Raw genomic sequence first — 121,896 nt, 5'->3', positions numbered from 1 at the left:
ACTCGCTTGGTGACTGTACCTGAGAAACTCTGATGCGCCTTTGTTACCTTGTAGCAGCTGATCGTGTAGCAGTCTGGCGGCAGAGCTGGGAGAGACAGTAAGCAGAGGAGCCGCAATACAGCGTGGCTGAGTGAAAATGGAGGCTGAGTAACTGCAACGCTGGTATCGGAGCTGTGGAGGGAAGAGCAACGGTAAAGTAGTTTCGTTCTCCGTAGCTGAATGGCAAAAATAAATATTGCGGTCTACCTTATGCTGCTTCTGAGATGAGAGATACAATGTTGCCAATCACACAGCTGATCTTTAGAATACAACTTCTTTGGAAACTTGTTATTTTGTGGCAGTTCGTGCATGTGTAACTAGTGCAGCGTTATGCAGTAATACAGATTCCAAAGATTCCTTCCTGGAGAGGTTAAAATTGAAAACAAGCTGGAAATTTGTTTATGGTAGAAAATACTGACGAGATCAGTATAGGGAGTAAGGTTTGATCCTTATGGAAACTCAGGGAAATTTTAGTAGCCTTGCTACTTCAGAATACTAAGCAAAATGGAGGAGTTTATAGGGAGTGTAGCCAATGGGAAGTTAGCTAACTCTCTAGGCTTAAAGAGACAGTAACCCTGACAGAAGACTTCTCCCGGCTTCGTTGAGGATGGATGTCGGCTCTTCAAAACTGTAAGTGGATCTTCGGGGGTTAGTGTTAGGATTTTTTAAGGGTTTATTGGGTGGGTTTTATTTTTAGATTAGGGGTTTGGGCAGCAATAGAGCTAAATGCCATTTTAAGAGCAATGCCCATTCAAATGCCCTTTTCAGGGAAATGGGGAGCTTAGGTTTTTTTAGTTAGGATTTTATTTGGGGGGTTGGTTGTGTGGGTGGTGGGTTTTACTGTTGGGGGGTTGTTTGTATTTTTTTTTACAGGTAAAAGAGCTGATTTCTTTGGGGAAATGCACCACAAAAGGCCCTTTTAAGGGCTATTGGTAGTTTAGTTTAGGCTAGGGTTTTTTATTTTGGGGAGGGGGCTTTTTTATTTTAATAGGGCTATTCGATTAGGTGTAATTAGTTTAAAGATCTTGTAATTTGTTTTTATTTTCTGTAATTTAGTGTTTGTTTGTTTTTGTAATTTAGCTAATTGTATTGAATTTAGTTAATTGTATTTAATTTAGGGAATTTATTTAATTGTAGGGTTAGGTTAGGTGTTAGTGTAACTTAAGTTAGGTTAAGTTAGCTTAGGTTTATTTTACAGGTAAATTTGTATTTATTTTAGCTAGGTAGTTAGTAAATAGTTAATAACTATTTAGTAACTATTCTACCTAGTTAAAATAATTACAAACTTGCCTGTAAAATAAAGATAGATACAATGTAACTATTAGTAATATTGTAGCTAGCTTAGGGTTTATTTTACAGGTAAGTATTTAGTTTTAAATAGGAATTATTTAGGTAATGATAGTAAATTTTATTTATATTTATTTTAATTATATTTAAGTTAGGGGGTGTTAGGGTTAGACTTAGATTTAGGGGTTAATAAATTTAATATAGTGGCGGCGACGTTGGGGGCGGCAGATTAGGGGTTAATAAATGTAGGTAGGTGGCGGCGATGTTAGGGACAGCAGATTAGGGGTTAATAATATTTATCTAGTGTTTGCGATGCGGGAGTGCAGCGGTTTAGGGGTTAATATGTTTATTATAGTGGCGGCGACATTGGGGGCGGCAGATTAGGGGTTAAAAAGTGTAGGTAGGTTGTGGCGACATTGGGGAGATTAGGGGTTAATAAATATAATATAATGTAGGTGTTGGCGATGTTGGGGGCAGAAGATTAGGGGTTAATAAGTATAACATAGGTGTCGGCGATGTCCGGAGCGGCAGATTAGGGGTTAATAATTGTATTTTAGTGTTTGCAATACGGGAGGGCCTCGGTTTAGGGGTTAATAGTTTTATGGGTGTTAGTGTACTTTTTAGCGATTTAGTTATGAGTTTTATGCTACAGCGTTGTAGTGTAAAATTCATAACTACTGACTTTAAAATGCGGTACGAATCTTGAAAAGCTCATAATACCGGCGCTATGGAAGTCCCATTGAAAATAGACTATACGCAATTTACGTAAGTTGATTTGCAATAAGGCCAAAAAAATGTGCGGTGCCCCTAAATCTGCAAGACTCGTAATATCAGCGGTAGTAAAAAAAGCAGCGTTATAAGGCCTAACGCTGCCTTTTTACTCATAACGCAAGACTCGTAATCTAGCCATTCATGTTTTATTTATTTAAAACAACAACTATTATCCTTGTGATTATATTACTGTACTATCTTTCTGATAGTACTATGTATACAAAAATATTACAAATGATATAAAACGACCTTTAGGCTGAAAGTATAAGCTGTAATGCGACATGTAAATATTGCCTAAATAACAAAATATATTGGTCTCGCCCCCATAAGCTGTCCAATTTTACAGATATAAATTTACAAACATTCCGAAGTCCAAACGTTTTCCGGTCCCAAGCAGTTTAGATAAAAGGTTTTGTACCTTTAATAGAAGAAAACTGGATTTTGTTTTAAATTTTATACTATCTGAATGATGAATAATGTTAAAGGGCTAGAAAAGTCAAAATTAAACTTGCATGATTCCGATAGAGCATGTAAATTTAAGGCACTTTTAAATTCACTTCTATTTTCAAATGTGCTTTGTTCTCTTTGTATACCTTGTTGAAAAATAATACGCACATAACCTACACTAGTGAGAGCTAGCTGCTGATTGGTGCCTGCACACATTTGTCTTTTGCGATTGGCTGACTAGATGTGTTCATCTTGCTGCCAGTAGTGAAATGCTGTTCCTTCAGCAAAGAATAACAAGAGAACAAAGCAAATTTGATAATGGAAGTAAATTGGAAAGTTGTTTAAAATTGCATCTTCTATCCAAATCATGAAAGAAAATTTTGGGGTTTCCTTTCGCTTTAAGGTCCTTGTACCTTTAAAATGAACCCAAGAGAAAACATAATGACTTTTCTGGTGGTCCTAAGCACAACTCGTCTATATTTATTATATCAATACGATGACTTAGAAATAATTTCAGGAGATGAGAAGTACTAAATGTGTTCTTTTTATTAGTCTTAGAGACATCTGCTATGTCTGATGTGCCATAAACCCTTCTGTGTAACAAGCCTGTCATTGCTATGTAAAGCTTGTTTAACAAGTACGTTACATCTGACAAAGCTTCAAGCAGATACAGCATTTCATTAGATTTGGTACATCGACCCATATGTCCATTGAAGATTTCACATATGTTTTTTTGTACAAGTTATTTGATTTTCATTTGTAGATCCTTATATTTTCATTTTTCCAGTACGGACTTCGTTTTATTATTTATTTAAAATCGACAGCAGCATAGAGTCTGTTTCTGAGTTCATTTAAAAGTATTTACAAATTCAAGCAACTGTGTACAGTAGTGATTCACAATAAATAGTTTAAAAGTGTTACAGTGGCAGGGTATGTGGCAGATTCCCGTGGTCTGTGAGCAGCCAAGGTATTTGCTGTTGTCCTTCTTCTCTTGAAAGTAAACAGTTCGCATTTAGTTCATGACCACTGGGGAAATAAACCAAAAATATATCAATTAATAATGAAATCATATCTAGGATATAAATATTTTATATTTGTAATGGTTGTCACACACATGCTGCTATAATAAGATATCTTATGTATGCGAACATGTACAAGACATATAAGCCCTGGTTATCTAAATTTCGTTAGCATGGCGAGAAATATAATGTTGTTGCTCACATGGGCTGCCATCTCTGAATTTTCTAAAAAAAGGGCTGAACCTGATGCACAATCTCGCAGGGGAGAGTGACTGTGACAGCCAGCACCTGGCACTGATAACAATATCAAATTACGCTGTTTTTATCATACTTTACCTCGCATGAATTTCTAGTTTTGCAAACATATCTTTTTCTTTAAGTTTAATGAGCACATTCTGTATTTTGAAACAAACTCGCCAGCTTATGGTCAGAAAAAATAGAGACCTTAATGCAAGGGTGGGCCCTCCAGATGTTATGGACTACATCTCCCATGATGCTTTGCCATCATTATGGCTGAAAGAGCATTATGGGAGATGTAGTCCATAACATCTGGAGGGTTGATAATTGCCCACCCCTGCCTTAATGAATACTGTGCTTAGGCCCTGCTATTCAAAACCCCTCTGCTCAGGTGAGATATTTTAAAATGATCCTCCAGCACTGCGAAATCCCTAGTGAAATATTCTCCAAGGGGCGTTCCCAAGTGCAATATAGCACTGCATGACATGACAGATCTATTGAATTTACACTTTGTGCTTTCTATTGTATATAAATGTACACTTCACATTAAATTTTATTACATTTAAACTTTGCACTTTCTATTTTGTATTTTATTTTGTACACAGCAGTGTATTTAGGATTTTGATTTTACAAATTCTGATTATAGTGGCAGAACTCACAGAATTTTCTAAGGCCTAGATTTGGAGTTTGGCGGTAGCCGTGAAAACCAGCGTTAGAGGCTCCTAACGCTGGTTTTAGGCTACCGCCGGTATTTGGAGTCATTCAAAAAAGGGTCTAACACTCACTTTTCAGCCGTGACTTTTCCATACCGCAGATCCCCTTACGTAAATTGCGTATCCTATCTTTTCAATGGGATCTTTCTAACGCCGGTATTTAGAGTCGTGTCTGAAGTGAGCGTTAGAATTCTAACGACAAAACTCCAGCCGCAGAAAAACGTCAGTAGTTAAGAGCTTTCTGGGCTAACGCCGGTTCATAAAGCTCTTAACTACTGTACTCTAAAGTACACTAACACCCATAAACTACCTATGTACCCCTAAACCGAGCCCCCCCCACATCGCCGCCACTCGATTAAATTTTTTTAACCCCTAATCTGCCGACCGCCACCTACGTTATACTTATGTACCCCTAATCTGCTGCCCCTAACACCGCCGACCCCTATATTATATTTATTAACCCCTAATCTGCCCCCCACAACGTCGCTGCCAGCTACCTACAATAATTAACCCCTAATCTGCCGACCGCCACCTACGTTATACTTATGTACCCCTAATCTGCTGCCCCTAACACCGCCGACCCCTATATTATATTTATTAACCCCTAATCTGCCCCCCTGAACGTCGCCTCCACCTACCTACACTTATTAACCCCTAATCTGCCGAGCGGACCGCACCGCTACTATAATAAAGTTATTAACCCCTAATCCGCCTCACTCCCGCCTCAATAACCCTATAATAAATAGTATTAACCCCTAATCTGCCCTCCCTAACATCGCCGACACCTAACTTCAATTATTAACCCCTAATCTGCCGACTGGAGCTCACCGCTATTCTAATAAATGTATTAACCCCTAAAGCTAAGTCTAACCCTAACACTAACACCCCCCTAAATTAAATATAATTTTAATCTAACGAAATTAATTAACTCTTCTTAAATAAATGATTCTTATTTAAAGCTAAATACTTACCTGTAAAATAAATCCTAATTATATTTATATTATAGCTATTTTAGGATTAATATTTATTTTACAGGTAACTTTGTATTTATTTTAACCAGGTACAATAGCTATTAAATAGTTAAGAACTATTTAATAGCTAAAATAGTTAAAATAATTACAAATTTACCTGTAAAATAAATCCTAACCTAAGTTACAATTAAACCTAACACTACACTATCAATAAATAAATTAAATAATTCCTACCTTAATATTCCTACCTTAATTCCGATTGGCTGATAGAATCCTATCAGCCAATCGGAATTCGAGGGACGCCATCTTTGATGACGTCATTTAAAGGAACCGTCATTCGGCGAGTAGGCGTCGGGAGAAGAGGATGTTCCGCGTCGGATGGAAGATGATGGCTCCCGAAGAAAGAAGATTGAAGATGCCGTTGATAGAAGACTTCAGCCGGATCATGGACCTCTTCAGCTCCCGCTTGGATGAAGACTTCAGCCGGATCATGGACCTCTTCAGCTCCCGCTTGGATGATGACTTCAGCTGGATCATGGACCTCTTCAGCCCCCTGCTTGGGCTTGGATCAGGACATCGGAGGAGCTCTTCTGGATCGATCGGTGAACCTAGTATGGTGAAGATAAGGTAGGAAGATCTTCAGGGGCTTAGTGTTAGGTTTATTTAAGGGGGGTTTGGGTTAGATTAGGGGTATGTGGGTGGTGGGTTGTAATGTTGGGGGAGGATTGTATGGTTTTTTTTACAGGCAAAAGAGCTGAATTTCTTGAGGCATGCCCGCAAAGGGCCCTGTTCAGGGCTGGTAAGGTAAAAGAGCTTTGAACTTTAGTAATTTAGAATAGGGTAGGGCATTTTTTTATTTTGGGGGGCTTTGTTATTTTATTAGGGGGCTTAGAGTAGGTGTAATTAGTTTAAAATTGTTGTAATATTTTTCTGATGTTTGTAAATATTTTTTTATTTTTTGTAACTTAGTTCTTTTTTATTTTTTGTACTTTAGTTAGTTTATTTCATTGTATTTATTTGTAGATATTGTATTTAATTAATGTATTGATAGTGTAGTGTTAGGTTTAATTGTAGGTAATTGTAGGTATTTTATTTAATTAATTTATTGATAGTGTAGTGTTAGGTTTAATTGTGATACAAGGAGAAAAGGAATGACGATGGCACTACCGGAATTGTTGCCCTAATAATTATAATCAATCCCATAAATAGGGGGTACCATAATCAGTAACTAGAGGGCGGGTGCTGTACATATGTAGAGAGAAATATACGAAACAAATTCAGTACAGGACTGAACAAGCAATGTACATGGATAGCACTCAACAATTAGATAAGCATATGTCAATATTAGACACAGGATAGAAAGGATCCATGTGAGAACATTGTGTCTGCATAGAGACGTTTAAAACTTAACTTTTATTTCGCAATAAAAACAAATTGAAATGATAAACACAATTAAAAACACTGTAACATGAGGGGCCCCCCAAGGTAAAAGGGTAATGGTACTGCTCCAGATAGCAGTGGGACAAAAAGTAGGTACCCGGTACAATATAGGTAAAATAAAACACTGGTCTCCTCCAACAGCCACTGAACGTATGAACACACTGACTAGGGAAGGGATCCAGGTATATACCCAGGAATAGGATTAAAGCAGTGTGGTTAAATCTAAGATAGAAAAAGATTTTCCGAATGCTCTAAAATTGGTTTGGGGTACCAAACAAAGGCTAACTAGGTTGATATTCAGTAGCATAAGGGTGAATCAGTGTAGCTAAAAATACAACCTTTAAATCAGATTTAAGTTTCAAATATATGAAGTAAATAATGTCCCTGATAGTCAGTTGTGCGGACAAAAATGGGTCAATTAGCATAAGTTATTGGGGTGTGAGTCTAGATATTTACAAACGAGGTGGGGACAGTAGATATTTAACAATATTACGTGCCCACTGAAGGTATGTATCTACTGGCAATATTCAAATCACACAGTGCCCAGATAATAGAACAGAGTATGTATCCTGGTAATTAGTATTTCAGATCTCCAAACCTTCAAAGTGTGGTCATATTGATTGAATTGCACACCTGGTGGGGTATAATAGTAGGATACAATAAATACACCCATAAAATGTATTTTATATTCTTAAAATCAATATTTATGGTACCACATAGATTGGGTTAACATATATTTATATATAACCCCTAGATAGAGGAGGTGCGGTAAAGATAAGAACAATCCCTTACACTAGTGCCTAAAGTAAAGATATAACTTATAGCTATTGGCTGTGAATATAACTGCTGAGAGGTAGTTGTATTACTCTGTAGGTACAATACCATAGACAACTCAATAGATATACTGTAGGCATTCAAGTACAAGTTTTTGCTGTAGTGAATAGGTGATGTAAGGCACAGTACATTTTATTTTAACTGTACAACAGTAAGATAAATTGGTGTAACTGAATTTTTGGAAGACACACAACCCTCTCCCAATTGATTTTGGGGGGATAACTAATAGTCAAGATTTTACTTATAGTAAAGATTTACCTATAGCAATTAGCTGTAAATGTAACTACTAAAAGGTGATGGTATATCACTGTGGGTCCTACACCATAAAAAGCTGAGTAGGTATACTATTAGCATTTATGTACAAGTTTTCGCTATAGTGAGTAGGCGATTTAAGAAACAATACATTTTATTTCAACTGGGCAACAGTCAGGTGTGTTTGGTGTAACTGTATTTATTAGAAAACACATATCCCTCTCCCAATTGGTTTTGGGGGGATCATTAATAGTCAGGAGATCCAGCTGTATTTGCACATGTGCAATTTAAATTCTATATAATATAAATCTTAAATAAAATATCTATATATATAGAGAGAGAGAGATGCAGTGTAGATTAGATCAATTAACAGTCTACCACTGTTGTCATATAATTTTAGGAATGAGTATAATTAGATACCACATAGCCCACCCCACTCTCAAGTGATGCAACTAAGTATCTTCATATATATCTCTCTTAACTGTCTGAGATTGTGTAGTCAAAAATTGTAATTAATTAAATAAATTAAACACCAGGCAGTGTAAGAGCGTGAAGGTTGAACCATATAGTTAGCAAATAAAGTTTGGAGTGGCACTCCCAAAGGTGTATTGGCTGGGAGATTTTTACCAAACAAAAATAATGATAATGTTACCTATTATACCGTCCTGTCATTGACAGGAAGCGTTACTAAATTACAAGTACCAAAGATATCGGAGCAGAACTAAGGTAATACTAAAGGGACTACCAAATAGTAAGATATCAAAAAGAGTTTACGTAACTACAGGCAGACCCACAAGGGCCGTTACAGCAATTTTAAAACACACAACCGGAGAGGGACCCAAGCGTCCCAACTCCCCCTAACATGTTTCGCAAAAGAGCTTTATCAAAGGTGGGGCGGCCGGCTCTAATGCAGACATTTATAGGCTGAAATGTTCATTACGTTACAGTACTCCCTCAGCGGTGATAGGTGAAGCATATAACGCTAGCTCATAGGTCCTGCTGGGGGGCGCGGCTGACCAATCAAATGATCAGTGTAGTGACGTGTGAGAACGTTTCCATGGTAACAGTGTTAAACAACAACACGGAGGAGAAACACAGACTGATAATCGGGTAAATCCTTGGATCTAGCATCTATGCTGATCGAATGTACACTTAATATAGCAAAGAGGTGAATTTACGATCACAGTTAGACCTGTCAATTACCTGCTCTCACTGTAATCTAAGAATAAAATATTCATTAGTAACTAACAAATTGATCGTAAGGCACACTATATAGACCGGCAAACTGCTACAAGTCACAGATACAAATATGATGTATGATGTTATAGCGATAACTGAGGTGATCCTAATCAGGGACTGAATCAAAGGTTATATTAGGGTAATTCTCCGTTCACATGCATAATGGAAATACTCCTGTTAACATAAAACATAAATAAAAAAGGGGGGGGGGGGAAGGAGAGTGAAAAATGATAATAGGAAATACTGGATTCATATCAAGCATATTTTAACTTTAATTGTGTGCACCTCGGGACCGGATAATAGTATAAACCCATAAGGATTTCTAAGAAAGTGATGGTGAATGGCAGCGGTTTGCCAATATAGGGTGAAAATGTGATCGTGTGAAATAAAACAACATATAAAAAACTTGTGATTACTAAAATGAGAAATGTGTGGGAAAAGTGTGGGCATCAAAGTGCTGTGATACGTGGTAAAGGGGCTTTCATGGCCCCGGAATATTAGAGACCTATATAATACATATTTTTTTAAAAAAAAATTAAGAAGATACTAGTCAGATATGGTGAGATGTAAACACTAATAACGAAACAAATATAAGTTCCGCATAGTGATAATGTGTAAATAAAGTCTCTTCTCCAGATCTTTAGCCTGAAATTATTCAAATCACAGGCTAAAGATCTGGAGAAGAGATTAGTTGATCGAGGGTACAGCAAACGCGGGATCAAAAAAGCAAGGACCAGGGCGCTCAAAATGGAACGGTCGGATTTACTCAGAAAAAAAGACCAAAAAAGACCAAGATGCCCAGACCAGATTAATATTGACATATAATCCATCCGTGCACCTAGTAACCAGAATCATCAACAAACACTGGTCCATTCTCCAACTAGATCAAGATCTGAAACCAAATATTGGGGACTCAGTTAAAGTTGGATATAGAAGAAGTAAAAATATCAAGGACCTTGTATCTACAAGTCACTTCCAAGTGAAGAAAACCAAGACAGCCATTGTCCCTGGCTCTTTTCCGTGTGGCTCATGTTCCAGCTGCAAACACATTATAAAAAGTGATAACATCCACAATAGATTCGGACGAACACACCTTATAAAACATTACATCAGCTGTACTACTCAAAGTGTCATATATGCTTTACATTGCCCCTGCCCGAAAATATATGTTGGCATGACGAGCCGCAAGTTACACCGTAGACTGCAAGAACATATTCGAAACATTAAAAATGCAGGCAAAGACTTGGAAGAGGATAAGCCTTTGACTTCAGTGGCACTACATTTTTTACAGTACCACCAATCTAATCCTTCAAGATTAAAATGCCAGGGAATGGATAAAGTTTCCCTTGGCATTCGGGGGGGCAACCTGGAGCAAGCTTTGTTAAGATCAGAATGTAGGTGGATCTACTTGCTTGACTGTGTTGACCCCAAGGGACTAAACGAACAGAACAACTATGCATGTTTTTTATAATACAAAAAATCCCTTATGAACAAATTAAGTACCATTATATGACATAAATCTGAGTTGATTTTAAATTAAAGGGGTTTACTGTTTTGGCCCCCCCTCTCCGTAAACGTACTTTCAAACTCCATATTTATTTACCCTCGGTCTTTCCTCCTCAAATAGAGGTCAATTATTTTCATCATAATAAAAATTATTTCCATTATTATTTTTATGTTTATTTTTATGTTTTTTCACAGCACAGTTATTGTGGTGTAATTACACTCCGTAACCTAAGAAGGTGATTCCTAATATAAACTTATTAATGTTTACATCTCACCATATCTGACTAGTATCTTCTTAATTTTTTTAAAAAAAATATGTATTATATAGGTCTCTAATATTCCGGGGCCATGAAAGCCCCTTTACCACGTATCACAGCACTTTGATGCCCACACTTTTCCCACACATTTCTCATTTTAGTAATCACAAGTTTTTTATATGTTGTTTTATTTCACACGATCACATTTTCACCCTATATTGGCAAACCGCTGCCATTCACCATCACTTTCTTAGAAATCCTTATGGGTTTATACTATTATCCGGTCCCGAGGTGCACACAATTAAAGTTAAAATATGCTTGATATGAATCCAGTATTTCCTATTATCATTTTTCACTCTCCTTTCCCCCCCCCCTTTTTTATTTATGTTTTATGTATTAACAGGAGTATTTCCATTATGCATGTGAACGGAGAATTACCCTAATATAACCTTTGATTCAGTCCCTGATTAGGATCACCTCAGTTATCGCTATAACATCATACATCATATTTGTATCTGTGACTTGTAGCAGTTTGCTGGTCTATATAGTGTGCCTTACGATCAATTTGTTAGTTACTAATGAATATTTTATTCTTAGATTACAGTGAGAGCAGGTAATTGACAGGTCTAACTGTGATCGTAAATTCACCTCTTTGCTATATTAAGTGTACATTCGATCAGCATAGATGCTAGATCCAAGGATTTACCCGATTATCAGTCTGTGTTTCTCCTCCGTGTTGTTGTTTAACACTGTTACCATGGAAACGTTCTCACACATCACTACACTGATCATTTGATTGGTCAGCCGCGCCCCCCAGCAGGACCTATGAGCTAGCGTTATATGCTTCACCTATCACCGCTGAGGGAGTACTGTAAAGTGATGAACATTTCAGCATATAAATGTCTGCATTAGAGCCGGCCGCCCCACCTTTGATAAAGCTCTTTTGCGAAACATGTTAGGGGGAGTTGGGACGCTTGGGTCCCTCTCCGGTTGTGTGTTTTAAAATTGCTGTAACGGCCCTCGTGGGTCTGCCTGTAGTTACGTAAACTCTTTTTGATATCTTACTATTTGGTAGTCCCTTTAGTATTACCTTAGTTCTGCTCCGATATCTTTGGTACTTGTAATTTAGTAACGCTTCCTGTCAATGACAGGACGGTATAATAGGTAACATTATCATTATTTTTGTTTGGTAAAAATCTCCCAGCCAATACACCTTTGGGAGTGCCACTCCAAACTTTATTTGCTAACTATATGGTTCAACCTTCACGCTCTTACACTGCCTGGTGTTTAATTTATTTAATTAATTACAATTTTTGACTACACAATCTCAGACAGTTAAGAGAGATATATATGAAGATACTTAGTTGTATCACTTGAGAGTGGGGTGGGTTATGTGGTATCTAATTATACTCATTCCTAAAATTATATGACAACAGTGGTAGACTGTTAATTGATCTAATCTACAATGCATCTCTCTCTCTCTATATATATAGATATTTTATTTAAGATTTATATTATATAGAATTTAAATTGCACATGTGCAAATACAGCTGGATCTCCTGACTATTAATGATCCCCCCCAAAACCAATTGGGAGAGGGATATGTGTTTTCTAATAAATACAGTTACACCAAACACACCTGACTGTTGCCCAGTTGAAATAAAATGTATTGTTTCTTAAATCGCCTACTCACTATAGCGAAAACTTGTACATAAATGCTAATAGTATACCTACTCAGCTTTTTATGGTGTAGGACCCACAGTGATATACCATCACCTTTTAGTAGTTACATTTACAGCTAATTGCTATAGGTAAATCTTTACTATAAGTAAAATCTTGACTATTAGTTATCCCCCCAAAATCAATTGGGAGAGGGTTGTGTGTCTTCCAAAAATTCAGTTACACCAATTTATCTTACTGTTGTACAGTTAAAATAAAATGTACTGTGCCTTACATCACCTATTCACTACAGCGAAAACTTGTACTTGAATGCCTACAGTATATCTATCGAGTTGTCTATGGTATTGTACCTACAGAGTAATACAACTACCTCTCAGCAGTTATATTCACAGCCAATAGCTATAAGTTATATCTTTACTTTAGGCACTAGTGTAAGGGATTGTTCTTATCTTTACCGCACCTCCTCTATCTAGGGGTTATATATAAATATATGTTAACCCAATCTATGTCGTACCATAAATATTGATTTTAAGAATATAAAATTCATTTTATGGGTGTATTTATTGTATCCTACTATTATACCCCACCAGGTGTGCAATTCAATCAATATGACCACACTTTGAAGGTTTGGAGATCTGAAATACTAATTACCAGGATACATACTCTGTTCTATTATCTGGGCACTGTGTGATTTGAATATTGCCAGTAGATACATACCTTCAGTGGGCACGTAATATTGTTAAATATCTACTGTCCCCACCTCGTTTGTAAATATCTAGACTCACACCCCAATAACTTATGCTAATTGACCCATTTTTGTCCGCACAACTGACTATCAGGGACATTATTTACTTCATATATTTGAAACTTAAATCTGATTTAAAGGTTGTATTTTTAGCTACACTGATTCACCCTTATGCTACTGAATATCAACCTAGTTAGCCTTTGTTTGGTACCCCAAACCAATTTTAGAGCATTCGGAAAATCTTTTTCTATCTTAGATTTAACCACACTGCTTTAATCCTATTCCTGGGTATATACCTGGATCCCTTCCCTAGTCAGTGTGTTCATACGTTCAGTGGCTGTTGGAGGAGACCAGTGTTTTATTTTACCTATATTGTACCGGGTACCTACTTTTTGTCCCACTGCTATCTGGGGCAGTACCATTACCCTTTTACCTTGGGGGGCCCCTCATGTTACAGTGTTTTTAATTGTGTGTATCATTTCAATTTGTTTTTATTGCGAAATAAAAGTTAAGTTTTAAACGTCTCTATGCAGACACAATGTTCTCACATGGATCCTTTCTATCCTGTGTCTAATATTGACATATGCTTATCTAATTGTTGAGTGCTATCCATGTACATTGCTTGTTCAGTCCTGTACTGAATTCGTTTCTTAGGTTTAATTGTAACTTAGGCTAGGATTTATTTTACAGGTAATTTTGTAATTATTTTAACTATTTTAGCTATTGTACCTGGTTAAAATAAATACAAAGTTACCTGTAAAATAAATATAAATCCTAAAATAGCTATAATATAATTATAATTTATATTGTAGCTATATTAGGATTTATTTTACAGGTAAGTATTTAGCTTTAAATAGGAATAATTTATTTAATAAGAGTTAATTAATTTCGTTAGATGTAAATTATATTTAACTTAGGGGGGTGTTAGTGTTAGGGTTAGACTTAGCTTTAGGGGTTAATACATTTATTAGAATAGCGGTGAGCTCCAGTCGGCAGATTAGGGGTTAATGTTTGAAGTTAGGTGTCGGCGATGTTAGGGAGGGCAGATTAGGGGTTAATACTATTTATTATAGGGTTAGTGAGGCGGATTAGGGGTTAATAACTTTATAATAATAGCGGTGCGGTCCGCTCGGCAGATTAGGGGTTAATAAGTGTAGGCAGGTGGAGGCGACGTTGTGGGGGGCAGATTAGGGGTTAATAAATATAATATAGGGGTCGGCGGTGTTAGGGGCAGCAGATTAGGGGTACATAGGGATAATGTAAGTAGCGGCGTTTTACAGAGCGGCAGATTAGGGGTTAAAAATAATATACAGGGGTCAGCCATAGCGGGGGCAGCAGAATAGGGGTTAATAAGTGTAAGGTTAGGGGTGTTTAGACTCGGGGTACATGTTAGAGTGTTAGGTGCAGACGTAGGAAGTGTTTCCCCATAGCAAACAATGGGGCTGCGTTAGGAGCTGAACGCAGCTTTTTTGCAGGTGTTAGGTTTTTTTTTCAGCTCAAACAGCCCCATTGTTTCCTATGGGGGAATCGTGCACGAGCACATTTTTTAAGCTGGCCGCTTCCGTAAGCAACTCTGGTATCGAGAGTTGCAGTGGCGTTAAATATGCTCTACGCTCCTTTTTTGGAGCCTAACGCAGCCATTCTGTGGACTCTCAATACCAGAGTTATTTTAAAGGTGCGGCCAGAAAAAAGCCAGCGTTAGCTACGCGGGTCGTTACCGACAAAACTCTAAATCTAGCCGTAAGAAAATAGGAGAAACCTGTAAATCTCAGAGAGATGAGAGATTCCTTTCATAGAAAGTAATGAAGCTCTCTGGAATACAAAATTTCACATGGGAGAGAAAAGGTAACTGGAGAACCCCTGGGGCTGATATAAAGGCTCCGTTTGCATCAATTACCAATTAAACTGAAATGTTTTCACTACAATTTAACTTGCTTTTGTCTATATTTTAGTATATATTACTTTTCTGTTGGTTAAAATAATTCTATTGTGAATTTTGAGCAAACTTCACCTGCATACAGCTGGTGAGACAGATCAGTGAGACCAGCTTGTTTAAAATGCTTGTGAGAGAGCTTCAGACATACCCTGGGAACTCCCCTGTTCAGCCCAGGGAACTGTCATCTCCCTCCCACTTTCAGAGATTGTCAGTTATAGTTTGTGATGCCGCAAATTCAATGTGCAATGTAATTTGTAGATATAAACAGAAATATACAAAGTATGATCCTATTTTGTTAAAGTAACACAGAAGTGTAACAGAACTCTCATATTATGCATGCCTGTAACACAGAAGTGTAACAAAACTCTAATTATGTCATACACTCCCATTTAATGCTCTTGTTTAGCCCTACTTACCAAGGGGCCGATTTATGAAAGTGCGAGCGGACATGATACGATGTAGTGTGTCATGTCCCCCGCACATCGATAAATGCTGACAGCATGCACTGTCGGCATTTATCTTTGCACAAGCAGTTCTTGTGAATTGTTTGTGCAATGGCCGCTAGCAGGGGGGGGGGCAATCAGCCCGATCATATAGGATCGGGCGGATTGATGTCCGCAGCCTAAGACCAGGCGGATAAGTTATGGAGCAGCAGCCTGAAGGCTCGCACGTAAACAGAGGCATCAAGCTCCATTCGGAGCTTGATAATTCGGTGCCCAAGGCTGCAAGACCAATTTTAAAATACAAATATAAGTAACCCTTTGGAATTTGATCTCATGGTTTCGATTTCAGCTTTGTTTTTGGAAAAATGATGTAAGTTAAATACAAATGTTACCGTTCACATTTAGAACAATTTTTAAACTTAATGTAAATTCTAATTTTGTATTAATAACTTTTTTTAATCGTAAAGCAGTTAAGATGCTAATTTCCTTATACTGCACTGAACTGTAATCTATGTGTCTTTCCTTCCCATACAGAAAGTCAGGTGACACCCCTTACTCATAGATTCTTAAAGAAATTGCTAAGCTCCATATGGAAGGAGCATCACTGAGCATGCGCTATGTTTAGTGGTGTGTGGTGTGTGGTGTGGTCTGGCTTCTGATTGGTTGCACTACCTGCTATGTCATAGATGACAAATAGCTTGGGGCTTAGGGGGCAAGTTATTGCAGAGGGTAACAGGCAATAGGGATCCAATAACATCATAAATATGCAAATTCAAGTTCCGGGCTGAGAAAACAACTATTTATTTTAAAGGGACATAGAATAACAAACTTTTATGATTCAGAGAGTACTCTCATCATTACATTTACCTATTTCATGTGTACATGACTTGTGTACAATATACATTATTACAAACAAAGCTGCTTTATAGTGCTCAGGGCACGTGCACACTCCTGATCCTATCTCAGTATGCTCTTCTGGAAAGCAGCTAAAGTAACAAGAGAAAGAGGTAAATTTAGTAATATAAGTATATCGCTTTTTGGTAATTGTAGGCTCCATCTCAATCATGGATGTCTGACTTCTGTACCCTGTCACTTATTATTATGCATTGTGTGATATTACCGTTCCATATATTGTGTTACACTAATAGGATATTTAGAGGGTCACACAACAAGGCAAAAATAAATCAGTAGTTAAAAAGGGCATAAGCTGCTGCTTCCTACAAGTAATTTACATCCCACTAGGGCAAGATATCATTTTGTAACTTACTGTGGGATTTGTCAGGTATTTCATAAAATATTAATTATTATAAGAACATACGGCAACTTTCAAAATGAGCTGTTCCTGAATTCATCATTTTTTGTCATCACGCTTCATTACCAGAATACTGTCAAATCTGCTTTATGTTGGCAGCCTTGAGCGACTTACGTAGATCTATCTTATAACTCCCAGCAATTGGTGTGTATGGGGACATGATACAGCCTTGGTTAGGGTGACCCTATGGCGGGAGTTGGCTGCACTATAACTGGTATTGGACAGCTTATTGGTGGAGTTTGGTTGTGACAAGCAGTAAGCACACAAAGAAGTGATTATTCTTCAAGGATGTTCATTAAAAGGAAGGTGGGTGGGACTGTGTGATAGAGATCCCAGTTTGGAGGAGGGTCACTCGGGAACTCTGAGATCTTCTCACACATCAATTTTTACCTTTTTATAGCATGTTGTATACATTTTGTAGTTTAATCCAGAATTCCTAGATGTATTGGATACAAATCAGACACACACACTTTTGCATCAGACACACACATCTCTTCATAAGACACACACACACCTCTGTATTCGACTCACACACCTCTGTATCAGACACATACACCTCTATATCAGACATACACCTCTATGTATCAAACTCACACAGCTCTGTATCAGACACACACACCTCTGTATCAGACACACACCTCTGTGTCAGACTCACACACCTCTGTATCAGACTCACACACCTCTGTATCAGACACACACCTCTGTGTCAGACTCACACACCTCTGTATCAGACTCACACACCTCTGTATCAGACACACACCTCTGTGTCAGACTCACACACCTCTACATCAGACACACACACCGCTGTATCAGACACACACACCTCTGCAACAGACACACACACCCCTGTATCAGACACACACACCTCTGTATCAGACACACACACCCCTGTATCAGACACACACACCTCTGCAACAGACACACACATACCTCTGTATCAGACTCACACACACCTCTGTATCAGCCACACACACCTCTGTATCAGACACACACACACCTCTACATCAGACACACACCTCTGTATCAAACACACACCTTTGCATCAGACACACACACCTCTCTATCAAACACACGTCTTCATCAGACACACACACCTTTTTATCAGACACACACCTCTGCATCAGACACACACCTCTACATCAGAAACACACCTCTACATCAGACACACACACATCTGCATCAGACACACACACCTCTGCATCAGTCACACATCTCTAAATCAGACACACACCTCAGCATCAGACACACACACACCTCTGTATGAGTCTCACACATCTTTGCATCAGACACACACCTATGCATCACACACACACACCTCTGCATCAGACACACACCTCTGAATCGGGGACACACACCTCTCCATCAGACACACACACCTCACCATCAGACACACACACCTCTGCATCAGACACACACAGCTCTGTATCAGACACACACACCTCTGCATCAGACACACACACCTCTACATCAGACACACTCCTCTGTATCAGACTCACACAGCTCTGTATCAGACTCACAGAGCTCTGCATCAGACACACACACACCTCTGTATCAGACTCACACACCTCTGTATCAGACTCACACACCTCTGTATCAGACACACACCTCTTTGTCAGACTCGCACACCTCTACATCAGACACACACACCGCTGTATCACTCACACAGCTCTGTATCAGACACACACACCTCTGCATCAGACACACACACCCCTGTATCAGACACACACACCTCTGCAACAGACACACACACCTCTGTATCATACACACCTCTGTAACAGACACACACACACCTCTGTATCAGACACACACACCTCTGTATCAGACACACACACCTCTGTATCAGACACACACACTTCTGTATCAAACACACACCTTTACATCAGACACACACACCTCTCTATCAAACACACGTCTGCATCAGACACACACACCTTTGTATCAGACACACACCTCTACATCAGAAACACACCTCTACATCAGAAACACACCTCTACATCAGACACACACACATCTGCATCAGACACACACCTCTGCATCAGACAAACACACATCTGCATCAGTCACACATCTCTAAATCAGACACACACCTCGGCATCAGACACGCACACACCTCTGTATGAGTCTCACACATCTTTGCATCAGACACACACCTATGCATCAGACACATACACACCTCTGCATCAGACACACACCTCTGAATCGGACACACACGCCTCTCCATCAGACACACACACCTCTCCATCAGACACATCCACCTCTGCATCAGACACACACACCTCTGCATCAGACACACACAGCTCTGTATCAGAGACACACAGCTCTGTATCAGACACACACACACACACACCTCTACATCAGACACACACACACCTCTGTTTTAGACTCACACAGCTCTGTATCAGACACACACACCTCTGCATCAGACACACACACCTCTGTATCAGACACACACAGCTCTGTATCAGAAACACACCTCTACATCAGACACACACACATCTGCATCAGACACACACCTCTGCATCAGACACACACACCTCTGCATCAGTCACACATCTCTAAATCAGACACACACCTCAGCATCAGACACACACACCTCTGTATGAGTCTCACACATCTTTGCATCAGACACACACCTATGCATCACACACACACACCTCTGAATCGGGGACACACACCTCTCCATCAGACACACACACCTCACCATCAGACACACACACCTCTGCATCAGACACACACAGCTCTGTATCAGAGACACACAGCTCTGTATCAGACACACACACACCTCTACATCAGACACACACACACCTCTGTTTCAGACTCACACAGCTCTGTATCAGACACACACACCTCTGCATCAGACACACACACCTCTACATCAGACACAATCCTCTGTATCAGACTCACACAGCTCTGTATCAGACTCACAGAGCTCTGCATCAGACACACACACACCTCTGTATCAGACTCACACACCTCTGTATCAGACTCACACACCTCTGTATCAGACACACACCTCTTTGTCAGACTCACACACCTCTACATCAGACACACACACCGCTGTATCACTCACACAGCTCTGTATCAGACACACACACCTCTGCATCAGACACACACACCCCTGTATCAGACACACACCTCTGCAACAGACACACACACCTCTGTATCATACACACCTCTGTAACAGACACACACACACCTCTGTATCAGACACACACACCTCTGTATCAGACACACACACCTCTGTATCAGACACACACACCTCTGTATCAAACACACACCTTTACATCAGACACACACACCTCTCTATCAAACACACGTCTGCATCAGACACACACACCTTTGTATCAGACACACACCTCTGCATCAGACACACACCTCTACATCAGAAACACACCTCTACATCAGAAACACACCTTTACATCAGACACACACACATCTGCATCAGACACACACCTCTGCATCAGACAAACACACATCTGCATCAGTCACACATCTCTAAATCAGACACACACCTCGGCATCAGACACGCACACACCTCTGTATGAGTCTCACACATCTTTGCATCAGACACACACCTATGCATCAGACACATACACACCTCTGCATCAGACACACACCTCTGAATCAGACACACACGCCTCTCCATCAGACACACACACCTCTCCATCAGACACATCCACCTCTGCATCAGACACACACACCTCTGCATCAGACACACACAGCTCTGTATCAGAGACACACAGCTCTGTATCAGACACACACACACACACACCTCTACATCAGACACACACACACCTCTGTTTCAGACTCACACAGCTCTGTATCAGACACACACACCTCTGCATCAGACACACACACCTCTGTATCAGACTCACACACCTCTGTATCAGACTCACACCCAGGGCCATCTTTAATATTGACTGGAACCTGGGCAAAACATTTCTTGGGCCCCCCACCACATGCAATTTCGCTCTCCACCCCAACATCCCAAAAAACAACTAAATCAATTTATTTTATAATTTTTAAAAAAATTATTAGCCTAGCAGTGGATCATCCACTGCTGGGCTAATCATTTAAAAAAATGAAATAAATTGTAATGTTTGAAACTGGACCTAAGCAGTACTAATAAGTAAATAAATATATAAATTCCTCCACTGTGGATTCATTTAATATTTTTGAATGTGATTCTGGTGTGAGGTTAGCTGGTTAAAGAGATTTAGGGCAGCCAACAGGAGCAAAGCAAGGTAAAGACTGAGGAGGAAGCATGGAGGTGCAGACAAATGTAAGTTTACTGACTGGAACAGCAGAACTACTATGGGAAGCTGTGACAGAGAAAACAAAAACTATACAAATAAACCTTACATTAATTAATGTGTGAAGTATCAGCATGACACTATACATCAGCCACAGCAGCACATGTCACTTCTTTGCTAGGAACAAGTTCCCTCTCACCCAGCACTAGACAATGCTGCATTGGGAGGGGAGTGTGTGCACTCACTTATTCTTCCCACTGACACCTTTCTACAAAGCACTGTTCCCCTAACAAACTTCAGTTAGTTGATCTAAAGGCCACAGCAGAAAGAGCAGGGCTAAGGGGACCAGCAGATTGGATGCTGTCTGCCCAAGGCTGCAGGGATACAGTGTGAGAGTCACACAGCCTCAAGACTGAAGTGAGCAGTGTGTGCAGCTGCACAGATGCTCAAATCCTCGCGTGCTTGCCACTCCAGCTTTCTGCTGCATGCGCCTACAGTCAGCCCTACCCAGAAACAATCCCCACCACCAGAGCAGTTACCTGGTAACAGTGGTAACCCCAGTAGGACCTTTTCTGATGCAATGGGATTGGCTGGATGCCGAGTTAGGGCTTTGCATTCAGTGCTGCACAGTGCACATCTATAACAGCACATGGCACTAGCTTGGCATGTCACATGACACCGGCACGGTCTGGCACAGTTTTTAAAAATATATATATATAAGCAGAGTACTTTTGACTGTGACAGTATTAGGACTGAATGTGTGTGTTCCCCATGTCACGTGTTAAAGACGGCCCTGCTCACACCTCTGTATCAGACTCACACCTCTGTATCAGACTCACACCTCTGTATCAAACACACACCTTTGCATCAGACACACACACCTCTCTATCAAACACACACCTCCGCATCGGACACACACACATTTGTATCAGACACACACACCTTTGTATCAGACACACACACTTCTGCATCAGACAAACACCTCTGTATCAGACACACACACCTCTGCATCAGACACACACCTCTGTATCAAACACACACACACACATGTATATCAGACACACATACCTCTGTATCAAACACACACACACATGTATATCAGACACACCCACCTCTGTATCAGACACACACATCTCTGTATCAGACACACACACCTCTGTATCAGACTCAACCACTTCTGTATCAGGCACACACACCTCTGCATCAGACACACACACCTCTGCATCAGACACACACACCTCTGCATCAGACACACACACATCTGCATCAGGCACACACCTCTGTATCAAACACACACACCTCTGTATCAAACAAACACCTCTATATCAAACACACACACCTTTGCATCAGACACACACACCTCTGCATCAGACACACACACCTCTACATCAGACACAAACACTTCTGTATCAGACTCACACATATTTGCTTCAGACACACACCACTGCCTCAGAAACACACATCTCCATATCAGACACACTGTCCCTTCGGTAGCTGTAGAAGAACCTTTGTTGTACTATATACAATTAATGCAAAAATAACTAAATAATGTATTTCTCTCCTTTCTTTATACCTTCTCAATTTCACCAAAAATATCAAGATTTTATAAAAGAGAATACATAATTGAGAGACACTGGAATTCAGAAAAAAACTAGAGATAAGTAACACTATGGCCCTATTCTTGGCCAGGTAGGCAGATAAGGTTCCCAGGCAGTAGCCCTATATCTCTGTAGGGGTTGGCAGTCTTTGTCCCCGTGGGCATGCACCATTAATTCTCAGCTCAAAGCTTTTTGCAGAGTGCTGGAAACGACATTTTAATATTATTTCAAAAGAAAGAGACTAAAGAACTTACACAAGGAATAGATCCATATGGCTAAACTTCTATATTGGGGTCTGTGAATCCTCGTTTACCTTCATTCACAAGTGTAGGCCTCTCGGTCCTTGTGTGCCAAACCAAAACCTGTAAAAGTTGAAGTAATGATGTCCACTATTAATTGCTCATCTTGTAATATGTTATTGCCAGTACTGTTCGGGCTATGACCACAAGATTTTAATCTAACAAAATAGCTTGGCACAAGTGCAGAAATTCATTAATCAAGAGTGAAAATTCCACAGTTTTCACCAGTATTCCTTTTTTTGAATAATTCATCAGCTGCTGATTTTACACTTGTGATATATTAAAAAGCCCCATGTAATCTTTGGACACCAGAGGGGTAATCATTTATGTTTTAAGCTTCACAACTTTATCAATTATATTTTTGGCAAGGTTATTTTATAGAAACTCTAGTGAAAAAGCATTTTGAGTTCTTTATGTTTAACATTGTTACAAAGGTTACAAACACTGCTGTTATGTAGTTCTCAATGCACATGCACATACCTGAGCCTACCTAGATATGCACTTATGTAAAGGAGCTATGTTTCTATGAAGGTGTATGGGATAGTAAATCATTCATGTTTCCATACACAAATAATTAATTAATAAGTCAATGTTGTATCAGTTTATATTACCAATTTTGCTTAGTAGAGAACCTATATACATATATGCATACATACAGTATGTACATTTATATGTTACTATTGCTTTAAAACATATATCCCTTTAAGAACATGCCTTCAAGAATTCAATTAAGCTGTTTCACATGTATTCCTGCTTTCATTGTTTTGCTCTGCTGCCTTCCCAGACAGCATTTAATCTAGAAAGGGAGGGGGATCACATTCCAATGGACACACTGTTTGCGAGAATCTTTCCTGTGAGAATCTTGATCTTTCCGACACGTTATTTTAAGAAACAGCTTCTGTTAACTAACACATTGCTACGAAATATGATTGACATAATATTAGAGATGCCAGTTACACTAACTGTAATTATTATTTGATTTTCTAAGAGGGGGGAGAGCAGTTTAGATTGAAGGCAAATTGTTCTGGCGACAATAGAGAGAGAAAATCTGTCCCATCTGATGCTATACCTGATTGTTGCTATTCTGCTGTCTTCCCTAGTACGCAGCTATAAATGTCTTATCTGAAATCCAAAGATAAGTAAACGTTCATAGTTTAATCATTATCTTGCTTGTAAGCTGAATACTGAGTTTATTGAGTTATATGATTGCAATTAGGTCATAATGAAACTGCTATTGTTACACTGCATTCTAGTGTCAGCCTTCATTTTTATCAGCGCTGGTGAGACCTGTTAGCGAGACATAACAAAAGGATACAAAGATAAATACATCAATCTAATTATAAAAGTAAAATAGAAAAAAAAATTGTTTAAAAAAAATAACACTCTTTTTCCAAATCATTATAGTTTAATTATAATTTTCATTCCACTTTAATGCAGCCCATCAATTTAGCATTGTATGGAACATGCTGCAAATAAGTTTAGAAACATTTCTGAGACTGCTGAAGCCTTTTCATCATAATTATCATCATCATCATTTATAAAATGGCAACATATCCTGCAACCCTATGACCAGGGCGGGGGAAATATTATTATAGTTCACTAGTCAAGGGCTAAAAGTTACTAGCTCAGAGGGAAACAGTTACTAGTCCACTCACTGTTAAATATTGGAAAAAGTCAAATTTATAACTAATCTGCTGCAGTTTGTTACTCGGCTGGGACTAGTAGACTAATGGAAATTTCATGCTGTGCCTATGACATAAATTATGAAAAAACATAATTTATGCTTACCAGATAAATTCCTTTCCTTCCAGATAGGGAGAGTCCACAGCTTCATTCCTTACTGTTGGGAAATACAACACCTGGCCACCAGGAGGAGACAAAGACACCCCAGCCAAAGGCTTAAATATTCCTCCCACTGGCCACTTCCTCATTACCCCAGTCATTCTGCCGATGGAACAAGGAAAAGTAGGAGAAATATTAGGGTATAAATGGTGCCAGAAGAATAAAATAAATAATAGGGGACCGCCCATAGACAAGAAAAAAAAAGGGCATGGGCCGTGGACTCTCCCTATCCGGAAGGAAAAGAATTTATCTGGTAAGCATCAATTATGTTTTCCTTCCTAAGATAGAGAGAGTCCATTTCTTCATTCCTTACAGTTGGGAAAACTATACCCTAGCTCCAGAGGACACTGAATGAATAACGGGAGGGAACAAAAAGGAAGAGGGGGCCCTATTCTGGGGGCACTACAGCCTGCAAAACTTTTCTTCTGAAAGCTGCTTCAGCTGAAGAAAAAACATCAAACTTGTAAAATTTTGAAAAAGTGTGTAAGGAGGACCAGGTAGCCGCCTTACAAATCTGATCCATAGAGGCCTCGTTCTTGAAGGCCCAAGAGGAAGCCACTGCTCTAGTGGAATGAGCCGTTATTGATGAAAGGCAAAGAATGACTGGGGTAATGAGTAAGTGGGAGGGATATTTAAGCCTTTGGCTGGGGTGTCTTTGCCTTCTCCTGGTGGCCAGGTGTTGTATTTCCCAAAAGTAAGGAATGAGGCCGTGGACTCTTCCTATCTTAGGAAGGAAAACATAATTTATGATTACTAAATAAATTCCTTTCCTTCTGGATAGGGAGAGTCCACGTCCCCCGCCCTTTTTTTTCTTGTCTATGGGCGGTCCCCTATTTTTAAAATAAAGGTTCTGTTAAATGAATGGCAGGTTGGAATTATTTTTCTGTTTTATGCAGGGTAATCTGAAGCACAGGTGGACTTGCAAGCTCACATGTTAAAGGTAGTTCAACACTTGAGGGAAAAGATGAGTGGTGTGACGCAAGAAGTCCGATCAATAGGCTAAGGTAGGTAGCATTGCATTTGCTTGGTGGCTGGGTTTCGCAACAGCTACGGCTCTCTGTTTCTTTGGAGGAATTGACCTTTACTCACCGGGTTCATTTCCGGTTTAGCACAGTGAGACATGGAAGTTGCCAGAACCGTTACTCTTTCGTTAGCATTGCATTCCTAGACACTAGTGTTTTTAGGGGATGACTTTAAACACTGGAAGCTGAAGGGAAGTCTTATGAAGCAAGGATGAGAATTCTACAGATTGGGTTCTGTCCCGTTAATGGGAGTGAGAGGAAATAATACAATCCAAGACAAAACAAGGGTTTAAATGGTAAAGAATTTGCAGACAAATGCAGAGATATGGGAGGATGTATTGTTAGTGAGGGCCTTAATGTTAGGCTGAAGGTTTTGGTTTTTATGCTTGAGGCTAAAGGAGGGTCTGTCAGAGAGATAAAGTAGATGAGTGGTGGAGGCATTCATGATTGATTGAGGACAAAAGGTGACATGGATGACCAAGAGAATGGAGTTGCAGTAGACTAGGTGGGATATGATAAGTGACTGTATTATAATCTTTGTTGCATCTTGTGTGAGAAACGTTTGAATTTTAGAGATATTTGTAATGAGGAAGCAGCTGGAATTAGCCTGGACTGATTGTGAGGTGCAAATTCCTCAATCAGATGTGTTTCCCCACCTCGTCAGCTTCAAAACAGGAAGGATACCTCCCAGCGTCCCTATAAATTCTGTAGCTGGGCTGCGGTGTAGGTGAAAAATGCAGGCAACGCCTCTAGAACAGTCTGGATCACCCACTGTCAAACAACTCTTTATTTTATTTCCTGCAAAACTACCGTAATAAAACAGACATGTGACTATTTTACAATTGCAATTGAGTGTTAGGGTTATAATTATTTTTTTTCTGCAGTGCAAGTGGTTCTTTCGATGAGCAAGAAATCATGTATTTAGGAATCGCATGCAAGCATAGATTTTAAAGGGACATAAACCCCCAAAAATCAATAATACTTCTATTATTTTTTTATTATTATTATTTATTTATAAAGTGACAACATATTATGCAGCACTGTAATATTAAGGGGAAAATTTATCATCGGTCTGTTCGACATGATCCGCTCAGCCAAATAAAAACCTGCTATAAAATATAGGGAAAGTAACGCGCAATTCATTTTTAACACAATCTCACCTTTACAACAAGGTCACATGTCAACCTCACAAATGTTTATAGCTCACGCTAATAATAAGAACTATAGATCTAGCTTTAGTTATAAACTATCATCAATGTAATATATTTCTGTAGTGCTTTCTCTGTAGATAATCACCACCTCTCTATCCAGATAATCACAAAACCTGACTATGCATAGATATCAAAGAATCAAAAATCTAATCTCATAATATTGCTCCGTGACTACAATCATACTCTGTTACTGAAAATCTGGGAATGAGGAGGCTCTTAACTATGAGTAAGGAAATAAGACAGATGAATTCTCTGGAATAGGTTGTTTTAATTTATTTTTACCACTTAAAATGTGCATAGAAAATATAAAACATTTAGTATTGATTTTTTTTTTTAGTGTTGTGTCATGGAGGTGGACGTTATATAGATATATTGTAAGGCTGATTTTCTTTCTATCTTACTTTTTGTACACCAGGGAATAGAAATACATCTCATCAGACCTCGATATAAACATTTTATTCTTGAGAAATAATCAAGTTGAATGAATCTCACAGACCCATAGGAGATCAGTCAGGAAATTCTTCAGTTCTGGTCCATTTGTGACACACATAGAATATAGGAGCAGAAGTTCTGGGATTTATATATCTTTACTTCTGTCTATGATTCAGGTTTTTATTGAACCTATTTAGTACCAAGATGACAGCAACTCTATGAATACAGAATAATAATAATTTTAGCCACAACAACATCAGAGTGTATTTTGGTTTATGGAATTAGAAATGTAGGGTGACTGCATATCCCCAGTTTTGACTGGAAGAAAAAATGTTGCTTATGGCTGGGATTACAAGCAATGGTTGTGAATTGCTTTTGGGGTATATACTGATTCTATGTGCTTTTCACTTAACTAGTCTGCCGCCTCTGAGATGGCGGACAGCAATCAACCCCCTGCAATGACCCCCTGCTAGCGGCTGATTGGCAGCGAATCTGCAGGGAGCGGCATTGCACAAGCAATTCACCAGAACTGCTTGTGCAATGTTAAATGCCGACAGCGTCGTGATTCAGATAGAGCACGCAATTTTAAGCAACTTTCTAATTTACTCCTATTATAATTTTTCTTTGTTCTCTTGCTATCTTTATTTGAAAAAGAAGGCATCTAAGCTTTTTTTTGGTTCAGAGTTCTGGACAGCACTTTTTTATTGGAGGATGAATTTATCCACCAATCATCAAGGACAACCCAGGTTGTTCACCAAAAATGGACCGGCATCTAAACTTACATTCTTGCATTTCAAATAAAGATACCAAGAGAATAAAGAACATTTGATAATAGGAGTAAATTAGAAAGTTGCTTAAAATTTCATGCTCTATCTGAATCATAGAAGAAAAAAATTTGGGTTCAGTGTCCCTTTTAGTTCCCTAGATGGAGTTTTTTTGTGCTCATATTACAAGTTGAAATTAAAGTTAGCTTGAGAGAGAAAATACGGCGTGCGCAAAAAGTTGAACTCCAAATATCAGGACCACGTTAACAGATTCTCCCATAGACTTCAATGGAGTGCATAAACTGCAAAAAAACTAACACCCATACTCACACACTAAGCAGACCGTGTTTATTCAAGAGCGCTAAACCCGACATGAAATATGAATATTTCACATTACAATGTTCTTCACATAAAATAATATATTCTATTTATTCTTACATAAATAATTCTATATATCTGATGATTTTGTGGTAAAATATATATCTACTAGTACTAAAGCCCGTGTACACGGGCCATTTTTTTCAGAACAGCGGTCCCACCCCTTGCTCTCTCCCCCCTTTCTTTTGCTCTCTCTTCCCCCCTCTCTTTTGCTTTCTCTCCCCCCTCTCCTTTGTTCTCTCTCTCCCCTCTTTTGCTCTCTCTCTCCCCTCTTTTGCTCTCTCTCTCCCCTCTTTGGCTCTCTCCATCCTTTCTTTTGCTCTCTCTCCCCCCTCTTTGGCTCTCCCCCCCCCTTTGGCTCTCCCCCCCTCTTTGGCTCCCCCCCCTCTTTGGCTCTCCCCCCCCCCTCTTTGGCTCTCTCCCCTCTTTTGCTCTCTCTCCTCTTTGGCTCTCTTTCTCCCCTCTTTGGCTCCCCCCCCTTTGGCTCTCTCTCCCCCCCTCTTTGGCTCTCTCTCCCCCCTCTTTGGCTCTCTCTCCCCCCTCTTTGGCTCTTTCTCCTCTTTGGCTCTCTCTCTCCCCCCTCTTTGGCTCTCCCCTCCCCTTTGGCTCCCCCCTCCCCTTTGGCTCTCCCCCTCTTTGGCTCTCCCCCCCCCCTCTTTTGCTCTCCCCTCCCCTCTTTGGCTCTCTCCCCCCTCTTTTGTTCTCTCCCCCTCTTTGGCGCTCTCCCCCCCCTCTTTGGCTCTCTCCCCCCCTCTTTGGCTCTCCCCCCCCCTCTTTGGCTCTGCCCCCCCCCTCTTTGGCTCTCTCTCCCCCCTCTTTGTCTCTCTCTTTGGCTCTCTTTCCTCTTTGGCTCTCTCTCTCTCCCCCCTCTTTGGCTCTCCCCCCCTTTAGCTCTCTCCCCCCCCTCTTTGGCTCTCTCTCCCCCCTCTTTGGCTCTCTCTCCTTTTTGGCTCTTTTTCCTCTTTGGCTCTCTCTCTCCCCCCTCTTTGGCTCTCCCCCCCTTCTCTTTGGCTCTCCCCCCTTCTCTTTGGCTCTCTTCCCCCCCTTCTCTTTGGCTCTCTCTCCCCCCCCCCTTCTCTTTGGCTCTCTCTCCCCCCCTTCTCTTTGGCTCTCTGCCCCCCCCTTCTCTTTGGCTCTCTGCCCCCCCTTCTCTTTAGCTCTCTGCCCCCCCCTTCTCTTTGGCTCTCTGCCCCCCCCTTCTCTTTGGCTCTCTGCCCCCCCCTTCTCTTTGGCTCTCTGCCCCCCCTTCTCTTTGGCTCTCTGCCCCCCCCTTCTCTTTGGCTCTCTGCCCCCCCCTTCTCTTTGGCTCTCTGCCCCCCCGCCTTCTCTTTGGCTCTCTGCCCCCCCCCCACCTTCTCTTTGGCTCTCTGCCCCCCCTTCTCTTTGGCTCTCTGCCCCCCCTTCTCTTTGGCTCTCTGCCCCCCCCCCCCTTCTCTTTGGCTCTCTGCCCCCCCCTTCTCTTTGGCTCTCTGCCCCCCCCTTCTCTTTGGCTCTCTGCCCCCCCTTCTCTTTGGCTCTCTGCCCCCCCTTCTCTTTGGCTCTCTGCCCCCCCCCCTTCTCTTTGGCTCTCTGCCCCCCCCTTCTCTTTGGCTCTCTGCCCCCCCCTTCTCTTTGGCTCTCTGCCCCCCCCTTCTCTTTGGCTCTCTGCCCCCCCTTCTCTTTGGTTCTCTGCCCCCCCTTCTCTTTGGCTCTCTGCCCCCCCCTTCTCTTTGGCTCTCTGCCCCCCCCCCTTCTCTTTGGCTCTCTGCCCCCCCCCCTTCTCTTTGGCTCTCTGCCCCCCCTTCTCTTTGGCTCTCTGCCCCCCCTTCTCTTTGGCTCTCTGCCCCCCCCTTCTCTTTGGCTCTCTGCCCCCCCCCTTCTCTTTGGCTCTCTGCCCCCCCCTTCTCTTTGGCTCTCTGCCCCCCCTTCTCTTTGGCTCTCTGCCCCCCCTTCTCTTTGGCTCTCTGCCCCCCCTTCTCTTTGGCTCTCTGCCCCCCCCTTCTCTTTGGCTCTCTGCCCCCCCCCTTCTCTTTGGCTCTCTGCCCCCCCCTTCTCTTTGGCTCTCTGCCCCCCCCCCCCTTCTCTTTGGCTCTCTGCCCCCCCCTTCTCTTTGGCTCTCTGCCCCCCCTTCTCTTTGGCTCTCTGCCCCCCCTTCTCTTTGGCTCTCTGCCCCCCCCTTCTCTTTGGCTCTCTGCCCCCCCCCTTCTCTTTGGCTCTCTGCCCCCCCCTTCTCTTTGGCTCTCTGCCCCCCCCCTTCTCTTTGGCTCTCTGCCCCCCCTTCTCTTTGGCTCTCTGCCCCCCCCCCTTCTCTTTGGCTCTCTGCCCCCCCCCTTCTCTTTGGCTCTCTGCCCCCCCCTTCTCTTTGGCTCTCTGCCCCCCCCTTCTCTTTGGCTCTCTGCCCCCCCCCTTCTCTTTGGCTCTCTGCCCCCCCTTCTCTTTGGCTCTCTGCCCCCCCCTTCTCTTTGGCTCTCTGCCCCCCCCCCCTTCTCTTTGGCTCTCTGCCCCCCCCTTCTCTTTGGCTCTCTGCCCCCCCTTCTCTTTGTCTCTCTGCCCCCCCCCTTCTCTTTGGCTCTCTGCCCCCCCCTTCTTTTTGGCTCTCTGCCCCCCCCTTCTCTTTGGCTCTCTGCCCCCCCCTTCTCTTTGGCTCTCTGCCCCCCCTTCTCTTTGGCTCTCTGCCCCCCCTTCTCTTTGGCTCTCTGCCCCCCCCCCTTCTCTTTGGCTCTCTGCCCCCCCCCCCTTCTCTTTGGCTCTCTGCCCCCCCCTTCTCTTTGGCTCTCTGCCCCCCCCCTTCTCTTTGGCTCTCTGCCCCCCCCTCCTGCTCCCTCTCTGGCTCTGTCTTCGCGGGACCCCGCCCGGCCACGCCCCATCGCGGCAACACCCGCCCGGTCACGCCCCTCGCGACGCCCGGCCACGCCCCTCGCGACGCCCGGCCACGCCCCTCGCGACACCCGGCCACGCCCCTCGCGACACCCGGCCACGCCCCTCGCGACGCTCCCGTCGGCCACAAACAGCTGTGAGGTCTGGGGAGAGCATTGCCGCCTCTCACGCAGCAGACCTCACAGCTGTTGAGTAGCTCGCGCTCCCTATCTCACAGCTGCTTGTATGCTGTGTACCTCGCGCTCCCAATCTGTCAGCTGTCAGCTATGCCGAGGTGCGCGAGAATAGAATCTAAGGCCAAGTGTTTGTCTGTACTGCGCATGACGGCTTCAGACAAACACTTGTCTTTTATAATATAGGATACCTATATATGTATGGTATTTCGGCACTAGACAGACCCTAATAGGCGGGATCAGACTGATATACTACAGGAAAGTTCTTCTCTGTAAAAAGCATTATTGGGCTAAAAGAAGCTGCACCCAGGTGGTAAATCGCCATAGAACAGGCTAACAATGGTATTGAGCTGGTTGTTCATTCCTGAGAGTGTGCTTCTCTCTATGTGTATATGTATCATGTATGTATATATATATATATATATATATATATATATATATATATATATATATATATATATATATATATATATATATATATACAGTATATATACCTATATGTGTGTGTGTGTGTGTATACATGTGTATTAATATACATATAAACACATATATACACATGCATACACATATATACATATAAACACGTATATACACATGCATTCACATATATACATATAAACACATATATACACATGCATACACATATATACATATAAACACATAAATAGGGGGGCGGAGCCTACAGTTGCAGAGACAGGACGTGTTTCATGGGAGCTCCTGGTCCTACCACAGTGTTTTATACGATATTTTATTGTTTTCCTTTATAAATCTCTAATACTGTACATGAGGACCAGAGTGATACTGCAAGATCCAAGAAATTGATAGCCCTGGGGGTAATTCTCTGGACTGACCGTTCTATCTAAGTTCTGCAGCTAGGCCTCAAGGCTGCCGCATTTACAAAGTGTTTGGCGGTTTCTGGAGCCGGGGCTTCCACATATTCCCCCCCCCTGGGAGACTGGGGTTACGAGTAGTACTATTTACTACACAACATTAATCAAACATGGGTACCGATACACGAGCATCAGCAGACACTATTTATGAGATGCTTAATGTGCACTTCGCTGGATTGAGAAATTTGATTGCGCAGTGCTTTGCAGGCTGCCCTCCTCCATGTGACCCCTATGATGAAGACCGGGAATCAGAGGATCCTGCTGAACAGTATGTGGAGCCCATAAAGGTAACGCACAGCTCCTGGTACTCATCGAGTGCATTTAAACAACCACCTCTGAGGGAGAGAGAGTGGGAAGACCCGGTCTGCCATATCTACGCTAACTGCTATATGTCACCTGAAGCTGAGCTGCTGTTTGGGACTGTCGGTGTCTTAGGAATGGTAGACGTACCAAGGCCCTGCTCAGGAACGGAGGCTAAACCCACTCAGATCACTCAGACAGATCCGAAGATATGTGCAGCGGTCTGTCTGCACCTCACGAGAGACGGCACACATAACATTCGTTGGGGACAAGGTCCTTTACAAATGTCCCTTGCAAAACAGCTGTCTACCACATCAGAACGAAGTAAGACTGGGATCGGTTGAACATTTCTGTTTATTGACGCAGGCCAAGGTATAAGATCAACTTAGCACACATCTTGCCTTAATCAACTACCACGAGTTCACTGATAGGATCTCAATTCAATCATTACAGAGACTGCCTTAGCCTAATGATGGCGATTATGCCGTATACCTGGGGGACTCTAATAGTCAATGCCGTTATGTATTTTTCACGGCTTGTATCTGTTTAGTCACATGCCGATATGCTGCCGTTATATGTTCCCCACACTATTAGTATGAACTGCTACCACGCAATGTTTTACAGGTATTATTTGATCAAACTACCATGCTTGTACTGTTTTGTTCCCATTGTTCTTTTCGTTGGAATGCATGTGTTCAGACAGAGTCTGTTATATCTGTGATATATTTGTGATGTCCTATGTCTCATATCTCATGATACTAGCGTGGGTTTTTTTTTTTTTTTTCTCCTCCTGAGTCAGGTTGGTTTATATTGCAGTTTTGTTTGTTCATTTACAGTAGTCTATATATCTATATTCCTTATACCTCCTAGGTTATCAGCCTGTTAGTTATTTTATGTTGCAAATACAACTGTAGCACATGGTTTGCTTATACCAACATCTTATAAGCTTACATAGTACAGCCTTACTAGGGGCTATAACTAGGAAAAAGATTGTACAATTTCTCCTTTGCAAATATCCACTAGACGCCCTGCATCCTTTACTAATTGTTAGCTTGGTATAACATACTACCATAAACCTAGTCCCTAGGAGGAAATGCAACTGCAGAGGCACCTTTGCATCTGCAAGACCTTTAAATGTGTCTGCATTTCTGTATACACTTGTCCTATACAAGGGTCCCGACATAATATTTGACGTAGCTGATTAATTTTCTTAAACTTGAATTCTATCCCGTTTGCTTATGGCAACTAGCATCATTATCAAAGAATGCACCACTGATGTGTCATATTGGTTTATCCTTGTTTGTTGACTTTGTAATATAGAGTTAAACCATTATTTATCATTGTATTTTATATACTTATACACTTTAGCACCTAATACAACCAGTTTGCATATAATGTTTATCATTTACACTATTATGGGTAAATACACTCTTACTATGCCAATCATAAGTGACCTTTTTTTATGCAATCACAACTCTGGTCCATAGTATTATTAGTCATCTAGTTGCATATTACCCTTTGTTAATTTTATCTGCTCTATCAGTTGTTAATATTCATTATCTAGGACCTATTTTCCTCCTCTAGATTGTATAAGTTTTGTCAGGTTCAAGAGGGACCTTTTTGTGTCAGGTGAGGAAAATACTAAAGAATTTTCTTTTTCTTTTTTTTCTAAAACTGAGGTATCAGACGCCTACCTATTCTAACACTTAATGTTAATTTTACATGTATCAATGGATATTGTTACCCTGAAACTTTTGTAATTTCTGTTTTATGGTAATCCATATATGCTGTATTTTCTGCAAAACCTCAATAAAAATTTATATTATAAATAATAAACACATAAATACACATGCATACACATATATACATATAAACACATATATACACATGCATACACATATATACATATAAACACATAAATACACATGCATACACATATATACATATAAACACATATATACATATGTATATATACTTTGGAGCCCTTTCCACTGAGATACCTGAAAACAAGAACAAGAATTTTTATTCAATTGTAATATTTAATTATGTGTTTTACTGTGTATGTACTGTAAATATTTTACATTCCAATGTTCTTCACATATGTATTTTTAATTAGATATTCCTATATATATCTGTATATACCTATATGTATTTATATAGATATACAGGTATATTAGATATAGTTTACAACCAAATACATCATATACTGTGTGTGTATATATATAGAGGCCTACGTATCAAAGGTCTTGCGGACCTGATCCGACAGTGCGGAACCTCACTGAATGCGGAGAGCAATACGCTCTCCGTATTCAGCATTGCAGCAGCAGCTCACAAGAGCTGCTGGTGCAACGCCGCCCCCTGCAGACTCGCGGCCAATCAGCCACCAGCAGGGAAGTGTCAATCAACCCGATCGTACTCGATTGGGTTGAATTGTGGCGATTCCTGTCTGCCTGCTCAGAGCAGGCGGACAGGGTTATGGAGCAGCGGTCTGAAGACTCGCCAGAAACACGGGGGCCTCAAGCTCCATACGGAGCTTAATAAATTGGCCTCATAGAGAGAGAGAGAAATGTAAAAATAAAAAGAACATTTTATTCTATGTGAAGAACTTTGGAATGTAATATATGCATAGCTACCTTCAAATTAGCACTGTTGGTCTAATGCGTGTCAAATTAGTGCGCAAGCTTTAAGTGTTAAGTTTTTATTCAGTTTGCACACTCCATTAAAGTCTATGGGGTAAAGAAGTTAACGCAGTCGCGATATCCAAAGTCCTCAAGTTAGCATCAACTTATGTTTGCGCACAAACATTTTAATTCCAACTTGCAATATACACGCTTACCTGCATGCGTTAAAGGTTTCCTTCTGGCTGTGTTTGGGTGCGAGTGAAAGCGCTAAATAGTGCGCCACTTGTAACCCGACCCTCTGTGTACAAGTAGGAACTGCAATATCTTTTTGTCAGCTATTTACTTTCTAAATTTTACAATTTCTGAATCTCCTACTATTTTGCACGGCTCACCCAGAACCTGCCCAGGAAATAAAATAAACCTACTATTGGATTACTTAGCCCTCTGTCTCATGGTAGCGGGTCCCTAGCTTACCCCCATACAATATCTCTGATTCTGAGCATGGTGTTCATCTGAGAGATACATGTAGAGCTTTACCTTAGTGCAGTTGGCGGCTTTGGGTTCCAGTCCATCCACTGTGACCAGATCTTTTAATAGGCTGGTCTCCTGGTAACCACCCTTAACGCCTTCCAACTTGAAATTAGCATAGGGTCTTTCCAGAATAAGTCGAAGGCTGATGGCAAACCCAGCCATATCAATAGCAAAAGGACGATTAGGGTCAAAAACAGTCTTCCAACCAACAACTCTTCCTGTTGTACTGACTTTAGGCGATTCATACCTCAAACCTCCAACAAAAGCCACTGGCCAGACAGACACCGTCCGTGTGTATCTCATCTGTGTAAGACAAAAAGTAGAATTAACATGATTTTAAAAGACTCTTTCTAAACATGACATAGACACACTCTTATCACTGATATGAGAAAATTCATAGTTAAAAAGGAGCTCATTTGCATCCTTACCCAGAATCCTGTGCTCCAAGGGGAACACAGTTAGTTCAGGTTTTCTCTGTAAAAAAAAGTGTAGATGGGGCATCAGCATTCTATGTGATTTTTTTCAGGTGAGCTTTTCCTAAAATACTAGTGTAAAACAAAGCTGGAAACTCTGTAATATTTTAATATTCTCACTGGGGCTATATTATACACACTTACAGTTTCCTTTGCTCATAATAAAAACTTAATGAGTCATTTTTGTGGTTCCATTGCTTCCTCTTTTACTACAGTTACTAAAAACTCATCCATTTTAAACTCTGCTCTTGAATTGCGGAGATATCATTTACTGAAGATTTACCTCCATGAAAGTTAAAACGACCCTTGCAACTCCCGCTGGCTTGGGCAGGAGAGGTTACCATGGAAGCAGCAATGGAGAAAATAGTTAAGTATGAAATTGAGACACTATTAATCAGGTTTATGTTTCTCTATATATACAGGGCTGCATTTGCTGCCGGGTATTTCATTTCTCCAAGTTAGTGGACTACATAACTCCTGATCAATTCTTGCTTTTGGTACAAAATTGGCCAAACTTTTAAATGTACATTATTAAAGGTTATGTTTTAACAGCTGCTTATCACTGAACTTTTACTATTTGTCCTGAACTCTTGTATTTTTCCATTACAGTCTTCTAAAAGCATATTTTTATTCTCAGTGTTAGGGAAATGTAAAAAAAAAATCAGATTTTTTTTGAAAATATATATTTCTCGATATATATGATACGTTTCATGTAAAATACCTATGTAATTTATTTAAAAATAATTTTTATTAGACAGTGTTACTGTACTTTTTAATGTATTTTTGATGTATTCTGTGACACTTTTTATTCGAGTGCAACAGTTAACCAGATTTCTGAGGTTGAGCTAACACGACACGTTTTAAATTCAATTACACTTGTGCTAACGCATTTACTTTCAACTTGTAATACTTGCACTACTTCCGACGCACAGAAACACCCACGATAAACCCGATATCGCTTGCATGCAACTGTTAGCGCGCCACTCGCACTCTAGTTCTTAATCTGATAGAAAGGCTTTGTTTATAGTTGTTTCATCTAATCCATAATCCACTAATTCTCTGCATTTATACACTCTACCAGTGGTAGTTATCTAGTCAGCCAATGACAAGAGAGAGATCTGTGCAGGCATCATTCACCAGCTAGCTCCCAGTAGTGTATGATATGCACATATTCTTTATCCACAATGATTACCAAGAGAACAAAGTAAATTTGAAAACAGAAGTGAATTTAACTCTTTCGCTACCTGGAATTTCAGAGAAAAACGCCCAAAAATACCAGTGAATTTTTAGCATTTTTGCTATTACTAACAGAAATAGAGCCTTGTTTTTTTATTTACCTATAAAAACAATATATTTTTAAAGTAGACAACCCAAGGAATTGAGCTAGGCCCATTTTGGTATATCTTATGCCACTGTTTTTTCTCCAAATTCATATATATATATATATATATATATATATATATATATATATATATATATATATATATATATATATATATATATATATATATATATATATATATATATATATATATATATATATATATATATATATATATATAGGGGGAGTGCAGAATTATTAGGCAAGTTGTATTTTTGAGGATTAATTTTATTATTGAACAACAACCATGTTCTCAATGAACCCAAAAAACTCATTAATATCAAAGCTGAATAGTTTTGGAAGTAGTTTTTAGTTTGTTTTTAGTTATAGCTATTTTAGGGGGATATCTGTGTGTGCAGGTGACTATTACTGTGCATAATTATTAGGCAACTTAACAAAAAACAAATATATACCCATTTAAATTATTTATTTTTACCAGTGAAACCAATATAACATCTCAACATTCACAAATATACATTTCTGACATTCAAAAACAAAACAAAAACAAATCAGTGACCAATATAGCCACCTTTCTTTGCAAGGACACTCAAAAGCCTGCCATCCATGGATTCTGTCAGTGTTTTGATCTGTTCACTATCAACATTGCGTGCAGCAGCAACCACAGCCTCCCAGACACTGTTCAGAGAGGTGTACTGTTTTCCCTCCTTGTAAATCTCACATTTGATGATGGACCACAGGTTCTCAATGGGGTTCAGATCAGGTGAACAAGGAGGCCATGTCATTAGATTTTCTTCTTTTATACCCTTTCTTGCCAGCCACGCTGTGTAGTACTTGGACGCGTGTGATGGAGCATTGTCCTGCTTGAAAATCATGTTTTTCTTGAAGGATGCAGACTTCTTCCTGTACCACTGCTTGAAGAAGGTGTCTTCCAGAAACTGGCAGTAGGACTGGGAGTTGAGCTTGACTCCATCCTCAACCCGAAAAGGCCCCACAAGCTCATCTTTGATGATACCAGCCCAAACCAGTACTCCACCTCCACCTTGCTGGCGTCTGAGTCGGACTGGAGCTCTCTGCCCTTTACCAATCCAGCCACGGGCCCATCCATCTGGCCCATCAAGACTCACTCTCATTTCATCAGTCCATAAAACCTTAGAAAAATCAGTCTTGAGATATTTCTTGGCCCAGTCTTGACGTTTCAGCTTGTGTGTCTTGTTCAGTGGTGGTCGTCTTTCAGCCTTTCTTACCTTGGCCATGTCTCTGAGTATTGCACACCTTGTGCTTTTGGGCACTCCAGTGATGTTGCAGCTCTGAAATATGGCCAAACTGGTGGCAAGTGGCATCTTGGCAGCTGCACGCTTGACTTTTCTCAGTTCATGGTTAGTTATTTTGCGCCTTGGTTTTTCCACACGCTTCTTGCAACCCTGTTGACTATTTTGAATGAAACGCTTGATTGTTCGATGATCACGCTTCAGAAGCTTTGCAATTTTAAGAGTGCTGCATCCCTCTGCAAGATATCTCACTATTTTTGACTTTTCTGAGCCTGTCAAGTCCTTCTTTTGACCCATTTTGCCAAAGGAAAGGAAGTTGCCTAATAATTATGCACACCTGATATAGGGTGTTGATGTCATTAGACCACACCCCTTCTCATTACAGAGATACACATCACCTAATATGCTTAATTGGTAGTAGGCTTTCGAGCCTATACAGCTTGGAGTAAGACAACATGCATAAAGAGGATGATGTGGTCAAAATACTCATTTGCCTAATAATTCTGCACTCCCTGTATATATATATATATATATATATATATATATATATATATATATATATATATATATATATATATACAGTTGTATGCAAAAGTTTAGACACCTCTGACAATTTCCATGATTTTCATTTATAAATAATTGGGTGTTTGGATCAGCAATTTCATTTTGATCTAACAAATAACTGAAGGACACAGTAATATTTCAGTAGTGAAATGATGTTTATTTGATTAACAGAAAATGTGCAATATGCATCCCAACGAAATTAGACAGGTGCATAAATTTGGACACCCTTGTCATTTTGTTGATTTGAATACCTGTAACTCCCTAGCACTGATTAATTGGAACACACAATTGGTTTGGTGAGCCCATTAAGCCTTGAACTTCATAGACAGGTGCATCCAATCATGAGAAAAGATATTTAAGGTGGCCAATTGCAAGTTGTTGTTCTCTTTGACTCTCCTCTGAAGAGTGGCAACATGGGGGCCTCAAAACAACCCTCAAATGACCTAAAAACAAAGATTGTTAAACATTATGGTTTAGAGGAAGGCTATAAAAAGCTATTGCAGAGATTTAAGCTGTTAGTGTCCACTGTGAGGAACATAGTGAGGAAATGGAAGACCACAGGCACAGTTCTTGTTACGACCAGAAGTGGCAGGCCAAATAAAATATCGGAGAGGCAAAGGATGGTGAGAACTGTCAAAAACAGCCCACAGACCACCTCCAAAGACCTACAACATCATCGTGCTGCAGATGGTGTCACTGTGCATTGTTCAACAATTCAGCGCACTTTGCACAAGGAGAAGCTGTATGGGAGAGTGATGCGGAAGAAGCCTTTTCTGCACACATGCCACAAACATAGTCGCTTGAGGTATGCAAACGCACATTTGGACAAGCCAGCTTCATTTTGGAAGAAGGTGCTGTGGACTGATGAAACAAAGGTTGAGTTATTTGGTCATAACAAGGGGCTTTATGCATGGCGGCAAAAAAAACACAGCGTTCCAAAATAAACATTTGCTACCCACAGTAATATTTTGTGGATGTTCCATCATGCTGTGTGGCTAGTGCCGGTACTGGGAATCTTGTTAAAGTTGAGGGTCGCATGGATTCCACTCAATATTAGCCGATACCTGAGAATAATGTTGAGGAATCAGTCACAAAGTTGAAATTACGCCGGGGCTGAATATTTCAACAAGACAAAAACCCAAAACACTGCTCAAAATCTACTCAGGCATTTAAGCAGAGAAACAAGTACAATGTTCTGGAATGGCCATCCCAGTCCCCAGACCTGAATATCATTAAAAATATGTGGGGTGATTTGAAGTGGGATGTCCATGTTCGGCAACCATCAAACCTAACCGAACTGGAGATGTTTTACAAGTAGGGATGGTCCAATATACCTTCATCCAGAATCCAGACACTCATTGCAGGCTATAGGAAGCGTCTAGAGGCTGTTATTTCTGCTAAAGGAGGCTCTGCTAAATATTGATGCAATATTTCTGTTGGGGTGCCCAAATGTAAGCACCTGTCTAATTTTGATTTAATGCATATTGCACATTTTCTGTTAATCCAATAAACCTCATTTCACTACTGAAATATTACTGTGTCCTTCAGTTATTTGATAGATCAAAATGAAATTGCTGATCCAACACCCAATTATTTATAAATGAAAATCATGGAAATTGTCAGGGGTGCCTAAACTTTTGCATACAATTGTATATATATATATATATATATATATATATATATATATATATATATATATATATATATATATATATATATAAATTTTACAAAGGTGTGGAAGAAAAACAAAGAGACCCAGAACCTGTCTTAATATAAAGACACAGGAATTTTATTCCGGTTTTTTATATGTATATATATCTCGAATGACTTAGGGTCAGCTAAAATCAGACGTGGTGCAGGCCCCTAAAATTTAAATTTAATCCAGTAATATATAGATAAAGAATGATGGTAGAGCTATATGAGATACCATTAGATAAAGTAGGGGATTTCAGCACTCAAAGATATATAAAACCCATTTAATCCAATTCCTTAGAAATGTACGGCTGTAGGGTAGCACAGAGCCCAAAAAAATGAACTACACATGCACAGATTCAAACACATGCAACTAGTTTATTGCAAGAAGCTGCCAGCACAGAAAATAAACAGCTAAAATGCTTTTCATCTCAAAATGCACCACTGCAGTGGATTTTATAAAACACATACCAAGCAACATGATATATTATCACACATATATTTGAACTAAATGCTGCAAAATAGACTGGTTTAGAACATGTGATCTGCAGATATTTTACTATTGGCATGCAACAACAAATCTTGTATCAACTCCTCTATGATAGTAAAAGAACAAAGTCCTTAATAAAGACCATATAAGTCCTTTGATGGAGGAAATCTGATGTTATACTTTAGTAGCAATTTGTATCACTTTGTAATCCAGCTGAAATAAACCTTTTGACAAACAAATGTTCGTTAATTAGGGTTAACCGAGGTGAAAGCGTCCTCTATTGTTAACTAGAACTTGGCAATATTATAACTTGATAGCAGATAGAACATCTTATATTGATGAAAAGCAGAAACAATATAGCAGACCTGTGTTTAAGAACTGCAGCAAACATCCGGGAAAACAAAGTCACAGTATCATTGACGAACGGACCGGGACATGAGCCTCTGACATCCTTGTCTCACCTTTCACAACCGCGTCTCCCTGCTCACTGGGGACACAGATTAACCGGTGTATGTTTTGCTTCTGTGTGTAAACCGTATCCAGGCGGTTTATTTGAACCACTCAATTACCGCAAGATCCAGGCTTGCTTCTTTGGTTTGGTTTTTTGAAATTCCCGGGCAGGCTTAAGCCAGCTGCTTCATTCACAGGTGCAGTAATAGCTGTTATTGAGAAAGTCGACGCGCGTTTCGCCCCATAATGCTGAGCGAAACAGGGGCCTCGTCAGGACTGTCCATCTCTTCCTAATTACAGCCTTTATTGCAGTTCCAATGAACTGGGAGGTAGCAGTTCAGCCAATCAAATTCGCTATTTGCACATACCCTTTTTCATTTTAAAGCTAAACATTCCTGTTTGTTGGTTCAATGATTATCTGTATTTTAAATTAATACAAAAAGGCCTGCATTGAAAAGATGGAATATTCTCTATGCTTAGCAACTCCTATACAACAAACAACAATTTTGCATGTGAGAAAACCCTATGCACGTTGCAGCCCAATTAAACATTATTTCCTTACTTACTATGTCTAGATGAATGAACTTTACATAAATCCTATATTAACTAAAATTCTATAAATTTTGGAATGACTTACTAAATAGCTAAAAATAATTCTATGAAGGTAAGTTATGACATAAACGATCCACAACTTAAAAGCAAGCTGAATGAAAGAAATGAATATCATAGTTAATGATCTATTTATAAAGATCTATTTAGAAGTTATTCAACTTATCATTTACTTGATTATTTCTCACATTGCAGCTGGAAAAGAGAGAATTTTTAAATTCTAACTACAAATCTCTATTTTAGAAAAGATGCATATTCTATCCTTTCATTTAGGCCTGACGGTGATACCGTATTCAGCATAAAGGTCCATCTTGCTTCCTTTTTTAACAAACAGTTATCCTCATCTCCACCTCTTCCATTTGTTATTCCTCTGTCGATACCTATAAATTTTAAAGAAACAGTACTACTATTATGAACTTCCTTAAAGTGACGAGCCACACTTGTATCTCTCCCGTAGAGGATGTCATCCCTGTGCTCCTGTACCCTGTCCTTGAACAAACGTTTTGTTTTACCTACATAGAACAGGGGACAGGAGCACCCCAAGAGATAAACAACCCCCACTGAGTTACAGTTTGAAAAACATCTAATGGTATAATTTTTACCTGTATTGGCGGAAAATGTTTTACTTTTTGGCAAATAGGGACAATAGACACAATGCCCACAAGGAAAGCTTCCTTTCACTTGTTTTTTAGTTAACCAGTTTGTATCTGGTTCAGACCGAGTAAACCTACTTCTGACTAATTTATCTTTAAGATTAGGAGATTTTTTTGCGGTCAATAGGGGTCTACTTCCTACCTTATCAGCTATCTTGTCATCTAAGGTTAAAAAATGCCAATTTTGAGATAAAATATTTCTTATGCTTTGCCATTGGCAATTAAACGTAGTAATAAATCTGATGTTATTCTCAGTTTTTGTCTCTTTTTGGTTATATAGGAGATCTTGACGGTTCAATTTACTTACTTTATTTAAGGTTTTTTTGACTAGGTTGTGAGAATAACCTCTTTCAATGAAACGTTTACACATTTTTTCTGCATGATAATTAAATTTAGTATTAGAAGAACAGTTTCTTTTTAATCTCAAAAGTTGGCCATATGGGATGCCTTTTTTCAAGGGCTCTGGATGCCCACTTGAGGCTTCCAACAGATTGTTTGTTGCCGTGTCTTTACGATAATTTTCAGTTGAGATACGACTTCCTTCTTTTTTAATACAGATGTCTAAGAAGGGTAATTCCTTATTGCTATAGGAATAAGTTAAAAAAATGTTACGATCATTTTTATTTAACTCAGAAACAAAATCATGTAGGCAGGTCAGGGGGCCATCCCAAAGGATAAAGATGTCATCCACAAATCTAATCCATAGGGACACATGGGAGTCAAACGTCTCACTATATTGATCAAAGACATCTAACTCCCATGCTCCCAAATGGAGACACGCATAAGTTGGCGCGCATACTGCACCGATAGCTGTCCCCCTGACCTGCCTATATACTGAGCCATCAAACTGAAAAACATTGTTTTCAAGAATGAAATGAAGAAGTTTAATGACAAAGGCTGTATGCATGTTACTGTCTGAACCCCTACTTTCTAGAAAAAGTCTACAGGCACTAATTCCTTTCTCATGTGGTATAGATGAATAAAGACTTTCTACGTCTAAAGAGACTAGGATAGTGTCAGGGGAAACAGTGAGGTCGTCTAACTTCCTCAAAAGGTCTGGAGTGTCTTTCACATATGAGGGAAGAGACAGAAGGAAGGGTCTCAGAAAGAAATCAACATATTGTCCAATGTGTTCACTAATGCCACCAATCCCAGACACAATGGGTCGCCCTGGGGGGTGTGTCATATTTTTATGAATTTTAGGGATAATATAAAATGTTGGCATAACTGGACACACCGGATTCATAAATTTGAACTCATCTGGAGAGATGAGACCTTCCATTTTGGCTTCTTGTAAAATTCTATTTAATTTTGATTTCATTTGGTTAATAGGATTTCTAGGGAGTTGAATTCTGCAAAAGGGGTAATTTTTAAGCCAGCCGACAAGGGCGGAAATTTGGTTCTTTTAGACGAGTCTTTCTATCTAAACGAAGTTAAAAGACAGTTATCAGATAAATTGCAATATGAGAAACTCCCTAGAAATCCTATTAACCAAATGAAATCAAAATTAAATAGAATTTTACAAGAAGCCAAAATGGAAGGTCTCATCTCTCCAGATGAGTTCAAATTTATGAATCCGGTGTGTCCAGTTATGCCAACATTTTATATTATCCCTAAAATTCATAAAAATATGACACACCCCCCAGGGCGACCCATTGTGTCTGGGATTGGTGGCATTAGTGAACACATTGGACAATATGTTGATTTCTTTCTGAGACCCTTCCTTCTGTCTCTTCCCTCATATGTGAAAGACACTCCAGACCTTTTGAGGAAGTTAGACGACCTCACTGTTTCCCCTGACACTATCCTAGTCTCTTTAGACGTAGAAAGTCTTTATTCATCTATACCACATGAGAAAGGAATTAGTGCCTGTAGACTTTTTCTAGAAAGTAGGGGTTCAGACAGTAACATGCATACAGCCTTTGTCATTAAACTTCTTCATTTCATTCTTGAAAACAATGTTTTTCAGTTTGATGGCTCAGTATATAGGCAGGTCAGGGGGACAGCTATGGGTGCAGTATGCGCGCCAACTTATGCGTGTCTCCATTTGGGAGCATGGGAGTTAGATGTCTTTGATCAATATAGTGAGACGTTTGACTCCCATGTGTCCCTATGGATTAGATTTGTGGATGACATCTTTATCCTTTGGGATGGCCCCCTGACCTGCCTACATGATTTTGTTTCTGAGTTAAATAAAAATGATCGTAACATTTTTTTAACTTATTCCTATAGCAATAAGGAATTACCCTTCTTAGACATCTGTATTAAAAAAGAAGGAAGTCGTATCTCAACTGAAAATTATCGTAAAGACACGGCAACAAACAATCTGTTGGAAGCCTCAAGTGGGCATCCAGAGCCCTTGAAAAAAGGCATCCCATATGGCCAACTTTTGAGATTAAAAAGAAACTGTTCTTCTAATACTAAATTTAATTATCATGCAGAAAAAATGTGTAAACGTTTCATTGAAAGAGGTTATTCTCACAACCTAGTCAAAAAAACCTTAAATAAAGTAAGTAAATTGAACCGTCAAGATCTCCTATATAACCAAAAAGAGACAAAAACTGAGAATAACATCAGATTTATTACTACGTTTAATTGCCAATGGCAAAGCATAAGAAATATTTTATCTCAAAATTGGCATTTTTTAACCTTAGATGACAAGATAGCTGATAAGGTAGGAAGTAGACCCCTATTGACCGCAAAAAAATCTCCTAATCTTAAAGATAAATTAGTCAGAAGTAGGTTTACTCGGTCTGAACCAGATACAAACTGGTTAACTAAAAAACAAGTGAAAGGAAGCTTTCCTTGTGGGCATTGTGTCTATTGTCCCTATTTGCCAAAAAGTAAAACATTTTCCGCCAATACAGGTAAAAATTATACCATTAGATGTTTTTCAAACTGTAACTCAGTGGGGGTTGTTTATCTCTTGGGGTGCTCCTGTCCCCTGTTCTATGTAGGTAAAACAAAACGTTTGTTCAAGGACAGGGTACAGGAGCACAGGGATGACATCCTCTACGGGAGAGATACAAGTGTGGCTCGTCACTTTAAGGAAGTTCATAATAGTAGTACTGTTTCTTTAAAATTTATAGGTATCGACAGAGGAATAACAAATGGAAGAGGTGGAGATGAGGATAACTGTTTGTTAAAAAAGGAAGCAAGATGGACCTTTATGCTGAATACGGTATCACCGTCAGGCCTAAATGAAAGGATAGAATATGCATCTTTTCTAAAATAGAGATTTGTAGTTAGAATTTAAAAATTCTCTCTTTTCCAGCTGCAATGTGAGAAATAATCAAGTAAATGATAAGTTGAATAACTTCTAAATAGATCTTTATAAATAGATCATTAACTATGATATTCATTTCTTTCATTCAGCTTGCTTTTAAGTTGTGGATCGTTTATGTCATAACTTACCTTCATAGAATTATTTTTAGCTATTTAGTAAGTCATTCCAAAATTTATAGAATTTTAGTTAATATAGGATTTATGTAAAGTTCATTCATCTAGACATAGTAAGTAAGGAAATAATGTTTAATTGGGCTGCAACGTGCATAGGGTTTTCTCACATGCGAAATTGTTGTTTGTTGTATAGGAGTTGCTAAGCATAGAGAATATTCCATCTTTTCAATGCAGGCCTTTTTGTATTAATTTAAAATACAGATAATCATTGAACCAACAAACAGGAATGTTTAGCTTTAAAATGAAAAAGGGTATGTGCAAATAGCGAATTTGATTGGCTGAACTGCTACCTCCCAGTTCATTGGAACTGCAATAAAGGCTGTAATTAGGAAGAGATGGACAGTCCTGACGAGGCCCCTGTTTCGCTCAGCATTATGGGGCGAAACGCGCGTCGACTTTCTCAATAACAGCTATTACTGCACCTGTGAATGAAGCAGCTGGCTTAAGCCTGCCCGGGAATTTCAAAAAACCAAACCAAAGAAGCAAGCCTGGATCTTGCGGTAATTGAGTGGTTCAAATAAACCGCCTGGATACGGTTTACACACAGAAGCAAAACATACACCGGTTAATCTGTGTCCCCAGTGAGCAGGGAGACGCGGTTGTGAAAGGTGAGACAAGGATGTCAGAGGCTCATGTCCCGGTCCGTTCGTCAATGATACTGTGACTTTGTTTTCCCGGATGTTTGCTGCAGTTCTTAAACACAGGTCTGCTATATTGTTTCTGCTTTTCATCAATATAAGATGTTCTATCTGCTATCAAGTTATAATATTGCCAAGTTCTAGTTAACAATAGAGGACGCTTTCACCTCGGTTAACCCTAATTAACGAACATTTGTTTGTCAAAAGGTTTATTTCAGCTGGATTACAAAGTGATACAAATTGCTACTAAAGTATAACATCAGATTTCCTCCATCAAAGGACTTATATGGTCTTTATTAAGGACTTTGTTCTTTTACTATCATAGAGGAGTTGATACAAGATTTGTTGTTGCATGCCAATAGTAAAATATCTGCAGATCACATGTTCTAAACCAGTCTATTTTGCAGCATTTAGTTCAAATATATGTGTGATAATATATCATGTTGCTTGGTATGTGTTTTATAAAATCCACTGCAGTGGTGCATTTTGAGATGAAAAGCATTTTAGCTGTTTATTTTCTGTGCTGGCAGCTTCTTGCAATAAACTAGTTGCATGTGTTTGAATCTGTGCATGTGTAGTTCATTTTTTTGGGCTCTGTGCTACCCTACAGCCGTACATTTCTAAGGAATTGGATTAAATGGGTTTTATATATCTTTGAGTGCTGAAATCCCCTACTTTATCTAATGGTATCTCATATAGCTCTACCATCATTCTTTATCTATATATTACTGGATTAAATATATATATATATATATATATATACACATATATATATATATATACATATATATATATATATATACACACACACATATATATATATATATATATATATATATATATATATATATATATATATATATATATATATATATGTTAACTTTTTCAGGGTTTCTCACTGAAATTATTTACATACCACTTGTGCAGTGATAACACAAATGGTTGTAAAAGATTCTTTGGGGGGCCTTTTTTCAGAAATAGCAGACATATATGGATTTGCCATTGCTTTTTTGTAATTAGAAGGCTGCTAATTGCAGCTGCGCACCATACTTCTGAAATCCCAGGCAGTGAAGGGGTTACTTAGTTAGCTGTCAAGAGTTATAGTATTCTAGTGTAAGGATTACCTTTCTACCGGACACCTCCCACCTCCCTGATACCATCCAAACAGCTCCCCCGACCCCACCCATACACCTTACCACCATCTTAGGTACTGGCAGAGAGTCTTTTAATTAAATGTTTGGGCTTTTTTATTTTTTAATGAATCAATTTTATATATTTATAATTTTTTTGCAGTGTAGGATCCCCCCTTACCATCCCACCTCCCTGATGTCTCCCCTAAAGTTTTCTAACCCTACCAGCTCCTAATGGTATCTGCCATCTCAGGTACTGGCAGTGGTATTTTTAATTTTTTTTCTTTAATGTAGCAGCCCACCCTCCCTGTGATTGCCAAAGTAGGGTCCTCCCACGCTGATTCAATGTGTATTATTGTTCATGATTTAAAAATGAAAGGTTATAAACACAACATTCAATAGCTGTTTTCATATAGTTATTTTTTGTGATGGCCTAGGCACTGCAAAATCTGCTCCTTCCAAGGTATCCCATCTCATAAAGATTTAGCTCATACAGTAAATTTTTCAAGAGGCCACATGGCGATCTTGCATGTCAAATCTTGCAATAAATGAATAAACATTGGACTGTAAAGGCATCATGCCATAGAACTACCCTCCAAAACACTTTGCCCCATATCCTGCTTCCCTAGACACCAATTTAGTGGACCCTCTTCTTTTTGGCAGGGACAATTCAAGCTGTTATAGCTATTCACACACAAATACTCCATTGTTTATATGGGCTAATGCTATAAATAGGTTATATAGAAATGCAAATTAAAGTATACTGCTTATCAGAACATTTTTTTTAAAAGAGCTAGAGATAAATATTTAAATTCTATTTACATTCTCAGGCAAAAGTGCCAAGTGCAGATTTCCAACAATATTCCTCAGGAAGTGTCTGGATGTCTAAGCATGTGGTAGAGTGACACAGGTCCATTATAGTGGAAAAATATGCTCTAATTTGATAAAGCATGTAATTATAGCACTAGTGACCCTGCAAATTAACATATAGTACACTTAGGAGCCACAGAGAACTGCTGGTTAGGAGCAGAAAAGAATGTTGAATCAATCAGCAGTGGTAGTCAGATAATCCAGCTATGCAAAATTTCTAACTGACCACAGATTACTAGCCGTGAGATAACTAACTAGAGTGTTGGCTGGGTAAGTGATATACATGACTAGTACCCATGAGATAACCGGTGTGTTGGTTGGGTAGACAGTGTACATGATTAGTAGTCATGAGATAACTGGTGTGTTGGTTGGGTAGGCGATGTACATGATTAATAGATTTGAGATAAAGTGTTGGTTGGGTAGACAATGTAAATGATTAGTAGCTGTGATATAACTGGTGTGTTGTTTGGGTAGGAGATGTACATGATTAGTAGCCATAAGATAACTGTGTTGGTTGGATAGGAAATGTACATAATTAGTAGCCATGAGATAACTGATGTGTTGGTTTGCTAGGAGATGTACACGATTAGTAGCCATGAGTTAACTGATGTGTAGGTTTGGTAGGAGATGTACATGATTGTAGCCATGATATAACTGGTATGTTGGCTGGGTAGGTAATGTACATGATTAGTAGCCATGAGATAACTGGTATGCTAGTTAGGTAGGAGAAGTACATTATTTGTAGCTTTGAGATAACTGATGTGTTGGTTGAGTAGGTGATGTACATGATTAGTAGCTGTGAGATAACTGGTGTGTTGGTTGGGTAGGTGATGTACATGATTAGTAGCTGTGAGATAACTGGTGTGTTGCTTGGGTAAGAGATGTACATGATTAGTAACTGTGAGATAACTGTGTGTTGGCTAGGTGGGAGATGTACTTGATTAGTAGCCATGAGATAACTGGTGTGTTGGTTGGGTAGGTGATGTACATGATTAGTAGCTATGAGATAACTGGTGTGTTGGTTCGGTAGGTGATGTACATGATTAGTAGCTGTGAGATAACTGATGTGTTGGTTGGGTAGGTGATGTACATGATTAGTAGCTATGAGATAACTGGTGTGTTGGTTGGGTAGGAGATGTACATGATTAGTAGCCGTGAGATAACTGGTGTGTTGGTTGGGTAGGAGATGTACATGATTTGTAGCCATTAGATAACTGGTGTGTTGGTTGGGTAAGAGATGTACATGATTAGTAACTGTGAGATAACTGTGTGTTGGCTAGGTGGGAGATGTACTTGATTAGTAGCTGTGAGATAACTGGTGTGTTGGTTGGGTAGGTGATGTACATGATTAGTAGCTGTGAGATAACTGGTGTGTTGGTTGGGTAGGTGATGTACATGATTAGTAGCTGTGAGATAACTGGTGTGTTGGTTGGTAGGTGATGTACATGATTAGTAGCTGTGAGATAACTGGTGTGTTGCTTGGGTAAGAGATGTACATGATTAGTAACTGTGAGATAACTGTGTGTTGGCTAGGTGGGAGATGTACTTGATTAGAAGCCATGAGATAACTGGTGTGTTGGTTGGGTAGGTGATGTACATGATTAGTAGCTATGAGATAACTGGTGTGTTGGTTCGGTAGGTGATGTACATGATTAGTAGCTGTGAGATAACTGATGTGTTGGTTGGGTAGGTGATGTACATGATTAGTAGCTATGAGATAACTGGTGTGTTGGTTGGGTAGGAGATGTACATGATTAGTAGCCGTGAGATAACTGGTGTGTTGGTTGGGTAGGAGATGTACATGATTTGTAGCCATTAGATAACTGGTGTGTTGGTTGGGTAAGAGATGTACATGATTAGTAACTGTGAGATAACTGTGTTATCTAGGTGGGAGATGTACTTGATTAGTAGCTGTGAGATAACTGGTGTGTTGGTTGGGTAGGTGATGTACATGATTAGTAGCTGTGAGATAACTGGTGTGTTGGTTGGGTAGGAGATGTACATGATTTGTAGCCATTAGATAACTGGTGTGTTGGTTGGGTAAGAGATGTACATGATTAGTAACTGTGAGATAACTGTGTGTTGGCTAGGTGGGAGATGTACTTGATTAGTAGCCATGAGATAACTGGTGTGTTGGTTGGGTAGGTGATGTACATGATTAGTAGCTATGAGATAACTGATGTGTTGATTGGGTAGGTGATGTACATGATTAGTAGCTATGAGATAACTGATGTGTTGGTTGGGTAGGCAGTGTACATGATTAGTAGCTGTGAGATAACTGGTGTGTTAGTTGGGTAGGCGATGTTCATGATTTGTAGCCATGAGATAACTGGTGTGTTGGTTGGGTAGGAGATGTATATGATTGTAGCCATGAGATAACTGGTGTTTTGGTTGGGTAGGAGATATACATGATTTGCAGCCATGAGATAACTGGTGTGTTGGTTGGGTAGGCGATGTACATGATTAGTAGCTGTGAGATAACTGGTGTGTTGGTTGGGTAGGAGATGTACATGATTAGTAGCCATGAGATAACTGGTGTGTTGGTTGGGTAGGAAATGTACATGATTAGTAGCTGTGAGATAACTGGTGTGTTGGTTGGGAAGGCGATGTACATGATTAGTAGCCATGAGATAACTGGTGTGTTGGTTGGGTAGGAGATGTACATGATTAGTAGCCATGAGATAACTGGTGTGTTGGTTGGGTAGGCGATGTACATGATTAGTAGCCATGAGATAACTGGTGTGTTGGTTGGATAGGAAATGTACATGATTAGTAGCTGTGAGATAACTGATGTGTTGGTTGGGTAGGCAGTGTACATGATTAGTAGCTGTGAGATAACTGGTGTGTTGGTTGGGTAGGTGATATACATGATTAGTAGCTGTGAGATAACTGATGTGTTGATTGGGTAGGTGATGTACATGATTAGTAGCTGTGAGATAACTGATGTGTTGGTTGGGTAGGTGATGTACATGATTAGTAGCTGTGAGATAACTGATGTGTTGATTGGGTAGGTGATGTACATGATTAGTAGCTGGGAGATAACTGATGTGTTGGTTGGGTAGGCAGTGTACATGATTAGTAGCTGTGAGATAACTGGTGTGTTAGTTGGGTAGGCGATGTACATGATTTGTAGCCATGAGATAACTGGTGTGTTGGTTGGGTAGGGGATGTATATGATTGTAGCCATGAGATAACTGGTGTGTTGGTTGGGTAGGAGATATACATGATTTGCAGCCATGAGATAACTGGTGTGTTGGTTGGGTAGGTGATGTACATGATTAGTAGCTGTGAGATAACTGGTGTGTTGGTTGGGTAGGAGATGTACATGATTAGTCATTCGGATTTAGAATTCGAATTTCGGTAATAACATTCGTTCTACATTCGAAATTCGAAAATTTACACATTCGCCCATCCCTAGTACTGGCAGCGGTATTTTTAATTTTTTTTCTGTAATGTAGCAGCCCACCCTCCCTGTGATTGCCAAAGTAGGGTCCTCCCACGCTGATTCAATGTGTATTATTGTTCATGATTTAAAAATGAAAGGTTTTAAACACAACATTCACTAGCTGTTTTCATATAGTTATTTTTTGTGATGGCCTAGGCACTGCAAAATCTGCTCCTTCCAAGGTATCCCATCTCATATAGATTTAGCTCATACAGTAAATTTTTCAAGAGGCCACATGGCGATCTTGCATGTCAAATCTTGCAATAAATGAATAAACATTGGACTGTAAAGGCATCATGCCATAGAACTACCCTCCAAAACACTTTGCCCCATATCCTGCTTCCCTAGACACCAATTTAGTGGACCCTCTTCTTTTTGGCAGGGACAATTCAAGCTGTTATAGCTATTCACACACAAATACTCCATTGTTTATATGGGCTAATGCTATAAATAGGTTATATAGAAATGCAAATTAAAGTATGCTGCTTATCAGAACATTTTTTTAAAAGAGCTCGAGATAAATATTTAAATTCTATTTACATTCTCAGGCAAAAGTGCCAAGTGCAGATTTCCAACAATATTCCTCAGGAAGTGTCTGGATGTCTAAGCATGTGGTAGAGTGACACAGGTCCATTATAGTGGGAAAATATGCTCTAATTTGATAAAGCATGTAATTATAGCACTAGTGACCCTGCAAATTAACATATAGTACACTTAGGAGCCACAGAGAACTGCTGGTTAGGAGCAGAAAAGAATGTTGAATCAATCAGCAGTGGTAATCAGATAATCCAGCTATGCAAAATTTCTAGCTGACCACAGATTACTAGCCGTGAGATAACTAGAGTGTTGGCTGGGTAAGTGATATACATGACTAGTACCCATGAGATAACCGGTGTGTTGGGTGGGTAGGCAGTGCACATGATTAGTATTCATGAGATAACTGGTGTGTTGGTTGGGTAGGCAGTGAACATGATTAATAGCCGTGAGATAACTGGTGTGTTGGTTGGGTAGGCGATGTACATGATTAATAGATTTGAGATAAAGTGTTGGTTGGGTAGACAATGTAAATGATTAGTATCTGTGAGATAACTGGTGTGTTGGTTGGGTAGGAGATGTACATGATTAGTAGCCATAAGATAACTGTGTTGGTTGGATAGGAAATGTACATAATTAGTAGCCATGAGATAACTGATGTGTTGGTTTGCTAGGAGATGTACACGATTAGTAGCCATGAGTTAACTGATGTGTAGGTTTGGTAGGAGATGTACATGATTGTAGCCATGATATAACTGGTATGTTGGCTGGGTAGGTAATGTACATGATTAGTAGCCATGAGATAACTGGTATGCTAGTTAGGTAGGAGAAGTACATTATTAGTAGCTTTGAGATAACTGATGTGTTGGTTGGGTAGGAGATGTAAATGATTAGTAGCTGTGAGATAACTGATGTGTTGGTTGGGTAGGTGATGTACATGATTAGTAGCTGTGAGATAACTGGTGTGTTGGTTGGGTAGGTGATGTACATGATTAGTAGCTGTGAGATAACTGGTGTGTTGGTTGGGTAAGATGTACATGATTAGTAACTGTGAGATAACTGTGTGTTGGCTAGGTGGGAGATGTACTTGATTAGTAGCCATGAGATAACTGGTGTGTTGGTTGGGTAGGTGATGTACATGATTAGTAGCTATGAGATAACTGGTGTGTTGATTGGGTAGGTGATGTACATGATTAGTAGCTGTGAGATAACTGATGTGTTGGTTGGGTAGGTGATGTACATGATTAGTAGCTATGAGATAACTGGTGTGTTGGTTGGGTAGGAGATGTACATGATTAGTAGCCATGAGATAACTGGTGTGTTGGTTGGGTAGGAGATGTACATGATTTGTAGCCATTAGATAACTGGTGTGTTGGTTGGGTAAGAGATGTACATGATTAGTAACTGTGAGATAACTGTGTGTTGGCTAGGTGGGAGATGTACTTGATTAGTAGCTGTGAGATAACTGGTGTGTTGGTTGGGTAGGTGATGTACATGATTAGTAGCTGTGAGATAACTGGTGTGTTGGTTGGGTAGGAGATGTACATGATTTGTAGCCATTAGATAACTGGTGTGTTGGTTTGGTAAGAGATGTACATGATTAGTAGCTGTGAGATAACTGTGTGTTGGCTAGGTGGGAGATGTACTTGATTAGTAGCTGTGAGATAACTGATGTGTTGGTTGGGTAGGTGATGTACATGATTAGTAGCTGTGAGATAACTGATGTGTTGATTGGGTAGGTGATGTACATGATTAGTAGCTGTGAGATAACTGATGTGTTGGTTGGGTAGGCAGTGTACATGATTAGTAGCTGTGAGATAACTGGTGTGTTAGTTGGGTAGGCGATGTACATGATTAGTAGCTGTGAGATAACTGGTGTGTTAGTTGGGTAGGCAATGTACATGATTTGTAGCCATGAGATAACTGGTGTGTTGGTTGGGTAGGAGATGTATATGATTGTAGCCATGAGATAACTGGTGTGTTGGTTGGGTAGGAGATATACATGATTTGCAGCCATGAGATAACTGGTGTGTTGGTTGGGTAGGCGATGTACATGATTAGTAGCTGTGAGATAACTGGTGTGTTGGTTGGGTAGGAGATGTACATGATTAGTAGCCATGAGATAACTGGTGTGTTGGTTGGGTAGGAAATGTACATGATTAGTAGCTGTGAGATAACTGGTGTGTTGGTTGGGAAGGCGATGTACATGATTAGTAGCTGTGAGATAACTGGTGTGTTGGTTGGGTAGGAGATGTACATGATTAGTAGCCATGAGATAACTGGTGTGTTGGTTGGGTAGGCGATGTACATGATTAGTAGCCATGAGATAACTGGTGTGTTGGTTGGATAGGAAATGTACATGATTAGTAGCTGTGAGATAACTGATGTGTTGGTTGGGTAGGCAGTGTACATGATTAGTAGCTGTGAGATAACTGGTGTGTTAGTTGGGTAGGTGATGTACATGATTAGTAGCTGTGAGATAACTGGTGTGTTGGTTGGGTAGGAGATGTATATGATTGTAGCCATGAGATAACTGGTGTGTTGGTTGGGTAGGCGATGTACATGATTAGTAGCTGTGAGATAACTGATGTGTTGGTTGGGTAGGCAGTGTACATGATTAGTAGCTGTAAGATAACTGGTGTGTTGGTTGGGTAGGCGATGTACATGATTAGTAGCCATGAGATAACTGGTGTGTTGGTTGGGTAGGAGATGTACATGATTAGTAGCTGTGAGATAACTGATGTGTTGGTTGGGTAGGCAGTGTTCATGATTAGTAGCTGTGAGATAACTGGTGTGTTGGTTGGGAAGGCGATGTACATGATTAGTAGCCATGAGATAACTGGTGTGTTGGTTGGGTAGGCGATGTACATGATTAGTAGCCATGAGATAACTGGTGTGTTGGTTGGATAGGAAATGTACATGATTAGTAGCTGTGAGATAACTGATGTGTTGGTTGGGTAGGCAGTGTACATGATTAGTGGCTGTGAGATAACTGGTGTGTTAGTTGGGTAGGCGATGTACATGATTAGTAGCTGTGAGATAACTGGTGTGTTGGTTGGGTAGGTGATATACATGATTAGTAGCTGTGAGATAACTGGTGTGTTGGTTGGGTAGGAGATGTACATGATTTGTAGCCATTAGATAACAGGTGTGTTGGTTGGGTAGGAGATGTACATGATTAGAAGCTGTGAGATAACTGGTGTGTTGGTTGGGTAAGCAATGTACATGATTAGTAGCTGTGAGATAACTGGTGTGTTGGTTAGGTAGGGATTTGCCGGCTTTGTAACCTCTGCATGGGTTATTCTGTAATACACAAATTCACCAGGATTGCCTAACCATAAAACTTAAATTTTTTATTACACTAGTAAGGGAGAAATAGCTGGTTTTCCAGTTTTGAGACTGCTCTAATTGGCCTTAGCAGAAGTGATAAGATAAGATATGCTACTCCAGTATTAAACCCATATTGGTTCCTCCAAATACATCAAGTAGTGGGAAGAGTGGAAGTTTGGGCAATGAAAAACAATTATATTCAGAAACAAATAACAAATATATTCAGAAAGTTTTCACAACAGAACTGCATGTTAATTACTTGCAAGTCTACAGAACAGTCTTGTAATTACATAGGCCTAGATGACAGGTGGAAAAAAAATAAGTGCAATTGTGCATTAACATTGCTCAAGGGCAGTCAGTAGCATATTTGTATTGCTTGAGCAATAGCCTAGGGTGTGGTAATATCTACATGTCGGATAGGGGGGGCACTCAGTAAAATTCAGGTGTGATATTGCTCAAGTGCGATGGGGTGACGCAAGTACTATAGTTCTTCAAATAGTTCTGTGCTATACTTTTAATAATAATGGTTGGTTTACTTCAGGTCTTAAGATGTGGCATTTTGGATTGTGCTCGAGTGCAACACGTAACTCCCCACTTGTAATACAAGCACAATGAGCGAGATAATATTGCTCAATGCTCTATCCAGTAAAACTATAGGGTGCACTAAAAAGCTTCATCCATGTTAAAAGGACATGAAACCCATTTTTTTTTTCTTTTGTGATTCAGAAAAAGCATGCAATTTTAAACAACTTTCCAATTTATTTCTATCATCTAATTTGTTTGATTTTCTTGGAATCCTTTGTTGAAGAGCATATCTAGATTGCCTTAGGAGCTGCTGATTGGTGGCTGCACATATATGTCTCATGTAATTGGCCCACTCATGTTCATTGCTGTTTCTTCAAAAAAAGATAATAAGAGAAGGAAGCAAAATAGATAATAATTGAAAAGTTTTTTTTTTAAATTGTATTCTCTATCTAAAGCATGGGTTTCATGCATTGTGCCCTTTAAGGCTAGTTTTGTATGCAGCCCAGCAGTGAAACAGTTAATTAGGTAACTGCAAGTGTGCAATTAGCAAACACTCCACAATGCAGACTGCAAGGTATGGTTCTCTTGTTAACTGTTTCACTGTTTGGCCGCACAGAAAACTGTCCTTAGAAGGAACACTGGTTTCATGTCCCTTTAAGTAGCTTTGATGAACATATTTAACCATAGACTTTAAAGGGACAGTCTAGTCCAAAATAAAATTTCAGGATTCAGATAGGGCATGTAATTCTAAACAACTTTCCAAATTACTTTTATCACCAATTTTGCTTTGTTTTCTTGGTATTCTTAGTTGAAAGCTAAACCTAGGAGGTTCATATGCTAATTTCTTAGACCTAGAAGGCCGCCTCTTATCTAAATGCATTTTGACAGTTTGTCCCCACTAGAGGGTGTTAGTTCATATGTGTCATATAGATAACATTGTACTCATGCACGTGGCGTTACCTAGGAGTCAGTACTGATTGGCTAAAATGCAAGTCTGTCAAAATAACTGAAATAAGGGGGCAGTTTGCAGAGGCTTAGATACAAGGTAATCACAGAGTTATAAAGTGGTTTCATTAATTCCCTAAGCAACTCTTATATAACTAATTAAGCCCAAAAGGTCTCAAATGTCCATTAAGGGAATTATATTTCTACTTGTAAGAATAGCATCACAGAAAAGTAACCTACAAAATCCGAGGTCATAATTGTGAGATCCAAGAGTGGTCTCTCTTTTTCCTTTTACCTTCCCTCACTTTCAGTTATTTCCCTTATGCTTGGTCCATGTAGGACCTCTAGCGTTGATCAGAGAAGGTTCACCTTGTTATAGGCATTACATACTATCCTTGTTGTTTTGTTTATGTTCTATGTTCTATTATGTAACACTTTCAGAAAACTTACTGTATGCCATTTTTGTTACATACCTATACTGTTTGTATGCCTATTTTGAGTACCTCAATAAAAAAATAATAATAAAAAAAAATGCATCATATATATAATTTACAAGCACCTATAAAAATAAATAAATTAATACACATTATTGAACCCCCCCCCCCCAAAAAAAAATAAAAAACCCCAAAAAACAGAGGTATAAAGTGTTATAATATAACTGTGTTGGTTATGCAAAACTAAGGAATGGGTAATAAAGGGATTATCTATCTTTTAAAACCATAAAAATTCTGTTGTAGACCTTTAAATACCAGATTGTTTTTTTATTATTTGTGTTAGGTTGCACAAAAGATAACACACCCTGCTCTGTATGTGCTAGACTACGCTTGCAGTCTAGGCTAGCCCATAGTGTTTTATGACCATTTGAAAAGACACAAGCATGTTTGTTTTGGGGGGACTTTTCTTCTTTGCAAAACTAATACTGCATTAAAAAAGGCTGTGTACCTTATCTGAATAGCAACACAAGATGTAGTCTAGTAAAACCATACAATTAGAGTAAACATGACTTAACAATCTCTGTGTAATATGGTATATATAATGCCTTTTAGTAGAACTGCAAATGGAAATTGAAAACAATACAAATTAATAAATAATGGTAGCTCTGATTAAATCTGTATATTGCCCATTTCAATCACTGTTTAATAAAGGGGAAAAACATATTGATTTTCCATTAGATGTGAAATTGAAATTTTAACTCTAAGTTGATTAAACGTATTTGAAGAAGTCAATTACATTAGTAATTTTTTTTCCTTCATGTTTGTTTAGCAGAACAAATTAATAGACATTATAAAATTAACCCCTTGCAACAAAACCCTTACCTCCTCAAAGAGTTCCAGACTGTATGTGTTATCATCATCTGCAAAATATACCACTCCATCTGGTGGGTTGGAAGAGTTTATATTGTCTCGGAGCCAGCGCAAACCCAGGTTTCTTTGCATTGTTCCTCGTGGTGTATGCGTTGGCATCCTTGATAAGCCTATCTTTAAATTGCGTGGGCTATCTACATTCAGATGGGTAAAGTTAATTCCTGACTTCTCCAACAGATTGGCCACCAGTTTGGTTCGTCTAGGAGCATCTTCCACCACAATCCAGTGCAAATTGACAACATGTAGAAAGGTGTTGGCTAGTCGGATCAGCTCTGCCTTCTGTACAGGCCTTGTGTAGGTTGGCGTTATCACATAGATAATGGGAAGATCCTCGGACCAAGGCGGAGGCCGCGAATATACATATGTCCTAACAACCATGGGAGTTTCTCGAGTAACGTGTTGGTGGCCACAGTGCAGGGATTCATCTTTCATCTGAGTTACATTGCTAAGGAGAGGTTTGGCTGTGGAATTGTCACCTGTGTCTTCTGAAACAATAAAAAAAACCAAAAAAACTTTATATTAAATTCTTACTTATAACTTTCATGCTGATACTAGAGTTGAAATTAATATGGTAAATTTAAACTGGCTTATTAAAGATATTTTAACAAATTAAATGTTGCAATAAAGTTATTTGAACGACAAATTCCCATCTTGTTCTACACTGACACACAATAGATCATTGAATAGTGTAAATGAACATTCTCCCACAGATAACTTGCACTACCTGTGTTTTCTGCTGTAGCAGATAATTCTGGGTAAAGATATATAAATGAGTTATAAAATGGTTTGTACTTTTTTGCTTCAAATATCAGTTTGAAGCGCAGATTTTCTTATGCTAGTGTAGTCCTTCTCCTGTTCTTAAAGGGACATAAAATAAGTTGGGATAGAGACAAATATAATAATATATTCTTTAATTACTTTACCTGCAAATTTATACTTCAGTGCCTCACCATTAACCCTTTCTTTTAAGTTTCTGAATTGTAAAGCTCTAACTCCCCCACACATTTCCGTCTATGGCTGTATCTATATCTATTGTTATTTTGGTAGAATGCAAAAATGCATAGGGATTATCTGATGGAGCATGTCTAGAAACTGTGAAATCAGTTGAAATACAATGCCTGTATCTAAACACTAATAAGGGGGGTGGAGTTGGCTGCTCCAGGCAGCTTAGCTATGTTATTCATTTTGCTTATTTTTTAAAAATTATTTAAAAATACTTGCCAGCAGTTTTTAACCATTTTTTTTATACAAACTATTTTTAATTAATAAGCCTGTTTAGGATATGCACAGATCTCAAATAGTTTTATGTCCCTTTAACCAAAGCAATGATTAAAGTGTACAGCAAAATAAATAAAATGCAGCTGCTCCAGCCGTATTAGGCTTCATCAGCACATGATTTTATAAAAGGTAGAGCCATAGGAAATGTGGTTGCTCCAACACAACTAAAAACTAAAAAAGAGGAACATAGTTCCTGGTTACAACATAAAGGTGTCTACAAATGCAGTTACCATTTATGTAAAGCGTGTGAACACTTGGAAGTGGGAGGTGGATTTAGGAGCTCAGTAACAGATGATCACTTTGAACAGAGAAATTGCTGCAATTGCAGGTTCACATATGCCATTTACCTCATTACTTGTCAAGACTGTGATGTACAGTACGTAGGATTAACTACCAGGGAGGTAAAGCATAGGATAAGAGAGCATCTTTCCAGTATACAATTGGGCAAACTAACCACCCCCTTAGTACAACACTTCAAGAGCAGACACAACAAAGACAGTAAAACTCTTAAATGGACAATTATTGAGATGGTCAGTAACAAGAGTAGGGGTGGAGACAGGGATTCCCTACTAGGTAAACAAGAGGTCTTTTGGATCCATAAATTGGAAACCAGAACCCCGTCAGGGTTAAATTCAGAATATGACGTTATAAACGTCTGGTAATAAGGTTCTCAAAAATCAATCTCCAAATATCAATTCCAAATTTGATTCATTTTAATTTGTTAGGTCAATGGTCTAAGACGGAGTTTAATTAGGACTCCGTTATAGGTTGCTATTATGCACTGATATTTTGAATGATTGACACTAAACAGAAGGAACAAAGAAACCAGAGAAAGAAAAATATATTTTGTTGCAAATTAGCACATATAAATGTATTTACACAAATTCGTGTTTTTGTAATGTATATATTTATCACTATGTGCTCTTTTGAGTTTTTATAGCACTGTTGTATATATATACATATGATAGTCTGAGTTTTAAAATGATGACACATAGCTTCCCCTATTATTCTCAGCCAATGAGAATGTTTTTAATGATTTCAAAGGCCAGACTAGGCATAGGACTGTATGCTACGATTACAACCACAAGGCCGAAACGCGTCAGCAGGTCCAGGGGATCCTCCTACCAACGCTGCTGCTGTTTGACATATCACTGTGGTTTTATTCTGGATGAAAATAAAAGCTACGTTTTATATATTGGAAGTGCTCCTCGTTCTTTTTACACGTTGCCAGTAAGATATAGTCATGCAACCAATTCTTGAAGAAGAGAAAGAATAATAGGAGTTTGCGTGCTGCATTGTCTCACTGCTAAAAGGATTTAAATTTAAAGGGACATTAAACACTAAATACATTATAGATAGAATGAAACATTCAAAGAAAAGACTAGGCTGCGAATAGCATGTAGATGTATTAGTTGTCTAAATAGTGACAAAATAAGTGTTATAAAACAATGGGAGTTGCCATGCTGTAGAGTGTGCAGCCAATGGCTGTGTGGAATATAACAGTGTTCTGCACTTCCATTTGTAACAGGAACTGAAATGCTCACAATTTTAAGAATGGAATTACAGGAAAAGGGGACAAAAGGTGAAATAATCAGCTGATTAGTAAACATGGTTAACCTGCTCTCACCCAAGGTAATCCTGAAAACCTGGCCTGTTGGGGAGGCCTGAGGGCAGGTATACAGTACAAGAAACAGTTGTAGAATTCTTTTTTCCGCACAATTTTTGGATGTTTTTTTTTTAACATTGGAAGTTTATATTTGCAATAACCACCTTTTTACTTTTAGAGTGCATAGTGTTTATATTGTCACATGTACTTTTTTATTGGTCATTTAATTTAAAGGGACAGTAAACCTTAAACATAATGTTATATAATTCTGCACATAGTGCAGAATTATATAACATTATTTAGGTGCTATAGCCATAAAACCCTTTTTTACCTTTTAAAATGTAAAAATGACAGCGCTTTTACAGACCCGCTCTCTGCTCTCTGCTGAGCGGGTCTGTAATATTTAGTCAGCGCATCGGGCCAGCTGTATAGTCACAGCCCGGCCCGATCGCGCCATAAGACTAAGTGCAGCTCGCTCCTGTCACAGGAGCGAGCTGCACTTAGTGCTATGGCGCGGTCGGGCCGGGCTGTGACTATACAGCTGGCCCGATGCGCTGACTAAATATTACAGACCCGCTCAGCAGAGAGCAGAGAGCGGGTCTGTAAAAGCGCTGTCATTTTTACATTTTAAAAGGTAAAAAAGGGTTTTATGGCTATAGCACCTAAATAATGTTATATAATTCTGCACTATGTGCAGAATTATATAACATTATTTTTAAGGTTTACTGTCCCTTTAAGGGCCATGCAAAAATATGTGCTCTTATTTGATAGAACATGCAATTTTAGCAATACTGACCCTGCAATGCTATGTGTCGCAAAGGGGTTAAACACATACTTAAAGTAGCTCTCTGGAGCCACCGAAAATTTTCGGTCCTGAGCGGACACAGGCTGTGAGTCAATCAGCTGCAGCAATAACACATCTATTTCGTATGACTTCCCTGATGATTGGCTAACCGGTTAAGTTCGCTCAGGAACACCTGTTCTTTGTGACTCCTGAGTGGTGCTTCAACTGTGTGTTAAACCTCTTGGCAGGGGGTTAAACTCATAGGCGCGCAGGCCCAACAGCGCTACAGTTTCATACTCTAATCAATAAGATGTCCCTTTCAAAGTTGTGTAAGTAAACTTAATTGCATTTTAAAGGGACAGTCTAGTCAAAATTAAACCTTCATGATTCAGATAGGGCATGTGATTTTAAACAACTTTCCAATTTACTTTTATCATCAAATTTGCTTGTTCTCTTTTAATCTTTCTTGAAAGCTAAACCTAAGTAGGCTCATATGCTAATTTCTATGCCCTTGAAAGCCGCCTCTTATCTCAGTGCATTTTTACAGTTTTCACAGCTAGACAGTGGTAGTTCATGTGTGCCAAATAGATAACATTGTGTTCACTCCTGTGGAGTTATTTAATAGTCAGCATTGATTGGTTAAATGCAAGTCTATCAAAAGATCTGAAATAAGGGGACAGTCTGCAGAGGTTTAGATACAAGGTAATAACAGAGGTAAAAAAGTATATTAATATAACTGTTCATTATGCAAAACAGTCTCTTTTTAAGCAATACAAATTCTGGAGTAAACTGTCCCTTTAATAAATGATGGATATTAGCCAAATGTTTAATTAGAGTAAAGGAACATGCAACTAATTTTTCAAAACCTTTGCCTTTCCCTAATTTTAGGTGGAACTTTTTTGTTGTGATCTTTCAGTAATAAATATTTTCCACTTACTGTTTAATCTATATAAGTTTGATACGTTCTTTTAATTATTATTATTATTTATTTTTTTATTATTTATTTTATTTTTAATCAACTTATTATCAGACAACTCTTTAAAAAAAAAAATATATATATAAAAAAGTTTCCTCAGCTATAAATATGGTTTGTTGACCATATTGTTATACAGTCGCATTGCTTTTTAACTCTATGTTTCAGCTGTGTGCTTTAACATAGAGTTAACCCCTTAATGACCACAATGTACCCTGCATGTCATGGTCGTTAAGGGTTTTTTCCGGGCATAATAGCACAAGTCTAGCAAGAACACGCTATTAATGCCCTCCCTCCAGCAGGCTTTGTGGAATAGAGCAGTCTCGACGCTGGTGGCAAGACCGCGCTATAAAACAATCAAGTCCCAAAAAAAGGCCAGTGACATACAGGGTACGTCGCTGGTCCTTAAGGGACACTGAACCCAAATTTTTTTCTTTTGTGATTCAGATAGAGCATGACATTTTAAGCAACTTTCTAATTTACTCCTATTATCAAATTTTCTTCATTCTCTTGGTATCTTTATTTGAAATGCAAGAATGTAAGTTTAGATGCTGGCCCATTTTTGGTGAACAACCTGGGTTGTTCTTGCTGATTGGTGGATAATTTCATCCACCAATAATAAAAAGTGCTGTCCAGAGGTCTGAACCAAAAAAAAGCTTAGATGCCTTCTTTTTCAAATAAAGATAGAAGGAGAATGAAGACAAATTGATAATAGAAGTAAATTAGAAAGTTGCCTAAAATTGCATGCTCTATCTGAATCACAGAAGAAAATTTTTGGGTTTAGTGTCCCTTTAATGAAAAGTAATGCCACTGTATAACAATATGGTCAACAAACCATATTTATAGCTGAGGAAACTGGATATTTTTAAGAGTTGTCTGATAATATTTTGATTCCTAAATTGCTAGTATTTTAGACATGTCATGCCCTTTAAAGAGATATAAAAGTACACAATGCAAATGTTAAAGCATTGTATTTTTAGAATGTTACTTGAATATAACTGAAGTGTCTGAAGCACTACATGACAGGAAGTAGTGCTGCCATCTAGTGCTCTTTATATAACATTGTTGTAAAACTGCTGCCATCTAGTGCTCTTTATATAACATTGTTGTAAAACTGCTGCCATCTAGTGCTCTTTATATAACATTGTTGTAAAATTGCTGCCATCTAGTGCTCTTTATATAACATTGTTGTAAAACTGCTGCCATCTAGTGCTCTTTATATAACATTGTTGTAAAACTGCTGCCATCTAGTGCTCTTTATATAACATTGTTGTAAAATTGCTGCCATCTAGTGCTCTTTATATAACATTGTTGTAAAACTGCTGCCATCTAGTGCTCTTTATATAACATTGTTGTAAAACTGCTGCCATCTAGTGCTCTTTATATAACATTGTTGTAAAACTGCTGCCATCTAGTGCTCTTTATATAACATTGTTGTAAAATTGCTGCCATCTAGTGCTCTTTATATAACATTGTTGTAAAACTGCTGCCATATAGTGCTGCCTTTTAGTGCTCTTTATATAACATTGTTGTAAAACTGCTGCCATCTAGTGCTCTTTATATAACATTGTTGTAAAACTGCTGCCATCTAGTGCTCTTTATATAACATTGTTGTAAAACTGCTGCCATCTAGTGCTCTTTATATAACATTGTTGTAAAACTGCTGCCATCTAGTGCTCTTTATATAACATTGAATGAATAAAAAGGATAATGGGAGTAAATTAGAAAGTTGCTTAAAATTGCTGCTCTATCTGAATCATGAAAGAAAACATGTAGGTTTAGTAACCCTTTAAGGCAAGTGCTGTCCGTTGATTTTACTTAAAGGCACATGAACCCAAACATTTGCTTTCATGATAGAGATACAGCATATAATTTTAAAAGGCAACTTTCCAATGTTCTTCTAGTTTTTAATTTGCTTTGTCCTCTTGATATCCTTTGTTGAAAAGAATACCTAGGTAGGCTCAGTAGCTGGGAGCTAGCAGTGGATCGGTGGCTGCACAATATGCCTCTTGTTATTGGATTACTGATATGCTAAGCTAGTACCCAGTAGTGAATTGCTGCACCTACAATAAAGGAAATCAAAAGAATGAAGCAAAATTGAAAATAGAAGTAAATTGGATTTTTGGGTTTCATGTCCCTTTAACTGGTTAGTTGCAGGATCATAGACAAGCCACATTTAAACTGAGAAGTTATTGACATTAATCTATGATAGAGATAACTAAAAACAAAATGTAGCTTTATTAAAAGCAGGAATTATCTTTCCAAAATTCCAAACATTGTAAAGTAATTTGTATACAAACACAAACTGAAATAGATATAAAACATCTTGTAATTACAAGACATTACATTTCAAAAGCGATAAACATAATTTAAAGTACCGCTTAGGAGATGCAGAGAACTGCTGGTCCCAAGCAGAAACTGTTGCTAAGCAACGATAGTCACACAATCCAGCTGCAGGACTGTTGCTGATTGGCTCAAGGCAGTTTTTAAATTGTGTTTTTTAACACCTTTTGGGGTGGCTAAAACATAGACAGCGTCACTAATGATAAAATGGCATGCACTAATGAATTAGACCATGTCATTTTCCCCCTGTTATGGAGCTTTAAAAAGCAAAACAAAACAACAACAACAAAAACTTTATTTGAAACTCCCAGACATCCCAACCTGCAAACACTCATTTCAGGGAGGTGGCTTCACCCGCTACTGCACTGACATCCCCCCCCCCTCCCAGTTATATATTGGACACCTTGAAACCCTAAATAAGGTAGAGACTTATCATTAAAGTAGCTTCCCACTAAAGTCACATTTTAAAAAAAGTTACTTTATTGCACAACTGCTTACAACAAACCTATTTCCCAATGATCGTACGCTTGTTGAATGCTCAAATATTTTAGAATACGAAGTTTAATTACGTGCAGTAAATAAGGTAGTATTTGTGTTTTATTTTATTAAAATCAGTGGGGGCTTTTTGGTTACTGATGCATGCTTTGAGGGTTCTATAACGTCCCAGCAACTAAAAGCATTCCTTAAAGAAACACTTATCCAGATTTGGGCCACATTGGATCATGGTACTTGGAGTTTCAGGGAGATTGCATTCCATTTGCTGGCATCAGGGAGCCGCTATTACAATCAGGGAGACTCCCTGAACTTCAGGGAGAGTTGGGATGTCTGAACTCCCTGCTCTGCGCTGGCACATTCTGCTTGATCCAGTACATGCTGCCGCCAGAGACCATACAAAGCTGCGGCTCCTTTGGTCTTATTTCTAGACATTGGCCTCCAGGGGGTTCTGTAGGAGAATTAGCTGATACTTAATTGGCCATAAGCTTTGGCTGAAGTGCATTAAAAAAAGGAATGTCTGCCTCAAGAGACGAATACATAATCCTGCCAAAGGACGGCTCTTCCTCATTCCACAGATGCAAAAAAGGAGATTTTTCTACTCTTGCTCCTGCCTTTTATTCTGTTCAGTTATATTGTGTGCTATAAAAAGGTCAATAACGGTTACGTGTCATTAAAAAAAATAATCACCTTCTGCTGGAAACATTTGTTAGTTAAGGCTCCACGTGAGACAGCAATGAACCTACATAATCAGAGTTTTAAGGGTAGAACTGTTAATTGTGTAAAATTCAAGAGGGATAATGAAAGGGGCGAGAGATTTTTTTTATTTCGAAAATGTTCAGTTGTGTGTAATTAAAAAAAAAAACATTGCAATTTGCTTTTATTATTTGTGTTGGTCTCTTTTCATGTAGTTTAGCTAAAAAAATTATGTTTTTCAGATTTTCAGAACTTGGAATGCACCTGCTAACGTCTTAAGGCTAACTCTGCTACATACATTTCTCTAACTAGCTTTAAAGGGACATTAAGCACTTTGAAATGGTAATATATATATATATATATATATATATATATATATATAAAACTCTGCAATATATTTTCATTATTTATTTGTTTCCTTTTCCTGTAATACCATTCTGAAATTGTGAGCTTTTCAGTTCCTGTTAGAAATGGAAGTGCAGAACACTGTTAGACTCTACACAGTCATTGGCTGCACACTCTAGTGACCTATTTATAACTGTCCCTAATTGGCCACAGCAGAGATGGTAACCTAAGTTACAACATGGCAGCTCCCATTGTGTGATAGACACTAAAACATTTATTTTGTCAATATTGAAACAGCTAATGAAACTTTAAAAAATACATCTACATGTTATTCTCAGACTAATCTTTTCTCTGAAAGCTTCATTCTATCTAGCATTTATTTAGTGTTTAATGTCCCTTTAATTGATAACAACTGCAAAACAAAGCATTTTATACTAACTTTATGACTGGGACAAACCTTGTTGTCTTTAGACTAAAGCCCAGATTGGCTTCTCCATGGCAAGAGGTGGGTGGAGGTAGCTATTAAAAAATAATTGCAGTAAAAAGGATATTAATTTGAAAATTTAGACTTGGCTGGCATGTTATCTAATAGCAAGACAAGAGAAATGCCTTATAGGTGTTTGCTGTCCCTTTAAGGCGCCTAGAATGCTAAAATACCATTACCCAACGCTGTAGATGGTCTTTATGTTTTTTTCACCCCTAACAATAAGTTACGAATGTTTTGGTTGAACAAAGGGGTTAAAACTCATTACTAGATCAAATGGGTTAAATGATTGCTTTATGTGTTACTGGAAGGGTTAAATGTCACTGATTTATGTGTTTTAGTTGTACACAAAAGGGGCAAAAACCACTGCTCAGCTTGTGTGACAAAGCGTTTTGCGGAACATGGGGGGAAGCTCGGGAAGAGGTGGTTTTGGGGATCTTACTGGCTGAAATTTCTGGTCTTTTGATAATCTTGGGGTGCTCCTAGCTTATGGTTAGATGCAAACTTGTCAAACCCTGGCAACTTCATTCTTGCTGATCCCAAATAATTTGAAAATATAGTTCCCACTCAGGGGTGGACAGAGTGGTTGGGCAAGTTATGTCCTTTACTGAGGGTCTGGCACGTAGGGGGACCTGCCAGTGGTGTCACCAAGGCTCCTGGTGCGCTTCCTTTGCTCACAGCTAGGTAAATGTGCTAGCACATTGGTGATAGCAGAGGTTTGCTAGGGACTGTGATAGTGAGTGAGTGGGTGGCAGCAGCAGGCAGGCAAGTTGTAATATGGGACCACACACAAAGTGAGTGCCTACAGCCCTACCCTTCCTCTGTTCAAAGTTTAGCTAGCACAGCTGCAGAGCTATCAGTTGTACTATTGGTTGTGAGCTTGGTGGGATGGCAGATCACTAGGCGCTAACACAGCACTGATGGGTGTGCTAGCAGAAACTAAGTAGTTAAGGGTGGATGGAGTGGGGTCCCTGGCCATGTCCCTTGATTGGGGCCCTGTGCTTGGATGGATAGGGGCATTGCTCTGGGGCCTGTGGAGTGTGGGTTCTGGCACTGGAGGGTGAGGTCCCTGTTTTTTTTTTCTCTTGGGGCCATAGAGTGTAGGGTCTGGCACCGGAGGGTAAGGGGCCCTTGGAGGAGGTCTATTGCTCTGGGGAAGCTGGAGTGTGGGGTCTGGCCCTTATGTTTGGGGTCCCCTGCCCTGGATGTTGGTGGGGAAGACAGGGAGGCAGCAGGGTGAGGGAAGGTCATAGGAGGTGGAGTGGGGCATAAGGAAGAGGTTGGGATAGGCAGTGGGGTTCCTTCCCTAATTTTGCGAGTAAGTCATGGTTGGTCCATCCCACTAAACCCCTATGTTAAATCTTTAACATTTTTTTAAAACAAAATACAGAGTGAAACATAAAACAGAGGATTAATTACAGCTATTGGCCAAGAGATGATAAACCCAAGTTCCTCTCCACAGTTCCTACAGTACTTAGGTCACCAACTCCAACTTTCCATGCTGGTGTTTAATAAAGCATGCTTACCTAGCTAGCTGTAGAAAAATACAGTGGGGAAAAAAAGTATTTAGTCAGCCACCAATTGTGCAAGTTCTCCCACTTAAGAAGATGAGAGAGGCCTGTAATTTTCATCATACGTATACCTCAACTATGAGAGACAAAATGTGGAAACAAATCCAGACAATCACATTGTCTGATTTGGAAAGAAATTATTTGCAAATTATGGTGGAAAATAAGTATTTGGTCACCTACAAACAAGCAAGATTTCTGGCTCTCACAGACCTGCATCTTCTTCTTTAAGAGGCTCCTCTGTCCTCTACTCATTACCTGTATTAATGGCACCTGTTTGAACTTGTTATCAGTATAAAAGACACCTGTCCACAACCTCAAACAGTCACACTCCAAACTCCACTATGGTGAAGACCAAAGAGCTGTTGAAGGACACCAGAAAAAGAATTGTAGACCTGCACCAGGCTGGGAAGACTGAATCTGCAATAGTCAAGCAGCTTGGTGTGAAGAAATCAACTGTGGGAGCAATAATTAGAAAATGGAAGACATACAAGACCACTGATATTCTCCCTCGATCTGGTGCTCCACACAAGAACTCACCCCGTGGGGTCAAAATGATCACAAGAACGGTGAGCAAACATCCCAGAACCACACGGGGGGACCTAGTGAATGACCTGCAGAGACCTGGGACCAACGTAACAAAGGCTACCATCAGTAACACACTACGCCGCCAGGCACTCAGATCCTGCAGTGGCAGACGTTTCCCCCTGCTTAAGCCAGCAAGTTTCTTTCTATGCTATATATATATATATATATATATATATATATATATATATATATATATATATATATATATATATATATATATATATATATATATATATATACATATATATATATATATATATATACTGTATATACTGTATATATATATATATATATATATATATATGTATATATATAAATATATATATAGTCCTGGGACAGAATCTTTACATTATTCCCCTTGCTTTTTTGCGAGCGTCAGGTTTTTGGCAAGCATAGTTTAAATTTTGTGTGTTGGCCTTTGGGTTTACACGCTTTGGGATAGCGCTCTTTGGTTTAACACCTATAGGGACAGTACACCTCTATTTAGACCTGTTACACTTATTTTTGCACTTCAGCTGGATTATGCACGTATGTTCTCGGCTATGTGAACATCAGGTTTTGGCGCTCTAAATTCTCTTATAACTGTCAGTTTTTTGTGTGCATTTTTTCATACTGCTAAACATTATCTGGGCTTCTGATGTGAAGTTTTCATATCTCTTGCTTTGTTTTGCAGTTCGGCTTAGCACGCATTATGCCTGTAAGTTTTTTAAAGCTACTTTAGGAGGAGGTAAGTTATTTCTATTCCTCAAGAGCTTTTTATGTTTTTTTATTTTTTTTAACTTTATTTTCAGAACTCAGAAAAACAAAGAAACAGAGAGCAAAACAAATGCTTTGGTTTACAAGTACCGAAATATACAGTGCAAAGTATTATTACATTTTCAGATGCATACTTAGTTGAGATATGAGGTACTTAGGCACCTTGGTCATTGATCTCTTCCTGAGTCTTCTTTTAAAACAATTTATATTGTTTCACGAGTAATGTCTCCTGACTCTTTTAGCCAAGACTCCTAATTTCTCTGAGTAGCTTATTACGAGGTGGTATTAGTCAGGGTCACAGATGAAAGGCAAGGCCTTCATTTAGCTGGGCGATCTATAGCTAGAACATTTCAAACATTTCAGGCAGTTATAAATATAGTCAAACATTCCAAAGTGCAATAAGTAAATAACTATAATGAACTCTGTGTAGACACACTGTGGTTGGGAATGTCCCATCAAAGATGCGAAGCTTACCCCTTCAAATCGCTTTGAGGGTCCTGTCATCGGGGAGAAGCCCCCAGAGCCCGCCAGCCAGCCTTTGGACGCCTGAGTTCAGTGCTATGGTGTTAGTGTGGAATGTGGTGTAAGAAACGAGATGAACATCAAACATTATACCCTGAGTCTCTCTTCTCCTGGAGCCAACGGCCCCTCACCTGTTCATTCATTAGGTAAGTACTGTTTAGGAAAGGGGTTAGGATATGTTGTCGAATGTTAGGGGAAAGGTATAATAGGTATGGTTCCCATTTGGTCATCCCCCTTGACATCTGCCTGTTCAACAAGTAGTTGGGTATGTACTAGCCGTGTGAGCTGGGTTATATACAGGGGTCTGGGGTGTATCCAGTTTTTGAGTATTAGCTTCCTACTCCAATAGTACAGTGGAGTTTAGGAATCGGTCTATGGGAGAGGATTGGATGTGACCTTGTAGGAAAAAGGCTTCTTGTCGCGTTAGAACAACTTGGCTACCACAAGTTTTCGAGAGCCAGAATTGTACCCTGAGCCAGAACTGGCGTATCTTCGGACAATCCCAGAATAGGTGCGGTGTGTCTGGGTCGGGTAAGGAGCACTTGGGGCATGCATTGATCGCATTAGGAACCCATTTGGCACATATTTCCAGTGTAATGTAGCTATGATGCATGAGTCTGAGGTGGGATTCTCTGACGTCCGAGGCCAAAGTGGCTAATTTTTATGGGGTTTTAGTGTTTATTGCTTTGCTTTGTTTATGTTATATTGGAGTTGTCTGATTCTGTCCCTAAATTTACCTTAGAAGCTGAGTCTACTAAACACCTACCATTATTAGGTGTGTTTATTCTAAAAATGCTGAGGTCTCTTCTCCAGCTAATTTATGTTATTCATGTTTAAAAATGTTAATGCTTTAATGGTGCTTCTATGGGTATTACTGCTCCATCTGTCTGTTCATTACAGGAGAATGAAATTGATATATTACCCAGTGTGAAAAATGACATCACTCTTGCTGTTTCTGATTCGCTGGTTGCTCTCTCACTTTCAACCAAGTGGAAAAGGTCTGTTCAGATTTTACCTTCTACTAGTTCAATCTCGTTTTCCCCAGGTACTGTGTAGGCAAAGGGATCTGTGTTTGTGGATGCTCTGGTAGTTCAGTGGTTATATTGGTTAGCCAATATTTTTTCTACCCCTGTTTTTTCCCCAGGGTGATTGTCGGGATTTGGTAGGAAGAGCTTTGGTTTTTATGTTTACTCCAACTTGTTCCAGCAGTATTTAGTTAACATAACTGGGTCAGACTTCCAGTTTCTTTCCTTGAATGCTTCTTTTGCATCCAGACGTTCTATTAGGTCCTCTTTCAAGATTCAAGTTCTCTTGACTTGGTGGCTTGGAGATGGAATCAGATATATACGCTTTGCCTTTGAACTGTTTGTTCAGTGTCTGAGTTTCTTTTTCAGGTTTGTTAGTCTGTTATTTAAAGGTCTGGAAGGCCTTTATTTATTGGCCTTTTTTTATCTATATTTCTGGCTATATTCTCTGGTTAGTTTGGATAAGATTTTAACCTCCAGTTCTTTAAAAGGTTAGTTATCTGTCCTTTTTTTGTTATGTTCCATAGAAGATTGTTAATCTTTTTGTCATTCTTAGTTCAGTTCTAGTCTGGCCTAGAATTAAACCTATTATTTTCCAATGTTTGCCACCTTGGAGCCTTTATATTGGTCTTGAGGATTTTGCAGGTTTTCTCCTTTTGAGCCCATACTTCAGTTGCATATGAAATTCTTTCTGAAAGTTTTTTGTTTTCATTTAGTTATTTATTCTGCTAGATATATGTTTCTTAGATTGCACCCTTTTCTATTCGCGAATAGATGTGGTGGGGATGGGAGAAGAAGGTATAGTCTTTTTTAGTTGGATGAATTAGGTGCCACACATCATGTGTAGCCATGTCTCTTAGGGTATAGTTGATAATTTTCAGATCTCTTTTTGGCATATTTGAAGTCCCTGCCTAGGTATCCAGAGTTGGATCTAAGGGGGTGTTGAAGTCCCCTCCTACAATTAGTGAGCCTTTCTTGTTATCTAATATGTGATTGGAGAACTTTCTCATAAAGGTTCCTTGTGATTTATTTGGGAAGTAGGCGTTAGCTATGGTAATGGGTCAACCAAATAATATACCCTGTAAAATGATAAATCTGCTCTCTGGATCCCTGTCTGCCTGGATCAACTGAAAGGAGGTGGAGTGCTTAAAAAGCACTCCCACTCCGTTTTTTCTTACGCGGGCCTGATGCAAAAAAGGCTAGTGGGTAGTCCCTGTAGTTCCATTTTGGTTCTCGGCCTCTCTTAAAGTGGGATTCTTGAATTAGTATAATATCTCCCCCCTATTCTTTTGAAATCTTTCAAGATTATGTTACGTTTACCAGGACTATTCATTCCTTTGGTATTCATAGTTACAAATTTGAGTAGTTTAGAAGGCATGGTGGTGGAGAGAGGGGTGGGTGTAGGAAAAATCAAAGGGGGGGGGAGGGGAGAAGATTATAAGGAAGTGCAGAGGGGAGTATGTAAGTTAGGAAAGAGAGGGGGTAAAGTCGAAGGCGCTTTAAGGATAAAAGAATGTGTATCAAACACTAGCTTTATGTTACAAAGGAAGGAAAGAACAAGGTAAAGGGTGGGTAAAAATTGAAGTAGATATAAAGGAAAAAAGAGAATACAGAAAGAGGAAAGAGATCCTCCTCCCTTTAGGGTCAATAGAATGTGTGTTAAAAGAAGAGAGAAAGACACTCCAAGTCAATCTCCCGGCCAGCTAAAAAGTTATAGAAACCTATTTGGTTACGAAGACGTCAGTACACAGTTATATACATTGAAATAAATACAAAACTACATTAAACATCTACAAGGAATGTAAATGAAACTTTTGTGATCTTGTAGAGTACTCACAACATGTTAACTGTTACAATTATATACATTGGGATAGATACAAAACTACATTAAGCGTCTACAAGAAGTGTAAATGAAACTTTTGTGATCTTGTAGAGCACTCACAATATGTTAGCTGTAATTCAATGAGAACAAGAAATGTAAAACTATCTAGTAAGCAGTTGTTTGTTAACAAGTGATACAATCTATATATGTGGGCATTGAAAAGAACCCAAATCTCATTTAGTATCCTTTCGGGTCACATATGGTGATGGGATCACACACTATAACCTGCTTTCTGGGTATGGAACTAATAGGGTTTTATTAAAGGGGGACAGCTGTCCAGCGATCCAAACCCCTACAAACGGTGTAGCTAGTGGTGCAATCCCTCCAAAAACCAATTCTAGTAAGAAAGAAAAAGGTGATTGAGGGACCTGGGGGGGGGGGGGGGCAAAATGTTGGATTATATATAGGGGAAAGGTCTAGACAAACAGCTGTTTCTAATTGTAAAATATAGATTCTTTATATTAGGTCACAAGATGTAGGGGACACCCATCACATTAATTACTTTCACATAATCAGATATTTATGAAATTAAATTATGCAGGCAACGGCACAATATGGGTTATAAACCAAATGTAAAATAACATACAATTTTAGTTGAGGAACAAACATTAAAGTCTGTTGAAGAAGGCTTCATCAGAGCACAGCCCATCTGTATAAGTTCAACAGGTTCTTAGTCTATAGATATGTATACAATACCTCACTCAGGTGGGTGAGAGCTGTGTTGAGCAACCTCTCCAGAGGCTTGTTGAGGGGGACCTGTGAGATCATTATCCAATTCAGGGGGGATTATTTTTAATCCCCATTTTTCGTTGAGTTTATGAAGATCCTCAGGTGTACGATAAGATACAGTTTCTCTGTTTTTTGAAGTGATGATACTTACTGGGAAACCCCAGCGATACTGGATCCCAGATACACGGAGAGTATCTGTAATAAAGCGAAGGTCTCATCTTTTTTGAAGAGTGGTGGGGCTAATATCCGAGAATATTTGTATAGGAACCCCCGCATGTGTTACAGGGGATTTGACTCTTCCTTATCCAAAAAATGTAGGAACCGCACTATTACATCCCTTAGGGGGGCCTTTGCAGATGGTTTAGGCCTCAATGCCCGATGAGCTCTTTCAAGGATCACCTCTGGAGCCGTTGGTGTGCCTTTAATAGATCTAAATAGGTCCTGTTAAGAAAAAGCAACAAGAAAGAGGCGCCAATGGTGCAGATCAATGGAGGTTTTGGTATACCAAGCGTATGTGAACACTAGGTACTCACAATAAGAGGAGGCACTCAGTTGTGCCGGTAGACACAGGCTGGGTTTTAACAGCAATCCAGCTGGCTGAACAAGGAAGCAGCTCTCTATCAGCATCCAATAGGAGGAAATCTAAAAAGTCTAAGCAGGGATAGAGGCGCCAATGGTGCAGGTAAATGGTGGTACAGATAGCAATAATAGCCCAATATACACAGAGTACTCACATTTATTGAAGGCACTCACTTGTACCTATAGAGACGGGCTGGATTTTAACAGCAATCCAGCTGGCTGATCCAGGGTGAAATGGCTGGTTCGTGGGTGTCAGAGTGCAGATACTCTAAAGTAGCATAGCAAGGCAGTACCATACATAACACTGAGAGTGGATTTATATAAAAAAATGGATTTATTTAAAACATATAAAAAGGTTAGCCACTCATCACAGTGTTAAAAAAGTAATTGGTACATCAGGAATACATGCGACGCGTTTCTCAGTTAAAACTGTTTCCTCAGGCATGTTTCTAGACAAATCTTTACTCCTTATATAGGGCTATGCTACTGAAAAACACCCACACCCCACCCCCAACAATTGGCATAACACAGACCAATCAGTATCCCTCATTCGAAATGGATCCACCCCTGTGGTGATATAATCATATAAATACTTAGATGAGGATGTAGTTACTTATAATATATATAGATGACCTTACTGCTTCTTAGATTGTGTGTATGTGTATATAAATATTTAGCAGTGGCATAGTATTTTTGTGGCCAACATTTGATGATTACGAATGTTCGTCAATTCTGTGTTCTAATTGGATGTCCTAGCCGTCAATCATAGTGTATTAATAGGACCTGTGCTGATTGCTTAGGATTCGTCCATATGGCCGTCAATCAAAACTACTTGTCAGTTGTTACTAGTAAGTGGAGCTTCCAATAGAAAAGCTAATATCGGGCGTGCCCCTACTTTTGCTGTCATCGATAGTGCACTACAATAGACGCCCATCAAGGAAATATATTGGTTGCTCCGTGGTGATTGTAAACAGTGTATCCCATTGGTCCTACTGCCGGATGTTATATTGGAGCGGGGATCACTATTGGTCAGCAGAAAATGTAAACAAAGTGCCCTATTAGTCAGAACCCCGGGTAATATCGGTATCAGAAAGAGCGATCGCTCTACAAAGTGATGTTATTAAATCTGTGAATGGATGTGAATAAGTAAAAATATAAATAAAGATAAACAATCTGATGATCAATATTATTTAAATGGTGAATTTCCAAAGTGTTATTTGGAACGTGATGTCTTTTCATATAAAGTGATGTTAGTGTCAATGAATAGCGCAATATATTTGCTCATTTAAATACATCCACTACATGAATAAATATAAAGTGATGTATGTGTGAATAAATAGCGCAATAAATTTGCTCATTTTAGTGCATCCAAAACATGGATAGATACGAAGTAGGTGAGATTAAAGTATAAGTGATAGGTGAACCTCATACTTGTATAAGTGTAGCCACCACATAATTAATAAAAAGCCTAGAATAAGAATAGAATCTATGTGATATATAAACCCAAAGTGGGTTGTGCTAATATAATTAAATCATATAATTCTATCTTGAAATAGAAGTGTGTGAATATAAATGATGATTCATGTATAAGTGAAGTGTACCATTAGGAACCTATTGCATGGTCTATCAGACATAAACACTAGTAAGTGTAAAGTATGATATTAAGATTAAGGACATGGTGAATGAAAAAAGCACTAATGGGTGTTTTCTCCTGAAAAACAATATCTAATTAAACTTGTCAGTTAATATGTAGATATGTGACTGGTTACCATAATATACAGAGAAGTGTTTAAACAGATACTTGAAGAACATTATACATGTGTTTACAAAGTATGTTAATATGATACATTTATCCGATCTGAACACGAGATAAACCATATATCTCAGGTGTCCAGTCTATGGGTCATGAGGCATATTAGTATGATACATTTATCCGATCTGAACACGAGATAAACCAAATATCTCAGGTGTCCAGTCTGTGGGTCATAAGGCTCATAAGTCTACTAAGATATACCCCTATATAGGGCGACCCTCCCTAAAGGTGCTAGTTTTTGTTTCAGGGTTGGCGCCCTCCTATACACTATCCTAGGTTGGGGGGCCAGCACTTTTTTTAGTACGGGATCTCTGAGCAAGATGTGCCAGTGTTTCTTTATGATTCTATTAACTGCCTTAAAGTTGGAATTATATTGTGTGACAAATAAAGGTTGTCCCTGATGGCCTGTATTTTCTGTCCCTTTTTTAGTCTTGCAGGAAAATAACGAACTTCTGTCTAGTGATCTTGCTCTATTGTAGCCATATTCTATTAAGCCCTTTGGATAGCCTTTTTCCCTAAATCTGTCCTTCAATATACAAGACTGTTCATCATACATATTAATAGAACTACAATTACGCCTAATGCGGCAAAATTGGCTGTAAGGAATATTGATTTTCCAGTTATTATAATGGTTACTGGAGTAATGTAAGAAATTATTACAGTCTACTGACTTGAAGTAAGTAGAAGTACAAACAGTACCATTAGGCCCCCACGTTAGCAATAAATCCAAAAATTCAGAGACTGGAATAGTGTAGTCCCCACAGTTAGTTCTGCCACCCCTTTAGGGAGGGTCGCCCTATATAGGGGTATATCTTAGTAGACTTATGAGCCTTATGACCCACAGACTGGACACCTGAGATATTTGGTTTATCTCGTGTTCAGATCGGATAAATGTATCATACTAATATGCCTCATGACCCATAGACTGGACACCTGAGATATATGGTTTATCTCGTGTTCAGATCGGATAAATGTATCATATTAACATACTTTGTAAACACATGTATAATGTTCTTCAAGTATCTGTTTAAACACTTCTCTGTATATTATGGTAACCAGTCACATATCTACATATTAACTGACAAGTTTAATTAGATATTGTTTTTCAGGAGAAAACACCCATTAGTGCTTTTTTCATTCACCATGTCCTTAATCTTAATATCATACTTTACACTTACTAGTGTTTATGTCTGATAGACCATGCAATAGGTTCCTAATGGTACACTTCACTTATACATGAATCATCATTTATATTCACACACTTCTATTTCAAGATAGAATTATATGATTTAATTATATTAGCACAACCCACTTTGGGTTTATATATCACATAGATTCTATTCTTATTCTAGGCTTTTTATTAATTATGTGGTGGCTACACTTATACAAGTATGAGGTTCACCTATCACTTATACTTTAATCTCACCTACTTCGTATCTATCCATGTTTTGGATGCACTAAAATGAGCAAATTTATTGCGCTATTTATTCACACATACATCACTTTATATTTATTCATGTAGTGGATGTATTTAAATGAGCAAATATATTGCGCTATTCATTGACACTAACATCACTTTATATGAAAAGACATCACGTTCCAAATAACACTTTGGAAATTCACCATTTAAATAATATTGATCATCAGATTGTTTATCTTTATTTATATTTTTACTTATTCACATCCATTCACAGATTTAATAACATCACTTTGTAGAGCGATCGCTCTTTCTGATACCGATATTACCCGGGGTTCTGACTAATAGGGCACTTTGTTTACATTTTCTGCTGACCAATAGTGATCCCCGCTCCAATATAACATCCGGCAGTAGGACCAATGGGATACACTGTTTACAATCACCACGGAGCAACCAATATATTTCCTTGATGGGCGTCTATTGTAGTGCACTATCGATGACAGCAAAAGTAGGGGCACGCCCGATATTAGCTTTTCTATTGGAAGCTCCACTTACTAGTAACAACTGACAAGTAGTTTTGATTGACGGCCATATGGACGAATCCTAAGCAATCAGCACAGGTCCTATTAATACACTATGATTGACGGCTAGGACATCCAATTAGAACACAGAATTGACGAACATTCGTAATCATCAAATGTTGGCCACAAAAATACTATGCCACTGCGAAATATTTATATACACATACACACAATCTAAGAAGCAGTAAGGTCATCTATATATATTATAAGTAACTACATCCTCATCTAAGTATTTATATGATTATATCACCACAGGGGTGGATCCATTTCGAATGAGGGATACTGATTGGTCTGTGTTATGCCAATTGTTGGGGGTGGGGTGTGGGTGTTTTTCAGTAGCATAGCCCTATATAAGGAGTAAAGATTTGTTTAGAAACATGCCTGAGGAAACAGTTTTAACTGAGAAACGCGTCGCATGTATTCCTGATGTACCAATTACTTTTTTAACACTGTGATGAGTGGCTAACCTTTTTATATGTTTTAAATAAATCCATTTTTTTATATAAATCCACTCTCAGTGTTATGTATGGTACTGCCTTGCTATGCTACTTTAGAGTATCTGCACTCTGACACCCACGAACCAGCCATTTCACCCTGGATCAGCCAGCTGGATTGCTGTTAAAATCCAGCCCGTCTCTATAGGTACAAGTGAGTGCCTTCAATAAATGTGAGTACTCTGTGTATATTGGGCTATTATTGCTATCTGTACCACCATTTACCTGCACCATTGGCGCCTCTATCCCTGCTTACACTAAATAGGTCCTGCAGGCAGTCCTTCAAGGCAGATGGGTTGATGGATTCCGGAATGCCTCTAATTCTGAGGTTGTTCCTCCTATTTCGATTGTCGAGGTCTTCGACTTTATCCAATAAGAACCCAATAGTCTCCTCATGGCTATGAAGCTGCTTGGAAGTTTGATGCATTTCATCACACATAGTTGTGTACCTTCTAATTTAGACACTCTATGTTTAACCTGAGTGATGTCCTTGCGTAATTCACCAAATAGTCCCCTAAACTCCTTTAAAACTTCTTTAATGTCCTCTTTGGATGATAAAGACTTTAGGTCATTCTTAGTGAGAGGGGAATCTCCATCTGTATTGGATTCATGTGTTTGCATAGAGGATTGTCCCTTGTTTGTATCTAGCAGGGGTTCTGGTTGTGGGTCCGCTGCTTTTAAATGTTTATTTAAAGTAGTGGTTTTGAGGGGTTTATCCATCTTAATTCCTTTTTTGCAGGGCATCACAAAGTGTTCAGCTGGAGGTGTGATAAGGTATAAACAGGGGCTCTTGGGCTGTGTTTGAGATGTGTTAGTGAGGGTACAAGGGCCGCTTTAAGAGATCCCTGTAATGAAATATGTTGGTCCAGCAGTACACATCAAACAAGTAATGACAAAGATCAGCTCAGACCTCGCTCTGCTTAAATTGACACGTTCTTTTGAAAGTATGTGGGAGCTTAGATCATGGGTGACGACCTCTATACACCAATCTCTGTTCAGTAAGCCCCTGCTGTTCTGCAAAGGCACTGATACACCCAGAGGGGCCAACCACCTACAAACACCAAAGCTGAAATCCCTTTTTGTTGTGTTTCTTGTCCCCTTCTTTATCTCTGCCTTCCTCCTAGCTCCCACACACACAACTTATATTATAGAAAGACTTGGATCATGCTGCCAACCCACGTGTACAAGCCCAAAACCTCCGGCAAAGGAAAAACCCCAAAGACAGATCACACACATGCTTAGTATTGTATGTAAAGTCGACCGCTGGGTACTTAGGTTTATGCGATCAGTCAGGGGAACCGGATCGCTAAGTGACGCAGCTTCTGCCTAGTCCGGCTGCCGTTCCACCTCCAGCTGGTTTCTCTTAGGCCTGTGCTGTTCCGGGGCTGTTCTCTCCGTGTAGTGATCCCAAACAGGGCTGTTGCGCAATATGAAAGGTCCTCCTGTCTCACCGGTAACTGTGAGACATGTTAAAAGTGGAACTGGCCGGGTGTGCTGTAATTAAACCCCAAACGGAGGATTGAAGCTTCGGAGCTGTTTTATTTTGCGGTCATTTCCCTGCTCGGCCAAGCTCTGCCCCCTCTAATCATAATTTATATATCTAGTCATAATCTATCTATCATGAATCTATATAACCATCTAATTATGTATGTATGTATCTATTTTATCTATTTATCTATCTATCTATGTATCTATCCATCTAACTACAATCTAATTATAATCTATCTATCATGAATCTATATAACCATCTAATTATGTATGTATCTATTTTATCTATTTATCTATCTATCTATCTATCGACCTATGTATCTATCCATCTAACTACAATCTAATTATAATCTATCTATCATGAATCTATATAACCATCTAATTATGTATGTATGTATCTATTTTATCTATTTATCTATCTATCGATCTATGTATCATGTATCTATCCATCTAACTACAATCTAATTATAATCTATCTAATCATAATCTAGCTATCCATTTAATTATAATCTATCATTTATCTGTATATCTATCTAATTGTTATCTATATTTCTATCTATCCATTCATCGTCTATCTATCTACCATTTGTCTATCCATCTATCTATCTATCTATCTATCTATCTATCTATCTATCTATCTATCTCTATCTATCTATCTATCTATCTATCTATCTCTATCTATCTATCTATCTATCTATCTATCTATCTATCTATCTATCTATCTCTATCTATCTATCTATCTATCATTTGTCTATCTACTACTTATGTATTATCTATCCATTTAATTATAATCTATCATTTATCTGTATATCTATCTAATTGTTATCTATATTTCTATCTATCCATTCATCGTCTATCTATCTACCATTTATCTATCCATCTATCTATCTATCTATCTATCTATCTATCTCTATCTATCTATCTATCTATCTATCTATCTATCTATCTATCTATCTATCTATCATTTGTCTATCTACTACTTATGTATTATCTATCCTTCTAATTATAATCTATCTAATCATAATTAAACACCCATCTATCTATCTACACCTGACATTATTTGCTTTGCTATTTATATATTTCAGTATTTTCAGTACACACAAATTTAACTTGTGTTACAATTTCCCATATTCATTATATTACACTGTATATTATCATCTGCATTTGTATTTAAATGATTTAATAATTTCAATAACTTCTAATGAGCTTTATGATGAAAAATAATAAGTGTCACTTCTCTGACATTAGAATCTAAGCATGTGACATTGTAGAAAGCTAGATGATTAGATATGAGCTGCCCTGATGAATGTTTATGGCAAATTAAAAGTTGATTATGTAAAAGAGGAAAAAAAATATAGGCCTACATTGCAAGGCCGCAGCACGAGGACAGTTTGTTGTACATAAAAAAGTGATATTAAATACTTTGACTATATATGTGCTATAATATTTTTGTATTATATTAATATAGGTCAATATACATGTCATTATAGTATTTCAGTAAGAAATATGGTCAGACTTATTTTCTGCCATCAAAACCTATGTTTCTAGGTTCCTATGTGATAGACCCCTGTGGAAGATTAAGCTGATGACTGAAATGTTGGTCTGATTTGCTTGGATACAGTATAGTTTTGATTTCCAATGTTGTGAGGCTAATACATATACTTTATTATTATGAAGATATACATTACATCCATATAATGTCTTACAGTTTGACCAAAATCTATATGTGGTCCAACAACTGCTGTAGCCTCTCTGTCCTATGGCAGACTGCACTTCAATCACACTCCCAGGCCAGGGGACAAACAAGGAGGGGGGAGTAGGAATTATCCTGTCTCCACACAGTACCTTTCACTGCATTCCTTCACCCCCTCTCTTTCTTTCCCATCTTTTGAAGTTCATGCTATCCGCCTCTTCTCCCCTGTAGCTCTTTGTGTAGCAGTTATCTATCGGCCCCCTTGCCCAGCATCACAATTTCTGAACCACTTTTTAACCTGGCATTTACATTTTCTCTCTTGTAATGTCCCATCTCTCATCTTATGGGACTTCAACATACCCGTTGATAATCCTAACATACCTGCTGCCTCTAAACTTCTATCCCTTACCACCTCTTTTGGCCTGTCCCAGTGGACAACATCTCCAACCCACTATGAAGCCAACTCCACAAACCTGGTCTTCACTAATCTCTGTGCCGTTTCCAACTTCTTTATCTTCCCCTTTCCTCTCTCTGACCTCCATCTACTAACTTTCTCTCTTACTCTACCTGCTGCATCTTTGCAAGCCCCCAAAAAACTGCTACCTTACAGGAATTTAAAAGACTTGGATCTCACAGACTTTTCCACTCAACTGAATCCTCTGCTCTCCAACATTGCATCCCTCTCTTGCCCAAACCTCATGGCTTTACAGTATAATTTAGCACTAAAATCAACACTTGACAAAGCTGCATCCTCCACTGTTTGCCATACATCAACCGTGGCACATCAAACAGACCAGATATCTTCAGCAATGTTCACAGGCTACTGAATGGCAGTGGAGGAAACCACGCACCTGCGCTGATTTCCGGCATTATAAATTAATCCTTAAGTCCTACAACTCTATGCTCAGCCTGGCCAAACAGGTCTATTTCTCCTCCCTTGTGTCATCTCATGCATCCAACCCCAGAAAGCTGTTCTCAACCTGTCATGAGATGCAGGACACAGCATAGAAGGTGCAACACTATTTTATTACAGAGCATAGAGGTATACAGCTTGTACAACACATCTAACTTAGTAACTGCAACATAGATAATAACGGCTATAAGTCACGCCCCTATCTGGTGATATCACAATCCCACTCTCATCACATCTTTCCCTTTTTCAAAGGATAAAGGATACATTTTTTTTTTTGGAGTACAACGAATAACAAGGTATACAAGAAGCATACAAAAATTGTTTTGTTTAGTGTACAACAAATAAGTTATAAGAGAATATATAAGAACAACAAGAAATACAATCCTGTCTTGGACATCGGGGTAGACTACCCTAGTACACAGTGACCATGGGATTATTCTGCCTATTCTTCTGGTCACTGCTCTAACTACAGTGCTAATCCCTGTAGCAGGCTGGAAGTTTCACAACTCTCCCACTTGATGTTATTTTACATGAACTGTCCTCTGATACAGAAGAAGGTGATTAAGAGTTTGCTGGAAGCAAATAAGTATCCCCGCTGTGATCTTACTGAGGGGAAGTTACCCCTCTTAAAACAGGGGATCTGAGGCATCCAGTTCCAAACTCTCACGTATCGGCTGAAGATGTCTTCTTTTTCTACGTGTATCTGTCCCTCCATCAGTAAGGACTACATAAGACCTTGGTTCTGGAGAGCGTCCTATTACAGTAGCAGGTGTTTTCCATTTCTTCTCATCATCCCACTTAACTCTGACATTTTGGCAAAAATTCAGCTCCTGCAAGGGCCTCACAGAGTGTTTTCTGTCATAGAAGAATCTGTAGCCCCTTTTCACCTCTTCATCCCTCCTAATTACCTTGTCCCGAGGAACAGAGCAGGCTGGCTGGAAAACACCCACAGAGGGTAGTGTAGTAAGCATCTGACGTCCTAGCATCAGCTGTGCCGGGCTAAAGCCTGTGGCTTGGATGGGAGTTGCTGTATAGTCCCAGAGAGCTAGATACGGCTCAGATTGCTTTAAAATGAACTTGGTTGTTTGAACTGCCCTTTCGGCCATTCTATTGGCCTGCGGGTAATGCAGACTTGATGTAGAATGGATTAAATCATATTCACTGCTGAAAGAACTGAACTCCATGGAAGCAAACTGCATTCCGTATGCACTCACTAACTCCATTTGTATGCCCCACCGGGGGAACAAGCTCTTGAGCCGAGTGATAACGGCTTGACTGGTGATCTTATTCAAGGGTGCAATCTCCAAATACCTGGAATAGTAGATCATGATTAGGTACTTCTTTCTATGCAGTTTGTCTGCCACGGGCCTGCAGACAGTGGGGTAGAAATTAAGGGCTCTCTTCTATGAGTAGGCCGGCGTTCTAAGGCACATTTTGACACGTGGCTTGTGATGTTGGTGCTGATCCCAGGCCACCACACCGCCATAGCTGCCCTTTCTCTGCACTTTGTAATGCCCAAGTGGCCATCCTGAATCCTGCTTAACATCTCCTGCCGCATGCTAACAGGAATAACAATGCAATATTGGAACAGCAGCACTAAACCATCCAGCTCCGTGAGCTGTGACCTCTTTGACTGGTAAGAGCTCAAAGACACCCAGGCTGCCCGGCTCTCGGGCCAACCTTTCTTTATGTATTTAATAACCTCTTGAAGATCTGTATATAAACATGTCTCATTTCTTATTTGCTCTAGCTTCCTTGATGAGATGGATTTAGATGCCAGAACTGAATCCACATACACTTTCACATCTGATTCCTTTGAAGATTCTTCAGCTGCAGCCAACGGGAGCCTGGAAAGTGTATCTGCCACAACCAGTTATTTCCCCGGCACATGCACTGCCTGAACATTGAACCTGAGCAGCATCATCAGAAGTCTCTGGCATCTTAAGGGTGTCTTTTCAATCTAATAGGAATTGATTAAAGGGACTAGCTTTATGGTCCGGTTTTAAAAATTTCTCTAAACCCACTAGGTAACGCTGAAAGCGCACACAGGCCCAAACTGCAGCTAGGCACTCTTTCTCAATTTGGGCTTATTTTGATTCTGCAGCTGTCAGTGTACGGGAGCAGTAGGCGATGGGCTGTAGTTTGTTCTCGTTCAGCTGCAAGAGGGCAGCCCCTAGCCCATAACTGCTCGCATCAGCACTAACCATGGTCTTTCTTGAAGGGTCATAGAACCCCAACACTGAGGCAGACCCCAGCAGGGACTTGACCTGCATAAAGGCTTCTTCCTATGGAGGTCCCCAGACCCAGACAACATCTTTCTTCAACAACTCAGAGATAGGATGGAGTACTGTGGATAAATCTGGTATGAACCTGTCCACATAATTCACAAGGCACAATATTTGTCTCAGCTCATGTACATCGAAGGACTTTTCATCTGTTTAATAGCAAGGATTTTATCTGGGTCCAGCTTGATGTCATCTCCATTGATAATATGCCCAAAATAACATAACTCAGATTTTCCAAAGTGGCATTTCTCTTTATTTTATTTCAGCCCAGATTCTCTAATGGTCTGCAGCACACAGCTCAATCACTGATCATGTTCTTCCATACACTAAAATGTCATCCATGACGACTGCCGTGCCCTTGTGGTTCCTTAAGAGGGAACTCATCTCTCTTTGAAAGATTTCAGGGAGCAGAGGATATATAAGGGGAGTCTGCAAAAACAAAAATGACCTACCGGTGTAATGATGATAGTCAGTTTGCGACACTTTGGGTTTAGAGGTATCTGCCAGAAGCCGCAAGAAGTATCCAGGGTAGAGAAGAACTTTGCCCCAGCCAGTTTTGGAGCTATGTCTTCAAGCGTCAGCAGCACGTATCTCTCTCTTTTCACCGCCTCATTCAGCCGTTTCAAGTCTACACAGATGCGTACCTTCCCGTTCTTCTTCACAACAGGCACAATAGGGGCACACCAGTCAGTTGCTTTGACAACCTCTTCAATAACTCCCATATTCTTCATACGCAGAAGTTCCTTCTCCACTTGAGGCATGAGCGGGAATGGAATTCTACAAGGAGTAGTAATGCTGTATGGGACTGCATCACCCTTAAGCGATATTCGAACTGGGTTGCAATTTAGCAGACCCAATTCACCAAACATGTCTTAATCTCATTCACTCCATTGACAAGGCCCAAACCACAGGCTGCTTTCCTGCTCAATAGGTTGTTAACACACTGACCTCTAATTACATGTGCCCACATGGTGAATTTCCTCTACTTGTACTCGCAGCTGGCAAGAAATTTCCCCACACAATCGATGCGGCCACCAGTAACTTTCGCCAGCTGAGGCTGACGAGGCAGTTTTAAGAATGCTGCAAGGGACATAACAGTGATGTCTGCTCCTGTGTCAATCTTGAAGGCAAGCTTGGCTCCCATTACAATAAGGGTAACCCGCCAATCTTCATCTAAACCAGACGATTCAACAACAGACCCTACAAAGGACACTTCTTGACCATCCTGGTCACTATCCACCTGCATCTCCTTAATGGATTAACTTTTACACCCCACTTCAAAATGGCCTATTTGGTTACACTTCCTACATCTTTAGCAGGGCATATGATATTCTGATCATGGGTATGGTTAAACCACCTACAGCAAGCCTGCTGCACCCATCCGCTTCTGGTTCTATCTGTTGCCCCTAGTCTACCGCTCACACTGTGCCTTTCACCTGCAGCTCTCCTGAACTGCTGCACTTCATCCACAATACTCTCAGACCTCAGATCAGCACTTTGCTTTTTCACCAGTTCACTCTGACGGGCCATCCTAATCGCCCCCATCTAACGTTAATTCAGCCTCCAACTGTAGCTTCAGTGAGACCTCAGCATCTGCAATTCCTATAATTATTCTGTCTCTGATTTGCTCTTCTTTCAACACCAAATCACAGAATTCAGCTAGTTCATACAGACTCCACAGATTATCCCACACACTGAGCGTGTTTGTGAAAACAAGCCCTCTCATGAATCACATTTCTTTTGGGCACAAAGTGAGCACTGAGTTTGTTCATAACTATTTCAAAGTCAAATTATTCCCCTTCTTGGAATGTAAAGGCATTAAACACTGGCTCCACATCTTTCCACATAGAGTATACAAGAGAATGAACTTGTACTTCACCACTCTCCTTGTCCAGCTTGGAAGCAGGCTGAGGGAAATCAAAAGGCTCAGGTGGGGTAAACTTCAACATCGTCATTACTTAGGAAACAGGAGCCCAGGCAAATACTTCTGACACCATGTCATGAGATGCAGGACACAGCATAGAAGGTACAATGCTATTTTATTGCAGAGGTTTACAGCTTGCACAACACATCTAACTTAATTACTGTGACATAGATAATAACAGCTATAAGCCACTACCCCATCCGGTGACGTCACACTTCCACTCTCATCACACAACCTTTAACTCCCTTCTACGTCTGCCTGCACCCCGCCCACTACCAACCTAACTGCTCAGATTATTGCTAATCACTTCAAAAATAAAATTGACACAATTAGAAAAGATATCTGCACCTCACACTCCTCAAACCCAGCGCTCCTACCCATCCCTTCTATTAACAAAACTCTATGCTACTTCCCTGTACTCCTATCTTTGGCTCATCTCACAACCTGCCCACTTGACCCTATTCCTTCACAACTTCTTCCCTCTCTCTCTGCTTCACTAACCCCTACCTTAACTCATCTCTTTAACCAATCTCTCACCGCTGGCACATTTCCTGATACATTCAAGCATATTGGTATTGGTATTTCGGGGCTGGACTGTACTGTGAAGTCAGGATCAGACTTGTATGCTTCGGGAAAGTTCTTCTCTGTGAAAGGCACATGTTGAGCAAAAGGAGGCTGCTTCTTGGGTGGTAACTAGCCATAGAGCAAGCTATTATGCTATTGTTCGTTCCCAGGTTGAGCGCTTCTCTCTCTCTTTTTTTTTTTTAACGGTTTTTATTGAAGTTGTGCGAAATAAAGAAATACATATGAATTGTGTCCAGACTCATAAATTGCAACAGGGCAATGGATACATAATTAATACCTAAAGAGCATCTAGGAAATTAAAGATAGCATCTTCAACTATTATTCCCATATTCACATGAATGACACATATAAGTAATAATGAAAAACAAAGCTGTCTCAAATTCAGTCTTTGGCATGATGGTGACGAGCTCTATAATATGGGGAAGGCATGTAAAAATTAGACTAGTAACGCCAAGATAAATTTTAAAAAAAAGTGTCTGGGACAAATAAAATGGAACTTCATTTTATATTATTATATAGCGAATGTTCCCCACTTCCACTATCTGTATTCTTATAATTCCAATAAAATTAGGTAGTGGAGAATTAGCATGTATTTTGGCCAGTAGTGGGCCATATTGTGTAAAGGGGAAAGGGTAAAATGCAGCGGGCAAGAGCCGCTCTACGAAGGAAAAAGGGGGGAAGGGGGGGCGGAGTTTGTTAGAGTGGAAATCTGAGAGAGTTTTTGGGTAGCTAGGTACATTAAGTATAGAACATATGAATGAAATTCTTGGAGAAATTGTGCTTAGTGTGGTTGGAGACAAGATGAGTAGATGCTAGACCTCCTGCACATTGACTCTCCTGGTTTGATTTAGCCACGGTGTAATAGTCAGACCAAAAGGCCGTTAATATAATTACCTCAGGGAAATGTGTCACTATATATCTTTGGCCACTCCTGTAGCGGAATAGTAAGCTTGCTAACGATATGAGTAGCCTCTAATCTGGGTGATATGGAAAAGTAGCAGAATATATAGTGCAACATATAATGGAAGATAACTTCACAACGTTTAACATACCATTGTAATTGCAAAGTAAGAGTTAGATTATAATATGTGTAAAAACCTGGACATATATCAACAGTTGTACTGACTAAAATTAAAGATGCAATCTAAATTGTAACGATAACTCTGAATAGACTCAAAGGTCCACTACTGTATTTGAGGTAGCCTAATATCATGTAGTCTACATTAATACCAGGAGAAACGTATATGCAGTGCTGCATTAACAGTATAATGGAGGATAGAGGACCTCTGTTCAGAGTAAAGCACAACCAAGGTGTAGATGGATGGTAATACAAGCTGCAGCGAGGAGTGTCTAATCGCTTCTCTCTTTTTATTTATGCAAATTTTGACATTTTGGGAAGTCTCCCTAAGTGTGATGCGAAAATCCAGACGTGGACCTGTTGCTCAGTGTGCCTAGAGGGATATGGCTGCACCTCACTGACGAGGCCCACAATAGGCCGAAACGTACATCTGGGGTTTTGCTGTTATTTCGGGGCTGGACTGTACTGTGACCTCAGGATCAGACTGATATGATTCAGGAAATTTCTTCTCTGTGAAAGGCACATGTTGAGCAAAAAGAGGCTGCTTCTTGGGTGGTAACTAGCCATAGAGCAAGCTATTATGCTATTGTTCGTTCCCAGGTTGAGCGCTTCTCTCTTTTAATTTATGCAAATTTTGACATTTTGGGAAGTCTCCCTAAGTGTGATGCGGGAATCCAGACGTGGGCCCATTGCTCAGTGTGCCTAGAGGGATATGGCTGTACCTCACTGACGAGGCCCACAATAGGCCGAAACGTACGTCTGGGGTTTTGCTGTTTCTCTTGTTCAGAGAGGGATTGCCTGGTATTTCGGGACTGTACTGTGAAGTCAGAATAAGACTGATATGCTTCAGTAAAGTTCTTCTCTGTGAAAGGCACATGTTGAGCAAAAAGAGGCTGCTTCTTGGGTGGTAACTAGCCATAGAGCAAGCTATTATGCTATTGTTCGTTCCCAGGTTGAGCGCTTCTCTCTTTTAATTTATGCAAATTATGACATTTTGGGAAGTCTCCCTAAGTGTGATGCGGGAATCCAGACGTGGGCCCGTTGCTCAGTGTGCCTAGAGGGATATGGCTGTACCTCACTGACGAGGCCCACAATAGGCCGAAACGTACGTCTGGGGTTTTGCTGTTTCTCTTGTTCAGAGAGGGATTTCCTGGTATTTCGGGACTGTACTGTGAAGTCAGAATAAGACTGATATGCTTCAGTAAAGTTCTTCTCTGTGAAAGGCACATGTTGAGCAAAAAGAGGCTGCTTCTTGGGTGGTAACTAGCCATAGAGCAAGCCATTATGCTATTGTTCGTTCCCAGGTTGAGCGCTTCTCTCTTTTTATTTATGCAAATTATGACATTTTGGGAAGTCTCCCTAAGTGTGATGCGGGAATCCAGACGTGGGCCCGTTGCTCAGTGTGCCTAGAGGGATATGGCTGTACCTCACTGACGAGGCCCACAATAGGCCGAAACGTACGTCTGGGGTTTTGCTGTTTCTCTTGTTCAGAGAGGGATTTCCTGGTATTTCGGGACTGTACTGTGAAGTCAGAATAAGACTGATATGCTTCAGTAAAGTTCTTCTCTGTGAAAGGCACATGTTGAGCAAAAAGAGGCTGCTTCTTGGGTGGTAACTAGCCATAGAGCAAGCTATTATGCTATTGTTCGTTCCCAGGTTGAGCGCTTCTCTCTTTTTATTTATGCAAATTATGACATTTTGGGAAGTCTCCCTAAGTGTGATGAGGGAATCCAAACGTGGACCCGTTGCTCAGTGTGCCTAGAGGGATATGGTTGCACCTCACTAACGAGGACCACAATAGGCCGAAACGTACGTTTGGGGTTTTGCTGTTTCTCTCGTTAAGAGAGGGATTCCTGGTATTTCGGGTCTGGACTGTACTGTGAAGTCAGGATCAGACTGATATGCTTCAGTAAAGTTATTTTCTGTGAAAGGCACATGTTGAGAAAAAAGAGGCTGCTTCTTGGGTGGTAACTAGCCATAGAGCAAGCTATTATGCTATTGTTCGTTCCCAGGTTGAGCGCTTCTCTCTTTTTATTTATGCAAATTATGACATTTTGGGAAGTCTCCCTAAGTGTTATGTGGGAATCCAGACGTGGACCTGTTTCTCAGTGTGCCTAGAGGGATATGGCTGCACCTCACTGACGAGGCCCACAATAGGCTGAAACGTACATCTGCGGTTTTGCTGTTATTTCGGGGCTGGACTGTACTGTGACGTCAGGATCAGACTGATATGCTCCAGGAAAGTTCTTCTCTGTGAAAGGCACATGTCGAGCAAAAAGAGGCTGCTTCTTGGGTGGTAACTAGCCATAGAGCAAGCTATTATGCTATTGTTCGTTCCCAGGTTGAGCGCTTCTCTCTTTTTATTTATGCAAATTATGACATTTTGGGAAGTCTCCCTAAGTGTTATGTGGGAATCCAGACGTGGACCTGTTTCTCAGTGTGCCTAGAGGGATATGGCTGCACCTCACTGACGAGGCCCACAATAGGCTGAAACGTACATCTGCGGTTTTGCTGTTATTTCGGGGCTGGACTGTACTGTGACGTCAGGATCAGACTGATATGCTCCAGGAAAGTTCTTCTCTGTGAAAGGCACATGTCGAGCAAAAAGAGGCTGCTTCTTGGGTGGTAACTAGCCATAGAGCAAGCTATTATGCTATTGTTCGTTCCCAGGTTGAGCGCTTCTTTCTTTTTATTTATGCAAATTATGACATTTTGGGAAGTCTCCCTAAGTGTGATGCGGAAATCCAGACGTGGGCCCGTTGCTCAGTGTGCCTAGAGGCATATGGCTGCACCTCACTGACGAGGCCCACAATAGGCTGAAACGTACGCCTGGCGTTTTGCTGTTTCTCTCGTTCAGAGAGGGATTGCCTGGTATTTCAGGACTGTCCTGTGAAGTCAGGATCAGACTGATATGCTTCAGTAAAGTTCTTCTCTGTGAAAGGCACATGTTGAGCAAAAAGAGGCTGCTTCTTGGGTGGTAACTAGCCATAGAGCAAGCTATTATGCTATTGTTCGTTCCCAGGTTGAGCGCTTCTCTCTTTTAATTTATGCAAATTATGACATTTTGGAAAGTCTCCCTAAGTGTGATGCAGGAATCCAGACGTGGACCCGTTGCTCAGTGTGCCTAGAGGGATATGGCTGCACCTCACTGACGAGGCCCACAATAGACTGAAACGTACATCTGGGGTTTTGCTGTTTCTCTCGTTCAGAGAGGGATTGCCTGGTATTTCGGGGCTGGACTGATCAGACTGATATGCTTCAGGAAAGTTCTACTCTGTGAAAGGCACATGTTGAGCAAAAAGAGGCTGCTTCTTGGGTGGTAACTAGCCATAGAGCAAGCTATTATGCTATTGTTCTTTCCCAGTTTGAGCGCTTCTCTCTTTTTATTAAAGCAAAAGGCCACTACTCCTTACAAATTCTTCTCGACCTGTCCGTTGCTTTTGACACAGTTGACTATCCTCTTCTCCTAAAAATACTATGTTCATTTGGCCTCCGAGACACAGCCCTCTCCTGGTCTACCTCATACCTCTCAAACCGCTTGTTTTCAGTTTCCTTTAACAACATATCTTCTGACCCTATGCCTCTCTCAGTTGGAGAACCGCAGGAATCTGTCTTGGGTCCCTTGCTTTTCTCTCTATACCTCCTCCCTTGGAAAACTTATAGCCTCCTTTCGATTTGAGTACTACTTTTATGCTGATACCCAAATCTATCTTTCCTCTCCTGATATCTCTCCCTCTTTACTCAACAAGATTTCCAACTGCCTCTCTGCAATTTCCTCTTGGATGCCTTCACACTACCACCTACTCATACTCAATCTGTCCAAAACTGAGCTGCTTCTTATTCCCTCCTTTTCCAGACATCCAACACCTGACATTTCTCGGTAGGTTGGAGACTCTATTCTCAACACCTCACCACAGGTCCACTGTCTTGGTGTCACACTTGATTCAGAACTCACATTCAACCCACATATACAAGCGCTTACCTGCCGTTCACACATACGCAACATTTCAAGAATTTGTCTCTTCCTTACTCAAAAAACTACAAAAATAATAATGAATTCCCTCATTTTGTCACACTGATTATTGCAATCTACTTCTAAATGGCCTTCCAAAACAACACCTCTCCACCCTCCAATTTATTATGAATCCTTCTGCTAGTCTCATCCACCTAAGTCGATGATCTACATCAGCTGCTACGTTCTGCCAGTCTCTGCACTAGCTCTTCATAAACTCCAGAATACAATTCAAAGTATTAACCCTAACTTACAAAGCACTCAACAGTCTAACTCCCAACTATATTTCCTCTCTCATTGTGAAATATTCCCCATCCTGTCCTCTTTGATCCACCTCTGACCTACGTCTGTCCACTCCGGTTATCTCTACGTCCCACTCCCATCTCCAAGACTTCTCAGGTGCTGCTCCTGTCCTCTGGAACTCTCTACCCCACTCCATAAGACTGTCTCGAACCTTGTATAGCTTCAGATGCTCCTTGAAAACCCACCTATTCAGAGTGGCTTACCATCTCTCCTCCATCTCTCATCCTAACCAAACTAATACATGAACTGCCTAACTCACTGCTGCAACTACAACTGATGTGACAAGCAACCCCAACCTTATGTCTCTGCACCCTAAACCTGTAGACTGTGAGCTCTCCGAGGCAGGGCCCTCTTTCTCCTGTACTAGATTTGTTTCATTTTGTTCTGTTTTGTATTTTATCACAAATCCTTGTCATTGCATACCCCTATGACTGTACCCAGCGCTACAGAATTCGGTGGCGCTATACAAATAAATGAAAATAATAATAACAATATGTACAGCCTTCTTACTTCTTTGAAGTGCGAGGTAACGAGTGGTAGGATTCTGGTGCCATAGTGTTAGCAGCAGAGCCCATGGCAGGACAATAAGAAGAGTGGTGAGAAGGTTCCGTCTCCTCAGCATACTGCCGTGAGCGACCGGGCCAGATCATTTCCTTACCTGAGCAAAAGAAAAATACAAATGATATTAGTTACTTGTGGAAACATTTTCCATTGTATAACCATACTAGCTAATAGTTTGCCATACAAAGTAATTGTTAGATGTACAGAAGGGAAACCATACACATTATTAAAGGGGCAAAGTACTGTAAAGTAGGCCTCTCCATAATGTGTTTCCAATAAAATGTACAGGAAATTGCTCCTTTATGTTTATTTTTGTACTTGAAATTTCTTTAGTCTTGTTCATTGAAACCACAATCCTATCAACAGGGCTGAGGTGATATTTTGAGCGGCAATTGAAAATGAACATTTTACTACCTGTCCCCCCTACCACCACTAGACTTCTGCTGATTTTAGCCTTCACCTTTTATTAGAGAATAAAAAAGTATTCATATGTTCAGTATAGTTTTGTGGATTTAAGAGGAAAAATCAGCTATAACTAGGTAAAGTATTTGTTTTTGAAACAATGTATGGCTTTTAAATGGTAGTTAATAGTTGTTAGCATCTATAAATAAGGCTATTGTAGAAACGCATCAGATTTGTTTTTAAACGGGGAAATAAAAGTCGCAATGCTTTTGCAGTTGCAATACACATTAAACCTACACAATACAATGATTGAGAAAACGTTTTTACACATGTACAAATATATAAATTCAACCAGTTAATAAATATGCTTTTTAATGAATCTCCAGTATTTACTGAATTTGGAAATCATAGGCCCCTATTTATCAAGGTCTGGCGGACCTGATCCAACAGTGCGGATCAGGTCCGCCAGACCTCGCTGAATACGGCGAGCAATATTCACCGTATTCAGCACAAGAGCTGCTGGTGCAACGCCGCCCCTTGCAGACTCGCGGCCAATCGGCCGCCAGCAGGGGAGTGTCAATCAACCCGATCGTACTCAATTGGGTTGATTTCCGGCTATATCTGTCCACCTGCTCTGAGCAGGCGGACAGGTTATGAAGCAGCGGTCTTTTGACCGCTGCTTCATAACTGCTGTTTCGGAGCTTGATAAATATGCCCCATTGCCTTGATTACAAGCTATTGGGAGCTGTGTTTTTGGCTCTAATTCAGGCAAAAGGGCTTCTTTTCAATTCAGGTATAATCACAATAGAATGTTTTTGGGTTAGTTCTTTCACTCACAAACAGGTTTTCAGATCCTCAAAAAAACAAATCCCTATTTCTTCTATGGAGCTGTAAAAGATCTCGGCGATCACAATACATTTTCCTCTCACTTTTCAACAGTTTTCCCATTTTTTACATGAATACGGCACCTTTAAGCACTTGATAAGTCCTCGGAAGGGCTCTTCAGACATCTTTATCATTATTTCACAGCTATTTCCAGTATATGTGCTGGCACATATGTGAAACACTCTGACATGGCCACTGAAGACATTCTAAAGGTTTGTCAGCATATAAGGTATCCTTTCATTACAGCTCCATTTATTGCTATTGGAGAGGCTGCATACGTGGAAAAAAAATCTTGCTCATTGAAACCACAATCCAATCAAAAGAACTGAGGTGATACTTTGAGAGAGCAATTGAAAATGAGGTTTACGTTTAAATATGTATAGGTTCATATACATATGTAGATGTGATGACTATGTCATATCAAGTACAGCTAAAGGGATCTGCAGGAAACCTCACTTCAGTCTACAAATGTTGTAATTTCATATTTCATTTTTAAAATTGTGTTTTTACAGGACATTGCTCAATCATGACTTTCATAGTTAACTATTGCAATCCGTTTCCATCCACACCACTGCTAACCTCTCTGAATGTATCTTTTAGGTTGTCAGGATGAGAAGACTTTTCACTATTTTTCTATCCCTATATGGTCTCTTTGCAACGTTCACAAAGATTGTTTTGAACAAGATTTTTTTCCATTGTTCCCACTTTGACCTGAACTGTAAGCAAAATGGCAACTACGAGATTCTGTGCAAAAAACTTATAATATAATTTTATTTTTTTTAAATAAATGTACAAAGAATCAGTGGGTGTAAAAGTTGTAATCTCCATATAAAATACACAAATGAGCTGGTAAGAGTCAAGATGTTTCTCATTGAAAGGAAATGCCTTGAACCCCATGCAGTACATACATTACTGAACTTGTAAACTGGAATGAGCATTCATGACTGTGAGTTCAATAATGTATCTTGTGTACCAGTTTGGACTTTGCATGCATGGAGGCTCTTCCCCTATAAAAAGCTCTCTCGTTTAAGGGTCTCTTAGAGAGATATAAAGCAGCAAGACAGTGGGGGCCACAAATTACAGTTTAAAAGGAGTTAAAATCCTGTTAAAGGGACATGAAACACAATTTTATTTATTTTACGATTCAGATAGAGAATACAATTATGATCAGTTTTCCAGTTTACTTCTATTATCTATTTTGCTTCATTATTTTGGTATCCTTTGTTGAAGAAGCAGCAATGCACTACTGAGAGCTAGATGAACAGACTGGATGAGCAAATATCATGAGGCATATATGTGCAGCCACCAATTAGCAGCTCCTGAGCCTACCTAGGTATCCTTTTAAACAAAGGATACCAAGAGAACAAAACAAATTAGATAATAGAAATACATTTAAAAGTTGTTTAAAATCATATTCTGTATCTGAATCATGAAAGAAAAAAATGTGGGTTTCATGTCCCATTAAAAGGATATTAAACTCAAAATGTAATTCCACATAAACATACAATACACTATCAATATTTATTGTCTACTTTTCTTATTTAACTCAGAAAATGATGTTTTACTTCTGCATCAGAGAGTCTGGGAAGCATCCTACAGGGTCAGAGCTCCTATCCGTCCTACATATTGTGCAATTGTCACAGTTTCAGATCCCCACCTGCTGCCCCTTCTAATACTTCAGCTTTAGGGCAAATGTCCCAGTTTCCATTGTAAAACCAGGGATTGCATTAGCTCCGTTCATGAACCCCCCGGCCTGCATCCACTCACTGCCTGAAGAGCCCTGCCCAGAATACAGTGCAAACTCTGCCCATCTGATCATAACTCTGCCCTCAAAACGCCCATGGGCCACTACCAACAATTCCCTCCTCATCTCCCATTCCCAGAAAGCCCCCTGGGAGGTAGGCGACATTGACAACCATGGTCAAACAAAATTTAAAAGACTGATTGGTTGATAAGTGCAGGAGCTCATTTCTTTATGTCCCTAACTGGTCACATCAAAGATTAAATAAATATACGCAAAAGGCACCAAACAAGTGCAAATTTCCCTCACAAAGGCCTGAGTTCCAATCTTTCCAAAATTCTCATTCAATATTTTTTTATGCTAACTATTATCAAACTTGTTAACTCCCATGATATATCTAAATTTCCCCACACTGACACCATTAACAATGAAAAATGTCTGTTGATTACTGAACCGGTACATGAAAATTAGAACCAGGCCACTCATTTTCATTCTGCTGGTCCAGCATTATCTCCTCCTCTGACAGTCTCCTCTCTCTGCAATTGTCAATATCTACATTTAACTGGTGGTGAGGAAGTTTTCAACATTGTTTTTTTATTGGAAAAAGCCGGAAGGCGAAATGTATGTCGGAGATGGAGCTGCAGCATCCTGATGTCACAAGGAGGGGTTACACATGATCCGGTACCAGAACGCTCAGTGAGGGTAGCTTGCCTTGAGCCATACACAAGATGCTACTTTTAAGTACATAGTAGCTGGATTTGGATGTTTGCTACTTGGAGCATGTAAATGTACAAGGGACACAGCATACAAAGATACCCCGGAGTGACTAAATGAGGATTGCTTAATATGCTTAATATGTTATGGGCATTTTTTATTTGTTTTTATATGTAAACAGTGCTGTTTTAAAAATGGTATTATTAAATTTTGAACACCCTGTAAACAATGGAGTTGGATCCATTTTGTACTGGGCTTTAATCTTAGAGCTATTGAAGCTCTGATCTGTGTGAGCACAAGACCAAGTTGGGCACATTTTTATGTCTTAACAAGTTTACACTATGGAAGTTTCTTTCTTTTCTCTTTGAGTTTACGTTGAGGAATTACATGGACATTCATAAAATTCTGTTATCAGATTTACTTTGTGCTCTTTGTATTCTTTGTTGAAAAGCATACCAAGATAGGCTCAGGAGCAGTAATACAGTGCTTGGAGCTGGTAATTGGTGGCTACACACGTATGCCTCTTATCATGGGCTCACTTGGTGTGTTCAGCTAGGTTCCAGTAGTGCGTTCTGAAGCTGCCTTTAACCATGTGTTTAACCTCTTTACAGGGTTTAACATATAGAGCCCTATTGTCTAAAGGTCTCTGAGCTTGCGGGATTCTGTAAGAAATCTTGCTTGTAATATGAAGTTTTGTGTCTTGCAAAGGAGTGTTTTTGAAGGAAATACATAAATTGCAAAAGAGCTTGCAATTAACACATATTAACACATAAATATATAGGTTTATAAGCATATGCATATATATTTACAGGGAACACACAGCTCCCATAGACCACAATGTAAAAACACTTTTCAGTGTCATTTTTTTCTAACACCCCACAACTTTTGCTGTTTTATTTTAAATAAAAAGAAAAGAATATACATTATTTTGGGGCCAATTGGGGGATATTAAGGTCTGCCCTTTTGGTTAATTTTCTGAGCGCTAATTGCTACCACTTGTAATTTTTTTTTTAATCACATGCCCGCAAAAGGGGCAAATTTTCCCGTTTGCAGGCGTGCAATAAATTAGCGCTCCACCTGTAATCTGGCCCTGTGTTGCCTAATCAAATTTAAATTCATAACAAAATGGTTCTGCAAAAATCGTATCTTATGGAAAAATGGAAATTTCTATTGATTAGACAGGAAAATACCTAATTAATACACACAGTAGAAATCATAATAAAACTACACAGCACATACAAACAGGGTATGAAATTTTTACTTATAATGCAACCAAAATTGGAATTTACATGGATGCATTTTAGTTTTGAAGAGAAGCATTTCTGTAATTTACAAGTATTAGCAAAAATGCTTTCAATAAAATCTATAGCTGTTCCAAAAGTGTATTTAACCATTTGAGTGCTAAGCTGGATTAAGGCTTTTTTTCGGGTAGATTACGAGTCTTGCTTTATGAGCTGTGCGGTGCTAACGTGCAGTTTTTTCTCACCGCTCGCTAAACTACAGCGCTGGCATTACAGGTTTTTAAAAGGCAAGAAGTGAGAGTAGAGCAAACCTACCTACATTTATTAACCCCTAATCTGCCGTCCCCAATGTCGCCGTCACTATATTATATTTATTAACCCCTAAATCTAAGTCTTACCCTAACCCTAACAGCCCCTAACTTAAATATAATTTAAATAAATCTAAATACAAATTACTATCATTACCTAAATTATTCCTGTTTAAAACTAAATAGTTACCTATAAAATAAACCCTAAGCTAGCTACAATATAACTAATAGTTACATTGTATCTAGCTTAGGGTTTATTTTTATTTTACAGGCAAGTTTGTATTTATTTTAACTAGGTAGAATAGTTATTAAATAGTTATTAACTATTTAATAACTACCTAGCTAAAATAAATACAAATGTACCTGTAAAATAAAACCTAACCTAAGTTACACTAACACCTAACCTTACACTATAATTAAATTAATTCCCTACATTAAATATAATTAAATAAATCAAATAAAATTATCTAAATTGCAAAAAACAAACAAACACTAAATTACAGAAAATAAAAAACAAATTACAGATCTTTAAACTAATTACACCTAATCTAATAGCCCTATCAAAATAAAAAAGCCCCCCCCCAAAAACAAACAAACAAACAAACTAACCTTAACTAAGCTATCAATAGCCCTTAAAAGGGCCTTTTGCGGGGCATTGCCCCAAAGAAATCATCTCTTTTACCTGAAAAAAAATACACACAACCCCCCATAGAGTAAAACCCACCAACCACACAACCAACCCCCCAAATAAAACCCTAACTAAAAAAAACCTAATCTACCGGGAGAAGTCTTCATCCAAGCCGCAAGATGTCCTCCACGAAGCCGGCAGAAGTGGTCCTCCAGACGGGCAGAAGTGGTCCTCCAGACGGGCAGAAGTCTTCATCCAGACGGCATCTTCTATCTTCTATCGTCTATCTTCCCTTAGATTCTATCAGCCAATCGGAATTAAGGTAGAAAAAATCCTATTGGCTGATGCAATCAGCCAATAGGATTGAGCTGGCATTCTATTGCCTGTTCCAATCAGCCAATAGAATGCAAGCTCAATCCTATTGGCTGATTGAAGGATTTTTTCTACCTTAATCCCGATTGGCTGAATTCAGCCAATCTGAATCTAAGGGACGCCATCTTGGATGACGTCACTTAAAGAGATATTCATACTGAAGAAGCCGTCGTTTGAAGAGGATGCTCTGCGCCAGATGTCTTGAAGATGGACTGCTCCGCGTTGGAAGGATGAAGATAGAAGATGCTGTCTGGATGAAATCTTCTGCCCGTCTGGAGGACCACTTCTGCCGGCTTCGTTGAGGACATCTTGCCGCTTGGATGAAGACTTCTCCCGGTAAGTGAATCTTCGGGGGTTAGTGTTAGGATTTTTAAAGGGTGTATTGGGTGGGTTTTATTTTTAGGTTAGGGCTTTGGGCAGCAATAGAGCTAAATGCCCTTTTAAGGGCAATGCCCATCCAAATGCCCTTTTCAGGGCAATGGGGAGCTTAGGTTTTTATAGTTAGGCTTTTATTTGGGGGGTTGGTTGTGTGGGTGGTGGGTTTTACTGTTGGGGGGTTGTTTGTATTATTTTACAGGTAAAAGAGCTGATTTCTTTGGGGCAATGCCCCGCAAAAGGTCCTTTTAAGGGCTATTGGTAGTTTAGTTTAGGCTAGGGTTTTTTTATTTTGGGTGGGCTTTTTTTTTTTAATAGGGCTATTAGATTAGGTGTAATTAGTTTAAAGATCTGTCATTTGTTTTTTATTTTCTGTAATTTAGTGTTTTTTTTGTTGTGATTTAGCTAATTTAATTTAATTTATTTAATTGTATTTAATGTAGGTAATTGAATTAATTGTAGTGTAGTGTTAGGTGTTAGTGTAGCATAGGTTAGGTTTTATTTTACAGGTAAATTTGTATTTATTTTAGCTAGGTAGTTATTAAATAGTTAATAACTATTTAGTAACTATTCTACCTAGTTAAAATAAATACAAACTTACCTGTGAAATAAAAATGAACCCTAAGCTAGATACAATTTAACTATTAGTTATATTGTAGCTAGCTTAGGGTTTATTTTATAGGTAAGTATTTAGTTTTAAATAGAAATAATTTAGTTAATGATAGTAATTTTATTTAGATTTATTTAAATTATATTTAAGTTAGGGGGTGTTAGAGTTAGGGTTAGACAGGTTTAAAGGATTAATAAATTTAGAATAGTGGCGGCGACGTTGGGGATGGCAGATTAGGGGTTAATAAATGTAGGTAGGTGGCGGCGATGTTGGGGGCAGCAGATTAGGGGTTAATAAATATAATGTAGGTTGCGGCAATGTCCGGAGCGGCAGATTAGGGGTTAAAATTTTTATTTTAGTATTTGCGATGCGGAAGGGCCTCGGTTTAGGGGTTAATAGGTAGTTTATAGGTGTTAGTGTACTTTTTAGCACTTTAGTTATGAGTTTTATGCTACAGCTTTGTAGTGTAAGACTCATAACTACTGACTTTAAAATGTGTTAGGAATCTTGTCGGTAGAGGCTGTACCGCTCACTTTTTGGCCTCCCAGGACAGACTCGTAATACCAGTGCTATGGAAGTCCCATAGAAAAAAAGGCTTTACGAACTTTACGTAAGTCGGTTTGCGGTAAGGCCAAAAAAGTGTGCGGTAATAGCAGTGGGGGTAAAAAAGCAGCATTAGGACCTGTTAACGCTGCTTTTTCACTTTACCGCAAAACTCGTAATATAGGCGTTAGATTTTTACTATTTTTAAATATATATTTTTTTATTTTTTCCCTAGATCCCCAACACTTATACTGTTGGAAAGGTTAGGCGATTACCTTTCCAACGGTGGATCTTATGGGTCTATACCTGCTTAAATGCCTGAGATACAAGATTCTAAGCAGCATGCCCCGTTTCCCTATATTGTCCATTTAAATTTTTAAATAAAGTTGCGCGGTGACATCATCACGTCATTGCGCGTGACGTCACCGTGCAAAATGGGAAGCCCCGGCAATGTCGGGGTGGGAGTCAATGGGAGCACCCAGATTGCCCTAAAGGTGGGTGAGTGCTAGCGATGGCTCTGAACCGTCGTTAGCACTCAAGGGTATGCCCAGTGCACCAGCATTTTAAATGCAGCACTTGCACAGAGAGCCTAAGGTGCTTGTATCATCTGGTAATGACTCAATTTGTTAATTTCTGACATGATACAAGCCCCACTGACATTCTGAGCAGCTGCAGTATTTAAAATGATGCTGCACTGAGAATATCTTGCACTGCTTCCCATGCACGTGCAGAGAAAAATGTTAACACTAAAACAGCGACAACATTTACTAGAAGTATTTTTGCCAATACATGTAAATTGCAAATATGCTTCTACTCCAAAATGCAATTCATCTATGTGCATTTAAACTTTGACCATAATGTCCCTTTAACACTAGAGGGATAACATTTCCTTTCAACATGTAATATGGGAGCAAGAAATGGAGCGCTATTGATTTAACTTGTGTGGTGTTAGCCCTCAATAGCGCTAATATTTTTGCGCTCCACTTGTAATCCGGCCCATTGTTACAAATACATTACCCTAATACCAAGACACACGTATATGAAAATAGAACTCATTGTAAGACACTATGCACTGAAAACAAAGTAACCTGATTTGTATTGGCTGCAGTTTTTAATCTTTAAAGTGTTCCCTGCTCGCTGCTACTTATAATGAGAGCATTCCCTTAGGGCAGTCTCTGTGAGAGTCAGCGTGTTTTTTTCACATCTGATCCAGCGAAAGTTAGATAATTGAGTCCATCGTTATTTGCAGTCAACAGTGTAAAGATAAAATGCTCTAATGATGTTGAAACAGAAAATGTCTGTTTGTGCACAAGGACAGATTGCTCTCTGACTTAAAGGGACATAATACTCATATGCTAAATCACGTGAAACTGATGCAGTATAACTGTAAAAAGCTGACAGGAAAATATCACCTGAGCATCTCTATGTAAAAAAGGAAGATATTTTACCTCACAATCTCCTCAGCTCAGCAGAGTAAGTTCTGTGTCAAAAGTTATACTCAGCTGCTGCCCAGCTGCAGGTAAAAAATAAAAATAAAAATGAAGAAATGAACAGCAGCCAATCAGCATCAGCAGTGCTGAGGTCATGAACTCTTTTACTGTGATCTCATGAGATTTGACTTAACTCTCATGAGATTTCATAGTAAGCTGAATAGGGAAATAATATGAGAGTGCACAAGGCTCATCCCCTAAGCTGTCCAAGGACAGACATACTAATATGCTGCTTAGAAATCCTTTACAATGGGATGTGGCTACTGAGGAACTTTTGAGGTAAAATATCTTTCTTTTTTACATAGAGATGTTCAGGAGATATTTTCTAGTCAGCTTTTTACAGCTATACTGCATCACTTGCAAGTGTTTAAACATTTGGGTATTATGGCCCTTTAAATGGTCACGATTTTAGATCCTATTATTTGTTAGTGCTGAAAATGAGGGAACTGGTGGGATATCTCCTCCTTAAAGGGACATTATACACTCATTTTTTCTTTGCATAAATGTTTTGTAGATGATCTATTTATATAGCCCATAAAGTTTTTTTTTTTTAAATGTATAATTTTGGTTATTTTTAAATAACATTGCTCTGATTTTCAGACTCCTAACTAAGCCCCAAAGTTTTATGAGAATACCGACGTATACCTACTCCAGCTTGCTCCTGTTTGTGTAAAGGGTCTTTTCATATGCAAAAGAAGGGGGGGGGGGAAGAGTCTTATTTCCCACTTGCAGTGGGCTTTCCAACTACCTTTTCAACAGAGCTAAACTGAAAGCTTCTAAGTAAGTTTTTAAACAGTTTTATACTGATTTTTTAGATCAGTATCTGTGCATCTTATTCTTTACAGTAGTGTCTATTACATGCAGTTATATGAAAATGAGTGTATACTGTCCCTTTAACTACCTATTCTTACAATTTAAGGGACATTAAACCCTATATTTTGAAAATATCAAAAAGAAGAAGGCACCCCTATAGTGCACGATCAGTAGCTCAAAAACGCATCAGCGCAGATATTATTGTTCTTACAAAATATTAAGCACTTGAGAAGTGCTACACGGGCCTCTTAAAATTTGTCCAGACAACTTCCCCTCGTATGATTCAATCCGCATGAATCTCTTACTGGCTGCAAATACAGGGATCCGTCTTCCGCTGTAAAGATGTGGCTGCAATATTGTAAAGTCTATCACAATATAATTCCACAGTGGAAATGGATATAAAAGGTTGTGGATAAAAGTCTGATAATATAAAAAGACATACGCCTAGATTCAGAGTTTTGCGGCCAAAGGGGTGCGTTAGCTATGCATGGTTTTTTCCCCCCGCACCTTTTAAACAACGCTGGTATTTAGAATTCACAGAATGGCTGCGTTAGGCTCCAAAAAGGGAGCGTACAGGCATATTCACCGCCACTGCAACTCTAAATACCAGCGTTGCTTACGGACGCGGCCAGCTTCAAAAACGTGCTTGTGCACGATTCCCCCATAGGAAACAATGGGGCAGTTTGAGCTGATAAAAAACCTAACACCTGCAAAAAAGCAGCGTTCAGCTCCTAACGCAGCCCCATTGTTTCCTATGGGGAAACACTTCCTAAGTCTGCACCTAACACCCTAACATGAACCCTGAGTCTAAACACCCCTAACCTTACACTTATTAAACCCTAATCTGCCGACCCCGCTATCGCTGACCCCTGCATATTATTTTTAACCCCTAATCTGCTGCTCCGTACACCGCCGCAACCTACGTTATCCCTATGTACCCCTAATCTGCTGCCCCTAACACCGCTGACCCCTATATTATATCTATTAACCCGTAATCTGCCGTCCCCAACGTCGCCGCCACCTACCTACAATTATTAACCCCTAATCTGCCGACCGGACCTCACCGCTACTCTAATAAATGTATTAACCCCTAAAGCTAAGTCTAACACTAACACCCCCCTAAGTTAAATATAATTTTATTCTAACGAAATAAAATAATTCTTATTAAATAAATTAATCCTATTTAAAGCTAAATACTTACCTGTAAAATAAACCCTAATATAGCTACAATATAAATAATAATTATATTGTAGCTATTTTAGGATTAATATTTATTTTACAGGCAACTTTGTATTTATTTTAACCAGGTACAATAGCTATTAAATAGTTAATAACTATTTAATAGTTACCTAGTTAAAATAATTACAAAATTACCTGTAAAATAAATCCTAACCTAAGTTACAATTAAACCTAACACTACACTATCAATAAATTAATTAAATAAACTATCTACAATTATCTACAATTAAATCAACTAAACTAAATTACAAAAAACCCCCCCCACTAAATTACAAAAAAAAACAAACACTAAATTACAAAAAATAAAAAAAGATTACAAGAATTTTAAACAATTACACCTACTCTAAGCCCCCTAAAAAATAACAAAGCCCCCCAAAATAAAAAAATGCCCTACCCTATTCTAAAATAAATATTTTACAGCTCTTTTACCTTACCAGTCCTTAAAAGGGCCTTTTGCGGGGCATGCCCCAAAGAATTATGCTCTTTTGCCTGTAAAAAAACATACAATACCCCCCCAACATTACAACCCACCACCCACATACCCCTAATCTAACCCAAACCCCCCTTAAAAAACCTAACATTAAGCCCCTGAAGATCTCCCTACCTTATCTTCACCACGCCGGGTATCACCGATCTGTCCAGAAGAGGGTCCGAAGTCTTCATCCTATCCAGCAAGAAGAGGGCATCCGGACCGGTAGACATCTTCATCCAGGCGGCATCTTCTATCTTCTTCCATCCGGCGCCGAGCTGGACCATCTTGAAGCAGTCAATGCGGATCCATCCTCTTCTAACGACGTCCTAAGTCCGAATGAAGGTTCCTTTAAATGACGTCATCCAAGATGGCGTCCCTCGAATTCCGATTGGCTGATAGGATTCTATCAGCCAATCGGAATTAAGGTAGGAAAAATCTGATTGGCTGATTGAATCAGCCAATCAGATTCAAGTTCAATCCGATTGGCTGATCCAATCAACCAATCACAATCCGTCTGCCTGCAATGCATATCACATGGTTGACACGTGATTGATACCTAGGGGGTCACAGATCATCTTAACCTATTGGCACAGATCAGTGGGAACTGAAACTATTCCCATTGGTGGCTTTGGCGGCACATTGGCTCCTGACTGCACGTGTAGTCTCCTTAATTGGCTCCTGACTGCATGTGTAGTCAGTGAGTGGGACAGCAGTGTGTTTGCAGCGCGGGCAGTAGTCAATCGCACTCACCGAGCTCTGAGGGTGGCAGCTTAAACACTGAGCAGAAGTCAGTGGGTTTTTTTTTTGCAACTAGCTCCCAGTAGTAGTAAGGGAAGCGTAAAAATGCGAGTGTCTAATATTCCACTAAATATTCATAAACTGTGTTCATCCCATCAACCTCATACATCCCATTAAAATAGTAAGTAGCTATTGGTGTTAAACTTTTTTTTAATTCTTGCACATACTTACATACTGTTACTTGTAAATACATTTCGTTATTATATCATTTATGTATGTGTCCGTATCTCTTAAAACAAGTTAGTTTAATCTCCTGTTTGCCAATAGTACAACTGAATTACTGTGTCGCGAAATGATGTAGGTCTAAAAAGTGTGTCACCGACATGAAAAGTTTGGAAAGCTCTGATATACATAATATAATTATAGAGTATCAATTCATAATTGAATTCCATCAGGTCTTCATACAGAATAAATAGTTTTAATGCATGTAAAGTTGTTATTTTTATAGGAAGATCTCCGGTGTTTTGCATCCCAGGGACATACCCCTCTGTATTTATTGGGGGAATAGGGGGTTTGACCCCTCTTTAACAAAAAGTGATTCCCCTCTTTTTTGCATGATTTGTCCCATACCCCTATACAGTGGGGGCTTATCTATTAGAGCACAGGTGCATGTTAACCCTCTGAGAGAGGAAAAAAAAACTTTTTGGCTGAATAAATATAATTTTTCCAATTGCCCCCTATTGGAAAATTTATATTTATACAGCCAAAAAAGTTCCAGTTTATTTTCATTCATGTGCTTGGTAGAATCTGAGCCCTTAGTAATCATGTAGTCTTCTGCCCCTTTAACCTTTCTGATAAAAAATGTGATGCTGTGAAATGGTCAGATAAGTGTTGAAATGACTGCGTAGGATCGGCAGTCTGTTTACAGTAACAAAATAGTAAGACTTTTAAAATAGAAGCGTCATTATAAAGTTTAATGACATAAAGTGCCCATGTTTTTAAGATTATTTTTAAATACTGGGCTTTAAATCATTAAACTTTACAATCACTTTAATCTATCACAGACTTTGTTCTTTACCAGAGAGAGAGAGAGACAATTATTTAGAAACAAGGGGAAGGTAAACACCTTATTAGAATAGATCAACACAGTGTTTGCTGCAGTTGTTTTTAAATGGTCAAACTCCACTTTCTTTATTAGGAGGAACCAATCTGAACTTGGAGTCTGGAGTTGGAGGGGCCTTGCCACTGTCATTATATTAACAAAATATCTATCCTCTTACTTCAGCAGAAATTAAAAGATAACAAATAGAGTATGTGGCCAGGTTAGGCTTGTGAAGGCTGCCATTCAGTTTCAGGTGAAAAGTCATATTTTTTAGACTTAAAGGGATACTAAACCCCAAATTTTTCTTTCATGATTCAGATAGAGCAGGCGATTTTAAGCAACTTTCTAATTTACTCCTGTTATCATTTTTTCTTCATTCTATTGGTATCTTTATTTAAAAAAACAGGAATGTAAAGCTTAGGAGGAGCCATCCCATTTTTGGTTCAGAACTTGGGATATGCTTGCTTATTGCTTTGCTAAATGTTGCCACCAATAAGCAAGCACTATCAAGGGTGTTGAACTTAAAATAGGCCGGCTCCTAAGCTTTACATTCCTGCTCTTTAAAATAAAGATAGTAAGAGAACGGAAAAAAAAATGATAATAGGAGTAAATTAGAAAGTTGCTTAAAATTGCATGCTCTAGCTGATGGCACCTGGTGGAGGAGGAGCAAGGTTGTGAGTGCTGAGCTCCCTCCTACAGTCCCACAGCACCTGGCGGTAGGATTTTCGCGCCTCCCCACTACCTGGGGTTGCTACCTGGATAGGTTCTAACATCTCCTCCGGTGCCGAGCAGTGGAACTCCAACCCACTGCATGGAAGCAGGAACAGCCATATAACCTGCCTTCAGCTGTATTACTAAAATGTGAATATTACTGGAAACACTCTCTCCCGCTTGGGATTACCTGGTGATAAGACAAACCGTAGGGAGAAAGAGCAGAGGAAACGACTTCAGATACCTGAACCCTCTTGACCCCAGCTAAGGCTATACCGATTTGCCAATATCGAGTTGAAAGTAAAGACCTTGCCCTCCCTCTGCACCCACTTTGAGCCCTATAGTGTACCGATTATACTCACTGACACTTTGCCAGAGGACGGAGGATCAATGGCCTGCTGAAGGGGACGCTGCTGCCCCTGCCCGAATTGCGGTGATAGAGCTGTCCCCTCCCCCACTGAGGCTGCGCGGGAGGAGGCAGTGAGAGGATCGTTGGACGCTGAGAACAGCGCAAGCCCTGACATTTACTCCCGCAGGTCCTCTTCCTCGTTCTTCCCCCCCCTCTCCCACCGGTGCTGCGCGAGAGGGGGTGAGGAGCTGATCTCTTGCCGGAAACATCAGTATACACCGGGTTGTCTGGAGGGCGGTATTCAAGTATCTCCTTCCACTGACTCTCTTGCACTTTGAGAGGCCCGTCGGACGCTGAGAACAGCGCAAGCCCTGACTCTCGAGGGTCCTCTTCCTCGCTCATCCCCCCCCTCTCCCACCGGTGCTGAGTGAGAGGGGGTGTGGGACTGGTCTCTCGCTGGAAGCATCGGTACACACCGGGATATCTGGAAGTTGGTGTTCAAGTCCCCTCTCTCACTGACTTATTTGCATTTCCTTTGCCTCTTCGCTTGACATTGGAGGGACGGCTGGGTAGCAGAGGAGAGGGTAAGTTGCACGGCATAGCCGGCTTCACGGCGAAGATTATAGTAAAGTTAAAAGGTGAACACTGGGGAACACATAGCCTGGTCTAAAGACTGTGAACATTTTATTCTCAAATTGGAAACAATTACTACATAAGGCTACACTTGAAGGGGGAAATAAAGCAAGACTACCATAAGGGTTTAATAGCAGGTGGAACGCCCAAGGAAGTTATATGAAAGCTGGGGGAAATAAATATGGACTAAGCTGAAAGATAAACAAATATCTCAATTCCCCTCGCACTCAAATTTCATTGTAAAGAACCGGGACACTCTTTGTTTTTTTTTTACTTGAAAGGAGAAGAGAGACTAGAAGGGAAGGAAAGAGGTTATTTACAAACACAACTAAGTTAGAATTGAGGCTAGATCCTGGTCAAGGTTTTTTTTTTTTTTTTTTTTTCTCTCTTTTTCTTTTCTTTTTTTGTTTTTCTTGTTTTTTTTTCTGCATTACTATACTTTTAAGTATTGAATCAATATGTAAGATTGTTGAAATGTTAAACATTTGTTTCGGTTAACACCTTAATTAGGGCTCTAAGGGTGAACTGTTCTAGTCTACTTATTAGTTCCAAATTACCTAGCTTATCACTACTTCTCTTAGAACCTATATGTGGAAATTTTTGTAGGAAGCTATACCCATATACTTAAAGAAAGGGGGAGGATAGAGAGAAATATTTTTTTTTTTCTTTTTTTTTCATTTTTTAGTTTTTACTCTCTCCCTTGGATTACGGTTAAAGCATTATATACTACACTAGAATCTCTACTTTATTACTATAACGACTTTTTTCAATTGAAAGAAAAGGGCGAAGTTATCTTACATAAATTTTGGCCACAACTAAGAGGCCGAGGAGAGAACTCTCCTGCAGCCACATTTTTTTCATATTTATAAATATAACTGTTTCTGAAATCTATGAACAGCTGGAGATAACTCTCAGTACATTTTGACTATACTAACTTGCATAACCCCCCCTCTCTATAAGAGTCTTTTTAGGATTAGATTTCTAGGTGTTACACTCACAAATAACTTTATCTAAATATAGGACAGGACACATAGTATCCCTCCCTATTAAAACTCTAATGTAAGACGTAAAGCACTGAAAGAGAAACAGTATGTTGCGTCTGGTTTGTATGAAAATAGATACATAGAAACATAAATCAAAACTGAAAGAAATCGATTGTAGAAGATTAGGCCGGATTCAGAGGAGTTGAGAGTTTATATCCTTGTTGCCGCAAGAAACTCACTTATCACGACTCACACTAAAATCACTTTTTATACAACCACTAATTTAATACTTCACTTTTAATCACCTAATCCAATTTCCCCCTCACTTCACCTCGGGCCTTGTAGCCCCCTTACACTTTACTCCCACTTTTTCCCTCCGGCACACCCTCACTGTTTTATTGATAACTGCTCACTACCACCACCCACCCATATTCCTTTCCCCTTTTTCCTCCCTTTCTCCCCCCTATCCCCCTCCCCCTTTTTTTTTTTTTCTCTCACCCGAGCACTTTTATAATTCACTTCACCCGGCACATGGATAAATACCTTTCCAATTCCCCAAAACACCCCTCCCCCAATATGACGGGAAGGTACAGAGATAAGAAGCTTAAGAATCTAGCAGAACCAGGTACTGAACAATCAAGTCCTAGTACTTTAACAAATATACCAGACAACTTTAATATGCAAGCCTTAGTGTCTAATATTGCAGAAGCCTTAGCTCCTAAATTTGAAATCCTCAAATCTGAGATCAAGCAGGATATTTCCTCTCTAACACAAGAGGTACGGCAGTTTTCGAATAGACTCCAAGAAATGGAGCAAAGAGTATCGGATCTGGAAGACCAAACAAATATCCACAGTACTAAGATTGAGAATTCTGACAAAAAACTACAAAAAATTATGGACAGATTAGAAGACCTCGAAAACCGTTCACGACGGAACAATCTCAGAATAATCGGTCTCCCTGAAAATAAACAATTTGAAAATCTTGACTCTTTCATATCCGATACTCTTCCTAAAGCCTTAAAGATCCCCTCTTCACACCCCCCAATCATAGTGGAACGAGCCCACAGAATAGGTCCCCCACGATCAGAAGGCAATATTACCAGTAGAAACCGTCCGGTAATAGCCAGGCTACTTAATTACAAAGATAAAGATTTATTATTGCAGTATTCACGGAAAAATCAACCGATTATGATAGAGGGCAATAAAATTATGATTTTTCAAGATTTTTCGGCAGATACTGCCTTAAAAAGACGGGAATTAGCCCCGATTTGTTCAAAATTTATACAACAAGGCCACAGGTCGACCCTGATTTACCCATCAAAATTAAAAGTAGTATTAAATGGAATAACACATATTACAGAGGATGTTCAAATAGCTGAAAATCTTTACAAATCCCTTACTGGATAGATTTAAGGGACAAGCTATGACTATTGGCCCTATATCTGTGGTTGACAGGGTCATTTTGCTCTTATCTATATTGTGTATTAAAATGGAAACAGGTTATGGTAGAGGTCAAGCTATGACTCTTGGCCTGGTATGTGTGGCTCGAAATGATTTTTTTGTTTTTTCTTCTTGTATTAAAATGAAGACAGGTTTATGGCGACAGCATTTTAAGGGGAGTTGGGTCCCCCCCCCCTCCTTGGCTCCTTCCCCCCCCCCCCTTTTTTTTTTTTTTTTTTCTTTTCTTTTCTCGCTACACAATAGAGAAACATGACACAAAAATTTAAAATTATATCATGGAACGTAGGGGGAATTTCATCCCCTATTAAACGTAAAGCAATTTTGTCACACCTCCGCAAAGCCCAGACAGATATTGGTTTATTACAGGAAACACATCTAGATCAGGAGGAATCGTTAAAATTAAAAACATCATGGGTAAGAGAAGTTCTTATAGCTCCGAGTGTCGGGAAGAAGAGAGGAGTAGCAATACTCATAGGTAAAAAACTTCAACTGGAGATTTTGGACTCTGAGGCGGACCCCGGGGGGAGGTATGTCCTGGCTAAGGTGAAAATAGACCAGGTAAAATACACAATTTGCAACATCTATGGACCAAATAAAAGTGACCCTGAATTTTGGGACATGTTGCAGACAAAACTCCTTCTAAGGTCTGAAGGGCATCTGATCTTGGGGGGGGGACTTTAATATGGCCCCCAAATGTCCCATTGATAGACTAAGGAAAAATACTAAATTACTGAAACAGAAAAAAGATAATCTTGATTTTAAAATAATTAAAAAAATAAAACAGGTGCTCTCTTTGCGAGATATCTGGAGACATCAGAACCCTGATACTCAAGATTTTACTTGTTTATCTAAAGCGCACAAAACCTTATCCAGGATTGACCTGTTTTTAATTGGAGATCACCTAAGTCCCACAATGGTTAATTCTGAGATAATGCCTATCTTTCTGTCAGACCATGGTCCCATTACACTGGAATTTAATTCTACCTACGGTAGACCAAAGAATCAGCGGTTCTTTTTTCCTTATTACCTTTACAATGACTTCAAATTTAAAGAGTGTCTCAAGAATAAATTTAGGGAGTACTTACAATTTAATAGTAACTATATTAAACTGTCTGATATCTTCTGGGAAACTGCCAAGGCAGTCCTCAGAGGAGAAATCCTTGCATACTCTGCTATTCAAAATAAAAAAAGGAAAGCAAGAGAGAAGGAAGTCTGTAGTTCCTTAATTAACTCCTACAACCTGTACCTGTTGGAAGGAACACCATTAAATTGGGCAAGATACTTACGGGCTAAAGCTGCTAGAGATACCTTCTACTTAATGCAGGAAACCAATAATGACCTTAAAATGCAAGCCAAATTGTATAAATTTGGTAACAAGTCAGGTAAAATGCTAAATAGACTAATTAAGAACGAAAATAAAAAATCCAACATTGACAGACTCCAACATAACGGGAAATTTTTAAATAAGACAGAAGATATAACTAGGGTATTCCATCAGTACTTTCAACAACTATACACCAGTAATGAATTTGACATAAATAAAGCAGCAGAATTCTGCAGTAATATTAGCTTTCCAACGGCCACAACTGAGGAGAATGCTAGACTTAATGCACCTGTTTCCCTAGAGGAAATTGCGGCAGTGGTCACCAAGCTTCCTCTAAATAAGGCGGCTGGTCCGGATGGATTACCCAACGAGTTTTACAAAATCTTAGTACCGGAGATAGCACCATATTTAGGTAATCTTTACAATGATATTTTTATTAAGCATAAACAGGTTACGCCCTCCTTCGTATCCTCATTTACTACTTTGATTCTGAAAGAAGGGAAGGACCCTACATGCAAAGGATCCTATAGACCTATTGCTTTATTAAATTCGGACTATAAAATTATTGCGTCTATTTTAGCAAAAAGACTTCAATCCATCTTAATTAAAGTAATCCATCCGGACCAAGCAGGCTTCATCAATAATCGTAATTCCTCAGCAAAAATTAGAGAATTACTAGCTACAATGGAATTTATACACAGAACATCCCCACAAGGGGCGGGGAGAGTGGACCCCCCTGACTTGGCCATTGTATCAATTGATGCGGAAAAAGCTTTTGATTTAGTAATTCATCGGCACCTAATTTTCTCTTTAACAAAATTTGGGATTGAGGGGAATTTTCCTAAGCTGGTAGAAAACCTATACGCCCATTCTTTTACAAACTTGATTATTAACAATGAGATTTCTTCTCCAATTGCTTTACAGAGGGGCACTCGTCAGGGCTGTCCTCTCTCCCCGCTCCTATTCGATTTAGCTATAGAACCACTAGCAATTAAGATTAGATCCTCGTTGGAAGGCATAAAAATTCAAAATTATGAAATAAAAATTGGACTATATGCAGACGATTTACTCATATATCTCTCTAATACAGCAAAAAACATTCCTAAACTTCTGCATATTACGGGCCATTTTGGGATTTTTTCGGGTTACAAAGTGAACCCTATGAAATCCGAGATAATCTGGCTCAGGAAAAATAAAACCAGTTTAACAGATATTCCCTTTAAAGTGATAACAGAATTCATGACCTATTTAGGAATTAAAATCCCACTGAATCTAAAAGATCTCTATAAAATAAATATAACTCCAATGTTAGAATACATTAAAGAAAAGCTCAAAACTTGGCAGTCCTTACCCTTGTCAATCTCTGGTCGCATTGCTCTATTTAAGATGGTTCTGCTTCCAAAATTGCTTTATATCTTACAGAATGTCCCATTAATCTTGTTTGAGAAAGATTTACGGGCATTAAACTCGTCAATTGGACAGTTTATTTGGCAAGGAAAAAGAGCTAAGATTGCCTTCTCTAAATTAGTAGCACCTAGAGAAATAGGAGGCTTCGCTCTTCCAAACCTAAGATTTTATAATCTCTGTTTTTTAGTCCGTGTAGTAGCTGACTGGTTTACCAAAAAGAACTATGTTACAAATATCGACCTAGAATCTAATATTTGCGAACCCTATGCATTACAGGCTTTACCACACATTGACCTTAAAGATCTTCCATTGAATATTAGGGATCTTAAATTCATCTTGAACCCAATTAAAGCATGGTTCAGACTAACTAAACTTTTATCAATAAACCCTAAAGCATCAAAATTTCTTCCTTTAATTAGAAATCCAAATTTCCAACCAGGTCTAGATTCAACTGTCTTCAATAGATGGCATAATAATGGATTAGATAAAGTTATTTATTTTATAGATCAAGACAGAAAATGTGTCAAATCCTTTACACAATTGAAAGAGGAATATACTTTGATAAACAAAGATTTTTTTGCTTACCTACAGATAAGACACTATATCACAGAATTAATACATAAGGCTGGCTGGAACTGGTCTTTAGGCAAAATGGAATCTTGGCTTACAATAATCAAAGAGTTCTCTATGTCCATCTCTCCATGCTATTATTTACTAACCCTTAGTAATGCGACCCCGTTAGGGGAGAATCTAGTCACAAGTTGGAATAATATAATCCCACACAATAATATAGAAATTAAAACTATTCAACTCTCTCTGAATAAAGTATTAAAAACAACTCTTTCCTCTAACTGGCGAGATGCCCATCTGAAACTTCTACACAGGGCGTACTTTACCCCGGAGAGGGGTCTCAGAGTCCGAAATTCTGAATTCAGTAGATGTCCTAGATGCTCACATACAGCTGCGGATATAATACACATGTTCTGGTCCTGCCCCGGGATAAGAAATGTCTGGAGGAAGCTGGAATATTGGCTTAAGATAGTACTTAAAATTGAATCGGTAACACTCTCCTTGTTCCAGATTATATTCTGTTTGAGGCCTGGAGAGGAGCGTCAGCCTAATGAACTATTAGTCAACTTATCTATTCTTGCCACCAGATATTTGATATGCAAGAAGTGGAAAATGAGGGCGACCCCAACTATCCCAGAAATTAGAAATCACCTAAAGAAACAATGTATCTTAGAACAAAGAAATGCCAATATAGACAATGAATGCGACATAAAGAAATTTTTCCATAAATGGGCACCCTTTATCAAGATTTTCCCTGAAAGAGAAATTGAATATCTGATATATCCATTCAGGAATTCGGAGTTAGTATTATTAGGTATATGGTGACCAGAGGCAAATCTGTGTAAGCTGCAACTGAATACCTGGCCCCCTTTTTTTTTTTTTTTTTTCCCCCCCCCCCCCCCTTTTTTTCCTTTTTTTTTTTTTTTTTTCCTGTAGATTCCGATGGTTAAGGAGATGGAGCCGGGAGGGAGGGGAGGGGGGGCATATTTAAAAACCCCAACATTGAGTTATTATGACAGTCCGGTTAGTCCAGTCATGCAGATATATGATATGTAAAATACATTATTTTTTCTTGTTTTCTCTTGAGGATATCACCTTATACTGGTGGACTGTATTACTATGTTGTTTTGCATTATTATTGATGTTGTACTCACTGTTGGATAAAATAAAATAATAAAAAAAAAAAAATTGCATGCTCTATCTGAATCATGAACGAAAAAAATTGGGTTTAGTATCCCTTTAAATTGCAATAGAAGAGAACAAAATGAATAATGAAAGTATATTGCAAAAGTGTTGTTTTACTGTGAATAATTAAGCATTTTAAATCATAATTATCATAATCTTAGTATTTTCTGCCCCTTTAATGGGACATTAAACAATAAGATCTCTTGTTTTTGTCCAAAATGTGTTTTACTCTCACGCTTCTTAGAAAGGTGAAAATGCCAATTCTGTAACCTTTTCAAAACACTGCACATGGGGGCATATGTATCAAGCTCCGTATGGAGCTTGATGCCCCGTGTTTCTGGCGGGCCTTTAGGCTCGCAAGTAACAGAAGTCACTAAATGGGGAGAGCAATACGCTCTCCGCATTTAACATTGCACCAACAGCTCACAAGAGCTGCTGGTGCAACGCCGCCCCCTGCTGACTTGGGGCCAATCGGCTGCCAGCAGGGAGGTGTCAAACAACCCGATCGTATTCGATCAGGTTGATTTCCGGCGATTCCTGTCCGCCTGCTCAGAGCAGGCGGACAGGATTATGGAGCAGCGGTCTTTAGACCGCTGCTTCATAACTTGTGTTTCTGGCGAGTCTGAAGACTCGCCAGAAACACGGCCCTTCAAGCTCCATACAGAGCTTGATAAATATGGCCATTATGTGTTATTAAAAGGAATTTTGCTGTTATTATATATAAATCTAACTGAATGTGATTATTTCTCACAGGGCGCTTGTGTACCTACTGCAGTGCTGACGTCATTTGTCTTTACAGTGCTTACTAGACAGATATTTTGATAAATGAATGTTTTAAGAGCTAAAACTTTTAATTTTGGGTATTTAATATTTTGCTTAAAGGGACATGAAACCCCCTAATTCCGATAGAGCATGTCATTTGTACATCTTTCTAATTTACTTATATTGCCAAATTTTCTTAAAGGGACACTGTACCCACATTTTTTCTTTTGTGATTCAGATAGAGCATGCCATTTTAAGAAACTTTCTAATTTATTCCTATTATCAAATGTTCTTTATTCTCTTGGTATCTTTATTTGAAATGCAAGAATGTAAGTTTAGATGCCGGCCCATTTTTGGTGAACAACCTAGGTTGTCCTTGCTGATTGGTGGATAAATTCATCCACCAATCAAAAACTGCTGTCCAGAGTTCTTAACCAAGAAAAAAGCTTAGATGCTTTCTTTTTCATATAAAGAAAGCAAGAGAAAGAAGAAACATTGATAATAGGAGTAAATTAGAAAGTTGCTTAAAATTGCCTGCTCTATCTGAAGCACGAAAGAAAAATTTTGGGTTCAGTGTACCTTTAATTCTCTTGGTTTCTTTTCTTGAAAAGCAGGGGCGTAAGCTAAGGCGCGTGCACGTGGCTGGAGCACTATATGGCAGCAAGTTTACAAGAATGTTATCCATATGCAATAACACTAGATGGCAGCACTATTTCTCAATGTAGAGCCCCAGACATCTACCTAGGGGGTCTCTTCAACAAAGAATATAATGGGAACAAAGTAAATTTAATAATCAAAGTAAATTAGAAACATTTTTTTTTTTAAATTGTATGTTCTGTTTGAAACAAAAAAGAAAATGTTTGGGTTTCATATCAATTTAAATGACCAGTAAATACAGTAGATTTGCATAATAAACACATACATGATAACAAGACAATGCAATAGCACTTGCTCTGAACTTCAAATGAGTAGTAGATTTTTTTTCTAACAAATTTCAAAGTTATGACTATTTCTACTCCACCTGTACCATGTGATAGCAATCATCCAATCACAAATGCATATACGTATAGTCTGTGAATTCTTGCACATGCTCAGTAGGAGCTGCTCACTCAAAAAGTGTGAATATAAAAGACTGCACATTTTTTTTAATAGAAGTAAATTGGAAAGTTAAATACAATTGCATACTGTATCTGAATCATGAAAGTTTAATTTGACCTGAGTGTCCCTTTAAGTCAACTGTTTAGCTGTTATAAATAATTTTCTTAGAAAAATATGCATTGTTCTGCAATCCCAGGACACACCCCTTGAAAAAAAGCATCTTGAGTATTGTTCATCTTACTTCCTGTTTTTGAGGGTTAGGGATAGACTCCTTAGGGGGCGATTTATCAAGCTGAAAAGAACAGGGGCATACATACGCGCCCCTGTCCGCCGCAGCTCGCCTCTGGTGGGCTGAATTCCTCCAGCGCAATTCAGCACTGCACACAAGCGCTATTTTGCGCTCACAAGCAATCCTGCTCCCTGCCCGTGCACAGCCAATCACACGGACTAGACCACTGAGATTGTATTTCGCCACTTTAGAGGTGGCGAAAGATTAGGAAAGCAGCGGTCTGATGACCGCTGCTTGTTAAATACGGCATGCAGGTTCTCTTGTGAGAAACTGCAGCCGTAGTGGGCCAAAAGACTTGCAAAGCCTTTGATAAATCAACCCCTTAGTTCAACCGAGGGGGTCATCTTAATGCTAAAGGATACAAGAACATTTTAGACAAGTTTGTGTTTCCAACTCCTTGGCAACAGTTTGGGGAATGACTTTTCCTGCCCCAGCATGATTGTGCACCTGTGCACAAAGCAAGGTCCATGAAGACGTAGCTTGATGATTCTGGTAGCGTGGCCTGTAAAAGCCCTGACCTTAATATAAGCGCTTTGATCATCTTTGGAATGAATGTTCTTTTGGCTGAATGGGCAGAAATTCCCAGACACACTCCAACATCTTGTGTAAAGCTTTCCCAGAAGAGTGGTATCTGTTATAGCCCCAAAGCCAAGGGGGCAACTCCACATTAATGCCTATGGTTTTGGAATAGGATGTCCCATAAGCTCATATATGTGTGATACTCAGGTATCCATATGAATAATTACATTAAGATTTTAATTTTGGGGCAAAGAACCATGCATAGATCATGTATGTAATTCAAATTATGCTTCAGACTAAGGAAACCTTTTCATTCAACCTTTCATCCTGTATCTCATTTTAATCTACCTAGTAATTGCTTGTGAATTTTTATCCAGACTGAAGTTATTCAATAAAAGATCTTAGTCAAACTGTGCAGTGATTTGTGAAGGTCAGTCTTAATCCTGAAGCTGTGTAATATTGCGACTTCTTATTGCATGATTAATGTCTGTGAAATAGCAAAGTGTTTACTTAAAAAGTGCAAACAAATTATGAACAGTAATTAAAAGCAATGAGTGAAATGATGCATAAATATAGATATGACAGGTGTTAGCTTATTAGAGCTTAGAGTCTAGGGATGTTGTCTATGACCTGTAGGACTGAAATCAAATGAGGGACAAAAGTGCCTATTAATGGGATATTAAACTAAAATTTGAATTCACTGTAAAATGTTTAATTTGGGAAAATAATACAATCTCACACTACGGGGCCTATCTATCAAGCCTGCAGGCTCGCCAGAAACAGTAGTTATGAAGCAGCGGTCACAAAGACCGCTGCTCCGTAACCTGTCCGCCTGCTCTGAGCAGGCGGACAGACATCGCCGGAAATCAACCCGATCGAGTACGATCGGGTTGATTGACACCCCCCTGCTGGCGGCCCATTGGCCGCGAGTCTGCAGGGTGCGGCGTTGCACAAGCAGCTCTTGTGAGCTGCTGGTGCAATGCTGAATACGGCGAGCATATTGCTCGCCGTATTCAGCGAGGTCTGGCGGACCTGATCCACACTGTCGGATCAGGT

General features: G+C 39.3%; 1 protein-coding gene across 1 annotated transcript; it reads right to left on the bottom strand.

Moving 5' to 3' along the window:
- Positions 1 to 23,254: 23,254 nt before the first annotated feature.
- Positions 23,255 to 95,937, bottom strand: LOC128651493 (galactosylgalactosylxylosylprotein 3-beta-glucuronosyltransferase 1-like). The gene is made up of 4 exons (XM_053704529.1): positions 95,826 to 95,937; positions 60,032 to 60,564; positions 36,305 to 36,601; positions 23,255 to 23,341 (listed from the first exon to the last, which is right to left on the bottom strand). Exons 1-4 carry the CDS (start codon positions 95,935 to 95,937, stop codon positions 23,255 to 23,257), a joined length of 1,029 nt encoding a protein of 342 aa, XP_053560504.1.
- Positions 95,938 to 121,896: the final 25,959 nt, after the last annotated feature.

This window comes from Bombina bombina, chromosome 3 (assembly GCF_027579735.1).
Source record: "Bombina bombina isolate aBomBom1 chromosome 3, aBomBom1.pri, whole genome shotgun sequence".
Classification (NCBI taxonomy): Eukaryota; Metazoa; Chordata; class Amphibia; order Anura; family Bombinatoridae; genus Bombina; species Bombina bombina.
This window is presented reverse-complemented; position numbering and strand designations above follow the sequence as displayed.

Coding starts and splice junctions, on each gene's coding strand:
- LOC128651493 (XM_053704529.1), bottom strand. CDS start 95,937: ATGCTGAGGAGACGGAACCTTCTCACCACTCTTCTTATTGTCCTGCCA. Junction 60,565..95,825: donor TTACCTCGCACTTCAAAGAA/GTAAGAAGGCTG, acceptor TTATTGTTTCAG/AAGACACAGGTGACAATTCC. Junction 23,342..36,304: donor AAGCCGCCAACTGCACTAAG/GTAAAGCTCTAC, acceptor CAACTTTTACAG/GTTTTGGTTTGGCACACAAG.